Source organism: Corylus avellana, chromosome 3 (assembly GCF_965113065.1).
Source record: "Corylus avellana chromosome 3, dhCorAvel1.hap1.2, whole genome shotgun sequence".
NCBI classification, from domain to species: Eukaryota; Viridiplantae; Streptophyta; class Magnoliopsida; order Fagales; family Betulaceae; genus Corylus; species Corylus avellana.
The window spans coordinates 30,253,132-30,368,153 of record NC_142492.1 but is presented as its reverse complement, the minus strand read 5'-3'; the positions used below and the strand labels follow the sequence as shown (position 1 = coordinate 30,368,153).

Sequence of the window (115,022 nt, the reverse complement as noted above, 5' to 3'; positions counted from 1 at the left end):
TGTAATTTTTTTTTTCTAAAAAAAGAAAAACAGTTATTTATATAATAAAAAAATAATTTTTAACATTTTTACTAGACAAATGGAATCCACAATAGATGGGGGCATAGACTCGTAGAAAGGGTTGAATCGTGGGTGGATGCTGTACGCGATCGACGCTTTTTGCCGAGCACCTTCAAGGGTCACAGAATTTAGAGGAAAAAGAGAGGGGATGTTGACATCATAACTGGGTTGAATTCCATCTCCGTACACTATATTTAACCAATACAAAATAAATTTATTTTGGGTTATTTACATAATTTTTTTTTTTTTTTTTTTTTTTTTTTAACAAAAGTTTCAAATCTTCATTCATTCATGAAAAATCTAGAGCCAAAGTTCTAAGAAAATAGAGCATAGTACTGTGAGGTTACAATTTCACGTATATAACTGGAAATGTCTTCCATCTATACATAATCTATAAATTGTTTCATTGCATTTCATCTAAGACCTACTTTTGTGGACATGTTTTGATTTTTGTTTTGTTTTTTTTTTTTTTTAATTTTAATTTTGAAACTTACACAACTCGTACGTGACTTTGTGCCACGTATGTAAAAGTTTGGTCTTATATGAAACTCAGTTAAACGACTTTCATATCTCTTATTTTAATGTATGCTGTCTCTTGGGATTTATTAAGGTGGCCTAAGGTGATGTAAGATTGATAATATATGGTACGCTTTTTATTATTATTATTTTTAAGCAAAAAAGGTGTGACACGTTTTGGAAACCTTCTAAATGAAAATGTAAATTATTTTTCTTGACATAATAAAAATTTTCCAATCAATGAGAAGTTGGACAATCTATTAGGTTGTTAACAACATCAAAGGCTATAGTCTCGTTTGGTATGCAGAATGACAATTTATTAAGAAAATGAATAGTTATTACCGGAAATGAGATAATGTAGAATGAAATAGCTAATCATATTTCTTAATTAGTTTGGTGATAACAAATTTGTTTTTATTGGAATTGTGCCAAAATTACTAAAATACCCAAAATATATATAATACAGAAATAATTATAAAAATACAAAAAATAAAAAAAGTGAAAAATTGCTTTGAACATGGTTTTATATACTTATTTTTGGTGTTTTTTTTTTTTTTTTTTTGGGGGGGGGGGGTTAATTAGCTAAACCTTTGCGAATGAACGTGAGCGACGACAATGTCCATATATGTTTGAAAGCAATACGTTTCAGAGTAGATATGGTAATAGTCAAGTAAAAAGAACATCCTCTTCTCAAAATGGCATGCCCCTTTTTCCTTTTCTATGGGCTTTTTTTTTTTTTTTTTGGCACTTTCATTAAAAAATGAAGACAAACCATCTCGATCGAATACAATATTAATGTTAAAAACGGGGTAATCTTTCATCTAAACATGCTCGATGTGGCCTTTGCTAAACGATGAGCTGCAGTGTTTGCTTTCCGGGCGTGAAATATTTTGGTACAGCCACATACATTGTGCTGAAAAAATCAAGCCCATTTGGCGATGAAAGACATACAACCAGCTCCAAGAAGAAGTGAGATATTTGCCCCTAATTGAATTTTCAAATTGCTTTGAACTCTTGGGTTCATGAAATCTGCAGCTAATAGGTCAACAAGTGCCATGTAAATCAAGATCCCAGCAGAAGCAGCGTCAAAAACCCCTTCAACAATCAAAGAAGTTGGGCTATTCTCATTGTAAACACTCGATATTCCAATCCCAATTGCTATTCCTAGAGGGGTTGTGAGGGAGAAAAATGTTGCCATTATTGCCGCAGAAGTAGTCTTGAATTTCGCCTACCAAAAAAAACACAAAGCACCAAAATAAATTATGGTATATATATATATATAGCCTTGCTGTCATTTATATATATATATATATGTTTTAGTTTGTTGACAATTTGTGAGTGGCTGCCCACACTTTATCATCTTAAACTTTTCAGATTATTTCTTTACTGGCAATTAAAAAAAGGGATGATGTGCTCATTATGACAACATTTACTATAAGCAATAAAATTTATGTTATATATATATATATATATTAAAAAAATTATAAATACTCATTTATTATCTTACTGACTAATTTAGCAGTGCCATCTACCTTTGAATAAATATATATATATTTTAATAAAAATTTATTCAAAGGTGAATAAAGACTGTCACGTTAATTTAATTTAATAAGATAAGAGTTGAACATATAATATTACTCATTAAGAAAAATAAAAAAGTAACAAAGTTTATGATTTATATAAAATAAATAGAAATGATTGAATCAATATTTGGTTGCCACAAAGTGATAATTTGTGAGTGGGGTCCCACACGTTATATATATATATATTATTTAAAAAAAAATCAATTTAATCTTAAACTTTTCAGCGTGAAAATGGACCATTTGGGGGTAATTAATTAAAGGGCAATCTATTTTCTAAATAAAAAAATAAAGGGCATTCTTTAATTTTCAGGTTATTTCTTTTCTGGCAACGAAAAGTCACTAAAAACGGAGGATGTGCTCATTGTGACAACATCTACAACCCCCATTGTTGAATTTTTTTAAAAAAACTCCACCCAAAATTTCAAAGATGCTGAATATTATTGTGTGACAACGCAACTGGTTCAGAGTTTTCTTCATTCCCGGTTGAGATACCTGAGAGATGCAGCCGCCGAGACCCAACCCTTCAAAAAACTGATGAAAAGACAGGGCTGCCAGCAGAGGTTTTATTGTATCTGTGCTCTGAGAAGCACCCAAAGATATTCCGATTATCACCGAATGAGCCACAATTCCCATCTCCAACACCTACAACAAAACACTTGTATTACTATGATGTTGCATCATGCATGTCAACTGGGCGTATGTCCTTTTCACCGTCTATATTCATTCCGTCCGGTAACTGGTTTTTAGTTAGTCTCTTCCGCCCGCCCTTTTCAGTTAAAGAGAAAAAAAAAAAAAAAGAAAAAGAATTAATCTTACTTGTGATATAACACGAAAACGGATGAGCTCCGCCATATTCAACTCCTCGGGGTGGGCGGCGGAGCCATGAGCATGGCCATGAGTGGCATGTGTATGGACATGTAAGTGACCGGCATGCTTATTGCCCTCCTCTTCATCAGGACTCAACTGCTTACTATTCTTAAAGTGCAGCCTCGTATAAAACCCCGTCGCGAATGAATCCACCATTAACGTCCCTATAGCAGACACCATGGCAATGAAGCCGGTGAAAGGAAATTTCCCCCATGGATTTTCGTTGAGGCAGGGAGATGTCAATCTCTCAAAAGCGTCGGGAAGTATGTGGATAAACCCGGTTGCCAAAATCACCCCCGCCGCGAACGCCTTGATCATGAAGAAGATATCATGTTCAGGCCTTAGAGTCGGAATCCTCTTCCCCAGCAAAGGGATGCTCACCCCCACCGCACCAGTGAAAAGAATGGTCGCAATCGAAGCTATTTTGTATTTGAGTGCTTCCCCTTTGTTCTTCTCTGTGGTCTCTGCCTCGCACGTGCACTCTCCCGACACTACATAGAGAGTGGAGGAGAGAAGTATTAGAAGAAATAAGAGGTTGAAGATGTTAAAGGAAGAAGCTCCAAGATTGATCATGGCGTGTGGTAGGGGGAGATGGAGAAAGATATGGGAATTTTGGAGATTGGGTGTTTGTGAAATGGCCCGATCGAGTTTTCTTGTTATATAGATGGGAAAAAGAAGGGGTTCATGCTGCTTCTTTTCAAAGCATTAGATGAGAAAAACAGGGATACTCAACGGATGGACAATATCTGAGCATCTTATATTGTTAAAGAGAATTTATTAAATAATAAAAATACAGATTAATTAAGGGAAAAAAAATTCTACGTACAGATATATAATATAATTACAATTGACTAGACTATTAATATGTAGGTCGTGTGTTATGCACGTGGGTTGGATGCCCTGTAATTTAAGGACCCCCCCCAATTGATTGGCTTACATGGAAAGCAATTAAGGAATGGTGATGATGATGATCTACAGGTGTCTTATGTGGGCCCGTTGGCGGACTTTGGTCGTCGGCCATGAGCAGTGCATCTACTGTTTTGAAGAGATAATAGGCAATTTGTATCTCACATGTTCAACCGTCCTTCCTTCCTCTCGCTAAATGCCATGCACTAAAGGCAAGGGTTTGATAAATTTGACAAAATTTTAGAGTTTATATAGTTGATTGGTTTTTGTTTAAATGAATTAGGTTTGGGTTAATTTATGTAGCTTTATGCTTATATTGACTTGAAACATACCCGATATGAGAACTGGTAAGTTTTGACTGACTCGTAAATTTGATATAAATTTAATACAAAATTAATGAGTTATGACTGAAAGATTTGACCCGTTTAAATATATACGAACTAATAAGTTTTGATTTAACCTGCAAACTTGATACGAATCTAACAAAAATTAACGAGTTATGATTGAAGGATTTGACCTGTTTAAATAAATAGGTCAAATTGCGATTGGTTTATAGAATCTTATACCCATAACTCAATACAATCTGAACATGACATATGAACACAAATTGTTATTTCTAATTCAATACAACACTCTTTTTTACTAGAAGGATACAAGGCCACGAGCAGTGCATCAATAACATTGAAGAGACAAGTTGAACCCAGGCCATCAGCATGTCACATGTTTGTCCTTCTATTATTGCGCTAAATGCCATTGACTAAAGAACCGAGGTAGTCAATATTTTACGCGTAAATCTCATATATATAAATTCAATACGAAGTTAATATAAAAGCTTAATTAAATGAATCAAATTAAGGTAATTAATTTATATAATTTTATACTCATACTTTGACATATAATATTTAAGATTACGGGACCTGTTTATCTAAATGCAACTAAGCACAAATTGACACCCTAGGTAAAGGCCGACGCTCTTTTCTTAAAGAAGCATCCAAAAACCCTTTGGTTTGTTTCTTTGAAACTTTATGTTGTTGGAAAGTAGGGGGCAATCTTGAAATTTATGAGAATATTTTAGAAATTTGCAAAGTGACGAAGAGGTCATGGAAAGGCTTTATATATAGTGAGATAGCTAGAAATACAAAAAGGAAAACCCATAAAATGAGGTTTGTCGAGGCAGTTGAGATAATGACAGGTTTAAGGGGGATGAAGACACAATGTTGTCATGCAATCACTTTATTCAAAGGAAGTTACTTGGACTGCTTCGCCCATTCGCCGTACTGGTTGGTTCCACAGAAAGTCTATCAAAGAATGTCGATATTATGTCTTCATTCTTGGGCTGCTACAAAATTGTACACTTTCTTTAGCATTAAATACGGCTGGGTCTTGGAAGGCACGTATCCCTCTTTAGCATTTGTGTGCTTTTCCCCTTTTGACCCAAATTGTGTGAACCAAAATCATGTGTGAACTGTCATTAAACACATTTAGATTTTTTAAATACTCAAATGTTTGTTTATTTAGCATCTTAGATTTAAAAAGGGTCTATTTTATTAAAATACATGTTGTGTAGTGTGTAGAGGCTTCTTTCTATTTTTAAGACACAAGAAATATCATGCTTATGTAAATCTAAATAATTCATTTTCTTCAACTTTACATATTGGTTTAACTTATAATAAGCTACTCAAACATAATTAGTCATGGTTTTGTTTTAGGCTCCGCTTGTTTCGGTGTAAAATGATTTTTAGAAAATATTTTTTGTATTTCGAGCGTTTGGTGCAAAAGAAAATAATACTTAACCGAAAATATTTTCGTTTCGACTGAAAAAGCCTCTTTAATTTTTGTAAAATGATTTTCATTTTTGAAAACTATAAATCATTTTTTCGAATTTAAACATCTCATTCACAAATCGACAAACTCAGTCGTGACGTCGCCAAGACTCCATTAGAACACTGCCAGGATCTAGGGGTGGGCATGGGTCGGTTCGGGCGAGTTTTGGCATTTTTCGGCTACCCGACCCGACCCAGGCGGGTTTGAAAAACCATACCCGAAACTCGGATACAATGTGGGTTATCCGCCGGTTTTTTTGAGCTGGTCGAGGCAGGTTTAGCGGGGTCGAGTTGGTCGAGGCGGGTTGGATACCCACTTGACTTGATTTTTTTTTTTTTGGTAGTTTTTTCAAAAAAATTGGTTTGGGATTTATTTTTTTACCAAAGATGAGATTTCTTTACCTGATGTCGAGGGGTGAGACCGTGAGAGTCGTGAGACTAGAGAGAGAGAGAGAGCACATTAGTTCACTTCCTAGAGAGAGAGATGAGAGAGAAACCTGGGATCGGTGCGACGGCAAGAGAGAGAGAGAGAGAGGAGCGGTATGGTTCAAGAAATCCTCCGCCGGGGAGAGTGAGAAGAGTGGCAAGACTGAGAGAGGAGCGGCGTCGACAAGAGTAAGTCTGAGAGAGGAGACTAAGAGACTCAAGAGACTGAGAGAGAGAGAGAGAGAGAGAGAGAGTGAGAGAGGCGTTGGGTCTAGAGAGTCTGGACAGCTGCGTGAAATGAGAGGATATTAAGAATTTAGGGTTTTAAGCATTATGGGCTGGGCGGGTCGAGTACCCGTCTCTTTTAAAAAAACTATACCCGTGGCCCAACCCTACCCGCATGGGTTTGATTTTTTCAACTTGTATCCGCCAAAAAAACACTAAAACCCGACGGGGAGGGCGGATTGGGTTAGGTTGGGCAAGTTTTTGCCCACCCCAACCAGGATCCGACTGGGATTCCGCTAGGACTCGGTTGGGACACCACCACGACTCAGTCAAAAACTCAGCTGGGACCTGGTCAGGACACCTCATGGACCCGATCAGAACACGAGCACGACTTGTCGAGACCTAGTCGGGACACCTCTGGGACTCGACGGAGCCACAATTAGAACTTTGTCAAGACCCAGTCAGAACTCAGCTGAGACTCGATTGGGACACTGCTTGTACTTGATCGGGACTCGTCGAGACCTGGTCTTGACATTGCTAGGACCCGGCGGAGCCACCACCAAGACTTTGTCGGGACCTAACCGAACCACTGTTGGAACTTCTCTAGGACCCGGTCGGAACATTATCGTAATTTAAAGTTTAATATAATTGAATAAAAAAATATAAAACAATTTTATGATTTTCTGTACGTGCCAAACACCAAAAAATATTTTTCGCTAAAAATATTTTTTGACGTCGAAATAAACGAACCTTAAATTAATCATTTGATCAAAACTATTGGTATATGTTATTACTTCCATTCCAAATTAAGAGTTATTTCTTTTCTTTCTTTTATTTGGGATTTGTTGAAATACTTGTTTCTAATAATCAAGTGGGTAGAATTTTTTATTTCTTAATTACCCTTTTTAGAGGGAAATTTGAAGTATTTTATGAACCCATCAACAAGTAAATTTCTATTATTTGAGGGATTGTTTTGACCATTTACCACTTTACTGTATAAGAACAATGCTAAATGCACGTTTGAGCTCAAAGTTAGATTTCCCACACTGGACTCTCATCTTGGCCAACTTTGAAAATTTGTTGGTAATCCAATATAATTCTACAAGTTAGATAACTCTTATTATTTTTAGCAGGCTTTTCTTTTTTGACAGCTTGATTAATCAATAAGTTGACAGCCTTTATAGCCAAACGATATATTTTCTTATTTCTTATTTCAAATTTAATTTAGAACTTCATTATTCTTTATTGTCATGATTGTGGGTTAAAATATCTCATATTGTTTGGCAAAAGGGAAAACGAAATATCCTTTGGTGAATGGGAAAACGAAATATCATATTCATTGACTCAGATTCCTTTGACCTCTATGTTGCCCATATATATGACTTTGAGGAGCCTGACTTGTCGTAAGTGGATATAGTCAAATTCAGTTTGAGCCCAATGAGATACATGACATGTTCACCTAACTATTCACTAGTATAAGCCACCCACTTTGTTGAAGGAGCAGTGTTTAAGAGAAGACTGGCGTGCATGAACAGTCATGCACGCCGGTATTCTCTTAAACACTGCTTTCATAGATAATCATAAACGTTTTCCATCACATGAAGATATATAATTAAACAGAGGCCACCGAATGAGCAGCAACATGCAGCAAGATAAATGATAATTAATGAAGGCTAAAGTACTTAATATACCATACCATCTATCAGTACTTATGATATAGAGAAATATTACAATTGTTTTTGGTGTTGTCTTGATCCTACGTGAATATTGTTTTCTAAAAAAATATAGGAGTATGCTAAGTATTCTTTGACCCATATATGATTATTTTTCTTATCAGGTTTTTAGAAAATAATATCCACATAAGACTAGGAGAACACCTAAAATTTTTCAAAAAAATATGAGACCAGTGGGTGTAAGTTTTTTTCTTTTTTTTTTTTCTCTGCTTTTTTAGAAAATAATATCAAGGATCAGAAGAATACCAAGAAAAACGGTAGCATTTCACTATAATATATGTCAAAGTCAGATTTTTTTTTTTTGACATGTTCACACAAAAGGGGGAAAGATGATTCAAACTAGTGACCTTCGCTTTATTAGACATGGTCTCAACCGATTGAGCTACCTCTTGAAAACATATCAAAGTCAGAATAATAATTTACATCAAAGCTAGAAATGTAGTTTGTTTCAAAGTCTTTATTGTATTTGTCTATGTATTCTATGTCATACTTTGTTAATTTAGAGTAATGATATATATATATATATATATATATATATATATATACCATCTTTTTTATCTTCTTTTTATTTCACAAAATTAATGTTTTAATTAAAAAACCACGTGAGAAAGAATAATATATAGTTTCAATATACTTAAAACTTATTTATGGTATCAGAGCCCAAAAAGGCCAAAGTCTGATCCTGTGGCAACTTGCCAACCCATTCTTCCTCCTCTTCTATATCGTCCCACTACCATCAAGTCTACTGGAAGACCCACTTTAACAATTCTCAGCACTTTAACCAATCTTATCTCTATTAAGTTGACCAAGGGAAATGCTACAAATGCAATAAATTTTTTCACAATTGGCCATTTAATTCCTAGGTGGCAAATGGCACATGGCCATTTGCAATTTTATTATTATTATTATTATTTAATTTTAAAATTAAAATTAAAATATAAAAAGATTAATAAAAAAATCAAAAAATGAAAAGGGGTTGCTATGGGGTAGCTGGCCACCCCAGTTTAGCTCCCAATGGCCATGGGGTGGCTTCGGCCAACCCCAAGGGCCATCACCACCCACAACCGGCTATTGGGGGTGGCCACCCCCATGAGCTAAATCTAAAAAAAATTCAAATTTTTTTGACCCTTGAGGGTGGTTTTATTTTTTGATGTATTTTTTTTTATTCTGATTTTAATTTTAAAATTTTAAAAAATTAAATAATGAAAAAGTATAAATGGCCATGTGCCCTTTGCCCCCTTGGAATTAGATGGGCCAATTGTGAAAAATTTATTGCATCGTAGCATTTTCCATAATATTTGCCTTCGAAAGCCCAAGTTGCTCCATATCTACGTGGACCGCAGCTTTTTGTCTTTGTATATGGGAGCAATGATTATTATTATTATTTATTTATTTATTTATTTTTTTAAGATTATGGGAGCAATGTCAGTCCTCCTAAATTCACCAATACCTCTTCAACAGATGGTCTAATAGTCCGTTTTAAATTGAGGTTAAGAAAATCTTAATGAGGGTTTAGGGAGTAAATAAATTGGAAAAAATATATTTTACCCCTTGAACTATCTACTCATTTATACTTTTAACCCCAATGTTTAAAACATGACACTTTATCCCCCCCAAACTTCCAAATTGTTGCAATTCGACCATTTTAACTTTTTTTTCTTCCAAAAATGCCCCCATCCCAAGTTAAAAAAAGAAAAAAGGGAAAATCCATTTTACCCCCTGAAGTTTCAGGGGTTTTTCAATTTGAACCTCAAAGTTTAAAAATTGGCAATGTACCCCTTTAATGTTTCAAAAATTTTCAATTTAAACCTTCCGTTACTAATTTTCGTTAAATTGGACGAAATTTTTTTTAAAAAAGCCTGAGGGTAATTATGTAATTTCATAGATTTTCGTCCAATTTGACGGAAATTAATAACGGAATGTTTAAATTGAAAATTTTTGAAATATTAAGAGGGTACATTGCCAATTTTTAAATTTTGGGGTTCAAATTGAAAAACTCCTGAAACTTCATGAGGGTAAAATGGATTTTTCCCAAAAAAAAATTTAAAAATTAAGAGGTGGCCGACCACCCTAGTTGGGCTTGGCCACCCCAGACCGGCCACCTCTTAATTTTTAATTATTATTATTATTTTTTAACTTGGGATGGGGGCATTTTGGGAAAAAAAAAGAAGTCAGAATGGTTGAATTGCAACAATTTGAAAGTTTGGGGGGTGGGAGTCAAGTGTCACTTTTTAAATATTTGGGTTAAAAGTGAAAATGGATGGATAGTTAAGGGGGTAAAGTGTATTTTCCCCAAATAAATTAAAAGGGGGCAATGAATGAGTGGAAATTAAGAAAAATGGACCCAATCAACAAAACCCTATCGATCGGTTGATGGTCAAACCATTTGATCGGTTAGGTGAAAGTACCCTGTGAGTTGTAGAGAAAAGTAATGGATTGATCTGCGTAAAGTAACCAATCAAACGATGGAGCTTGAAGCCACATAGGATAAATTTATAAACCATTGCAACCAAATGGTACAAGCACCGATCTATCGGGGACAATCTGCATGTGCTTTATATACGTTTTGTAGAAGCTGGAGATGGCTTATTTAAGGCTCACTATGGAACCATAGCAACCATTTGGTCGTCTAGAGCCACCCCAAGGAGAGGAAGAGAGAGAGAGTGAAGGAAGAAGAGAGGGAGGGAGAAGGAACTCAAGGTCTTTTCTTAAAGTTCTTCGTCGTACTTCAAGATCACTTTATAATTTGTATTAAAGTCATCATTCAGTTTCAATATACTTAAAGCTTCTTTTTTCTTTGATTGACATAATAAGTATGTTATAGTCTTAAGAAGTTCAGTATTCACTACCTAATTGATATGATCCCATATTCCCATGATCTTTCCCTTAGGCCTCGTTTAGTTCGCGAAATGTCTAATCCATTGAAAAATGAATAGCTACTACTAGGAATAGAAGAGTGTGTAATAGAATACTTATTCCTATTCCTTAGTTTGGTAACACCACACATCCAAAAATTGGAATCAAAATTATGAAAACCACATATTATTTTTTTGGGAAAAATATAAAAAGGCTTCCCAAACTGACAGCCATTTGCGAGTTGGCCCCCTCAATGTTCAAAAGGTACTAAAGTAGCCCAACAAAGTACTAAAATGTGTCAAAATGGCCACTCCATTAGTCAACCCCGTCAATTTGGATGGAAATGCATCATGTACTATCCATGTGCTATTTTTTTACTTGAAGTTACGAAAATGCCCTTTTGTGAAAACAGAAATTTTATCCCCCACAAGCGATGTCGTTTGGCCTAACTCTTCTTCGGAAACTGCCGATGATAGCCATTCACTGCCCCAACTGTCACCAAGAGCCAACGGCGACCACAGTAACGACAACGAAGATGACGATGAATCAACCTTCATTGCCTTTACAACCTCGTTGCCATTACCACCACATCAACCTACACCGCTTTTCTTCCTATTCTTTTTAGCTCTCTCTCTTTTCACCTTCTGACAAATAGCTTGAATTTTGGCATCCATCGAGTTTTTCAAGGCATTCAATTTCTCACAATCTCGGAATCCTAACTCGCTTGGATCCGTAAGATTTGAAAAATTCAAGTGTGCGTATTCACCACGAAGCTTATAAGCAGCTCGGTCGTAGGCATAAGCATAGGCTTCAGCCTTGTTGTAGGTACCCAACCAGACTCTCACTCTGTTATGGGGTAGTCTAATCTCAACGACCCATTTGCCCCAATGCCTCTATCTCACTCCCGTGTATAGTTTTTTCTTGTACGGGCTTTGTAAGAGCTTGTGCATAAAGAGCTCTGAAGTGGGTTCATCGCCGAAGTGCGAACAAGCGCGCTGTTTGCTTGGCTTTCATGGCAAAACTGCTGGAGAAGATATCTTTGGCGAAGGTAAACATAGTGATGTGGACCGAAGTGTATGGGACTTCATGAAGAAGACGGGAATGGATAAGTGTGTGAAGACGCCCCAGAAGATGGTGACACGATCCCAGACTCGCGCAGCAAAAGAAGTAGTCCCTAGAAGTGCGATCGATCGCACCCTGATTGCGATCGATCGCAGTTCCCCTGTGTTGGAGAATGGAGTTCCTGGAACTGCGACCGATGGCCCCTGTTTCAGCGATCGATCGCATAATTGAGCGCACCTAGCCTCTGGAAGTGCGATCGATCGCAAGTTACCTGCGATCGAGCGCACTCGGGGCGCCTATGTTACTTTTCCGCATTTATTTCGCTGTAAAACGACTTTCTTTCCTTATTTTGTTGGGATTAGGGTTTTGAAAGTCCCTATTCCGTATTTTAGTAGTATTAGGAGTATTGGAGGCTATAAATACATGCTTATAGCCTCTAGCAAACTCAGTTTATGATTATTATTTGGTTTTCTCAATAAGAATACTCAGAGTTGAGTTTCTTCATCACTTTTTCCTTAAATTTATAGATAGCATCTATTGATTTGAGAAGGTTTCTTTGATTCTTGTGATAGTCTCACAATCTTAGAAATATTTATCCCTTCTACTTGCTGTTTTCTTGTTCATTACTATCCTTCGCTGCATCACATAGGAACCCAAAGGCTCAAAAAAACGGGTTGGCAATGGTGTTTGATGGAGGGCAATGCGAGAAAAGTCCAAGGTGTTTGTGCCCCCTGTTAGTAAGAATTGCGATAAGGAGTATTTGATATCGGCACCGTCGTTGAATGTGAAGGGAAGGTTCTGGTCCTAGATTGCATCCATAGTTATGGAAGATTTTCCAGCGTTGTTTTCCCAAAAAATTGGTAGAAAAACAATGTGTGGGGAGAAGAGTTAGGACAAACAACGTCACTTGAGGGGATAAAATTTATGTTTTCACAAAAGGGCATTTTCGTAACTTCAAGTAAAAAAATAGCACTTGGATGGCATGTGATGCATTTTCCATCCAAATTGACGGGGCTGACTAACGGAGTGGCCATTTTGATACATTTTGGTACTTTGTTTTGCTACTTTAGTACATTTTGAACATAGGGGGGCCAACTCGCAAATGACTGTCAGTTTGGATGGCCTTTTTTTTTTTTTTAAATTTTTTTTTCAAATGAAAAAAAAAAAACTGAAATAAAAGCGGCCAGGGGTGGTCGCGGCCACCCTTAATTGCCCTAAGGGTGGCCCCGATATGCAAACTTCAAGTAATTGAAGTTCCAACATGCTTGCAAACTTCAAGTATTCGTCCATACTCATCTCGCCTTCTTTGTATTCTTCGTGTTCCTCATAAACTTTAAGAACATCTTTATGTTCTTCATCATATTCACGAAGAATTTCTTGAACACTTGATTGTAGATCAAGAACGTCAAGATCTTCAATCAATTGTGGTGAATATTTTTCTATAAGATCTTTTATTTGATAACTGAATATGACTATGAGTGTGAGTTCACAGAGTGTTCTCAAGAACAAGAGAAAAACTAGTAGCAAAACTTTGGAGATAATTTCTCCCTACTTGGCTGTGTATACACTCTAAAAGGAGAGAGTGGAGTTGTGTTTTTGTCTTTCACAAAAATCACAAGCATTGAATCAAAGGTATAATTTTGCTCTCAATTGTTCATCTATTTATAATACGAAGAACCCAAGAGAAGATGGAATTCTAAACAATGTGGGACTAGGATTAGAAATCCCAGTCCATGTAGTACATGGCCAAGGGAGTCAAAATGACCTCCCTTGCCCCTTGAACCACAAGGCCATGGGGAGAAAATATTCTCCCCATGCGCCTATGCTAGGGCTTTTAGCCCTAGCCCACTTCCACTTGGTTTATCACTTGGGCTTGGGCTTTATCCTTAAGCCCAATCTTCATTTAATTAACTTTAGCCATTTGGAATTAATTCCATATAGCCCAAAGTTATTTAACAAGCCCAATAAATTAAAATTAAATTATGAGCCTAGTGCTCTATTTAATTACTATTCTCCAACTAACGAACAAGATTAAATAAATCTTTTTGCCCATGTTTTATTAAAAATAAAACATGCCAGTAAATAAATAAATACTTGAGGAAGGATATAATTGCCAAGTCAATTTATATCAGTTCAAAGAGGGACCTAAGGTAAAATATCATTAGCTTAACAAGCCTGTGAACATATCTTAATTTCAAGATCATATCACACGACACTATTTAATCACAATTAATTCCACTAAACAATTGTGACTGCACTCTAATGATTATTTTTTATTTAATCAATCAATTCTCGCGATGTACTTATTATATATATTACCTCTCCATGGAATCATTTCGTAGTCGAACCAAAGTCTTTTCCTACTGTCACTTTGTTCACTACCTCTTTTCCTTGAGTTTCTAATTCAAATTCATGATTATCCTTATGTACTTTGTGAGATTACATCTCACCTTGTATATATATATAAGTTTTTAATGTAACTATTGAAAACACTCGGGCCTGAGCTTTTAAGATAATTTTTCCAATTAAATCTAAAATACGGGGAATATTCCTTATCTCTTCGTTAACTGACAAATGATTTGAATTCCTTCTTGAAGTTGATGTTCCTACAATGTTAGATGTAATTACCCAATGTATTGAGTACTATCGACCGATGATAGGTATCACTCTTAAATAAATCAAAATAATCAACACTTTCACATCTGAGTTTACTAACTTCTTCGGATTTAGAGTAAATGTTAAGACATTGTGCAAATACATCAATTGTTGTAACAATATATATAATTGATGACTCACATGGTCTTGTTCGGTGTATGGCACAACCTTGTCAATACCCCCAACATATTAATCTGAAGCCTCCCTGCTTCTCATGACCAAGATCAGTCACTTGAGGTTTACCATGTTATAGTCTATATGGAATTCCAATTCCATTTACGACTACAAACAAGTACTATTTTAATAAGTTACAAGGATCTTTGAGTATGATCTTCTGTGATACACACACACCATCACTCAAATACAATGCATCTTAGGGATCTCACATGCATATAATCGAACAATATACAGTCACATGTATATATGCCATATAAAAATAAACGTATATGTCTTTTGTTCTATTCAAAAACTTTATCCAATCAATTGGAGTTTTGGATACAATTCCCAACAATATCGACACAATTGGTAGTTTGGGTGGGAAATTGACAATAAAATGCAGTAATTTGATGAGGGCATGTGTACTTTTCCCAAAAGAAAAATAAACTTCACTAAAGAGATGACAAATAAATAAAGTTACAGCAAAATTGGAGGTCAAGATCGAGTGTATAGGATGGGGTAGTCAACTGAAAACAAGCAAAAAAACCCTTGATGTACTTCATATTAATTAATTTCTTTATGGTGTAAATTCAAGGCAAGAATATAAAGAGTGGTTTAAAATTCAAGCCCATTTAGCCAAGACAGACATGCATTCAGCCCCAAGAAGAAGTGAGATATTTGCCCCTAATTGGATCCTCAGATTATTTTGCACTCTAGGGTTCATGAAATCTTGTGCTAGCAGGTCAACGAGGGCCATATAAATCAGAATCCCAGCTGCAAGAGCATTCAAAGTCCTTTCAACAATTAGAGCAATTGGGCTGCTATCGTTGTAAGTACTTGATATTCCAATGCCAATAGCAATCCCTACTGGGGTTGTGAGTGAGAAAAATGTTGCCATTATTGCTGTAGACCTTGACCTGAATTTTGCCTGCATGGAAAGAAGGCCAACCTTTTAGATAATCTGCTATGAATAATAAATTGTGGAGCAAATTTAAGCAAATAAATTTCAAACTATAGAATTTTTTCTCTTAAAAATTAGCCTTTGAATTAGTACTTGTAAAAAAAATGGAAAAGTTCAAAAAACCTCTCAAAACGTCCACTCTTTCTGACACTACCTTCAAGTTTAAAAACTCTCAATAAAGGGTATCGAACTCTCAATTTCATTCAATGACCCCATTCTATTAGGATTTTTTATTATATATATATATAATTTTTGAAGTGAAAAAAATGAAATCATACAACTATCAGCTATGACAATATCAAGAGGGAATACATGTTATTCTTCCATTCAAATTTTTGAGTCTGGGAATAAATATATAATGTATGCGATATCTTGCTTAATGAAACAAACATGTAACGCGTTATTTTCCTTGACAGGGTAATGGCGTGGCTCATAATATTGCAAAACTGGCTCTTCAGGTCAATCAAGAGATACTATGGACTGATAACTTCCCAATTAGCATTTGGGACTTTGTAAATACTGAGCAAGGCTCTTTTTAAGATTTGAATCTACTTCCCTTTTCAAAAATAAAATAAAATAAAATAAAATTCGTACCCTCTTTGCTCTCTTAGGACAGCCTTGGCAATATAGAATTGCTAGATCATGAATTTAATTAATTTGTGTAATTGGGGTTTTCTTTCTCATTAATTTTAGCTTCAATTAAGCACCCCTAGAACAAAGGTTCTTCTGTTTTATATTGTATAAAGTGCTTTTGATATTATGCTAGGTTCTCTAATTTCTTATCCTTCAAATCAAATCTTGATTCCACACTTCTCTACTTGACACGTTGGGAATGCATTCTTTCAACATATTTTAATGCTAGAAACATAAGATCTTTAGACAAAGAGTAATGCTAGAAGCTCATAAATCATATTTTTATCTCACAATTATTACACAATATTGATATGTCAGTCCCAACAAATCTCCCGATCAATCTTTATAAAAAAAAATTGGGGAAACTTCAGTTAAAACCTCTTGAATTGTCACTCTTTTTGCAATGTCCTTCATAAAGTTCAAAACCCCTCAATTTAGTGTATCGAACTTTTAATTTTTTTCAATGTCTCATATCCGTTAAGATTTTTAGTTACATCCCAACAAAATTTCCAAAAAACTGGGTTGAATTCCATCTCTATATTTAACCAATATATATATAAATGTCTCAGCTCTAAATGTTACATAAAAAACAAAACAAAATAAATTTATTTTGGGTTATTTACATAATTTTTTTAACAAAAGTTTCAAATCTTCATTCATTCATGAAAAATCTAAAGCCAAAGTTCTAAGAAAATAGAGCATAGTACTCTGAGGTTACAATTTCACGTATACAACTGGAAATGTCTTCAATCTATACATAATCCATAAATTGTTTCACTGCATTTCATCTAAGACACAACTTTTGTGGACATATGTTTTGATTTTTGTCTATTTTTTTAAATTTCAATTTTGAAGTTGACATAACTCTTATGTGACTTTGTGCCACGTAAGTAAAAGTTTGGTCTTAGATAAAACTCAGTTAAGCCCCGGCCCTATCATATCTCTTATTTTAATGTATGGTGTCTCTTGAGATTTATTAAGGTGGTATAAGGTGATGTAAGGTTGAGACTATATGATACGCTTCTTCTTCTTCTTATTATTATTATTATTACTAAGCAAAAAATGCATGACACGTTTTGGGAACCTTCTAAATGAAAATGCTAACTATTTTTCTTGACATAATAAAAATTTTCCAATCATTGAGAAGTTGGACAATCTATTAGATTGTTAACAACTTCGAAGGCCATAGTCTCGTTTGGTATGTAGAATGACAATTCATTAAGAAAATAAATAGCTATTACTGGAAATGAGAGAATGTGGAATGAAATAGCTAATCATATTTCTTAATTAGTTTGGTGATAACTGATAACACATTTGTTTTTATTGGAATTGTGCCAAAATTACTAAAATACTCAAAATATATATAATATAGTAATAATTATAATTAAAAAAAAAAAACTGAAAAATTGCTTTGACCATGGTTTTATATACTTAGTTTTGGTGTTATTTCTTTGGGTTAATTAGCTAAACCTTTGCGAATGAACGTGAGCGACGACAATGTTTGTATATGTTAGAAAGCAATACGTTTTAATGTAAATATGGTAATGGTAAAGTAAAAAGGACATCCTCTTCTCAAAATGGCACGCTCCTTTTTCTTTCTCTATGGTTTTTATTTTTTTTTAATTTTTTTTTGCAATTTCATTAAAAAATCAAGACAAAACATCTAGATCGAGTACAATATTAAGGTTAAAAATGGGGTAATCTTTCATCTAAACATGCTCAACTAACTACGAAATTGCGGCCTTTGCTAAATGATGAGCTGTAGTGTTTGCTTTCCATTTTGGCGTGAAATTTTTTGGTACAACCACATACATACATTGTGCTGAAAAAATCAAGCCCATTTGGCGATGAAAGACATACAACCAGCTCCAAGAAGAAGTGAGATATTTGCCCCTAAATGAATTTTCAAATTGCTTTGAACTCTTGGGTTCATGAAATCTGCAGCTAATAGGTCAACAAGTGCCATGTAAATCAAGATCCCAGCAGAAGCAGCGTCAAAAACCCCTTCAACAATCAAAGAAGTTGGGCTATTCTCATTGTAAACACTCGATATTCCAATCCCAATTGCTATTCCTAGAGGGGTTGTGAGGGAGAAAAATGTTGCCATTATTGCCGCAGAAGTAGTCTTGAATTTCGCCTACAAGAAAAAAAGCAACAAAATAAATTATGGTATATATATAAAAAAATGACAGCAATGAAAAATATATTATATATATTATATATGTTTTAGTTTGTTGACAATTTGTGAGTGGCTGCCCACACTTTTATCATCTTGAACTTTTCAGATTATTTCTTTACTGGCAATGAAAAGAAGGGATGACAACATTTACTATAAGCAATAAAATTTATGCTATATATATATTAAAAAAAAATTTAAATACTTATTTATCATCTTATCAACTGATTTAGCAGTGCCATATGCCTTTGGATATATATATATATATATATATATATATATATATATATTTAATAAAAGTTTATTCAAAGGCAAATAAAGGCTGTCATGTCAACTCAATCAGATAAGAGTTGAACATATAACATTACTCATTAAGAAAAATAAAAAAGTTACAAAGTTTATGGTATATATAAAATAAAGAGAAATAATTTGAGTAAATATTTCTTTCACACAAAAGTGATAATTTGTGAGTGGGGTCCCAAACTTTATCATTTTAAAAAAAAAAAAAAATCAATTTCATTTTAAACTTTTCAGCATGAAAATTGACCATTTGGGTGTAATTAATTAAAGGGTAATCTATTTTCTAAATTTTAAAAAATTAAGGGCATTCTTTAATTTTCAGGTTATTTCTTTTCTTTTCTGGCAACGAAAAGTCACTAAAAACGGAGGATGTGCTCATTGTGACAACATCTACAACTCCGATTGTTGAATTTTTTAAAAAAACTCCACCCAAAATTTCAAAGATGCTGAATATTATTTTGTGACAACGCAGCAACTGGTTCAGAGTTTTCTTCATTCCCGGTTGTGATACCTGAGAGATGCAACCGCCGAGACCCAACCCTTCAAAAAACTGATGAAAAGACAGGGCTGCCAGCAGAGGTTTTATTGTCTTTGTGCTCTGAGAAGCACCCAAAGATATTCCGATTATCACCGAATGAGCCACAATTCCCATCTCCAACACCTACAACAAAACACCCACCAAACATGTAATCACATGTATTACTATGATGTTGCATCATGCATATATTCATTCCGTCCGGTAACTGGTTTTTAGTTAGTCTCTTCGCCCGCCCTTTTCAGTTAAAGAGAGAAAAAAAAAAAATGAATTAATCTTACTTGTGATATAACACGAAAACGGATGAGCTCCGCCATATTCAACTCCTCGGGGTGGGCGGCGGAGCCATGAGCATGGCCATGAGTGGCATGTGTATGGACATGTAAGTGACCGGCATGCTTATTGCCCTCCTCTTCATCAGGACTCAACTGCTTACTATTCTTAAAGTGCAGCCTCGTATAAAACCCCGTCGCGAAGGAATCCACCATTAACGTCCCTATAGCAGACACCATGGCAATGAAGCCGGTGAAAGGAAATTTCCCCCATGGATTTTCGTTGAGGCAGGGAGATGTCAATCTCTCAAAAGCGTCGGGAAGTATGTGGATAAACCCGGTTGCCAAAATCACCCCCGCCGCGAACGCCTTGATCATGAAGAAGATATCATGTTCAGGCCTTAGAGTCGGAATCCTCTTCCCCAGCAAAGGGATGCTCACCCCCACCGCACCGGTGAAAAGAATGGTCGCAATCGAAGCTATTTTGTATTTGAGTGCTTCCCCTTTGTTCTTCTCTGTGGTCTCTGCCTCGCACGTGCACTCTCCCGACACTACATAGGGAGTGGAGGAGAGAAGTATTAGAAGAAATAAGAGGTTGAAGATGTTGAAGGAAGAAGCTCCAAGATTGATCATGGCGTGTGGTAGGGGGGAGATGGAGAAAGATATGGGAATTTTGGAGATTGGGTGTCTGTGAAATGGCCCGATCGAGTTTTCTTGTTATATAGATAGGAAAAAGAAGGGGTTTATGCTGCTTCTTTTCAAAGCATTGGATGAGAAAAACAGGGATGATCAACGGATGGACAATATCTGAGCATCTTATATTGTTAAAGAGAATTTATTAAATAATAAAAATACAGATTAATTAAGGGAAAAAAAATTCTACGTACACATATATAATATAATTACAATTGACTAGACTATTAATATGTAGGTCGTGTGTTATGCACGTGGGTTGGATGCCTTGTAATTTAAGGAACCCCGCCCCCCCAAGTGATTGGCTTACATGGAAAGCAATTAAGGAATGGTGATGATGATGATCTACAGCTGTTTTATGTGGGCCCGTTGACGGACTATGGTCGTCGGCCATGAGCAGTGCATCTACTATTTTGAGGAGATACGAAGGCAATTATTTGCTTGGTCCTTCCTTCCTTCCTTCCTCTCGCTAAATGCCATGGGTTGTCAATTCTTGAGGTGATTGGTAAAATTGACAAAATTTTGGAGTGTATATATTTGATTGGTTTTTTTTTTTTATTTTTTTTTTATTTTTAAATGAATTGGGTTATGGTTAATTTATGTAGTTTTATGCTTATATATTGACTTGATACATACCCGATATGAGAATCGATGAGTTTTGACTCAATCCATAAACTTGATACGAATTCAATCCGAAATTAATGAGTTATAGTTGAATGATTTGATCTGTTTAAATATAGGAGAACTGATAAGTTTTGATTCGACCCACAAACTTGATACGAATCCAACACGAAATTAACGAGTTATGATTGAAGGATTTGACCCGTTTAAATAAATAGGTCAAATCATGATTGGTTTATGAAATCTTATATCCATAATTCAACACAATCTGAACGTGATATACGAACACGAATTGTTACGACACTCTTTTTTACTAGAAGGATCCAAGGCCATGAGCAATGCATCTAAGGACGAAGCCAGGAAATTTTATGGGAGGGGGATAACCAAAATTTTTTTTCCATTCTTTAGAATTTTTTTATTAAAAAAAATTATTTTGGTTGTTTTTTATGAACTAAAGACTAACGTAAGGGCCAAAAAAGTGAGTATTTAAAAGTAAGAGCAAAAAAAATGGACATTTGAAAGTAATGACCAAAAATTAAAAAATAAAACTTAATGGGTATGGCCCAAAAAAATTAAAAATATGGCCAAAATTTTTTTTTTGAATATGGCCAAAAACTCTAAAAATAGGGCCAATTTTTTTTTTGAGAGGGACTAAATAACTAAACTTAAAACATTACTTTACTTTCTTTTTTTTTTTTTCCCTTATTTGGGGGGACCATGGGGTACCCCGGTCCCCCCCCCCCCCTCTGTCTGCATCAATAATATTGAAGAGACAAATTGTACCTAGGCCATCAGCATGTGACTAACATGTTTGTCCTTCCATTATTGCGCTAAATGCCATTGGCTAAAGAACAAGGTAGTCAATATTTTACGCGTAAGACTTACGTATGAATTCAATATAGAATTAATAGATTTTACGTTTTTAATTAATTGAATCAAATTAAAGTAATTAATTTATATAATTTTATATTCATACTTTGACCTACAATATTTAAGTTTAACAATTTTTAAGGTGACCGTTTATCTAAATGCAACAAGCACAAATTGACATCCTAGGTAAAGGCCGACACTCTTTTCTTAAAGAAGCATCCAAAAACCCTTTGGTTTGTTTCTTTGAAACTTTATGTTGTTGGAAAGTAGGGGGCAATCTTGAAATTTATGAGAATAATTTAGTAATTTGCAAAGTGATGATGAGGTAATGGAAAGGCTTTATATATAGTTAGATAGCTAGAAATACAAAAGAAAAGCCCATAAAATGAGGTTTGTCGAGGCAGTTGAGATAATGACAGGTTTAAGGAAGATGAAGACACAATGTTGTCATGCAATCACTTTATTTAAAGTAAGTAACTTGGACTGCTTCGCCCCATTCGCCATACTGCTTGCTTGGTTCCACAGAAAGTCTTTCAGGCTGTGTTCGGCAATGTAATGGAAAAGGTAGTGAAATGGTACAGATTTAATTGATATAAGAGAAAAAAAAAATATATTTTGTATAAAAAAATAAAAAAAATTTATTTTGTAGTAATTTTTTTATTTAAATAATAATAAAAAATAATTGATGTGATGTAAAAAATAAAAATGTTAGAGTTAATATATTTTTTTTAAAAAAAAATTATTTTTGGATTCAGTTTGGTCCAACCTTTTGCCAAATATAGCCTTTTGCCAAACACAACCTTAAAGAATGTGGATATTTAGGAGGTGTTTGTTAAACCCCTCACATTCCCCCACATCTACCACACTATTCTCTTCATTTTTTTCTCAAAAAAAATTCTTATTTTTATATCAAATTACTCCTTTTTATATCCAATAATTTACTTTTTATTACTATTCGAATAAAAAAACCATTACAAAACAAAATTTTTTATTTTCTAATACCACTTTTTTATTTTTTCATATTAATTATTATTATTTTTTTATCCATAAACAGTACCAGAATTCATAAACAGTGCGGTGTGGTGGGGTGTTGTTTAACGGACACACCCTATGTCGTCACTCTTGGGCTACTACAAAATTGTACACTTTCTTTAGCATTAAATACGGCTGGGTCTTGGAAAGCACGTATCCCTCTTTAGCATTTGTGTGCTTTTCCCCTTTTGACCCCAATTGTGTGAACCAAAATCCTGTGTGAACTGTCATTAAACACATTTAGATTTTTTAAATACTCAAATGTTTGTTTATTTAGCATCTTAGATTTAAAAAGGGTCTATTTTATTAAAATACAAGTTGTGTAGTGTGTAGAGGCTTCTTTCTATTTTTAAGACACAAGAAATATCATGCTTATGTAAATCTGAATAATTCATTTTCTTCAACTTTACATATTGGTTTAACTTATAATAAGCTACTCAAACATAATTAGTCATGGTTTTGTTTTTGGCTCTGCTTGTTTCGCTGTAAAATGATGTTTATAAATTTTTATTTTTATTTTTTTTTGTATTTTCGAGTGTTTGGTACAAAAGAAAATAATATTTAACAGAAAATATTTTTGGTTCAACCGAAAAAACCTCTTTAATTTTTGTAAAATGATTTTCATTTTTGAAAACCATAAATCATTTTTTTGAGTTTGAACATTTCATTCGCAAACCGACATACTCAGTCATGACGTCGCCAAGACTCCATTAGAACACTGCCAGGATCTAGGGGTGGACACGGGGTCTATTCGGGCGGGTTTTGGCATTTTTCGGCTACTCGACCCTACCGAGGCAGGTTTGAAAAAACCATACCCAAAACCTGTATACAATGTGGGTTATCCACCGATTTTTCGAGTTGGGCGGGGCGGGTTTAATTGTCGGGTTGGTTGAGGCGGGTCGGGTATCCATTGGATTTGATTTTTTTGGGTAGTATTTTCAAAAAAAATTGGGTTGGGATTGATTTTTTTACTGAAGATGAGATTTCTTTACTTGATGCCGAGGGATGAGACCGTGAGAGTCGTGAGACTAGAGAGAGAGAGCGTGTTAGTTCACTTCCTAGAGAGTGAGAGAGAGGAGCGGTACGGTTCAAGAAATCCTCCTCCGGCAAGAGTGAGAGAGGAGTAGTGCTGGCGAGAGTAAGTCTGAGAGAGGAGATTGAGAGACTCAAGAGACTGAGAGAGTGAGAGAGGTGTTGGGTCTGGAGAGTTTGGACGGCTGCGTGAAATGAGAGGATATTAGGAATTTAGGGTTTTAAGCATCATGGGCGGGGCGGATAGGAGCGGGTCGAGTACCTGCCTCTTTTAAAAAACCTATACCAGCGACCCGACCCAACCCACACGGGTTTCATTTTTTCAACCAGTATCCGCCAAAAAAACACTAAAACCCGGCTAGGCGGGTTGGGCTGGTTTTTGCCTACCCTTACCAGGATCCGATCGGGACCCCGCCGGGACCCGACTGAGATTCCGCTAGGACTCTGTTGGGACACCGTCGAGACTCAGTCAGGAACTCAGCTGGGACCTAGTCGGGACACCGCATGGACTTGATCGGGACTTGTTGGAACCCGATCAGAACAGGAGCACAACTTGTTGGGACCTGATCGGGACATCTCTAGGACTCGACGAAGCCACAATTAGGACTTTGTCAGGACCCGGTTAGAACTCATCTGAGACTCAATTGGGACACTGCTTGTATTTGATCGGGACTCGTCGAGACCTAGTCATGACATTGCTAGGATTTGGCGAAGCCACCATCAAGACTTCGTCGGGACCTAATTGAACCACTGTTGGAACTTTTCTAGGACTCGGTTAGGACATTATCGTAATTTAAAGTTTAATATAATTGAATAAAAAAAATATAAAACAATTTTATGATTTCCTGTACATGCCAAACATCAAAAATTATTTTTCGCAGAAAATATTTTTCAACAAAAAAAATATTTTACGTCGAAACAAATAGAACCTTAAATTGATCGTTTGATCAAAACTATTGGTATATGTTATTTCTTCCATTCCAAATTAAGAGTTATTTTATTTTTTTTATTTTTTGGGGATGTGTTGAATTACTTGTTTCTAATAATCAAGTGGGTAGAATTTTTTATTTCTTAATTACCCTTTTTAGAGGGAAATTTGAAGTATTTTATGAATTCATCAACAAGTAAATTTCTATCATTTGAGGGATTGTTTTGACCACTTACCATTTTACTGTATAAGAACAATGCTAAATGCAGGTTCGAGCTCAAAGTTAGATTTCCCACATTGGACTCTCATCTTGGCCAACTTTGAAAATTTGTTGGTAATCCAATATAATTCTACAAGGTAGATAACTCTTATTATTTTTAGCAGGCTTTTCTTTTTTGACAGCTTAATTAATCAATAGGGAAAAATCTAATTTACCATTATAAAGTTTCAGGGGTTTTTAAATTTGAATTTTAAAGTTTAAAAATTGGTAATGTACCCTCCTAATGTTTCAAAAATTTTCAATTTAAACCTTCCGTTACTAATTTCCGTCAAATTGGACGAAAATTTATGAAATTATGTAATTACTCTCAGGCTTTTTTTATTTTTTATTTTTTTATTTTAATTTTCGTCCAATTTAACAAAAATTAGTAACGAAAGGTTTAAATTGAAAATTTTTGAAACATTATAGGGGTACATTACCAATTTTTAAACTTTAGGGTTCAAATTAAAAAATTCTCAAAACTTAAGGGGGTAAAGTAGATTTTTCCTTAATCAATAAGTTGACAGCCTTTATAGCCAAACGATATATTTTCTTATTTCAAATTTCAAATTTAATTTAGAACTCATTATTCTTTATTGTCATGATTGTTGGTTAAAATATCTCATATTGTTTGGCAAACGGGAAAACGAAATATCCTTTGGTGAATGGGAAAACGAAATATGTTATTCATTGACTCCTTAGATTCCTTTGACCTCTATGTAGCCCATCTATATGACTTTGAGGAGCATGCCTTGTCGTAAGTGGATATAGTCAAATCCAGTTTGAGGCCAGTGAGATACATGTTCACCTAACTTTTCCCTGGTATAAGCCACCCATTTTGTTGAAGATAATTTCATAGATAATCATAAACGTTTTCCATCACATGAAGATATATAATTAAACAGGGGCCACCGAATGAGCAGCAACATGCAGCAACATAAATGATAATTAATGAAGGCTAAAGTACTTAATATACCATACCATCTATTAGTACTTATGATATAGAGAAATATTACAATTGTTTTTGGTGTTGTCTTAATAATCCTATGTGAATATTGTTTTCTTAAAAAAAAAAAAAAAAAAATGCTAAGTATTCTCTTGATGTTCTTTTGGCTTTAGATGGATATATTTTTTTTTAAAGTACAAAAGAAATTGACCCTTATATGATTATTTCTCTTACTAGATTTTAAAAAAATAATATCTACATAAGACCAAGAGAATACCTAATATTTTTCAAAAAAATATGAGACCACTGGGGGTAAGTTTTTTTTTTTTTTTCCCTGTTTTTTAGAAAATAATATCAATGATCAGAAGAACACTAAAAAAAACTATAGCATTTCTTCATAATATATATCAAAGTCAGAATTGTAATTTGCATCAAAGCTAGAAATGTAGTTTGTTTCAAAGTCTTTATTGTATTTGTATATTCTACGTCATACTTTGGTAACTCATTCTTCCTCCTCTTCTATATCGTCCCACTACCATCAGCATCAAGTCTAGTACTGGAAGTATCAGAAAAAAAAAGTCTAGTACTGGAAGACCCACTTTTACAATTCTCACCACTTTAACCAATCTTGTCTCTATTAAGTTGACCAATGGAAATGCTACAATGCAATAAATTTTTCACAATTGGCCTATCTAATTTTTAGGTGGCAAAGGCACATGGTCATTTATAATTATTTATTATTTTTTAATTTTAAAATTAAAATCAAAATATAAAAAAATTAATAAAAAAATCAAAATATAAAAAGGGGTGACTATGGGGTGGCCGTTTAGCTTTAGGGGTGGCCAGGGCAATTTTTTTTAAGATTTGGCCCTTGGGGGGGTTTTATTTTTTGATATTCTAATTTTAATTTTAAAATTAAAAAAATAATAATAAAAAAAAATTACAATTGGCCATGCGCCCTTTGCCCCCTAGGAATTAGATGGGCCAATTGTGGGAAATTTGTTGCATTGTAGCATTTCCCTTTCCCATAATATTTGCCTTTGAAAGCCCAAGTTGCTCCTTATCTACTGGACCGCAGATTTTTGTCATTGTATATGGGAGCAATGATTTTTTTTTTTTTTTTGGAGCAATGTCAGTCCTCCAAAATTCACCACTACCTCTTCAACGGATGGTCTAATAGTCCATTTTAAATTGAGGTTAAGAAAATCTTAATGAGGGTTTAGAGAGCCCAAGTTGCTCCATATCTACTGGACCGCAGCTTTTTGTCATTGTATATGGGAGCAATGATTTTTTTTTTTTTTTTTTTTTTTTTTTTTTGGAGCAATGTCAGTCCTCCAAAATTCACCACTACCTCTTCAACGGATGGTCTAATAGTCCATTTTAAATTGAGGTTAAGAAAATCTTAATGAGGGTTTAGAGAGCCCAAGTTGCTCCATATCTACTGGACCGCAGCTTTTTGTCTTTGTATATGGGAGCAATGATTTTTTTTTTTTTTTTTTGGAGCAATGTCAGTCCTCCAAAATTCACCACTACCTCTTCAACGGATGGTCTAATAGTCCATTTTAAATTGAGGTTAAGAAAATCTTAATGAGGGTTTAGAGAGTAAATAAAAAGTGGCAATGAATGAGTGGAAATTAAGAAAAATGGACCCAGTCAACAAAACCCTATCGATCGGTTGATGGTCAAACCATTTGATCGGTTAGGTGAAAGTATCCTATGAGTTGTAAAGAAAAGTAATGGATCGATCTGCGTAAAGTAACCAATCGAACGATAGAGCTTGAAGCCACGTAGGATAAATTTAAAAACCATAGCAACCAAATGGTACAAGCACTGATCTATTAGGGACAATCTACATGTGATTTATATACGTTTTGTAGATTAAAAAGGGGTGGCTATGGGGTGGCCAGGGGGCAAAAATCAAATTTTAATTTTTTTTTAGATTTGGCCCATGGGGGTCGCTTCACCACCCCAAGGGCCAAATCTAAAAAAAAAATTAATTTTTTTTTGCCCATGGAGGTGGTTTTATTTTATGATTAATTTTTTATATTCTGATTTTAATTTTAAAATAATAATAATAATAATAAATTGCAAATGGCCATGTGTCCTTTGCCCCCTAGGAATTAGATGGCCAATTGTGGTAAATTTGTTGCATTGTAGCATTTCCCTTTCCCATCATATTTGCCTTTGAAAGCCCAAGTTGCTCCACATCTACGTGGACCGCAGCTTTTTGTCTTTGTATATGGGAGCAATGATATTTTTTTTGTTTTAAGATTATGGGAGCAATGTCAGTCCTCCTAAATTCACCACTACGTCTTCAACAGATGGTCTAATAGTCCGTTTTAAATTGAGGTTAAGAAAATCTTAATGAGGGTTTAGAGAGTAAATAAAAAGGGGCAATGAATGAGTGGAAATTAAGAAAAATGGACTCAATCAACAAAACCCTATCGATCGGTTGATGGTCAAACCATTTGCTCGGTCAGGTGAAAGTACCCTGTGAGTTGTAGAGAAAAGTAATGGATTGATCTGCGTAAAGTAACCAATCGAACGATGGAGCTTGAAGCCACGTAGGATAAATTTAAAAACCATAGCAACCAAATGGTACAAGCGCTGATCTATTGGGGACAATCTGCATGTGATTTATATACATTTTGTAGAAGCTGGAGATGACTTATTTAAGGCTCACTATGGAACCATAGTGACCATTTGGTCGTCTAGAGCCACCCCAAGGAGAGGAAGAGAGAGAGAGAGAGAGTGAAGGAAGAAGAGAGGGAGAAGGAACTTAAGGTCTTTTCTTAAAGTTCTTTGGCGTACTTCGAGATCACTTTATAATTTGGTTTAAAGTCATCATTCAGTTTCAATATACTTAAAGCTTCTTTTTTATTTGATTGACATAATAAGTATGTTATAGTCCTAAGAAGTTCAGTATTCACTGCCTAATTGATATGATCCCATAGTATTTCCATGATTTTTTCCTTAGGCTTCGTTTGGTTCGCGAAATGTCTAATCCATTGAAAAATGAATAGCTACTACTAGGAATAGAAGAGTGTGAAATAAAATAGTTATTCCTATTCCTTAATTTGGTAACACCACACATGCAAAAATTGGAATCAAAATTACGAAAAACCCCACATTACTTTTTTGGGAAAAATATAAAAAGACCCCATAAACTGACAGCCATTTGCGAGTTAGCCCCCTAATGTTCAAAAGGTACTAATGTAGCCTAATAAAGTAACAAAATGTGTCAAAATCGCAACTTCGTTAGTCAACCTCGTCAATTTGGATGGAAATGCATCACGTGCCGTCCACGTGCTATTTTTTGACTTGAAGTTACGAAAATGCCCTTTTGTGAAAACAGAAATTTTATCCTCCTCAAGCGACGTCGTTTGGCCTAACTCTTCTTTGGAAACCGCCGGTAGAAACAGAGAGCAATGAATTCTCACACTTCATAAACTCCTCTTCAGAAACCGCCGATGATAGCCATTCACTGCCCCAACTGTCACCAAGAGCCAACGGCGACCACAATAACGACGACGAAGATGACGATGAATCGACCTTCATTGCCTTTTCAACCTCGTCGTCATTACCACCACCGCCACCTACACTGCTTTTCTTCCCATTCTTTTTAGCTTTCTCTCTTTTCACCTTCTGAAAAATAGCTTGAATTTTGGCATCCATCGAGCTTCTCATGGCATTCAATTTCTCACAATCTTGGAATCCTAAGTCGCTTGGATCTATAAGATTTGGAAAATTCAAGTGTGCGTATTCGCCACGAAGCTTATAAGCAGCTCGATCGTAGGCATAAGCAGTGGCTTCTGCCTTGTTGTAGGTACCCAACCAGGCTCTCACTCTGCTATGGGGTAGTCTAATCTCGACGACCCATTTGCCCCAATGCCTCTGCCTCACTCCCTTGTATAGCTTTTTCTTGTACGAGCTCGTGTAAGTGCTTGTGCATACAGAGCTTTGAAGTGGGTTCGTCGCCGAAGTGCGAGCAAGCGCGCCAAAACTGCTAGAGAAGATCTCTCTAGCGAAAGTAAACATAGGAGCCCAAAGGCTCAAAAACAAGGTTGGTGATGGTGTTTGATGGAGGGCAATGCGAGAAAATTGAGTCCAAGGTGTTTGTGCACCCTGTTAGTAAGAGTTGCGATAAGGAGTATGTGATATCGGCACCATCGTTGAATGTGAAGGGAAGGTTCTGGTCCTAGATTGTATCCATAGTTATGGAAGATTTTCCAGCGTTGTTTTCCCAGAAAATTGGTAGGAAAACAATGTGTGGGAAGTAGAGTTAGGCCAAACGATGTTGCTTGAGGGGATAAAATTTATATTTTTACAAAGGGCATTTTCGTAACTTCAAGTCAAAAAATAGCACGTGGATGGCACGTGATGCATTTTCCATCCAAATTGACGGGGTTGACTAACAGAGTGGCCATTTTGATAGATTTTGGTACTTTGTTGGGCTACTTTAGCATCTTTTGAACATTGGTGGGCCAACTCGCAAATGGCTGTCAGTTTATGGGGCCTTTTTTATATTTTTCCCTATTTTTTTTTAAACTCATACTAAAAAAAAAAAACCCTGAAATAAAATGGGTGGCCGACCACCCATTGGGGTGGTCAGCCACCCACAAAAGCGGCCGGGGGTGGTCGCGGCCACCCTCGATAGCCCTCAGGGTGGTAGCGGCCACCCCGATATGCTAACTTCAAGTAATTGAAGTTCCAACATACTTGCAAACTTCAAGTATTCGTCCATACTCATCTCTCGTCTTCTTTGTATTCTTCATGTTCCTCATGAACTTTAAGAACATCTTTATGTTCTTCATCATATTCACGAAGAATTTATTGAATACTTGATTGTAGACCAAGAACGTCAAGATCTTCAATCAATTGGGGTGAAGATTTCTCTATAAGATCTTTTATTTGATAATTGAATATAATTGTGAGTGTGAGCTTACAAAGTGTTATCAAGAACAAGAGAAAAACTAGAAGCAAAACTTTGTAAAGAATTTCTCCCTACTTGGTTGTGTATATACTCTAAAGGAAGAGTGGAGTTGTGTTTTTGTCTTTCACAAAAATTACAAGCACTAAATCAAAGGTATAATTTTGCCCTCAATTGTTCATCTATATATAATACTAGGAACCCAAGAGAAGATGAAATTCTAAACCTTGTGGGACTGTGATTAGAAATCCCAGTCCATGTAGTACACAACCAATGCCCCTTGAACCACATGGCCATGGGGAGAAAATATTCTCCCCATGCGCCTATGCTAGGGCTTTTAGCCCTGGCCCACTTCCACTTGGTTTATCACTTGGACTTGGGCTTTATCCTCAAGCCCAATCCTCATTTAATTAACTTTAGCCCTTTTGAATTAATTTCATATAGCCCAAAGTTATTTAACATGTCCAATGAATTAAAATTACAAGCCCAAGACTTATTTTAATTCCTTAGCCTACAGAAATTAAATTATGAGCCCAGTGCTCTATTTAATTACTGTTCTCCAACTGACCAACAAGATTAAATAAATCTTTTTGCCCATGTTTTATTAAAATAAAACATCACAGTAAATAAATAAATACTTGAGGAAGAATATAATTTCTAAGTCAATTTATCAAAGAGGGACCTAAGGTAAAATAGCATTAGCTTAATAAGCATGTGAACATATATTTCAAGATCATATCACACGACATTATTTAATCACAATTAATTCCACTAAACAATTGTGGCTGCACTCTAATGATTATTTTTTATTTAATCAATCAATCCTCGTGATGTACTTATTATATATATTACCCCTCCAAGGAATCATTCCGTAGTCAAACCAAAGTCTTTTCCTATTGTCACTTTGTTCACTACCTATTTTCCTTGAGTTATTAATTTAAATTCATGATTATCCTTATATACTTTGTGAGATTACATCTCACCTTGTACATATATATAAGTTTTCAGTGTAACTATTGAAAACACTCGGGTTTGAGCTTTTAAGATAATCTTTCTCATTAAATCTAAAACAAGTAGAATATTTCTTATCTCTTCGTTATTTGACAAAGGATTTGAATTCTTTCTTGAAGTTGATGTTCCCACAATGTTAGATGTGATTACCCAATGTATTGAGTATTATCGGCCGATGATAGGTCTCACTCTTAAATAAATCGAAATAATCAACACTTTCGCATCTGAGTTTACTAAGTTCTTCGAATTTAGAGTAAATGTTAAGATATTGTGCAAATACATCAATTGTTGTAACAATATATATATTTGATGACTCACATGGTCTTGTTCGGTGTATGGCACAACCTGGCCAATACCCCCAGCATATTAATCTGAAGCCTCCCTGCTTCTCATAACCAAGATAAGTCACTTGAGGTTTACCATGTTATAGTCTATATATAATTCCAGTTCCATTTACGACTACAAACAAGTACTATTTTAATAAGTTACAAAGATCTTTGAGTATAATCTTCTGTGATACACACACACCATCACTCAAATACAATGCATTTTAGGGATCTCACATGCATATAATCGAACAATACACAGTCACACGTATATATGCCATGTAAGAATAAATGTATATGTCTTTTATTCTATTCAAAAACTTTATCCAATCAATTGGAGTTTTGGACATAATTCCCAACAATATCGACACAATTGGTAGTTTGGGTGGGAAATTGACAATAAAGTGTGGTAATTTGATGAGGGCATGTGTACTTTTCCCAAAAGAAAAATAAACTTCACTAAAGAGATGACAAATAAATAAAGTTACAGAAAAATTGGAGGTCAAGATCGAGTGTATAGGATGGGGTAGTCAACTGATCGAAAACAAGCAAAAAAACCCTTGATGTACATCAAATATAATATCAGAGAAAACTTTCTGTGATATGTACTTCATATTAATTAATTTCTTTATGGTGTAAATTCAAGGCAAGAATACAAAGAGTGGTTTAAAATTCAAGCCCATTTAGCCAAGACAGACATGCATCCAGCCCCAAGAAGAAGTGAGATATTTGCCCCTAATTGGATCCTCAGATTATTTTGCACTCTAGGGTTCATGAAATCTTGTGCTAGCAGGTCAACGAGGGCCATATAAATCAGAATCCCAGCTGCAAGAGCATTCAAAGTCCCTTCAACAATTAGAGCAGTTGGGCTGCTATCGTTGTAAGTACTTGATATTCCAATGCCAATAGCAATCCCTAATGGGGTTGTGAGTGAGAAAAATGTTGCCATTATTGCTGTAGACCTTGACCTGAATTTTGCCTGCATGGAAAGAAGGCCAACCTTTTAGATAATCTGCTATGAATAATAAATTGTGGAGCAAATTTAAGCCAAATAAATTTCGAACTATAGAATTTTTCTTTCAAAATTAGCTTTTGGATTTGTACTTGTAAAAAAAATGGGAAAGTTCACAAAACCTCTCCCAAAACGTCCACTCCTTTTGACACTACCTTCAAGTTTAAAAACTCTCAATTTCATTCGATGATCCCATTCCGTTAGGATTTTTTATTACATTTTGTCAAAATTCCCAAAATACCCATATTTGTTTTTTTTTAATTGGTAAAGATCGATATTGTTTCAAAAATACCCATAAACGCCTGAATCTTTTGAATTTTTTATTTTATTTTTTTCTAATAAAAAAATGGGTATTTTGAAAATTTTGTCAAGATTTAACGAAAAATTCTAACAGAATGGAGTAATTGAAAGAAATTGAAAATTTGATATCCTTAATTGAAAGTTTTTGAACTTTGAGAAATATTTTCGAAATGCGTTAAAGTTTAGGGGCGTTTTATAAAGTTTCCCTTTAAAAAAAAAAAAAAGGAAAAAAAAAAGGCAATTTTTACTGTTATGGTATCCTAATTTTATGACAGTCGTATATAAGTAGTATTATATATTGGAATGAATATAGTACTGTTATGGAATATGGAGTTATACCTGAGACATGCAGCCACCAAGCCCTATACCCTCAAAAAATTGATGGAAACTCAAGGCTACGAGGAGCGGCCTTATTGTCGCAACGCTTTTAGAGGCACCCATATCTACTCCAATGATCACTGAATGAAACACAATCCCCAATTCCAACACCTAAAGAAAACACCCATCAAAGTAATTAACAACTCTTGTGAGGAATAATTATGAAGGGCTAGCAAACAATTAATGAACTTAATCTCAGCCATTACTTGTGCTATAATACGGTGACGGATTAGCTCCGGCGGATGCGTTCCTCCCGACGTGGTGACTGATCCATGAGCGTGACCATGTTCCGCATGTGTGTGAACATGTACGTGACCTGCGTGCTCATCGCCCATCTCTTCTGCTGCAACATTTCCCTGCATTTTTTTCAATGACAACCAAAATAACATGAAGAGAGAAAGAATATCAAACATATATGTAGCCATAAGGTTTGGCTCGAGTGGTAAGTCACTCGGTCCTCTTGTCTCATAAAGTATCACATCTAAGTTTCGACCACTTTTTTTTCTTTTTCTTTTTTTATTTCATTTTTTATTTATATATTTTTGGACCCACTCTTACAAAGTAAACCTCGAACCCATACGCTGCACCCTCGAAAATTTTCCTATACAAATAGGGTAAATTGTTGGCTTTTACACCTGTGAGTGAGTGTGTGGCCCCCAAAATGAGAGTTTGCATCTCGCAAGTCTTAAACTTGAGATCTAAGGAGTAATATTGATATTCTATAAGACCACAACTCTCGACCACTAGGCTAACCCCTTCAGGGTTAAGATTTGACCACTTTGAGTACAAACAATTTTTTAGAGCCATGCATCCTAACGGATGAAAGCCTGATCTTTACTTGACCGTGTGGAAGGATAGGCAACTCTTTGCACAGTGTTCCAGAAATCTAGTTGGGATGAAGCCCCGGATACCCCGATTATCCCCAAAATATATATATATATATATATATATATATATATATATATATATATGAAAGTGTAATTATAAGGGGTTATAAGTATATTACCTGCTTATTAAAGTGCAACCTGTTATAATAGGTAGAGGCATAGGCGTCGACCATTAATGTTCCAATAGCAGACACCATGGCAAAGAAGCCTGTGAAGGGAAAATTGCCCCACGGATTTTGACCAAGGCATGGAGAAGTCAAGTCACTAAATGCATCCGGCAGTATGTGAATGAATCCGGTGGCTAGAATCACACCAGCTGCAAAGGCCTTGATAATGAAAAAGATATCATTCTCTGGCCTTAGAGCTGGAACTTTCTTGCCTAGCAAGGGGATGCATACCCCTACAGCACTAGCAACAAGAATGCAGGCTATTGAACCCAGCTTATATTTTAGTGCTGCATTATTGTCATTTTCTTTTACCTCAGCATCACACGTACAATCACCAGATATGCTAGGGAGGAGAAGAATGAGAACAAAAAAAATATTCAAGATATTAAAAGAACATGCTTGAAAATTAATCATGGTGAGGGATTGGAGACAGGAAAGCAAAAAGAGAAGACAGAAAGTAGAAAGCTTTTGGGGTTTGTGGTGGATGTTATAATCTTGGCCGGGTTGCCAATTATTGAAGAAATTAAGTAAATTAAATAGATTCCCAGATTACTAATAATGACGGCATCTTATAAAGTCAACAATCCAGAAATATAATTCTAGGAGAAGTCTCTTCCAAATTGATGGACTAATTTACATATTCTTTATCCATTTTATTAACCTTTGTTGGATTAAATAATAACATGATCAGAATTATCTGTTAAGAGTTATTTGGGAAACATGGCAATCTGAAAATAATAAAGTACTACAAACGTGCTCTAAGAAGATCGAAATGTCGACATTATGTTGTGGTGCAAACAACACTTAAACAAGATAATTTAGCTTTGAATTCAAATGGCTCTGGTCGAGGCTCAACAAAGTCAACTTTGCAATATAATATCTTGGCAACCATGCCGAAGAATACGTGACATATGTATATGCACGCTTACAGAAAAAACAAATGTGTCATGAAATGTCACATTAAGAGTGAAGTATCACGCCCTGACTTCAAACGTCTCCTTCTAACCTACCACCATCTCTTAACTTCTCCAGAAAACTTGTAGGCAGTAAAAGTCGCCTTCTGCATCTTCGCTCCTCTATGTCATTAAGCCAATTCCCGGGATCAAGGTGTCCTCCGATTCCATTAAAAGGAGGAAGTTGTGATTGCAGGTTGTCCTGTTAAGGAAAGCCATGGCTGCAACCCTCAAAAGTCTCAAAATTTACACTTCAATTACTAATAACTCACCGAAAGCTTCGGTAGACAGTCCATATATACACATTACAGAGCCAAATGCTCATCTTTGTATTGCTCTTAGTCCATTTAAACATGACCTAACACAAAGGTAGGGTCTTTCTCAACAAGCTTAAACTTTCTCTTGATTCACATGCTTATAAACACAACAACCAAGACCAGGGACAGATTCAGGAAATTTTATGGGAGGGGGCCAACCAAAATTTTTTTTCGGTTCTTTAGAATTTTTTTATCAAAAAAAATTATTTTTGTTGTTTTTTATGAACTAAAGATTACCGTAACGGCCAAAAAAAGTGAACATTTGAAAGTAAGGGCTAAAAATAAAATAAAAAACTTTGTGGGTATGGGCCAACAAAATTAAAAATAAGGCCAATTTTTATTTTTTTTTTATTTTTTGAGGGGGCCAAATAACTAAAATTAAAACTTTAACTTTACTTTTTTTTACTTTTTTTAATTTTTTATTATTTTTTTTACTTATAATATTTTTTTTCCTTGTTTTGGGAGGGGACCATGGCCCACCCCGGTCCCCCCCTCCCTCCGTCTCTGACCAAGACACAACAAACCCAATGAAAAGATAGAAGGTTAACAAGAAAACACAAGCTAAGGGGTTTCACCTTATGGAGCTGTGATCTCCCAAAATTCTCAAGAAAACCTCTTTTTTTTTTTTTTTTTTGTTCTCCCTCCTTCCCTTCTACTTCACACACACTCTCTCCTAAGCGTTTTCTGGTGCCTTAGCTGAGCAAATCGTCATTAGGGTTACCATAAGGTGCCTTAAATAGTGAGTTTAGGACCTTATGTAAAATTAGGGTTTCATGACCTTTTAGCAAGATGCTTCTTGATCTTTAATCCAATTTGATCTTTAATCTGATTTAACCTTTTCCTTGGATTTGGTTGAACTTAACCACATCATCTAGGTCTTCTCAAAGTATGTTTTCTTTCAAACTTCACATTTTTTCCTTTAAAGCTGTAGTTTTTCTTCAACAACCTACAAAATACTAAAAACACAAAACTAACACAAAATATTAAATAACGACACAGCTAAAGGATTAACTAATGTAAATAAAGGGGTCAAAGTATGCAATATTTGGCACTTATCACTTCTTGATTAGGACCTTATGTGTTTATAATAGGTTCTCTAGTACTACGTATAAATACGTTTCGTTATAGTAGGTGATGAGTGCTAAATATTGCATATTTGAGCCCCTTAATTTGAATTTGTTAATTCTTTAGCTATGTCCTAATCTAATGTTTTGTTTTAGTCTTATGATTTTCGTGTTTTGCAGGTTGCTAAGGGAAAATTGTGGACTAAATGAAAGAAAGGCAAGTGCTAGAAAAGGCCATCAAGAAGTGCCTGTCCGGAAGGGGAAAATGCACGTCCGGGCGGATGTGCACTCGAGCACACTGATCACATGCTCGAGCGCACAAGGGGAAAAAGCCATCCTTCACAATGAAAGTCATGTTCGAACGGAGAAAAGGCTCGTCCGGACGGAGGTGCCAGCAATACAATTTTTGCTTGGTTTTGCCCTGCACTATTTTTAGGCCCTTATGGTTTTATCTTGTGGACGTAGGTCATAGACAAAACCACGGTTATTTTCTTAATCCGCTTTTTTCCTTTAATATCTTTTATGATTATCTTTACTTTGAAACAAGAGGTATATATATAAAAATCCATATTAAATCCTCTTGTATTATACATGCTCTTTTTCTTACAAGCTATATAAAAAATCATAATAATATTGGTATAAATATTACACAGGTGTTGGAAATTGAGGAGGCAACGAAATTTCATATTCGTCGAGTAATAAATTACAACCAAGATACCACAAATTAAACTAGAGGACATGGCTCGTGGCGACAAGAAGTGGAGATCTAACTTGTGGAAAGCCGCTGAAGCCCATTTGGTGATGGCTGTACTCATTGCAACCGTGGCCTTTGCAGCATGTATTACCATGACCAGGGGATTCACGACTGGTGAAGAAGCCTCACACCCAGGCTATCCACTTCTATTGAGAAAGGATGCTTTCAAAGCATTCATTATTACGAATACTATATCCATGGTGTTGTCGAGCTCTACTGTATTCCAATACTTGCTTGTTAGCAGTTGGGATTTGGGAAACATTGATTAAATAAAAAGATATGTAAGTGATGTAGGATAAGAAAATAATAGTTGGTCTTTAGATTTATTTAGCTTCTTAATTTTTAATTTTATATTTTAAGAGTTCATGTATTTTGTAATTCAATAATGGGTTTTGCCCAAAGTTAGTCAACATATGGTTAGAGTATTATTTTATAATTCAATAACACGCTTGCCCCGGAAGTCAGTCAATTTCGGTTTAGGTTTTTTGTTCTACTCTATTTAAGTGTTCTTTTGTACACCTATAGAGATGGATCATGATTAATGAAAAACGTATGTTTTCTTTGAGGTGTGACTCATCTTCTTGTTGGTGGTGAGATGCTACCAAGGCCAGTGAGACTCTGATTTAACCTATATATTCCTATTGTTATTTCGGTTAGATTCTAAATTATATGTCATTATGTCTATTCCTGAATACCCCCTCCTCAAGTCCAAAAACCATCACCACCCAATGCAAAAAAAAATCCCAAACAGAACCACCGCACCCGACCCCCACATGTTAGTGGAGGCATGGTGATCATTTTCTGTGGTTCATTGGTGGTAGTCATAGGGTGGGGCTACGGTGGTTTTTGGACTTGAGGTGGGCGTTTTCCATTACAGACGTAATGACATATATCATGCATGTGAGAGATTAGCTAATTTAATTCTCGCATTGAACTCATGTTACATTTAATAGAATTCGTCAGATTTTTTAACAGAATTTGACTCTAGGGATTAAATTGTTTTTTTTGGAATATCTTAGGAACCTTTGATTTTACTTTCATATGACATGAAACGATTTGTAATTTAGGTCAACTACAGTGACTAATTATTTATTCATTCCAATTTTTTTTTTTTTTTTTTTTTTGTATTTATTTGCCCATTGGTTTTTTTTGTTTTTTTTTTTAAAAAAATTTATTTGGTTTTTTTACAATTTTTATTTTATTTTATTATTTAAAAGAATAGGGGTATTATAAGAATATAAAAAAATAAGTGGCATTTTTGATACATTTTGGTAGTTTAATGGGCTACTTTAGTACATTTTGAAAATTGTGGGGCTCTGTTGCAAAACACTCTTAGTTTGGGGGGCTTTTTTATATTTTTCCATATATATATATATATATGGTCAAAGATTAGCTACAAGCTGGTATGTAGTTAATTCTTACAAACTGGTCTAATAAATTACCAAAAATCTCTTAGCATATGAGAACTACATGTTTTTTTAATAACATATGTTTTTCACATTTTTTTAAAGGACAGAAATTTCCTCCAAACTGGTTTGGAGGAAATTTCATTCAATTTACTCTAATAACTGTCAAGTGTCATCTCTCACATGTTTTCTTTAATATTTTAATAGCATTTAATTAATTTAGGAAACCAAACATTAATTTTTTAGAAACGTAAAAATATTGAATGACACTTGTCACTTATTAGAGTAGATTGAAGTAAATTTCTCTCAAACCAATTTGGAGAAAATTTGTGTCATTTTTTTAGTAGACACAAAATTTCTTTCAACTCACTCTAATAAATGGCAAATGTCATTTAACATGTTTGAGTTCCTAAAAAATCAATGTTTGAATTTTTAGGTTAGCAGAAGGGTAATAAATGACTATTAAGAATGTGAAAGAAAACATGTGTCTCTCATATGTTATATAACACTTGGCATTCATTAGAGTGAGTTTGAGGAAATTTTCTCAATATGGTTTGGAAGAAATTTATGTTCTTTAACAGCATTAATAAGAAAACATGAACACATATCACTTTATTAGACTAGCTTATAGAAATTAACTACAAACCAGTTTGTATCCAACTTTTGTTTTGTTTTGTTGTTGGTTTTTTTTTTTTTAATAATATTACATACACTACTTTTACTTTCACACTTTTTTACATGACTTTTAAAATCTTTAGATTTGAATTTAGATTTAATTAGAAAGCCATGTTAGATAGTTTGAAAATGAGAGCGTGTAACATAAATTTTTTTTTTTACGAAAAAAAGGTAATTTTAAACGTTCTAGTCGAAAAAGTGTTATGATATGACCTAAAAATGAAAGGAGTTGAGTTTTTTTTTTTTTTTTTTTAGTGTTATTTAAGGAAAGTTGTTTGTTAATGTTTTAACTGTTTTGACGGAAAAGAAATAAAAAAGACAAAAAAAAGATAGCAACAACTTGAAACCGTTTTCTGATCTCTAATTAGCATGATATGATTATTGAATTTGAATCTTGAAGTACTGATGACCGTTAGAATCTTTGTGACCCAGTTTTTCCACAAATTTTTGACCGTTGTAATAGTATACTCTTTGTGCCATAACGGTCCTCTCGTCCTTCACTGTGCTATATCATAATATAGTGAGAGTTCAGAGCATTCATGCGCACAGTCTTATCGGTTCAAATTCTGTCTTCTTCAAATTTGAAGAAGACCGAGACAAAAACACAAGCAAATTGGTGTCTTTTCGTCTGAGTTTGTCTGAGAAAAAGGCAAGCATGGCGGACACTGATGAGAATATAGTCTCTGAAATCCTGCTCCAACTTCGAGTTTTATTCCCTGAATCAGAGTCTCGCCGGTATTGTGTCGGAGTCAAATGGGGCAATCAGAAAAGGAGATCAAGCCGACTTCCGAAGCCTGTGGAAACCAAGGCGTCGGGATCCCAGAAGAACCCGAAAAGGAAGAGGGAGTCAGGGGATGAAAAGGATGATTCCGACAAGACAAAAGCTATCAACTTGTGTTTGGAACAGAGGAAACATTATAATCATGTAGCTCGATTCGGAATTCAGATGATGTTGGTTTTCTTGAATTCTGAATCTCCATTACTAACCGTTTCAATTTTAGTCATGCAGGCTCCTCCAATTTTCGACACTCGGATTTGTTCTACCCAATTACTATTTTGGCCCCTTTTCTCAAACGTTCAGCTCAGCAATTTAGCTATCAACTTTCGTTATTTCATTTAAATATTCATTTTCCATTATTTCATCAACAATCATTTGAGAAGAGACTCAGATTCTTTTTTTTTTATTATTATTATTATTAGTTTTTTATGCATTGTTGAGCTACAATTTGTTGAACATTGTAACGGCTAGTATTTTATTAGCCAAAGCCACAACCAAATTTGTCTTCATGTTTGACAGCATGAACAACCTTGAATTCTCATGTTTTGAATCATCTTTTTCATCGAGACTTTAAAAGTTACAATCAAACATGTTTTAATACTCAATGAGCCCAATTGGCAAAAAGGTAAGATTATAATTTCTATATACATTGGCTGCCATTGCTGAGATAATTTGAGCAATCAAAATTACTTTAACATAGGCTTTTTACCTTCTTGGTGCCATTGAAAACAAATACATAAGCTCAATTGTCTTAATTGATCAGGTTAGTTTCGAGACCTTTTAGAAATGAAAACAACATGAAACGGAAACTTTTATTTTCTTCTTTTTTATTTCTTTTCTCTTTTGTTTTCTCAGTGATAGGAAATCTGTAACTGCTAACAATGGAGCTAATCTAACTACTGCACAGGTATTACTACTTTAGTCCCTTTCACCATAATTGGTAATTTTTGTTCTAGTTTGTGGCAAAGCCTTGATAATTTGGATGGTTGGTGCCATAGCTTTATGGGTATTTAGTTTTAAATTTATCTTCATTGCTCCTATGAAGGGTGGTTTGAATAACATGGAGAAGAGCAAAGGCAAAGTTGTTAGTACTGGTAAGGCTCAAGTAGAATAATTAACTTTGTCAATCGCCTCTTGGAGCTATGTTTAACAGTTTTAGATTGGCCTTTTTCAGCAAGTAAAAGAAAAGCATTGGCTGATGTCAGCAATGTCCAGGGCAACTCTCCAAGCAATGCAGTGCATGATGGTGCCAAGCTAATGTGAGTATCTCTTCATTTTGACAACATTGATAAATATGTTGTCCCTAATAACCTAGAGTTTATTTATTTATTTTTTTTATGGGGCCTATAGTGAGAAGTTATTAGCGACAAGATTATCTTAGTCGTCGCTAATAATAACATATCAACGATAACACCTGTAGATTGATATTTAGATTATCACCTACGACAACCAAGTCATTGCTAATATGTAATATCCTAAATGGTTTTTTTTTGTTAAAAAAAAAAAAAAAAAAAAAAAAAAAAAAAAAAAAAATCACATACTTATTAGCGATGACTCACCGAAGTTGTCGCTCATATCCTAAATAAATATATAAAAAATAAAATAAAATCACATGAGATGGCTCCGTTGGCCTCGCTAATACATAGACCTAATTAAAATTTAAAAAAATATTAAAACCCACATTTTTATATAGAAAAGGTAATTCTTTTTCATATTTTTAATAAATTTTTTCTATTTTCTATTTTTATTTATTGTATATACACCATTTAATCTAAATTAATAGGTAATTGAAACTGATTTTTTGCTCTAGTCCAATCAATCGTAATACTATCGAAAGATTTGTCAAACTTTTTGGATTTTGTATCATCTTGTTGCACTTAATCCGATAGATTATGATGTGATTGAAAGATCTATTGAACTCTTTAGATTTTGTATCATCTTGATGTGTTAGTTGATTGTCGACGATGCATCCCATTCTGTTTCCAATTGCGTCTAATCTTTTATATATTATTGGGGTCTTTACTTGTTTGGTTTTTAAAATTTTTCTAATTAAGAAGGACATTCTTTGCTATGACAAAAGGTTTTTGTGTTTTTGTAGTAGTCAACAGGAACCTGATATTAGGAAACTCAAAAACTGCATAGAGGAAGGCATTATGACAGAAATACCAGGAGGGTCACACTCTGGCCACGTTAGAGGCATGGGGAGTTTATTGTCATCTCAGTTGCTTGACACCACTCAAGTCAATAACCATGAAGAGTGCAAGAGAAAACAGTTGGAGACGGATGAGAAAATCAAGAAGATGCAGGAACAGATGGATATGATAATAGCACTTCTAATGTTAGAGAATCTTTCAATATAATCTATTTTTTCACACATACACACATATTCACTAATTGTTACATTAATGGACATGATTATGATATGAAATTCTCTTTTTCTTAGGCCAGGACAGAGCGTGGAAGGTGATCCAAGCCCTTTAAAAGTTATTTAGATGCTACTGAAATTTGTAGATCCAAGCCAGGGCAACATCTCTTGACAAATGTTATATTCTGAATTTTGTTCATGTTGTTGCTAGACTAATATGTAATTCAAGCCAATTTGAGCATTGGGTTGTATTTTGGCTGTTTCGAATAAATTTTGTGTTATTTATTAAAACTCCCTTCACACGTTTATCAAGGTTAAACAACTCTGACTAAACAATGCAAGGGAGTAAAAATATTTGACAAGTAATTATGCTCATAAAATATGTGTGCTCAATCAATTGACATATCACATGTTTTCTATAGAATGTAGTCGTAAGTATTTATTTACCCCATATGCTAGCTTAATTGCTCAAACATTTCGGACCTGCTGTAACGAACTATCACAAACTAATAATTTTAAAAACCACGTCAATTTTAAATAACACAAAAAACACGTGTAACATTATTCAACAAGATATGGTAAAGAGTGGTCACAACCAAAGCCACAAAACAAGTGAGAAAAAGAGGTGGGGGGAGAGGGTTTCTATTTGGGAGTAGCCGTCCCACGACTTTTGGGGTGGCCGAATAAAAATTAGGAGAAACTTCACTTTGGCTCCCTGAACTTCTAGCCGATTTTACAAACCCCTCCTGAACTTTCAAATCTCTCACTTTGGACCCATCTGTTACTTTTCAACGTTAAACTCAAATAATTTGACTTTTTATGCCCATTATACCCTCACCCGGAAACTACACCGTTTTGAGCCTCAAAACTAAAACACCCACCCAATCCAAAACGACGTCATTTTGGGCATAATTTTTTTAAAAAAAAAAAAAAAAAATCGGGGTGGCTCCCCCATGGACGGTCTGGGGGTAGTTCCATGGCCAACAGGGTGGTCCGGCCACCTCCAAAAGGCCAAAAAAAAAAACTCATTCACGGTTTTGGACTTTTGGGGGTGGTTTCGGCCACCCCTTACGGCGGCCGGTATAAGGGTGGCCAAAACCACCCCCAAAAGCCCAAAAAAAAAAAAAAAAAACCCATTCACGGCCACCCCATGGGTTTGGGGTGGCTCGCAGCCACCCCAAACCACCCACCATAAGGGTGGCCGCGAGCCACGGGCCACCCCCAACCTGGGGGTGGGCAAACCACCCCTAGGGTGGCTTGTGGCCGCATCCCTGGCCATCTATTCAATTTTTTAAAAAAAAAAAAAAAAAAAAAAAAAAAAAAAACTAGATTTAAATTTTAAAATTAAATTAATAAAAAATTAATATTTTAATGAGGTAAAACGGTGCATTTTGATTGGAACTAACAGCTATTAAAAAAATTTGACTGTAGGAATTTTATTGTCATTTTGATTGACATATGGAGTAAATTTTCGAAAAAAAAAATAAAAAATAAAAAATAAACTTAAGGATTTTTAAATTTTGGCGGGTTGACTCAGAGATTTATTATATAATCACCAAAAATTAAAAATTATTATTATTATTTTTTGATTTATAGGGGCATTTTTGTCTTATTAAGAAATATATAGGGGCATTTTTATCTTTTTGCAAGCGTTAGGGGGACATTGACAATGTTTTGGTAGTTTGGGGAGGAATTGTAACAATTGAAAGTTTGGAGGGGTTTTGGGGGGGGGGGGGGGGGGGGGAGACATTGTCAATTGGGACCATTAGGTGGTAGTTTGAGATAGGTATATGGTCTTTACCCATGTTATTTTTATTAGGAGTGGCAATTAGTATTTAAGTATTAAGTTTGGGTCATGTCAAGGCATCACCATTTAATTAAATTGGTTTACGGATCAAGTAAAAAATAATTAGCCATTATATAGCATGTTTGGTTGTTGATATATGGCTATAAGACTATATTAATCAACCATAACCCAATCTATTAATTAAATGGGTTAGACTCATCAATCTTAATCTTTTTATTTCGTGTTAGGTTTACGAATCGTGTTAAATTGTCAACTCTAATTTTTATAAATTAAGTTGAAAAAAGTTTCTCTAATCCAATTTATAAAAAATCATTGTCCCCTTAAAAGTGTGGGATCAAATCTAACCCCATAGTTCTACGAAAAATGACTCAAAAGATAGTCACATCGAGAATGAGCGAGCAAGAACGAGCATACACCTTGTATCGGGCCTTCTTTACCGTTTCATTCACTCTACGTTTTGCTTCAGTGGACCTTCAAAAAAATTCATTACATATGTAGCAAAATGGACTGGGCTTTAAGACCCAAAATTCTACGGCTCTACTAAGATTTGTCAAACGAGGGGCTTTTAGAATTTGGGTCCTCCACAGAAGTAGGGGCTAAGCTGATCATTGCGCACAAGCTTAGATGATGTCATTTTGTTGACGTCGTTAATACGACGAAACCATGAACAAGGGTAAGTCTAAAGACTTAGTAAGTAAAAATGCACATAGTACTTATGCCATTAAATGATGAACTCTGTTTGATAAATTATGCAGCATTTTGACGTGACAACTATTTATGAATGCAGTATAGATATAATACGTGCTATAATCATGTGAATCAATGATAGTTCAACTGTATAGTCTATCCGAGATATTACCCATTCTAAGCAAGGTTGGTGTTGTCCTGAAGGACTTGTAATACAATGTCGGTGCCTCAACCATTGTACGCTATCGTCCATAACGCTAGTAGCCTAACTGAGTCCGATCTCGAGTGGCCCACGCTACTTGATGTATGTCTTGTAGTGACCAGCCAATTAAGGTTGCACCGGTCACAAATAACAATTGGATCTAAGGCCCTTATATCACATCCACGCACACGTTTGACCATAGAGTTAACATGTATAGTAAGCCCATGACCGTTATCTCGCATGTACCAATGTACCATGTCATACGATGCAATTAGTCTTATCCGTATTTTACATGCATGCTCTTACAATCTTATCATGTTCGTTATCTTGTTAAGTAGTATATTTTCACAAAAATATAGAGTTCATAACATAGCAAAATATACTTGATGAGAGTTGTAAAAATGCATGTTTGGTACACAAAATAATTGTGCAATGCAGGAAAAATAACTGCTAGTGTCATGTGAGTTTGTACTCACCCGGGTCGTATAGATCCTTCAACAATCCCATGGTTCCAAATTCCCCAAATCTGTAAAAAGCCTAGTATTAGTTCTAAGTCTGAGCTAAAGCGAACCTAAATCCTAGAACTTTGAAAACAAAGGCTACTTGTCTGATCGTTTAGGTAAAATGATGTTCATCCCTAGAGACAATTCTGGGCGAACGTTCAGGCTCGAGGCCAAACGTTTGGCCAGAGAGTTTCATGCAAAGATCCATTTGGCCCAAAGATTTCCTAAGCAGTTCTAAACTGGTTCCAAGGTTACAAAAGAGTTTCTAACACATCCTAGCCCAAAACAACATCACCCTGCAGCAAGAATACTTCTAATGGAAAGGAAACGCTCAAACCAAGATTAAAACCTAAACTTTTAGATTTCTAACAACTAAGCTTATGTAAAAATACAAGGCTATCATAACAACCTACGAAAATAACTGGAGAGAGATGGTTACCTCCACACAGCAAGAATCCTTAAGAAGTTCCTCCTCCTTATTCAAGAACATTAAAGGAATCCCTCAAAATCTCACAACAACACTCAACTAGGGTATCTTTAGGGCTTAGAGGACAGAATGAGTTGGTAAAGGGCGTGCAAGGGGGCATTTATAGGGTAGGAAAAGTTGTGAGCTCTACAGGAGCAGGCCTGCAGTGTAGCAAGTGTTCGGTACTATTGTGCCAAACGTTCGTGTACTATTTACCCAATGGTTTTAAGGTTACAATCGTACACTCGGGCATTTTCCAGTGGTTAACAAAAATTCAACGAATGTTCGGACTGTTCCCCACACAAGCGTTCAGTGAAAAACCCAAAAATTTCAAAATATCTCTCCAACTAACCCTAGTGACCCAAGAGTTCAATTAATCTTCTAACCAAGCTATTTTAGCTTAGTTAATTGTTTGGGTCAGTATAGTGAGTCTGTAGACCCACGGGAGTCTAGTCGTGACCCAACGTGGGTCACGACCTGACCCCGGCTGGGTTTGGCCAAACCAGGGTGGGTCTGTTGACCTACGCTGGGTCGCGGCCGTGACCCAGAGCATTTAGCTTTGTCAACCATAAAAGATGATTTGAGAATAGTTTACGATGCAAGTAGGCTTTAATTGTGAAAGGGAAAAGCCTAGGATAGAGTTAGGACTATTGGATGGTATGCCTTGATTGTTAAGGTGTAGGCTAAGTAATAGCCTATGTTTGGTTGACGTTGCAAAGGCGTGTCAGGACTTCACAATATATGTAGCAGTGAGCAGGGGCAGAACCACCCCAGCCCCCCAAGCCATAGGGTGGTTCCCAAATTTTTTTTTTAAATTCTCCCCCCCCCCCCCCCCCCCCAAACTAAACGTTCTAGTTCCGACACTGACAATGAGTAAAGTTGTGAGAGTAGTTCCAACATTTCTCTTTCCCTATAATAAAAGAAAATTAATATACACTAAAGAGTAATGCTATATATATATCACCTCCCCTAGCTATCTCGCTCTCATCCTCCAAAGCTTGTGTAGCGTAGTCTCCCATGGTATTTGGTATTTAATGTATGGAGATTGACTTTTTGGTTGGAAGACCACTCCACATAAGCTTTGGACGATAAGAAGAGAATGTGAGGTGATTAATAGAATTACTCTTCAACAAAAATGAAAGTTGGTTCAAATGCTTATATATATATATATATATATATATATGTTTGTTTCCAACACAGCTTTTATATGTTCGGTTTAATCCTCATGTTAAACTCATGTCTTGTACCTAATTTAAGAGATTTTTTTTTTTTTTTTTTGAGCAACTCGTGTCTTATATATAAAGCAGTGATTAGCTTGATGTTCGTTTTTTTGAATTTGAATCTTACCGACCGCTAGAATCTTTTGACCGTTAGTACTTTGTCCCTAGTCATTGTTTATGCTGCCTTTTGACGTCAATACCATAACGGTCATCTCGTCCTTCAGTGGGATATACACTAGTACTGAGAGTTAGAGAATTCATGAAACTTTTTGGTCTGAGTTTGTGTCAGAGAAAAACACAAGCATGGAGGACACTCGCAAGCCTCCTCTCTCTGTCGACGCTGATGAGATTGAATCAGCATCTCGCCGGTATTGTTTCAGAGGTAATTGGGGCAACCGGAAAAGGAGATCAACCCGACTTCCGAAGCCGGTGAAAACCAAGGCGTCGGGATCCCAGAAGAACCCGAAAAGGAAGAGGGAGTCAAATGATAATTCCAACAACACAAAAGAACGGAAACATGATAATCATGTGGCTCCAATTCAAATGATGTTGGTTTTCTTGAATTTTGAATCTTTATTACTAGCCGTTTCGATTTTAGTACTCCAATCTTCAACACTCGGGTTTATTCTCCCTAAATGCTATTTTGGCCCCCCTTTTCTACGGAATACTTGACTCTTCTCTAATTAATCCCATATTACGCATGAATCCCACATGTGAAAAGATTCAACAACTTAAGCTTTCTTCTGTGGCTGCATCAAGCTGTTTGAGCGTAAGCTCAGTCTTTTATTTTGTTTTTGGGCCCAATTTACCAAAAAAGGTAAGATCATCATTTCTATATACATTGGCTGCTGTTGCTGAGATAATTTGGGGTATCAAAATTACTTTAACATAGAATCTTAAGTTTTTTATTTTTCTTGGTGCCTTTGAAAACAAATAAATAAGCTGAATTGAGGAGAACATTATTTATTTTCTTCTTTACTCTTTTTGTTTTCTCAGTGAAAGGAAATCTGTAACTATTAAGAAGGGAGCTAATCTGACTACTGCAGAGGTATGACTACTTTAGTCCCTTTAACCATAATTGGTAATTTTTTTGTTTCTCGTTTGTGGCAAAGCCTAGATAATTTGGATGGTGCCAAAGCTTTATGGGTATTGAGTTTTAAATTTATCTTCATTACTCCTATGAATTGAAGGGTGGTTTGAATAATATGGAGAAGAGCAAATGCAAAGTTGTTAGTACTGGTAAGCTTAACTAGACTAACTTTGTCATCAGAACTTGGGTTATGCTCTGAGATCGGCCTTTTAACAGTTTTAGAGTGGCCTTTTTCAGTTGGTAAAATTGTGGGAAGAAAAGCATTGGATGATGTCAGCAATGTCCAGGGCAAATCTTCAAGGAAAGTAGTGCATGATGGTCCCAAGCTAATGTGAGTGTCTTTTCATTTTGACAACATTACCTTCTTTACTTTTCCTTGCAGTAGAAAGGACTCTGGAAAAACATTACTGTTTTTTTTTTTTTTTTTTTGTGTGTGTACATCAGTGCATGGTGGGTAATTATGATGCAAATTCCTTTCACTTAGCATAAATTTTGATGGATAAATGATAATAGAATTACCAAAAAGTTCACAACACAAGGCCTATAATAGGCTACCCTACATTGATGAAACCGAAAGCTAGTTGTACAAAATATAATAAATACCAAAAATAACAGCAAAAGTCATCTTACCAAAAAAGAAAATTCCTCTAAACCTTCCTTCCTTCTTTCTTTCTCTCCTTTTTTTTTTTTTTTTTTTTTTTTTTTTTTTGGCATGTACTCTATTGCCACTTGTTCTTCCTCAAGTTAATGTCTGGATAAAGAGTGTCTTCCTAAATCCTAATAATGATACTAGATAATGAAATAAAGAACTGCAAAAGATATACTCAGTTGACACCTCATAGGGATAGGTAGAATGGAGAAATCTCACTCTTCTTCGAGAATAAGGACACCTTCGTTTTTTCTTTCTTACACTCCCCAGCAAGCTAGAGTACATATATCATATAAGCTCAGTTTGGAACATAAATTCTAAGTTATTATGACATAAAGACTTGGTAAACAAGTCACTAAATATACTTAATTAGTCATTTCATAAAACATAAGATTAAAGGTAGAAGACCAATTTTTAAAGAAAATGATGTAATCATACTTGTTAGAATATACGAAAAATATAATATATTTTCCGTACATTATTCACTTGTAGTATGAGAGTCATTGTTCTATACTCTCATTTTGCACTAGATCGTGATATAGGGCATTTTCTGTAATGTTTTAACTGTGTTTACATTTTACTTAAGTAACCAAGACAACATAGCCTATATTAGCTCTTAGAGAGTATAAATAACAAGTTGCCAGCCTTTTTGTAATCAATTTTTAACAATTGTAGAAGGAGAGCTTTTTATTAGGAGGACTCGGTATAAAACTCCTTTTTATAGTCTTCAATAAAAAATTGACACATTAGATAAAAAAACCAATACAATGGAGATGAAAATTACGTATCTTTAGTTCAAGTCAATCACATAAACTTTGTCATTAATTTTAACCCAACGCCCACTACTCACCACCAAAGCATTACCCACCTCTGAGCCCTTAATATCGAAGTCTCTAAAACCAACCAAGACACTAGATTTGGTGGTTTTATCTATGTGTGCTTTCTATTTTTCAATACCAATAACAGAGCCTAGATTCGCATCTCTATTTTCCAGGTCAGTAGATCTCTATTTTCTTCTTGAATCCGAAAGCTTAAAGCATCATTTTGGTATCAGAGCTTCATGCTTGCATCATTCTGGTATCAGAGCATCAGGCTTTGGTTAACCTTCCGGGCGTGTTGAAAATCTGCCCTCGAATCTCTGTTTTCCTTTCTTGAAACAAAGCATTACCAGCCTTTTGTAATTAGTTTTTGACAATTGTAAAAAAATAAATAAAAAAATAAATAAAAATCAAATACCAATAACAGAACCTAGATTCGGCTCTCTTTTATCTTCCAGATAAGTAGTTCTTCTTTAAACCCTCTCTCTCTCTTTTTTCTTCTTGAATACGAAAGCTTAAAGCGTCATTTTGCTATCAGAGCATCAGGCTTCGTAATACCTCACTGGCGTGTTGAGAATCTTTCCCCAGATCTCTATTTTCCTTTCTTGAAACAGAGCATTACTTTCTTGAATCAGATATTTGATTTCTTGAAGCTTTTTGATGTTATGGCCCAAAGAGTAAGAGCACAAAGAGTAATAGTGTTATGGCCCAAAGAGTAATAGTGTTGTTTTTGATAAACAACACTATTTATCATCATTCATCAACATAGACTCAGAGCTTCCAAATGAATATTACTACAACATTAACAATTACCATCTATCCATGCAAACCTGACTAGTGAGCCCTTCACTCGACATCTTCATCCCAACGAAACACTCATCCTAACAGTTCATCAAACCTGCTAACTTACAAAACACTTAAGAGTTTCACTGTGAAAAGTAATTACGTAAGTCCACAACTTTGTAAGTAAATTGTTATGAAATTAGTTATGCAATGAGCCTTATAAATAACATCTCGTATTTCTCAACTCTGATAACTAGAAATGTCATGGATTTTTACAAAATAATTTGGGTTGCCTCCATCATTATACCAGTATAAAAATTGGTTTATTTTTAAAGTAGAGTAGGCATAATCTTATATATATATATATATATATATATATTTAATAATTATAGTTTTCCTTTGTATGGTCTATCCAAGCCCTTAACCCCTTCTTGGTAAGATTGTTACTGCCCCAAGGGACTTGTAATATAATATTGGTGCCTCAGATATTGTCACGTATTGTCATCGTTAATGGTCCGACTGGATAAAAACCCTAAGTGATCCACACCACTAATGATACTGTAATTATGATCCTATCTTTACATGTACGTCAGTCACCTATAAAACCATTGGATTTAAGGCCAAATGTAAAAGTACATCTCTATTGATCATATGGTCAAGCCCATATATTTGCTCATCATTCGTACATGACGATTCATACCATATGTTTAATTATTATAACCGTATAATAAGCAAATATGTGTTTAAGCATAAACATTTAATACAATTATTAGGCTCGTGACATATTTTGTATTGAAATGGCAATAATAGTATGCTCAATTCATTAACATATTGAATTTTAGAAAGAACATTTCTATAAGCATTTACGTACCTCGGACAATTCCCCTCATTCTCAAACATCTTAACCTCTACATCATTGCAATCATACTCTAGAATTAGACACATTCCATACTGGAACCTTAATATTGCACGTAAAATCCTAATCATGTAATTAAAACCCTAATCATGCATATTACTACCTTCATCGAACGTTCGACTAACAAGGATCGATCATTCAACCTTGAGGATGGAATGTTCGATGACTGCCAGGAACTACAATCTAACAAGGACCTCCTACTACTCCCTAATCACGAGCTTACTCCTAGTGGTCTTAGAAGCTCTAATAAACACCATACATCAAGCATAAACATTTAAGTCCAGCATGGCCTAGTGTTTTGACCCAAAAAGGAAACCCATGCAAGAATCGAACTTTTCCTTTATAAAAATGCCAACTTTTATTACATGTGAGATGGAAACAACCACTCATGTTTAAGTACGAAAATCATCATAAAAAATTGGGTTTTAAGAATTAGATATGCTTTTTTATCATAATATAGAAGCTTCTCCAAACAATAGAAGATCAAAACCTTCAAGTTAGCCCCTTTCTCTCTTCTCCCTCTCTCACTAAGTCTTGGTATGTGAGATGGGACAAAATGGGACCTAGGATAAATAGGAAACAAGGGCGTACAGTAAGTCTTAACTCTTTTAAAATTTTCCAAGTAAATCATAGCGACTTATTAAATTTACTCTTATCTTAGGAAAATCAAATGTTCAAGTGGAAACTTCGTTCATTCGAGAGAAAAAGTTGAACATTCGGGGTGGAAACCTTGATAGTGAGAGGAAACTTCGAATGTTCGAAAGCACATTTTACTTTAAAAGCATATATTTTGTTAAAATATTTTTAGCATTTAATTTAGAGGATTTATAAACACATTATTGAAAGGCTTTCCTATGTGTATAAAACTAAGGTTCTCATTTTGTAAAATTGTCATTACCGTTTAAATAAATATATTTATTCATGTATTTATTTTTGGGATATAACAAAGACAAAAAGCTGTCTTGATAGGGTTGGTACAGTGTCTACAACCTCCACATGATATAGTAGCATATCCGGTTCCTTTATCCATTAGACTCACTTCTTTTTCATTTGATTCCATACCTTTTCAAGAATTAAGGCTTTGTTTGTTTCGGCGTCAAATAATTTTCTGAAAAATGTTTTCTATATTTTTGGGTGTTTGGTGCGACGAAAAATATTAGTCAACTGAAAATATTTTCGGTTTAACCGAAAGTGCTTCTTTAATTTTCGGAAATAGCTTCAATTTTTTAAAACCGTAAACCATTTTTTGAATTTGAACATCTCATTTTCAAATTGATAGACCCAACTAGGACGTCTCTAGGACCTCGCCAGGACCCAAACCTGGACATTTTCGAGACCCAATTGGAATCTAACGGGGACCCTGTCGGGACATAGACGCATTGGGATCCGACTGGGACATAGCGAGGACACCGCCGAGATTTAGTCAGGACGTAATTATGATATTGCTGGGACTCGATTGAGACTCGCCAGACCTGGTCGAGACCCCGGCGGGATTCGACCAAATCTCACCAAGACCTTGTCGAAACTCAGATGGGACCTATCAAGACCCATGGCTAGATGAAGAAGACATTGAAAATTTACTTTTTTGATTCAACAAGGAGAAGAAACGAACGAGAAAACATAGTGAACCAAGTAGACAAGAAAAGACTGAGCGCTTAGCCAAAAATTGCCTTTAGAGATTCGGTTTATTTGAGGTGATTGTTCAGAGCATAGTAGATTTAGATATGGAGCATTAACAAGTGGCTCCTCAGAAAATGGCGAAAAATTTTCATGTTTTGGCAGAGTAGCAATTATTGGAAAATGACTCACAAACTTCTCTTCACAAATTTTCATGTTGTGACATCCATTGGCACAAAACTTTTGTTCAAAAGAGGGTGATAATACTTAAACCCTTTTTCGGTATTTAACTAGGAGTGTGTCACTAGTAACATCCCTAGACTCATTTTACAGGTAAATAAAGAGTACTTACTAGTACGTACACTTCAAAAATCAGGTAACTATGCAGCAGAAAGGTATAGCTTTTTTTCTTTTTTTACAACCATAAAAGAAGCAAAATCTGATTGCAAAACAGCTACTAAACCATAATGTTCAGCTAAGGATAACCTAAAGTACTATATATCAAGTCAAAGATAAAACATAACCATATATCCCAAAGGATAGACAAAGTCATAAACTCTTAATACAAACATAACTCATGGTGCATGCATGCTCTCGCAAATAGGTTGTACCCTCCACACTACCAAACAAGAATTAGGATAGATCATCAATATTCGCACGTCCGCCGAAATTTTACAAGTGGAAACATATAAATGTAAGTCCACGACCTAATGAGTAGTAAACCCATGAACCCCCATTTAATGCAAGTCATAAGTAAAACTTCACATGCAACAGTGCATAATCTTTGAAAATAAGGCAGAAAATCATGTTGATGTATTACTTAAGTATAAATGTATGTAAGAAGTCACAACTGTGTTTGGTATGGCCTATTCATGTCATTAAACCCTTTATGGTACGTAGGGTTTGCACATTAATATTGAAAATGACCTCGGTTACATTTTCAATGGCCAGAATGCACATTTTCAATGGCCGAAACACTAAAAGGTTATGGTATAGAAATCACCTTTCTTTGAAGCTAAAGGCTTTGGAATCTCCAAAAATCTCACCTTTCTCCTTCTTTCTACTTGTCTCTTCCTAAGGTTTTGGGATGCAAAAGGTCGCATATGGGGCGTCTAGGGTTTATCCTAAGCCCTTAAATAAGCCCTTTTCCATGCATTTGTGCTAAATTGGTTCCATCTCATTTGCATTGTCTTTGGATTGTCCGGAAGTTTTGCTGACGTGGACGGTTCGAACGATGACCGAATATCTTTCATATTTTTCCATTACCAACTGTTTAGACGGTTTTCGATCACATGGCATTACTCCTAAATGTTTAAAATCTCATTAAGCTGTCTTTAATCTAACTCTATTATAAACACTTAAGTACTAATTAGGGTGTCCTTAATCCTAATTTAGTGCGAGATATTACATCTCTCGATCTCCTTATAAAAATTGTCCTCAAAATTTGATGCTAAAGTTAAAAATAGCGATAATAAGAGGTTTAACGGATTTACCACTATCGGGCGTTGTCCTACACACGCCTCCATCTACGCTTATCCTTATTGAGGATTTGTTGATTGGTGTTCTGCATCTTCCTCTTCTTCAAACAATTGAGGGTACTTGTTGAGCACTTGTTCCAATTATCACGAGGCTTCCTCGACTCCATGGTTACATCATAAGACCTTCGATCACCATTGGAGTATCTTGGTGCTACCGAGATATCCCTTTATTCAGTTTGTCATTATCAAGTACAGATAGCCGATTGTTATTATGTCTCAGAACATTGTCCATCATGATATGAAAGTTGGGGGCTTCTCCATACTTCTTTTTTTCCTAAAGCTCCACCAACATCGGGTCATTTCTTGTGCTTCTTTGATTCTATCCTCCGTTAGTGGCTAGATCACTAGAGTTGCGATGAAATCTGACTCTTCATTAGGAATCACATCCATGTTGAGCCTTCCAAACTCCAAGATGAGCTGCGACTAGGTAGGCATGCATGGCTGTTGTCGCCTCTTCTTGCGACTTTCTACTTAGAGAATCTATGACTACGTTGGCTTTAATATATAGGATGGTACTAGATATTGTAGTCATAGTCTTTTATGAGTTCTTGAAAAAAAATTTCGTATGCCTTGGTCCAATCATACCAAGCATTCTTCTTAATTTGTTAGTGCGGTCAAGGGACCGAAGAGCTCGGAAAAGCCTTCCATGAGTCTCTGACAATAACTAGCTAACCCTAGCTAGGAAGCTCAGAATGTCCTGGACGTTGGTTGGCCGCTCCCAACTAACCACAACCTCGATCTTGCTCAGATTTTGTACGTCCTTCGACACCACGTGTTCGAGGAATGACACACTCTCGAGCCAAAATTCACATTTCTTGACTTGTTCTCTTGCAGTATCTCTAATATTGTCCTCATATGGAACACGTACGTGTTCTTGATGACTGCAGGTCGAGTAGATCATTATGTCATCAATGAATACCACTACGCACAAGTCCAACTACTCTCGAAACACCCTGTTCATCAAATCCATGAAGATTGATGGATCATTGGCCAATCTGAATGGCATGGTTAGAAATTCATACTGGCCGGCCATACCAGGTTCTGATTGTCTTCTAGCTCTTCCTAGAATGTCCTGGACGTTGGTTGGCCGCTCAGAATGTCCTGGACGTTGGTTGGCCGCTCCCAACGTCCTTCGACACCACGTGTTCGAGGAATGACACATTCACGAGCCAAAATTCACATTTCTTGACTTGTTCTCTTGCAGTATCTCTAATGTTGTCCTCATATGGAAAACGTACGTGTTCTTGATGACTGCAGGTCGAGTAGATCATTATGTCATCAATGAATACCACTACGCACAAGTCCAACTACTCTCGAAACACCCTGTTCATCAAATCCATGAAGATTGATGGATCATTGGCCAATCTGAATGGCATGGTTAGAAATTCATAATGGCCATACCAGGTTCTGATTGTCTTCTTTTGAATGTCTTCACTTCACACCATCAACTGTTACTACCCTGATCAGACGTCTATCTTTAAAAAGACACTAGCTCCTCCCTTCAATTGATTGAACAAGTCGTTGATCCTTGGTAGGGGTACTTGTTCTTCACCATCACTGTGTTCATCTGCACAATACCATCTTTCTTCTTTACAAATAGCACAATCATACTACCCGCATGTCTTCAATATTCAGCTCTACATTAGGCTTTGAGACAACATATGCCAACGGGTCCTCTTCGATAAACCTCGGCCAACAGGAAAAGTCTCATACCACTGACATGCTCCTTCGCTTATAAGGGGGATATATCTCCTTCCGGTCAACCAACAAAACTTAGAAAGAACCTAAGAATTTTATTCTTTAATCCTATGTTTTAAAAATTTTATAACCTATAGCTCTAGCATTATTCCCTAGACTCTATTCCTATAGCTAGCATAATCTAACTCTCATGGTCAATTGCTCTAATACCGCCCTGTAATTCCCCAGCTTAATTAAAATACAAGCCATAAGTGGAAAATACTAGATTTTCCACGTAACACTACTACATATTGAAACTCATGCACGCAACGGAAAATACCAATTATAAATTTTTTATTTTATTTTTTTCTTTTAGTAAGCACAAACTCACCTCAAACATAATGTACGTACTAGAGCATGCAAATTGAACTTTATACTTGATAAACACAACTTATAAACTACTATTACAACCTTAAAACTATTGTCATTATACACAACAAAACTGCCACATGTGGCAAACCAAAATACTAAACCTGAGTATAGCAAGTCAACCATTCCAAAGTAGAGACCTCCTGTCAGCCTTAAGAACATAAGTAAGAGTCCTCATTGGCCTCCTCCTCAGCAACACCTATAAAATTGCCACAATTTTACAATTGTGAATGTGTGACCATTTATGTAAATGTTTGAACCCCCCTTTTATCCTTTGAAAAGCCCTCTAACTAGTTCTTACTAATTAAACAACTATTACATATGCAGGGTTTTCACAAAATAGTTTATTATCAAAGTGTCATAGTTGTTATCTAAACCACATAGAATAAAGAAGTTTGTACATAAAAACATTAATATTTTCCTTTGCATTTTATTTATTATATAATTAACTCTACGTACATCCCATAATATGGAGCAGTGAAACAATTCATATCATGATAATGAAAAACATCAGTTCAAAACGTAAACAGTACATACCATATCATATGCTTTATTTCACATAATATATATACTAACATGTTCATTCATCATCTTTTCACACGTTCATGTTTTTCCCTTTCACATAAGATAAGCATACACTCACCACTCATCCGCTAGCTTTTTGTTAGGCGCATTCCCCCATTTAAACGCTCGGTTGCTAATGTTTTATACCTCTACTAGCTTTAAGGTGCTAAACGTATAAATCCCACTTAATCGCTGGGTTGTTAGGCTTCTTATTTCCCTCTCCCTAACATCAAGGTATGAAGTGCATATGTAGCCGTACTTAATCGACGGGTTCTCATATTACATGCATACATGTTCACATACTTGATCACATATATAATCATACTTTTCGCAAATCTCGTTTTCCTTCCGAACCTCAATATTTTCCATAAACATTAGCTCTATTGATACTAATGTTTTTGAAACTCTCATCTCATGTAATGAATCTTGTAAAAATTAAATTTGTAGACATCTCCTACATGATATCTTCTTTTATATATCAGGAGGACTACAAGGAAATATCTCTTATGAGATAGATATGTAAATCTTCAGTATATTATCTAGTCTATGTGATATGAATAAATATGAATGTGACGGTGATGTAATTTTTTATTATCCCTCCCTGCTTGAAGGAAGTCTTCGCCGGAGCTAAAAAGAGTGAACCAGGCAGCTACAAGTATCCCAAAGGTTGTCATAATCATATGCATCCTTCTAATTCTTTTTTTGTCATAGAGCTTCATTGCAGAGTTTTCTTTGCCTACTTTTTCTAATGAGTTGTTTCTTTCTCCAATTCTAGGTTCGAATGGTTGCAGGAACTTCTCTTTGTGTACCAATACCTCTATATGCTTTAACTTGGTATAACTTGGACCCTAATTTGAAGTTTTTGTGATAGTTTACCCCCTCTATCCAAATAGTCATTAAGTTGGATGGAAAGATATGTGAGATGACTAAATTACCCTTTACAAACAATGCTCATTTTATATTTATATAGTTATAAAAATACTCCATCTTTAGTTATAAAGGTAAAATAATCGAAACAGAGGGTATTTGAGAATATTTTTTTATTCGAGAATAGACTATCTTGTTCGCATAAATGGACAATATAATCTTCTGCTGTATTTTTTGGTCCAACTTAACGGTTTATTTGGACGGAGGGGCAAACTAATAACGAAACCTCAAAATCGGGCTTGGGTTGCACTGACTTAAAGGTTATGTGAATCATAAAAATGTAATTTACTTGTTTTTTTCTTTACTTTTTGGTATTTGATCTGTCTTGGTTGTAGGAAAATGCTGGAATTTCTGACAAGGGCAAAGAAAGGAGTGGATATTTAGCAAGCAATGGTGATCGTTCTAGTTCTTTACAATGTTCACAAAGAGATATACTATACTGATCAAGATGTGTTTTTGACTTTATTTACTTATTTTTACTTTAGTGCTACAGTTGTCAAGAACCTGTAGAAATATGCAGCATACTATGCATCATATATTTATACTCTATAAAATCAATCATAATGCAAGCCATATTCATTTACAAATTCTGCTCAACTATAGCCGCATTGACTATGTTTCTCTTTCTTTGATGATTTCATTGCTGGGTTCGGTTGGTAAAGCTGGTAAGGAAGTAGCACCCCAGGTAAACAATGGTAGGAACCATCTTTGGAAGAATCAAGTGAGTGATGGCTTCATCATAAAGTAAGTTATGAGATATATATATATATATATATATATATATAAGCATCATTTTTTTCTCAGCCTGTTTAATAAAACTCTTGCCAGTCCTGCTAGTTTTTCAATTCAACTCCTCTTCTGCATAAATGATAGGGCAGTATGCTTTCTTTCTTTTCACAGTTCCATTATGTAAGGCTTACACATGGCATGGGAGTGTCTTTTATATACTAAACACGTCAACTGAAGAATATAAATCTGACTGTGATTATATACTTGACAGTATTCAAGCAGAAAAATGTGATTCTAGCTTAAACTTGGATTAATGAGGTTTCTACCAATCATCCTCTTAGTTAGATCTATTCTGTATAGCTTTAATTTATGCATTGAACATTTTTTAATCTGTATTTTACTTCGCTTATGAACATATATATGTTTGTCATCAAATTTGTTATCTCTAGTATGTGCCACATAAGACTTTAAACAGTTTTGAGTCTTTCCAAACTCTCAGAGAACAGGAGATGTCAAACTGTTTCGTGGTTTTGATTCTATTTATTTTTCCTTTTTTACTCTCAAAAAGAGGGGCAGAGAATCTTGATAGCAACTTTAAGTAGTCTCATTTTACTACTGTCCTTGAAATTGCTTGCAAGTTTATTTGATATTACTTGGTTGAATTATAAATTTAACTTTTTCTTTCCATTGTTTCCAGGGATGGTTAACTGAATAAAGCTGGGATTTTTATTTATTAATTTTGAATTTGCTTGTATGATTCCAGGGATCAAACTAACATAGAGGCTCATGCATTGCCAAGAAAATCTATCAGGGTTTGTAACATGTTTATGTAGCTTATGTGCTTTCTTTTAATGTTAAGGATACTCCATGTTGCTTTGATGGTTCTGTTTTTTTTTTAGCTTGCATCAACTGTATCATTACTCGGGTTTCTTTCAAAATATTTCCTTTTTGTTACTTTTGTTAGAGTTAATATACGAATATTTGAAGATTAATATGCAATTTCCTAATAGGATTGAGAGTAATATGTAAGCCTTCTAGAAGAAGGAAGGTGTCCAAGTGAGCTATTTCCTAAACTTGTATAGAATATTCCTGTAATTTGGCAGTCTCATTACTGTCTGATAGCATATAGATTTGGTCCGTGTGTGTGATAGCTTTACATTCTTTTTCCCCATAAGGACTTCCACTTTGTTCATCCCCATTTTGAATAAGTTTAGTTGGTATCAGGTTACAGGTGAAGTCAAGTTTTGTTCCTTACAGCCAACAGTTAGTCCATTAACACTAGATGTGTCAATATATTTGAACCAGCTTTAGCAATTAGTACCCCTTTTAATGTCATTAATGATACAGCCAATTGTGAATACTACACTCCAGAATACCCAGGCTCAAAGGACTTCAAAATCCAAGAATATCTCAGATCTTAACAAACAGAAATCTGTTGCTGCAATCTCATCCAAGAACAAGGAGGATGCTGTGGCATCTTCTCTTCCTGAGAATATTGCAATTGTGGTTCCACATGAAGCTGCTCAAGGACAGCTGTCATTTGATGCTGATGGCAATCCAAGGACTGTATCAGATATCATTTCTGGGAGAAATTTGGATGGGAGGAGATCTTATACATCTTCCTTGATGGTAAAATCAAGGGTTGAGGCATGCTATATTCTAGTGATGTGTTTACCCTTTTCTTGTGAATTTTAATTACAATCTGTAATATCTTGCAGTCACTAGAGAAATGCGGTGAAGTAGTGAAGCTGGAAACGCTACCATGTATTGATGATAATCGTAATCAACTAGAAGTTACTGAATATGTTGATGAGATCTATCAGTACTATTGGGATAAGGAGGTGATGATGTTTAATATTATCCACTCTATGACCTTACTTTTTTACCATTTGGTTGTTTTTGTTTCTCTAGTCAGGATTGACACTCTTTTTTACTTTGTATTTATCTAGTGTGCATTTACCCAAGTATTGAGAAAGTAGAGAGGAAGGAAATTAAAGAATTTGGATCCCAATAAACACAAGGATCTGAAAAAGCTCCCTCCCACAATGAGGGTGGATGTTTGCAGCATATATCTTTTTCTTTTTTTTTCCATTTTTTCTATAAGTTTGTCTGCATAATATAGTCCCAGTTTTAGTATTTTATTTTCTGTTTCTGAATTTATTTATTTTTTTCCTTTTTTTAAAGAAAAGACACACAGCAGGATAAGATACTAGCTTACTCAACATTCTGAAATTTTTAAAACTAATGATGTAGATTACAAATAGTACCTAGTAGAAAGTGACAAGATGTGAAAATAAGAACAAATAACATTCTCAGAAATAATAATTAGCCATACTTTAGGATTTGAGCAATCTTAGGTTATTTGTTTTCTAATCAAGAGAAGATTTGCAGCTTTCATATAATTGGTTGCCTTTAGTTGGAGTAACATGTTTGAGTTTCTTGGCATTAGTCACTTTTAGTTAATGATCATCAAGGTGTATCTTCTGTCAAGATTGAGACATAGGCCCTTAAATACTTAGCTCTAGGTTATTATCTGAATTTTGCATTCTAGAATTACTCTTTAAATCAATTTGGCTTGATGTTATTGCCTATGCAAAATTCACTTTTGATTGCAGGCACAGAATCTGTCTTTGACAAATTACTTGTCGCTTCAGACAAACATTACAGCTCATATGAGAGGTAGATTGATCAACTTTTTGATGGAGGTACATATCTTTTCTTCCTATGCATCCCGATAACATCACTTTTTTTCTTGCTTTCTCTATTGGCTTTTCCCATATTGGTTATAATTTATAATGCAATCTGAGTAATCAGTTGTTCCCACAATGAGAGTGGATGTTTGCAGCATATATCTTTTTTTTCAGTTTTTTGATAGGTATTATGTCTGCATAATAGTCCCAGTTTTAGTATTTTATTATCTGTTTCTGATTTTTTTTTTTTCTTCTTTTTAAAAAAAGACACACCGCAGGATAAGAGACTAGCTAGCTTACTCAACATTCTGAAATTTTTAAAACTAACGATCTAGATGACAAATAGTACCTAGTAGAAAGTGATAAAATGTGAAAATAAGAACAAATAGGTGATAAGATGTGAAAATAAGAACAAATAACATTCTCAGAAATAATAATTAGCCATACTTTAGGATTTGAGCAATCTTTGGTTATTTGTTTTCTAATCAAGAGAAGATTTGCAGCTTTCATATAATTGGTTGCCTTTAGTTGGAGTAACATGTGTGAGTTTCTTGGCATTAGTCACTTTTAGTTAATGATCATCAAGGTGTATCTTCTGTCTAGATTGAGACATAGGCTCTTAGCTCTAGGTTATTATCTGAATTTGGCATTCTAAAAATTGTTCTCTAAACCAATTTGGCTTGATGTTATTTCCTGTGCAATCACTTTGATTGCAGGCACAGAATCTGTCTTTGGCAAATTACAAGTGGCTTCAGGCAAACGTTGCAGCTCATATGAGAGGTGGATTGATCAACTTTTTAATGAAGGTACATGTCTTTTCTTCCGATGCATCCAATAACATCATTTTTTTTTTCTTGCTTTCTCTATTGACTTTTCCCATTTTGGTTATAATTTATAATTCAATCTGATTAATCAGTTGTTTAGAAAAGCATTTTGATAAAACATTTCTGATATTGGTTATCAATGCATTCTGACTGCCGTGCTCATTTTATTTGCTGAATTGTTCGTCACTTTTCTACAGGCACACTCCAAATTTAGGTTAATGGAAGAAACTCTGTATCTCATGGTGACATTGTTAGACAGATATCTCTCACAAGCTATGATAAAAAATAATGAACTGTGGTTGGTTGGTCTTACAATACTCTGGTTGGCATCAAAATATGAGGAGCGCTTAGGGCATCATCTTAGGGTAAAAATACCAATATGTTCAACTAACATGCTTTCTTATCGAATTTGTTCAGAATGACGAGGTTTTGCCAAAATACATGCTTATGTGATTTTTGTGCTCCAATAACACAGGTTGAGCATTTAATTAGTCACTCATCTGGGTTTTACACAAGAGACCAAATACTTGCAATGGTATGCTTGTCTTCACTCTTAAGCATTGTTTTAGGGCTTCTTTTTCCTCTTTTTATTTAGATTGCTTGCACCTACCACAGGCAGGATGGGTGGGTTGGAAACTCACAAACACATGCGTGTGATACATGGTAACTGTGTGAAGATCAAAATGTGTAGTTTTAGGTTTGCTTGTTTCTGGTGGCAAAAAGGTTTAAGGGGAAAATTGCTGAAGTATCCAGTCTAAAGGCTTAAACTAAAAGGTGGAGAGCACAGCTGTACATAACACACCAAAAGTATCCATTGTGGGACTTGCCAAGACATCCTCTCCCTCCCCACCAAACCCCATATGCAAAAGGCTAGGCACTTGGCCGATAAACAAGTAAATAAAACTCATTAAGGGCCTGTTTGTGATTGCATTAGAGAGCTTAAAAAGTTCTTTTAGTACCTAAAAAGCCATGCCAAACAAAAAGCTAACCTGTTTGGTAAAAATTTCAAAAGTACTATTTTTACTTTTTTACTCTAAAAATAATCAAAACACACTTTTGGCAAAAGTTTAAAAATAAAGTTTTTGTCAAAAAACGTTTTTTTGACCTAAAAGCTCTATTTATCAAACGTAATCTCATACAGATTCTAAATGTCCACACCTAATGTGGCACTCTCCAACATGAATTTTGCTTTTGTATTTCTGAGATCTGTTAAGTTGTTTGCCTTCTTTTTGGAAACCTGCAAAAGAGACAAATTTGTGACAACTGTGTGGCTAACTAAACTAGGGCTTGTGTGGAATACGATGAAAATGAACCTGCTTTTTGCCTTCTTTTTTTAGATGATCGAATGAGCAACTTTATATATCAACAAACAGACTAATACATCTGCACTCTAGCAAACAACTAGAGTAACACAACTATACAAAGAAGCATAGGCACTCTGCAGAAAAAAGAAGCCAACAGGGCCAACTCAACTACAGAAACTACAAACCACTAAATTCCTACAGCTTAAACTGCAACAAAACAACAACAAACTTATACCAACACAGCATCAGCATCAACTCCCCAGCAATAGCAGAATTCCACATTTCCAGCCGTTTTGCAAAACTTCCATTTGCCAGCAACTCGGGCTCGCATCTCCCAATAAATATGCTGCAGAATTTTCTCCTCAGAAAGAGGATGGCCTCCATGCCTAATTTCATTGCAATTTCTCCACAAATTATAGATGGTAGCACCAACTACTAAGCATCATAAGCTTGCTAGCATGGTTTTCTTCTGCCCATGCTCAATACCAAAAGAACCAACATCTTGCTAACTCACGAGAGGGTTAGTCACATTACACTTCTTCATGACTTGTAACCAAACTCGCCTGAAAGAAGATATGGTCTTTGTCTTTTATACCATTTCTACAAAAGCTGCATTGAACATCAATATACTTTGTTACCCCATTCCAACAATTTTGCACCAGTAGAAAGAGCATTCTTCATAACTAACCAAGAGATAAAAGCATGCTTTGGGGATATTTAGAGGAAACCATATTAGCTTCCACCAATTGACTATATAACGCTTCTTACGGATCTCCTGCCAAGAAGAAGCACTAGAAAAACAACCAGATTTGTCTATGCTCCATTTCAGAATATCCTCTTTGCCTCCAATGTTAACCAAGCACAACTTGCTCTGAATATCAACCATTTGATCTGATCTAGCTGGAAACCAGCTCCAGTTATCATTGCTAATAACAAAACAAAGCTTTGCTTCAGGATTACTTCTAGCTTCATGAATAATCCGATATCCATATCCATAAAAAAAAACCACCATATGGATGCCAAGAATCATACCATAAATGGATTTGCTGCCCATTTCCTAATTCAAAATGCAGGAATCTGTTTGCTACATCTCTAAGTTTGAGACATCTTCTCAAACTCCAAGAGCAACCTGGGGGAATTGGCACCTGATAAAAGCTTCTTCCCCTCAAAAAAAATCTCATTCACTCAGGCAACCCATAAAGATCCAGACTTAACAAACAAATTCTAAATATGACGACACATAGCAGCACAATTCCAATCTTTTAATGCCTAAACCTCCCTATTTTGGAAAGCAAAACATTTTCCAAGCCACTTAAGCCTTAGCTACACTCCCATCCTTACCATTCGACAAGAATCTATTGAATTTTTGTTCAATAGCATGAATAATTCTCTTAGGAAGAATAAACAAAGAAGTCCAGTAGATCTGAATACTATTCAAAACTGGGGACACAAGGTGCAACCTACCAGCAAAGCTAAGATTTTTATTAAATCATGAGTCACTTCAAGCTGTGATCTTTTCCAACAAAGCTGAGCAATTAGCAGTAGACCTAGTAGTACTTAAAGGTACACCAAGGTAGCATACAGGGAGCTTTCCTTCTCTAATATTTAGGCAATCTACTGAGTAGTAGTAAACCTGTTTTTTGCCTTTTGATCCTGCTGGAATATCTCTGTTTAAAAACTTGCATAAAAGGATCTGAGCCTACTGGTTACTATCTTTAATTTCTTATTTTTGTATACAAATCTTAGGCATAGATGATTTTTTAAAAATTGACTACCATTTACGGTTGCCCTTGCTTGATGCTGATGACACATTGGCTTTGCTCTCCAGGAGTGGCATGTTCTTAAGCAATTGAATTTTCATCTTAATGTGGCTACTCCTTATGTGTTTATGTTACTGTTTCTCAAGGCTTCTCAGTCAGACACAAAGGTATCTAGTAGCTTTCAATAGCCCCCTCTACTAATTGTTAGTTGGTAATTTAATCCTTATAAGATATGATTGTAATCCAAATTTGCTGATCTTTTCTTTTTCCTTGTGGAAATCGCTCCCAGCTTGAACACCTGGCATTCTACCTCATTGAACTCTGCTTAGTTGAATATGAAGCTTTGAAGTTTAAGCCCTCATTGCTCTGTGCATCAGCTATCTATGTTGCAAGGTGTACCCTGCATCTTACTCCAGTTTGGACCCCTCTGCTTCGCAAACACACACACTGTGAAGAATCACAGTTGAGGTACTTTTCAAGATTCAATTCCTTTTTCACTTTTAACTTCCCTGAGAATATCACAGTTGAGGTACTTTTCAAGATTCAATTCCTTTTTCACTTTTAACTTCCCTGAGAATCTAGTTTATGTTTATTTGGTCAATGCAGAGATTGTGCAGAGATGATCTTAAGATTCCATAAAACTGCTGGAACAGGACACTTGAGATTGACATACCAAAAGTACATGATGCCTGTTCTTAGTGGCATTGCAGCAGTAACAGCTTTAGATAGGCTTCCTCTTTGATTTGACACGTGTGGATAACCTCTCTCTGTAATTAGATCATCAAAACTAATGATACTCTGCATGAGATTTTCACTTCTATTTGGATCTTTTGTACAATATTCTGAAAGTTGAGTTGACCACGCCAGTCATCAGCCGACTAGAGGTATGATAATAGAACAAATGTCTAACTAGGATGGATTGGTATCTAGTGCCACTGTTAAAGTATAATCGTGAGTAATATTTCCTAAGGTTATGTATATAAATAAATACAGACTTTTAATGATATATGATTGTGTGCACTTTTGATGCCTTGTCGTGTGTTAGGAAACATACCGATATGATTGGCCTGTTAAATAAGGATTGTACTACAAAATAGGGGATATGAAACTACTTTAATTAAGGAATGATTTTGAAACAAGAGAAATGTTTAAGTATGAACTTTCAACATGGTTAAAATGTTTACAAAATTATGTTTAGATGTGACGAAATTGTCTTAAAAAGAAGAGTTCTATGAAAATGATATATATATACACACACACAGTTTCTTATTGTCTTTTTCCACCCCCCTCCCTCCTTGGTATCACCCCCCTCCCTCCTTGGTATCAGAGCCGTAAGAGTTGCCATCTGTTTGCTGCCTTGATTATACATCTTCTCTCTTTCTCCCCCCCCGAGTGCATAGTCTTTCTCCCCTCCTTTTTGTTCATTACCTGTTATCCTTTCTCTGTGTCGAGATCCTAGTCACTTTGATTGTAGCACAACACCCCGTCAGTACAGTTTCAAGTTGACACCCCGTCACCTCAGTTTGCGAACCTGTAAGTCCCGTTTGAAGCCCAGGAGAGGCGAGTTAGGGCATTAAGTAGGTGCTGAGGGCTAGGCCAAGGGTCTGCGCAACCTGTATGTTAGGCCAAGGGTCTGCGTGTGCTAGTCATACACATAGTGAGGACACACTTAGGAAGTTTACCAGTGAGTGAGTACCTAGGATGAGATCCTTTAAGACTTCACCCAGTGAGTGATTATGAGTTTAGTTTGTATGTCATAATGTTCAGGTCTAATTCTTCTGTTAGCTCTAATTCCAGTTTGCCACAGGACGTGGTTAACTATGAAAACATTTTGGTTGATGATAATGCTGATTTTAGTAAGTGGAACATCCCCAAGCTGGACGCTAGGGATATCTACAATACTACTTGGTTTCAATCTTCTTTTAAGATTCAATATTCTGTCAAAACTGTTGAACAGACCTTTCCGGTCTCGGGTAATAATCAGACTATTACCTTGTTCAGCAAGCGTTTTGTTAACAATGCTCTTGCAAAGAAATTCAGATTTTTGCATGTTGGTTCTGTCCAAGTTGCAGTCAAAGCTTTGACTCGACTCGGTATTAATGCATCTGTTTTGCTTTGTTTGCGTGATGCTCGTTTTCTTGATTTCAAAACAAGCATTATTAGTTTGATTCAGTCATCTTTGTTTGGTGGCCCTGTCCACTTTGATGTTTTCCCAAACATGACTTTGAGTTTAACCGATGTTCATATTCTGAAAGCTTTGACGCTGAATATTCTTACATCAGGTTATAACATGGAAGTTGGTAGCCATCCTATAGCTATCATCTATCGTGTTTATTACAAGTTGATGAAAACAAATCTTGATCCACGTGCTGTGATTAAGAATACTGGCGAATCGACTCTGTTGATTCAGAGCTCTACTCAGAATGCTCATATTAAAACTCCAAAGATGATTCGGTGGTCGGAGATTGAACTCCCCAACGAGTGGCTTTTGGAGAATGTTGCAAAACCTTCTCGAGTAGTTAACGATGCCTCTAATCTTGATTACATCCAACAATACATGGATGGATCTGTTAAAATCAATTTTGCTGATTTGGGATTTTCAAACAGAATTGAACGTCCCCTGTTGATTAACGAACGAAGGAATTCTTTTGCTGGTTCAACGACCTCAGAAGGACTCCGTCGTAGAGATAAAGATGTCGACGAATCCCTTAACGATTCTCCTCATCTTCATCCCACTGTTAATCCTGGTTTGAAACTCAAAGGAATTTCCACTGATTCCCAAGTTTCATCTGCTTTTTATTCCACGAAAAATCATCCACTGACGGATGACGATCGCGGTTCTCTTTCTCCCTCTGCTTCTGATTTTGTTGCTCCAGTTACATCTGATTTTCCCCATCAGTGTAATGTTATCACTGCTCATATCAAAGACTTTTTCTCTGTTATTGATTGGAAAGCTTTGAACAAAGATTTTTCTTCAAAAGAAAATCGTGAGTTGAGACATGCTTACCGTGCTAAGTATTCCCAAAAGGAACGAGATAGTATCAAGGTCCAATGGGCCGAAGCTATGATCGAATCCCAGACTCACATTTTGTTTTTTGATTTTCTCCAAAAACGTTTTCCGGACGAAAATGTTTTGAACGTTGTCAAACAGAAGTTTGTTAAAGAGGATAAATCTGTCGTCAGATCTTCCCATCCTCCCACTACAAACACCCTTCTGGATGTCAACAACATGGTTGTCAAGTGTTCCCCTTTCAAAACTCATGATAAGGACCCTATCACGAACGATAGGAGAATCATCGAGCAAAACAATTTTGTATCCGAATCTCTCCCTGATTTGTCAAGACTTTCATATCAAAAGACTTCCCAAGCAGACCTTGAGAAGATTGACAAATTTCTTGATGAGTTTTCAGAAAATATTGCTAAGAAAGGCATTAGCACCGATTTTGAAAAGCCCCCTCGAGAACCAACTGATTCTAACATCAGAATTCTTGAACAAAACTTTTGTAAGATTGAAACGGAATTAAACCTCCAAAAGATCTGGAACGGATCTGTCAATCCTACGAAAGATTTTAACCTTGCTCTTCTTAATAGAATCAACTACAATTGTATTAGTACTTGTTCTGTTCTGACCAATCAAGAGGAACAAAGCAATACTAAAACATCTCCTGAAAAACCTTTGGAAGAATCTTCAAAACAAAAATCCAAAGAAGTTACAATCTCAGACTTAAAATACGAGATTCGTAATATCAGGAATGAAATGGTTGATTTAAAAAAGAACAAGCATCTCCCTATCTCTGTTTCTGAAAAAACCCATTTTGTCAATTTAATCAACAAAGTGGTCCCTCCCAAATGGCATTCTAACGTGCATATCATTGTTTCTCCTGATTTTACTCTTGATGTTGTTGCTTTGATTGATTCTGGTGCTGATTTAAATTGCATCCAAGAAGGTTTAATCCCAAGCAAATATTTTGAAAAATCCACAGAACGGTTGCATTCAGCCAGTGGAGAAAAGTTGAATATCAAGTATGAATTAAACAATGTTCATGTTTGTCAAAACAATGTTTGTTTTCATATCCCTGCTGTTTTGGTTAAAAATATGACTGACAAAGTCATTCTTGGTTTACCTTTCATTGCCATGCTTTACCCTATAACAATTGATGACACAGGTGTCTCAACTGTTAAGATGGGATTTGAAGTTAAATTCCCCTTTGCTACTAAATCTGAAATTGATAACAGTTGTTTAAATTTAGTCTCTGCTAAGCATAAACAACTCAATTTCCTCAAACAAGAATTAAGGTATAAGAAGATTGCTGAACAGCTTTCGGACGAGCTTCTGCAATCAAAAATTTCTGTTTTCAATACCTTGATTGTTGACTCTGTTTGTTCTGATTTTCCTAATGCTTTTTGGCATAGGAAAAAGCATATTGTTTCCTTACCTTATGTTAAAAATTTCTCTGAAAACAAAATTCCAACTAAAGCTAGGCCTATTCAAATGAATGCTGAAACTTTAGAATTTTGCCAAAAAGAAATTGCTGATTTGCTTACTAAGGGTATTATTCGAAAGAGTAAGTCTCCTTGGTCTTGTGCTGCTTTTTATGTTATGAAAAATGCTGAGTTAGAACGAGGTGCCCCACGGTTAGTCATTAACTACAAGCCCCTCAATGATGTTTTAGAATGGATTAGGTATCCTATCCCCAATAGGAAAGATCTGGTCAGCCGTCTGGACGACGCTGTTGTCTTCTCTAAGTTTGATTTGAAGTCAGGTTTTTGGCAAGTCCAGATTAAGGATAGTGATAGGTACAAGACGGCCTTTACTACCCCTTTTGGTCACTATGAGTGGAATGTCATGCCTTTTGGTTTGAAAAATGCCCCGAGTGAGTTCCAGAATATCATGAACGATATTTTCAACCCATTCAGCCATTTCACCATTGTTTATATTGATGACGTCCTTGTTTTCTCAAAGTCCATCGATGAACACTGGAAACATTTGAAATCGTTTCTAGAAACCATTCGATACAACGGGCTTGTTGTTTCCGCCAAAAAGATCAAACTCTTCCAAGATAAAATCAGATTTCTTGGGTTTGATATTTCAAAAGGTCAGATTCGTCCTATTGACAGGGCGATTCAATTTGCGGACAAATTTCCTGATGTCATCACTGAGAAATCACAGCTTCAAAGATTTCTTGGTTCTCTGAATTATATTGCTGATTTCTACAAGGATTTGCGAAAACATTGTAAACCTTTATTTGAAAGGTTGCAAGGCAATCCTCCCCCTTGGACTGATATCCATACCTCTCTTGTCAAAGAAATCAAACTCCATGTCAAGACTCTTCCATGTCTAGGCATCCCTTCTGATAATTCTTTCAAGATTGTTGACACTGACGCCTCCGATATTGGCTTTGGAGGTATCCTAAAACAAGTTGTTCCATCAGAATCTAACCCAGAACCTTCCGAACAAATTGTTCGATTCCATTCTGGTTCTTGGAATTCTGCGCAGATTAATTATAGTACTATCAAGAAAGAAATACTTTCTGTTGTTTTATGCATTACCAAATTTCAGTCTGATTTGCTCAATCAAAAATTTCTTTTGAGAATCGATTGTAAATCTGCTAAGTATATTTTGAAAAAGGATGTTGAAAATATTGCATCAAAACAGATTTTTGCCAGATGGCAAGCTATTTTGAGTGTTTTTGATTTTGATATTGAATACATCAAAGGCTCCAACAATTCAATACCTGATTTTCTTACCCGTGAATTCTTGCAGTGCCACAATGGCCAGCAACAAGGGAAAGGAAAAGGTTAACCCTGTTTTGAAGCCTTGCCCCTCCATCCCACTTGACATGATTCCCCTTGATTTTCTTGGAGAACCTGTAACCCATACTTCGACAGTTTTTGGGAAATCCCCACTTATTGTCCAATCAGATTCTTCTGCTTTTCATGGTTATATTCCCCTTGCTTCAGATTCCCGGACGGAATCCAGCTCCCAACCTGGTTCTCAGACGGAACCAAATTCTAACCCAATTGTCTTATCATTCCCTTGGGTTACCCTACCATTTTCTCAATATTTGTTCTCTTCACAAGATCTCACCAGGACTCCTGGACAATTAGCCTTCAATTATTTCCCTGCTCATTTCCATTGGATCCCTGAGCATCCTTTGAAGGATCTATCATTTTTCACTGATATTCTTATCAAAACCAAATCCATCAAATTCAGGAATATTCCCAAAAAAGATAACCCTGGAACGGCTATCGGGACTGTTGCCTACATTGTTAAATTCATCTCTGTAGAAGAATGGGGTTCTCACCCTTCTCAACTTCTTCAGTCTTCTAATTCCCCAGTTTGTTTCTCATATTATGACTATGTCAATGCCTGGTTTCGCTTTATGCTTTACCAGAATTCTGAGTCCAAACACTTTTGGTTTATAACCTTCGTTGAAGACTTCAATTGCCTGCTTCCCTCTTGGTTCAAACATTGGTGGGATTATTTTGGCCTAACAATTGATGTTCTTCCTGGTCCTCTTGTTTATGCTTTTCATCTTTTCTCCTCACATGTTGGCTGTAAAGGCTTTATTGCCCATTACAACCCTATTTTTTCTCCCATGCTTTATTTTGCCAGAGAATTCAGAATCCCTTGGTTTCTCAAATGGAAATATACCAGAAATCAAGAGAAAATTGAAAGGCGATGGTTTATGTGCAAAACTTGGACAATGTCTCCAAAAATTGGTCCCATTGTTAAAAAAGTTGAGCTCATGACAAGCAGATATGATGCAATTGTGCCATATTCTGCCCCTACTCCTCCTGTCCCCAAATATTGTTCTAAAAAGAAGCAATGGATTCAAAACTACCTCGATTCTATTGGCTCTCTTGACAATGAAGAATAATTCGGGGTTGAAGACATGTGAAGAATTGGACCCCTAACGGTCCTCAATGTTCAGCTTGGTTCTAGCCCTTCAAAAGGCTAGTTTTCTCAGATTTTCCCAAAACTGGTTTCATGACGGCCAGTAAAAGTTCAGTTCGACAGAACTAGCCCGGACGGCTGGTTTCGTATTATTTGGTTTTCCCTGATCCTGGACGGATCACTGTTCATTTATACTTGGAGTTACTGTGCAAAATCTCTGTTCACTTTTACTGTTCATGTCCGGACGACACGCGCAGGATTACTGTTCAGATGCACTGTTCACTCACTGTTCAAGATTTGTCAGCCGACACTACAGTGCCGACAATCTACTGTTCAAGATTGATGCTTTCACTGTTCAGACTGGCGCCAGACGTGCCATGACTGTTTACTTTTTACTGTATTGCTTTTTGACCGCTGGACGCGGCTCATGATTGTAATTTACTGTTTTTCTCTTTTCTGAAGCCTATATAACGGGCTCCCCTTCTCCATTGTAAGGCAGAGGTTTTTAGAGGTTTTTTGAGAGGTTCCTTGAGACACTCTATCCTCCAGCCATTCTTCTTCTACTTGTCCTTACTTCAGTAAGTCTGACGCTTACTCAAGCTTAGGTTTTTATCTGTATAATCCGAACGATTATCTGTTATCTATTTTCTTATCAACTGTTATTTATTTTCAGTTGTTTATTTTGATTATCAATTATCATACCGCCATCTTGGTCGGTTCTACTGCTTTGATTTTCAACTGTTTATGTTCAGCATCTATTATCACCTATCCCTCATCCCCTGCATCTATATGCATATCCCTAGCGTCCAGCTTGGGGATGTTCCACTTACTAAAATCAGCATTATCATCAACCAAAATGTTTTCATAGTTAACCACGTCCTGTGGCAAACTGGAATTAGAGCTACACACACAGTTTCTTATTGTCTTTTAGCAACTCAGACACTCCATTGAATAAGAGGGAGTGAAACTCTTATTCAAGAGATGAGGGATACTCATTCATGTATTATTACTAATATGTTTTTAAAAGTTTTATAGATGCGATGAAAAGTAGTATGAAAACCAAAGGTTTGATGCCATTAAAACTTTTAAAAATATGTGCTAATGATATGCATAGTAAAATGTGTATGATGTGTTGGGGATTGTGCCCTGAATCCCAATGATTTTATATCTGTGTTAATATTCAAATGTTTGTAATGAATATATGTTGTATTCACTGATTAAATGATTTGAGCATATGGCATATAAAATGTCTTTTGCATGCTTATTACCAAAGTTCATCATATTTGTTATACATGTGAAAGGTCCTAGAATTACATTGAATATGGCTATGGGTGTAAGTAACGTGGTTATCACACAATATCTTAGTCCACAATCCTTGTATTGTTAAATGTATAAAGTTCGCAGTTAATAAATGGAACTGAGCATTCTATTTTAAGTAAGAATGTTATACATCGAATCTTTGTGATCTACCTTGATTAAGCGAAGCGGTGACTTCGGATTAATTTGTAGGTGCTAAGACCCTAAGGCACTGAACGGACCAAGGAGTTGTCTTTCCACAAAGATATTGTCTATAAGGAAAGACAATAACTCCTCAAAGACTACTTAAGACTTTGATTCTAAATTATAAGGGAATTGTGGACTCAGATGTTTCATGTAGGTTGCTTAGATGTATCAAAGAGTGAGACCTATCATCGGTCGAAATAACCTCAATATATTAGATAATCACATGAAACATTGTGGGAAAGCCTTTTTCAAGAGGGAATCCAAATCCTTTGTTGGATAACAAAGAGATAAGAAATTAGAAATTTTCCTTTGTTTTAGATTTTATGGATATTATTCTCAGAATTTTTAACCGAAGCATTTTAGTTGGCATACCAAAATATATATGTGTGTGTGTGTGCGCGCGCTTTGCACAAGTATGAGAATAACCCAAAGTTAGTGACTCAAGGACTCAAGGATAAAGAGGTAGAGAATTAAGTGGCAGTATCCTTAACCTTAATTTTGCTACGGAATTTCATTAAGGAATCATAAGTCAAAGTTAAGTAAGTCAATGGGGTTAATTGTTTAATCAAAAATATTTATTGAAGTACAGCTACAATTATTTAGTGAAATTAATTATGATTAAAATATTGTTACGTAATAAATGTTAGGGAGACATGGTTACAAACATATTTAAGCTTGAAAGATTTCATAATATGACAAATATATAAATGCAGAATAATAAGAAATATAAAAGAGATAACAAGATTAAAGTGGTTCGACAATATGCCTACATCTACACACTAAAGCCCTATAGGCTACATCTTGTTTTTTATTGAATGATTGAATACATAAAATGCTTTCTTATTTATATAGAGGATATTAGGAATGATGCTTCTATCTTAGCAATGTGGGACTAGAGGATGAGGCTTTTATACAAGCCAATGGCCAAAGCCTCTCCTCACTTAAGCAATATGAGACAACTCACATATGCTTTCTAACATTCCCCCTCAAACTCAAGGTGGAAACTTGTGAAATCTTGAGTTTGTTCCTTGATAAATGACGGAGGCCGGGATGGTGGTCGAAAACTCGTTGGAGGCGGTGGTGGTCGAGGGAGGTGACTGGAGTCGATGGCGTTGGAATTTGAAACATTGGCAGTTCTTAAACATGAACTTCAACTACTATGGCTGGGATTTGAACATTGGTAACTTTTGGCCGGAATGGGCCAACTATGGGCCTAAAATGGGAGCCAATTGTGGGTTAAAATGGAGGTCGGGTCTAGGTTTTCAAACAAGACCACAACGGCCAAAATATCAAATAATGGGCCAAACAAAGGGCCAAGAAAATCAAAGGGCCACAACATGAGCAATTGTGGCCTCTTTTATGTGGGCAACTGTGGCCTCTTTTGTGCGGGCAAATTTTGGCTTCTTTTGATTTTTTTTTTTATCTCACCAAAAAAGTGGCCTGGAATTTCGCTGGAGATCGACGGCTAGAATGTAGAAGGCAGCGGCAGAAGGCGATGGTTGAAGGCGACAGTGGTTTGTGCTTGCAGCTTACTGGGCTGGTGGATTGGGCCATGAATTTGGGCTAGAGCATGGTTGAAATATGGATCTTGAATGTGGGATGGATACATGGGACTTATTGACCCAAAAATAAGTAACCTAGATGGATTGAGTTGAAAAGTGTTGGTCCGGGTGGGTTGACGCAACCTAATGACTTTTTTGTTTTTGTTTTTGTTTTTTTTTTTTAAAAAAAAAATAAATAAATAAAATAGAATAGGGTGCATGGTAGGGGTGAAATTTAAAACCGCCTAACCGCAACCGTTAACCGCTAACCGCTATAACCGTTAACCGCTAACCGCCTAACCGCCTAACCGCTTTGAAAGCGGTTAGTAAAAACCGCTAACCGCCTAGGCGGTTGCGGTTAGCGGTTAGTGGGTTTTGGAAATCCGCTAACCGCTAACCGCTACCCGCTAACCGCTTTTTTTTAAATATAATATATATTTATATTATATATATACATAATAACAATAAGTCATGAGTTTATGAACTTTTTTTGGTTGATTGAAATGGGCCTCAAGCTTCAAGTTTAACCATATATGTTGGTTTTTTTAGTTGCTTGTGAGTTTATGAATTTGTTTGTGTTTTATTTTATTTCTATGTGTGAGTTTATGAATTTGCTTGTGAGTTTATGTATAAGACTACAAGTGAAGTGATGATTTTGTTGTAATTTTATTTGTATATTATATGATGTGTAGATTTGTAGAAGGTGGCCAACAAGATTTTGGTACATAGCAATTTTTAATGCTAAAATGGCCATGAAAAGGGGAAAAAAAAAATGTTTAAAATGAGAAAAAAAAAGTTTAAAGTGAGCCCAAACCCGGTCCAAACCCGGCCCAAAGAAAAAAGCCCAAAAAAAGCCCAAAAAAGCGGTTAGAAAAAAAGCGGTTATTCTAAAGCGGTTAACCGCTAACCGGGCGGTTAACCGCCTAGGCGGTTAACCGCTACCCGGTTAGCGGAGGCGGTTAGTAAAATTTACTAACCGCCTAGGCGGTTGCGGTTAGCGGTTTTAGCCACTAACCGCTAACCGCAACCGCTATTTCACCCCTAGTGCATGGAGCGCGTGGGAGTAGGGTTGTCATGGCAATATGGCTAATGTGGTGCTGTCATGGCATTGTGGCTAATGTGGTGCTGTCATGGCACTAGGGCTGACGTGGCACTATGGTTGACGTGGCTGACGGAAGCATCTGGCGTGTGTGGTGAACACTTGGCAGAATGGCAGTGCTTAGGCTTGTGGAGAGGACGCGCAGATGCTGGAGAGGCGCATGAAGGCGCATAGTAGGGCCGATGGAGACATTCTCGACAGTTTTGGAGTCACTGGAGGGAGATCTATCTAACGGATGGCCAAACGAAGCAAACGGACCACCGTGGTGGGTTGTGACGAAGCGATAGTGTCGGAACAGCATAGACTTGTAGCGACATGTGAGGGCGCGTCACATATCTGATGGCGGTGTTGTCAGCGGTTCAGGAGTCACTAGAGGGAGATTTTTCGGACGGAGGGCCAAAAAGTGTCACGGGCATACCCATCCATTTCCCCTAATTTCCTTTTCCTTTTCCTTTTATTTTTTATTTTTCTCAATCAATGATACCATGTGATCAATTAAATTGTTGTAATTCAATTGAGTCAATTGCTTGGTTTTTATATGCAATTGGGATGGTTTTAAAGTTTGGTATATACGTCCCATGATTTTTAATAAATTAAAATAATTATATTTTTGGTATGACAAAGTGAACTTGATTTCTTGGAATATTTATTATGTGGTAATTTTATGGTTAATCTCAGGCAAAGAGCATGTATTTGAGTTGGATCAACTTTGCACCGTTACTTATATTTAAATAAACTCATTAGACAATTATAAAAGCATCCTTAATTTTGTTTAACGATACTCTCTGACCATAATCCATTTGAACTCAATTCATTTCTAAATTTCATCTTTAGTAAATTTCAAACAAAACCAATTAGTCATTACAATCACTTTGATTAACTCTGTAAATGAAGTGGCTAATCAAATATTTACATATGAACCGTTCATCATTTCCTTTGATTATTTTTCTCCCTATCTTCTTGATTTATATTTTTCAACGCAACCCAATCCCCACCAAGTATATCGCGAACGCAGAGCTACTATTTTGTACTTTAATGGTTATCAAGTATTATTCGAAAGTTGAAATTGTACAGGCCTATTAGCTCAGTTGGTTAGAGCGTCGTGCTAATAACGCGAAGGTCGCAGGTTCGAGACCTGCATGGGCCAATATATAATTCCTTTTTATCATTATTTTTTTTACGAGTTGAAAAGTTTCAACAAGGGTATTAATGTAAAAGCGCCCGCTTTTCAAAAACAAGACCAAAGAGCGCGATCGTAGCCATTCAGATTCAACGTTTGCAATGGTAACTCTCTCTCTCTCTCTCTCTGGAATTTGCTTTCTCATTCTAAATTTCTAAGACCTTATAGTCAGTTCGTAGTCTGAATTTTTGAAGTTGCAGAATTTCTCTCTCTCACAGTTGGTATTTTCCCACTAAATCTTTCTCTGTTTCGATTTTTTTAACCCCGATTTCTTTGAAAAATTCATGAATTGATAAAAACGTTCACATATAAATGTTTTGAATTGAAGAACGAAGAAAAAGGCCAAGAATTAGGAAGCCTAAGTTTTGAATTGAAGTAACCGAAAGATCTACGGTTACAGTTAGGGTTTAGAGAGAGGATGGTAAAAGAAGAATTAGAGAGGAAGAAGAATAGTTAATTTAGGGCATTCTTTTTGTTCTTTGACTGTGTCATTTGATTTAGGCATGCTACAAGAGATTGTTAGAAATCCTCACAGAAATAATAGTTCTTGTCTGTTTTTTGTTTCTTTCGTTTTCGTTAAATTCTCATACTCTCTCTATCTCTCTCTCTGCCTCTCTTTAGAATACTAGAAGGAATCAAGGACGGAACGAAATGGTGGCTGCCACAGGCATGAATGGAGGCGGTGAACATAGTCGCACTCACAGGAGTGGTACATGGTTTATTGTATTCTATTTTTGTGTGTGATATTCTATTAGAATTGTAGAACTATTGGGTAGCAATTTATTCGCTGCTTTCAATTTTTTTTTTTTTTTGGTACAGTGGGTGTCAGAAATTTGAAAATTTATGTGGAAAGTGAAGGGGTTAAAGACGATTCCAAAATCAGGTAAGTGTAATTATTATTTTTTTTTTAATAAATTATTCATTTTCGTTTCCTATTGAAGACTTACTTTCTTAGGAAAGCGAGGGGAGGATATAAAATGAAACAATGGGCTTTTATGCTCTCTGTTGCTTTAGTTTGCATAAATAATTAGGTTTTGTAGAATAAAATGAAAAAAACTGAAACTAGGGAAATGACTTGCTAGCATTTTCCAGTAGCAATGAAGAGTGATGCTTTGAAGGGTGTTTAGAGGGATGACTTGCGATCTTAAAGGTTGGAAAATTTTAGGCGTTTAATGTTTCGATGGGTGTGGGAGAAGGCATCTGATTTGGCTGACGTGCCTCGATACTCAAATACTCAATATTTATACAAGGACTCTTTCTTTCACTACTAGCATTAGTAGTCCTAAAGCGACTGGTATACTAAAAACCTATTAAATCACAAAAATAAAGAGAGAATTCTAGACTGAAAGAAAAATAAACCCAATACACCTCAGTAGTATATTTCTGTTTTTATGGGCCCAATTGGCAACAATGCAAGATTAGTTTTGTATTTATACATTGGCTACTGTTGCTGACATAAATTGGGGTCTCAAAATTACTTTAACATAGAATTGTACGCTTTTCATTTTGTTGGTGCCTATGAAAACAGATACATAAGCTCAATTTGATTCTACAGCTATTTGTCTTAGTTGAGGTTAGTTTGACACTTTTAGAAATGAAAACAACATTAAACGGAAAACTCATTTATCTTCTTTCTTATTTGGTTTTCCTGGGGACCAACCTGTGGGTAAGGAGAACCTTAATTTTCTTGTTTTCTTATTTCTTTACTCTTTTTGATTTCTCAGCGGAAGAAAATCTGTAACTGTTAACAAAGGAGCTAATCTGACTACTGCACAGGTATTACTACTTCAGTCCCTTTCCCCATAATTGGTAATTTTTGTTTTAGTTTGTGGCAAAGCCTAGATAATTTGGCTTATGCCAACGCCTTTTGGGTATTGAGTTTTAAATTTATCTTCATTGCTCCTATGAAGGGTGATTTGAATAATATGGAGAAGAGCAAAGGCAAAGTTGTTAGTACTGGTAAGGCTTAACTATAGTAACTTTGTCAATAGAACTTGAGTTTATGCCTTGAGAGCTATATTTAACAGTTTTAGATTTTGGCCTTTTTAGCAAGCAAAATTGTCAGAAGAAAAGCATTGGCTGATGTCAGCAATGCCCAGGTCAACTCTTCAAGGCATGTAGTGCGTGATGGCCCCAAGCTAATGTGAGTATCTTTTAATTTTGGCAACATTACCTTCTTTCCTTTCCTGGGAGTTGTTTCCCATATTTTTTTTCATATATGCTAAGAGTTTAAATCCTTGTAAATATATAAATCTGGAATACAATTTGTCATTTCCTTCCCCTTGACTGATACTTGTCAATTTTCTTGCAAAGAAAGGTGGCAAAAATGACATGATAGTTTATTTTTAGCCTTTTTGGCCCTGGAATTAGTAGCTCTAAAGCTACATGCTCTATTGCATTGCAGGAAAGGTAAAAGTGAGGGAACAACATGTTTGCGAAGGTATGCACTCTGAACCATGAGTATCAGGGCCATCATCATTCTTTTTCCTTTATATGCTTGTCAAAATTAAGTATTTCTAGTGGTAGAGTGTATATACCGTTGCAGTTTTGATATTTAAAAAGTCTTTAATGGCAAAATATTACTCTTTTCCTCTGTGTGTTCATGGTTTGAGCTCTTAGTTTATTCCTCCCGTTGAAGCTGTTGTTGGGTAACATTTTTAAAAGAAAAATATATGTTGGTATATTCTTAACATTCTTCGTGTCCATTTCAGAGCATAGACAAGCTTTTGTTGTTGTTGTTGAAGTCCAAATCCAATTTTACACTTTTAATTTGTCCCACTTACATATGTTTGCTAGCTGGATTGTGGATACTTTCCTTAATTGTTATTATTTACTCAATGAACTAAATTTGAATTGACAATTAAGAAAATAGAACCGATTTTTTTGTCTTTTACCTTCTTTTTTTTTTTTTTTTTTGTGTGCATATTTTGGTTTTGAAGAACTCAAAATGGTATTTAGATATTCACATTAAAACAATTTAATTTAGGGATAAATGTAAAATTGGTCCTTGTAGTTGGCCTAAATTACAAATCACTACATGTGGTATAAAAAATAATTTATAGGTCCTTAAGGTAGGCCAAAATAATAATTTAGTCTCTAAAATCAATTTCCTTGCTCTAAAGACAAATGCCAGTTTAATAAAAAGAGTAATCCCATTTTCTCCAACTTAATTTGAAGGAAAACTTTGTCACAATTTATTAACATGAATGTTTGTTTTTATTTATTTTTCAATTGTTAGAACATGTGATTGTCAAATTCTCGCAAAATGCTCCCAAATTGTGGCGAGAAAGATGAGAATGAAAGAGGGTTATGCATGCAGTAAAATTTTGGGGATAGAAGAGATTAGGTTAATTTACTGTAGCAGTATGACTTGGAGTGAGAGCTAATGTATAATCTTAGTTGGTGTTCTAAAATGATGTGAAAAATCCTAGTTGTCATTTTTTAAAGTCAGAAATTAATAATAACATGTGTCGCGTTTTTATTGGGTATGCCTTTACAAAGTAACGGATTCTATTCAGTTGCTTAATAGAAATTGATTTTAGGGAGTAAACTGTTATTTTGGCCTATCCTGAAGACCTATAAATTAATTTTTATACCACAAGAAGTGATTTGTAATTTAGGCCAACCATAGAGACTAATTTTGCATTTATCCTTTTAACTTATCAAGCTTTTTCTTTCATGACAAGAAGCTAGATGGATTTTTTATAGTTGGTCTAGGATACAAATCTTTCTCTATTTTTATCTTTTTTTGTTGTTTCTCCATGCTAGTAATTTTTTTACCAATAACATCTACAATATTTCTTTCTAGGGTTTCACTGGGTCCAAGCAGAAGCATTGTGAATGTCTCGTCGAGGAAATCATTTATGGTATAGAGACCAAAACCGATTTAAATAATTGCTAAATTCTTGTTTGCTTCCTTCTTAGTTCCATTGAATTGATCTTATGCTTCTGGTTTTTTTTTTTTTCTTTATAATTTACTTACCACAAAGTGATAAAACATTCTGAAGAATTACTCATTTATTTTAAAGGTACTTGCACTTAATTGATGTTTCTAACTTTTATTATAATTTTTTTGTTAATTTATGATTACATTAAAAGATGAATGGAATAGCAAATTCAAAATATTGCATAATTATTGCTTCATCTCTAAAATGGTTGTGAAATGGTTTTAAAACTACGTCAAGTGTCCATTCCAAAGATTGATATCATATTGAAATGACAAACTTAGTGAAGGTAAATGATACGTGAACTTTTCATTGTAGCATTTTGATATTTAGTTAATTATTCTTCGTTTTACCAAAAGTAGTTTTCTTAATAAAAAGTAATAAAGCTGAAATAAGGGGGTGGACTGGATCTTTTGTTAGAAAGAAATGCATACCATAATTGGGAAGGGCAAATTACAGCAAACAATGAATGAAGTATCATAATGAGTTTCTAAAATCTACTTTTTGTATTTGCAAAGATGATCAAGGTCTTAAAATCAATGTGATGGCTTGGGTAAAATTTGTTTTTCCCCCCCTGTTTCTAACACTTGGCTTATAGGAAATTTAAGAATAATGTATCTGTATCAGAGTTTGTAAGAAACTTTGTTTTTCTTTGGTTATTAATCATTCTAATAAAGGTCAGTGATGGGGTTTTCTTTGTCAAGGCTAGCAAACATTGACATCCATCAGTCTTTTGTTAGTTTTTGCCTGTAAGAAATACTGAAATTTCTATTGTTTAATATAGGAAAAAGTGCAAGAAAAAGTATGTCAAGGTGTTGGTGACATACATGCTTCCAAGAGAGGTAATTTATTAGCCTTTATAAGTTTTACTATCGTTATTTCTATGATTCAGCCTAACAATATGTGCTGGTTTTGCAAAAATATTAAGTTCTAAAGATTTCAATCCCTCTTCAGATGGTAACAGGAACAAGACCATGGGTCAAAGCCATGTTGTTACAAATGGCAGGTATGTGTGACTTCGGTTTTTTCTCTCATCATATTGTGAGAATAAGCACTTCAATTTGGAGACACAGTTTTGTTGATACCAATGAGAGTTTTTTAAACTCTCGTGTAGCTCATATCTTGTAGAACTTAGATTTTTAGACGTCTCCAACATGATATTTTCTTCTTTGATCAGGATTACTACAAGGAATTCTCTTTTATCAAACAGGTATGTAAATATTCAATGTATTATATGGTTTCATGATATGAATAAATGTATGTACTGGTGATGCAATTTTTTATTGTCCCTCCCTGCTTGAAGGAAGTCTTTGCCAGTTCTAAAAAGGGTGAACCAGACAAATACAAATACCTCTTCAGATGGTAACAAGAACAAGACCATGTGTCAAAGCCATGTGTTTACAAATGGCAGGTATGTGTGACTTTGGTTTTTTCTCCCCATCATATTGTGAGAATAAGCACTTCGATTTGGAGAGAGAGTTGTGTTGATACTGATTAGAGTATTTTATTTGGAGACAGTTTTGTTGATACCAATGAGAGTTTTTGAAACTCTCATGTAGCTCATCTCTTGTAGAACTTTTAAATTTTTAGACATCTCCTACATGATATTTTCTTCTTTTATCAGGATCACTACAAGGAATTCTCTTTTATCAAACAGGTATGTAAATATTCAATATACTATATGGTTTCGTGATATGAATAAATGTATGTACTGGTGATGCAATTTTTTATTATCTCTCCCTGCTTGAAGGAAGTCTTTGCCGGTGCTAAAAAGGGTGAACCAGACAAATACAAGTATCCCAAAGGTTGTCATAATCATATGCGTCTTTTTTTTCTTCTGTTCATTTAAGATAGAGCTTCATTGCAGAGTTTTCTTTGCCTACTTTTTCCAAAGAGTTGTTTCATTCCCCAGTTCTATGTTCTTCTGATTGCAGGATCTCTCTCTCTCTCTTTAAAAAAATATGTCTTGATATTTGATCCGTCTTGCTTGTAGGAAAATACTGGAAGTTCTGACAAGGGAAAAGAAAAGAGTGGATTTTTAGGTAGCTCTGGTGATTTTTTAGTTCTCCACACGTGCAATGGCAAAAATTATACTGTGAACAAGATGTGTTTTTTACTTTATTTACTTATTTTTACTTCAGTGCTACAGTTGGCAAGAACCTGTAGGAATGATGCAGTATAATATACATCATATGTGAATACTCTCTATAATTAGTCAGCATGCTAAATTTTACAAAATTAATCATAATTGGCCAGCTGTATTCATTTATGCATTCTGCTCAACTAAAGTTGCATTGACAATGTTTGTCTGTCTTTCCTAATTTTATTGCTGGGTTCAGTTGGTAAAGCTGGCAAGAAAGTAGCATCACGGGTAAACAGTGGTAGGAGCCATCTTTGGAAGAATCGAGCGAGTGATGGCTTCATAATAATGTGAGTCATGATGGTATATACAAGCATTATTTTCTCCCAGCCAGATTAATGAAACTCTTGCCAGTTTCGCTAGTTCATTCAATTTCTCTTCTGCATAAATGATAACGGCGGTATGCTTTCTTGACCATCAGAGTTCCATTCTGTAAGGTTTGCACATAGCATGGGAGTGTGTTTTATCTGCTAACATTGTCAGCTGAAGTATATAAATCTGCTTGTGATTATATATTTGACACTTTGCAAGCAGAAAAATGTGATTCTAGCTTAAACTTTGGATTGATGAGCTTTCTTCCAATCATCTTTTTGAGTTTAGTTTCATTCTGTATAGCTTTAGTTTACGCATTGAACGTTTTTAAATTTGTATCTTTCACTTTGTTTTTAATACTGTTACATGGGTGTCACAATATGGCCAGACTTTAGTAATAATCAGGTATAAAAATAAGCAGGACAGTCGGCCTTCCACTGGACCAGAGACAAGAGAAACTGAGTGTGACTTATAAAATAATATGAGAAGACTTAACTATTTTCTTCGCTTTTAAAGCTGCTAAATATTCTAATGGACTTGACCTGATGCAAAGGTTTCATGAGAATCAGGTATTCTAGTGCATAACTTTTCGCTCATAAAATATTGCAGAGACATTAAAGGTTTCATGAATTCTGATATTCTTCAGCTTTGTTTTGTGAACTTGTGATCTCATTTTGAACTTTCAACATTTGGAACTGAAATTACACCTTTTTCTACAATTTTTTTTCTAATGACTCAGGATTTGGGGATGAGAACCAGTGTGTTCTTGAGTGTTATTTTTTATTTTTGCCACGAACACATGTTGGAGTGTGGACCACCAATTTCTCCTTACCATGCTCTTTCTTTACCACAACTTATGAACATGTGCTTGGCATCAAATTTGTTATCTCTAGTAGGTGCCACATAAAACTTTAAACAGTTTGTCTTTACAAGCTCTCAGAGAAAATGAGATGTCAGACTGTTTCATAGTTTATTCTATTTCCTCTTTCTTTTTCACTCTCAAAAAAGGGTCAGAAAAACTTGACATCAACTTTAGTAGTCTCATTTTGCTACTTCCATTGAAATTGTATGCAAGTTTATTTAATGTTACTTGGCTGCATTGGCAATTTAAATTTTTAGTTTACATGTATGATTCCAGGGGCAAAACTAACGTAGAAGCTCGTGCATTGCCAAGAAAATCTATCAGGGTATGTAACATGTTTTATGTCACTTATGTGCTTTCTTTTGATGTTAAGGATGCTCCATGGTATGATGGTTCTGTTCTACTGTTTTCAAGCTTCATTAACTGTATCAATACTTCATTTTTGTCAAAATATCTCTTTGTTACTTCAGCAGTGAAGTTGTGGTTGATTAATTTCTTTCTTCACAATATTACTCTAGAATGAAATAGAAATAACAATATGATGAGGCTTCAAATCATTTAACTAAATGATTCATTTCCGTTATATTAGGTTATTCAATGAATATGGCCTATCTTGTGTTGTATGAAATGTATGTGCGGGAAAAGTTCATTTCAGAATTGAAGTGATTCAAAGTTAAAAGACCATGCTGAGGATAAGTTTTACTCGACAAAACCTTTGACCTGTGGAATATAAAATGGTTGGTGCATAACGTTTGATAGCTCTGTCTGCTTTGGATGTTGTCTTGGGTTATTTTGAGGTATATCCTGCTGCACATCAGGGCTTTACATCAGCTGCCATATAATTTTTAGCGGTCTCTTGACAGTTATTTAAGCTACGATTTGATTGGCCGTGCTCATATTTGGAGCTTAGGTTTAGGCTTTTTGGTTGTTGGACAAGGTAGTTTTATGACATTTGCTATCACAAGTTTCTCTACTTTGCAAGACATCTGGGTGGTTAAGGCCACTAGAATAATCTGCCAATTTAGTTGAACCTCTTTTGATGGTTTCCATTGTTGATGAAAGACACAGGCATATAGATTTAGTTCGTGTGTGATAGCTTAACAATTTTTTCCCCTCAAGGACTTTAATTTTACTCATCCCCATTTTGAATAGTTTAGTTGGTATCAGGTTACCGTCGAAGCCAAGTTTTGTTTAAAGGCAATAGTATCAAAATGTAATCAGTATATTAAGACTAGACTTGCCAATGTATTTTAACAAGCTTTAGTAATTTGAATCCCTTTTAATGTCATTAATGATACAGCCAATTCTGAAGACTACGCTTCAGGCTACCCAGGCTCAAAGGACTTCAAAATCCAAGAACACGTCAGATCTTAACAAACGGAGATCTGTTGCTGCAATCTCATCCAAGAACAAGGAGGTTGCTGTGTCATCTTCTCTTCCTGAGAATATTGCAATAGTGATTCCACATGAAGCCGCTCAAGGACAGCTTTCATCTGATTCTGATGGCAATCCAAGGACTATCTCAGATATCATTTCCAGGAGAAAATCAGATCGTAGGAAATCTTATACATCTTCCTTGATGGCAAGATCAAAGGTTGAGGCATACTATATTCTAATAATCTATTTACCCTTTTCTTGTGAATTTTAATTACAATCGGTATTGTCTTGCAGTTACTGGAGAAATGTGGTGAAGTTATGCAGCTGGAAAAACTACCAAGTATTGATGACTTTCGCAATCAACTGGAAGTTGCTGAATATGTTGATGAGATCTATCAGTACTATTGGGTGACAGAGGTAATGTTTAATATTATCCCCCTATTACCTACTTTCCTGCCTTTCAATCGTTTTTGTTTTTCTAGTCAGGATTGGCGCTCCTTTTACTTTAAATTTATCGAGTGTTGTAACCCATTTTCTGAAGTATTGAGAAAGTAGAGAGGAAGGAAACTAAAGAATTTGGATCCCAATAATCACATGGATCTGAAAAGGTTCCCACCAGCGAGTCCACTAGTAAAGTGGATGTTTGCAGCATATATATAGCTTACTCAACATTCTGAAATTTCCAAAGCTAATGATCTAGAAGCTAATAGTAGCTAGTAGAAAGTGGTAAGATGTGAAAATACGAACAAGTAACATTCTCAAAACAAATAATTAGCCATAATTTTGGATTTGAGCGATCTTAGGTTGTCTGTTTTCTAATAGATCCTATCAAGAGAAGCTGTGCAACTTTCATAAAATTGGTTGCCTTTAGTTGGAGTAGCACGTTTGAATTACTTGACATTATTCGCTTTGTTTATGCTCAGTTTAATGATCACCAAGGTGTATCTTCAGTCAAGATTGAGAGATATGCCCTTAAATACAGCTCTAGGCTATTATCTGAATTTGGCGTTCTAGCATTGCTCTCTAAACCAGTTTGGTTTGATGTTATTGCCTATGCCAAATTCACTTTTGAATGCAGGCACAGAATGTGTCTTTAGCAAATTACATGTCGATTCAGACAAACATTACAGCCCATATGCGAGGCATATTGATCAACTGGTTAATTGAGGTACATATCTTTTCTTCCAATGCATCCTGGTAACATCGTTTTTTTTTTTTTTTTTTTTTTCTTCCTTCTCTCTTGGCTTTTTGCATCCTGGTTATAATTTATAAATCAATCTGATTAACCAATTGATCAGAAAAGCATTCTGATAAAGCTTTTCTGATCTTGGGCATCAATGCATTCTGATTACTGTGCCTATTTTATTTTCTGAATTGTTGGTCACCCTTGTTACAGGTGCACTTCAAATTTGATTTAATGCAAGAAACTCTATATCTCATGGTGGCATTGTTAGACAGATATCTCTCACAAGCTACGATAAAGAAAAATGAACTGCAGTTGGTTGGTCTTACTGCACTCTTGCTGGCATCAAAATATGAGGACTTTTGGCATCCTAGGGTAAATATCAATATGTTCAACTGACACACTTTCTGATCAAATTAGTTTCAATATTACAAGTTTTTTTTTTTTTTTTCCTTCCCAAAATACATGATTTTGTGACTTATGCTCTATAATAAATACAGGTCAAGGATTTAATTAGTATCTCAGCTGAGTCGTACACAAGAGACCAAATGCTTGCAATGGTATGCTTGTCTTCACCTGTAATCATTGTTTTAGGGCTTCTTTTTTCTCTTTTCTTTAGATTGCTGACACCTGTTGTAGACAAGGTGAGTTGGAAACTCGTATACACACACACGGGAACTGTGTTAAGATCAAAATGTATAGTGTTGTGTTTGCTTGTTTCTGGTGGTGAAATGGATTGAGGGGACTTTCCAATAAACTAAAGTTCATAACACACTAAGTTCACACCTAACCCCAAGTGCAAGTTCTCACATCAGAATTTAAACCATGAAGTTTAAGTGACGAGGTTGAGAGGTTGAACTAGTACATAAAACCATAAAAAGGCCCACACCAAATGTGAACCTGCAAAAGAAACGAATTCATGGTAACTGTGTTAAGATTTGGGGAACACCACCATCAGTATGGGTAACTAGGGCTTGTGGAATATGACGAGAATGAGTTGGTTTTGCTTTTGGCAATTTTAAGAAGCCTTTAATTTTTTTGTTTTTGTTTACAAATCTATGGTGTAGATGATTTGTCAAAATTTGACTACCATTTATAGTTGCACTTGATGTGATGACACATTGGCTTTGCTCACCAGGAGAGACTTGTTCTTAAGCAATTGAAGTTTCGTCTTAATGTGGCTACTCCTTATGTGTTTATGTTACGGTTTCTCAAGGCTTCTCAGTCAGACACAAAGGTATCTAGTAGCTTTCAATATCCCTCGCTACTAATTGTTAGTTGGTAATTTAATCCTGATAAGATATGATTGACACCCAAATTTGCTGATTGTTTCTTTTTCCTTGTGGGAATCGCTCCCAGCTTGAACACCTGGCATTCTACCTCATTGAACTCTGCGTAGTTGAATATGAGGCTTTGAAGTATAAGCCCTCATTGCTGTGTGCATCAGCTATCTATGTTGCAAGGTGTACCCTCCACATGACTCCAGCTTGGACCCCCCTGCTTTGCAAACACTCCCGCTATGAAGAATCCCAGCTCAGGTACTTTTCAAGATTCAATTCCTCCTTCACTTTTGAACTCTCATTTATATTTGTGGATTCAAGATTCAAATCATTGTAGGGATTGTGGGGAGATGATCATAAGATTCCATAAAGCTGCTGGAACAGAACACTTGAGAGTCACGTACGAAAAGTACACAAGGCCTTATCTCAGTTGTGTTGCAGCCATAACAGCTTTAGATAGGCTTCCTCTTTGATTTGACATGTGTGGAACAGAAAGCCTCTCTCTCTCTCTCTCTCTCTGTAATTAGATCATCAAACCTAATGCTCTACTAGAAAGTGTGCAGGGGAGGATCTTTTGTACGATACTCTGTTTTCTTCATGTCCAAGTCTTGCAGGAAAAATATATAGTCAATTGTAAAATAATAGGGATTTATTTTACACCTCCGCTGGTTGTTAATCTTGGACATATGCTCCAAATTATTTCTTGGAAACGCCTTGATTTGCCAGCTGCTGCTCATGTATTGTGATTCTTATTTCTGTTTTGCGTTCTGATGTTGTAAATTTGGTGTTGGTGTCCATTTCACACTTCACATGTCAAGATGCTTGTAACTTTCTACGTTCACTATTTTTTTTTTTCTTTTTCTTCCTAATTAATGGTATGCGTTGTAGGGCAAAACTAGTGAAACATGAATGAAAAGACAAAAATATACATCCAATATAACTAACTAAATTTTATTCAATTTAAATCAACGTGTATGGTACTACAAAAGGACACACTAAATACAATCATTGTAAGAAGTCAAAAGTATACCTAGTACTTGGGACAAAATAAATTTTTGCAAGGTGAAAAGATAGCGTGCAGGAGAGACAGAAGGATTGGAGCGAAAGTATACCTAGTGTGAATATGTATTTTGTAAACACCTGTGCCATAGAGCGGGTTATATGCTAGGTAATCTTAGAAATTAGTTAACCCAATCCCCACCAAGTAAATCTAAAAGTGACACGACTTTGGATTTTAAGTGTTGTGATTTATAATACCAGAATTCTTAATGAAATGGCCTATTAGCTCAGTTGGTTAGAGCGTCGTGCTAATAACGCGAAGGTCGCAGGTTCGAGACCTGCATGGGCCAACAGTTTTTTTACGAGGTGAAAAAATTAAAGAACAAGGGTATTAATGTAAAAACGTCGCGCGATCTTTATTTAGAGCACATTCAGATTCAAACTCTCTTTCTCTTTCTCCTTTTCGATTTCTTTCAAAAATTCATGAATTGCATCTTTTTTGAATCGAAGAAATCGAAAGCTGTAGGGTTACGGTTGGGGTTTAGAGAGAGGACGGTAAGGAAGAAGAATTGTTAATTATGGCATTAACTATTCTTTGATTTTTTGCTTCTTTCGATTTCATTAAGTTCTCTGTCTCTCTTTAGAACACTAGAAGGAATCAAGGATGGAGCAAAATGGTGGCTGCCGAGGTACACTAAACCCCTCATCAATACCCAGTCACAGGATTGGTACATTTTTATTGTGTTATGTTGTTTTTGTGTGTTTGTGTTTGTGTATGTGATCATCAATTGCAATTGTAAAAGTATTGGGTAGCAATTTATTAGCTGCTTTCATTGTTTTTTTTTTTTTTCGGTACAGTGGGTGTCAGGAATTTTAAGGTTTAAGTGGAATGTGAAGGGTTAAAGACGATTCCAAAATCATGAAAGTGTACGTTTTTTCTTTTCTTTTTCTTTTTTTTTTTTTTTGTGAATAAATTAGTCATTTTCGTTTCCTTTTTCCTGGTATTGTGTTTGGCATTCCAAGGAAAGAAAATGAAGCAATGGGCTTTTTTTTTTTATGCTATGTGTTAGCTTTGGTTTGCGTAAATGATCGAGAGTTTTGCAGATGAAAGAAGCTGAAACTAGGGAAACGACTTGCTAGTTGCTACTAGCATTTTGCAGTAGCAATAGAAAGTGAGGTTTTGAAGGATGTTTAGAGGGATGACTTGCGATCTTAATGGTTGGAAAGTTTTTGGCGTTTAAAGGTTTCGGTGGGTGTTGAAGAAGGCAACTGATTTGGTGGCTCAATTTGCTTGTACAGCTATTGAGCCTTTCTAGCTCCCAAGCAGAAAAATGTGATTCTAGCTTAAACTTTGGATTTATGATGAGCTTTCTCCCAATCATCTTTTTGAGTTTACCTCCATTATGTATAGCTTTAGTTAATGCACTGAACGTTTTTAAGTCTCTTATCTTTTCACTGTGTTTACAATACTTACTAAAGACCTTTTCCTAATGCAATAGCCATTCCGTGCATCAAACGTAACCTAAAGGTTTCATGACTTCCGATATTCTGCAGCTTGTGGTCCTCTCTGTGAACTTTCAACATTTGGAACTGATGGGAAAACTGTTCTGATTTCTCTACATTTTTTTGAACTTTCAACATTGGAATAGCAAATGTTGAACTTTCAACATTCTGATTTTTCTACATTTTTTCTTCTTCTAACGACTCAAAACTGTTCGAGTCTTTCCAAGCTCTCAGAGAAAATGAGATGTCAGACTGTTTCATAGTTTATTCTCTGTCCTTTTTCTTTTTCACATTCAAAAAGAGGCAGAGAAACTTGACATCAACTTTAGTAGACTCATTCTGCTACTTCCGTTGAAATTGCATGCAAGAAAATCTATCAAGGTATTTAACTAAATGATTCATTTCCGTTATATTAGGTTATTCAATGAGTATGGCCATCCTGAGGATTAGTTTTACTCGACAAGAAAAAAGAAGAAAGTTTTACTCGACAAACCCTTTGACATGTGGAATATAAAATGGTTGGTACATAACGTTAGAAATCTGTGTCTGCTTTTTGGATGTTGTCTTTGTTTATTTTGAGGTACACCCTGCTGCAATGCATTCTGATTACCGTGCCTATTTTATTTTCTGAATTGTTGGTCACTCTTGTTAGAGGTACACTTCAAATTTGATTTAATGCAAGAAACTCTCTATATCTCATGGTGACATTGTTAGACAGATATCTCTCACAAGCTATGAAAGAGAAAATTTTTGTAGAACTCACAGATTTAATAGTGAATTTGCCTATCTCTTGTACAGAGTTGGATATCATACGAAAATCATACATTTTTTCTTTGAATTTTCACGTCCACTCAAGTTTTGCCGACTATGAATAGTATCTGCAATTAACTTTGAGCCAAGTTAGAATGGGAGAGAAATTATCTGGAGGAAAAAAAGAAGCAGCAGCCACATGCTTGCTTTTACATATGGACATTAATATACGAGAGTTGCTTCTCCTTTCATCAACAATATTTTTAAGATTAGACTTTTTTTAAAAAATTATCATGGAAAATTTCAAAGCAGAGCAAACCAGGGCGATTGATATAGAAATACTTGGATAATTTTCCAACAATTCAAAGTTGAGCATGGGATATGCATGAAACATCTTTTCACACATAAAAGCACTGGTATGTCACTTCCTTGGGAATATTTTTATGCGACAGAAAACATACAAGATTATGACTAGAAAAGTACTCAAAAGGGTATTTCCCAAGACTACTTAAAACACGCAATAAAATGTGTGATATAGGAGTGTGAAAAGTAAAATTACTTTCATTTTTTCTTTGTGCAAGGGCATATGTGCATAGTGCACCCTTTGCTCCTTCCAGATGCAAATAGCAGGAGAAGAGCTTTGAAAGCAGATAGCCAGAGAAAGATATTTCAAGAATCAGATCATGTGTTGGCTGACTGGCTCTTCAGGATTTAAGAAAATTAAGGTGGATAAAACACATCATCTTATGTATAGTCTATGTAATCCACGACCACGTGGTTTGGTTGAGGAAAACAAAATTACCTTGATAACTAATATGTGTTGAATAAGTCAGCTATTCGGGCTTGAAAGGATTAACCAAGTCGAGGAAAGAAAAAATGGAGGAAATGAAGGTTTATTGGGGAAGATCGCAAGAAGCTTCAATATGAGATGCGAAGTGGGAAAAGTTGAACCTAAGGAAGACTTTGTAAGGATAAACATGAGCTTCTTGCACACTGAACCTCACAAAATCAAAGGTGATGATGAGCACAATATGAAATCATGGGTCAAATCGACTTTTGGGGCAGACAAAGCATAGCGTTACGAATTAGGATCCTTTCCGGTTCATTTGAACTGGATAATATCCAACTAGTTATATTGAAGGAATATTTTTATCTCCTCAAAAAGTAAAAGACAAAAATTCCCCTCTAATATAATTAACTGAATATTATCCGGTTCCAATGAACTGGAGATGATCGTGTTCCGTAGCATTACGTAAAGCAAAAGAAATGCTATTTAATAGACTGTTAGACATCAGCCATAAATTTTTCATTTTTACAAGCTATTGCTGATCTAAAGACTGATTTTCACTACCACATCATCTCAGTTATATAGCATTCGTAGTAAAGCAAACTCACTCATTCACATATCAGCATGGTCCTAAATCGAACCTTCTCCCCCCTTATCAAACGGCAGGGGGGGCCAATCTTAATGCAAGCAATTGAAGAATATAATCAATGGTAAAGCAAAATCATAGGATTCAATCTGTGAGAGAATAAATGTAGAACAAGATTCACTAAAAACAGTAATCAAGATTTTGTATACATACATATGAGATCCGTCCTGTTTAAGCTCACCAATATATGCCAAAGCTTCTCCATCTCCACCAAAACAAGAAGAAATACATTGATATCTCCTCCAGCATACCTGCCTATGTACACATACACCCTTGTTCTTCAACAAAAACAACTATTTGCTATTTACCAATATATAATATTTCGTACAAAATGCAATGCACTAAATACTAATACATATACTACATATATATATTATATTGAATTCTAACGTATAAATTCACGTATGAGAGTAAGTAGCTCAGCAACTATGAACAAGTAACCAAACCATCTTGTGAAAGAAAGCAGCTTTCTTGATCCAATGTCTCCCTTACCGCCCGATAAAACTGCAACCACGAAGATGTATAAACATCCGCCGGCCCAAACAAAAATGTCGGATTGGGACTGGCCGGGCAAGCGCCGACCAAATCCAACACTGAAACAGCCGGTTTGAGCCGCTGGGGGAAATTAAACGCTAAATTGTCAACCTTGTGTTCGTAAATTTTGCCGTTTCGATCCAATTTATACCTGGACGTGCCCTGAAACTGCCCTTTGGCCTCCCATGGAACCCGGGGGACGCCCTTCAAGTTCCACCGTATCAAAATCACATTCTCTGAAGGTTGCCAAATCCTATATACCTCAAGTGAAATCTCGCGGAACAGAATTTTGCCATGAAATCTCAATGCCCAGAAGATCAATTTGTACTTTTCAATACCGCTAAACGTGTTCAACGGGTCTACAAATGTAATATCGTCCCTGAAAACAATCAAAATCCCAATTTTTTTTTTCAGAAACCGAACACTAACCCTGGAAAATACAACAAACCCAGATGAGAAAATCAGAGAATATGAAACACCCAGAAGAGAAAATCACCTGTAAATATCATAATTGAGGTCCTTGGTGAATAGCAAAGGGAGGTCTTCACGGAGAGTCCGTACAGCAAGGCCAAGGTTGAGATAAAAATCGTCCTTCTGGTGGTTATCCTGCGCACCAGGGGGAGTGTTAACCTTAGCCACGCCCTGGAGTGGGGGAGGGGTTTGGAGGCCGGCGGTGAAGGCAGAAGGAGAAGTGAGGGAGAGGGGAGAGGGAGAATCGGATTTTGATTGGGGGGAAAATGATTGGTGAATGAAGGTTTTTTCCTTGGGTTTGTGATGGAGAAGAAGAGAGGGAGAGATGTTGGGTAGAAGAAAAGCCATGGCCTTTATTCTTCCTTCAATTGGGTCGCTCAAGTTTTTTTAGCTTTTCATGTGGAAACCGAGAGAGAGAGAGAGAGAGAGAGATTTGTGTTGGTGTTTTGTGCTTGTGATGTGGAAACGTAATGCTGATGGTTGTGGTTTTTGTTTTTGATTTGAACGTGGCCATGAAATGAACCAAATGAGAACAACTTTGATTATTTTGCACATTACACCCCCCCATATTTGGTGTAATTCTCTTTGACACTTGGAGATATGAATTTTTCTTGGTCTTGTGCCCTTGTCGTCCAGAAGAAAAGTTGAATCTTTAACATGTAGACAGAATAATTCTCTCTTGATGATGGTGATTTTCTTGGTATTAATGTGGGTTTTCCCCCAGAAACAAACAAAATGTGATCATTTTTGCAGTGGGAATTTGGGAAAGGCCCCCAAAGAAATATTATTGCAGATGAGTATGGTTTGGTTGCACGGAGTGCTTCCACGCACCCGTTTCAAAAGACGCGTGATCTCCTCACTCCTGCATTTCAAACCTTTCCATCGTGGGGATCTTTACTAATCGCAGTTACGTACCCGGACAATATTCTTGTGACTAATGTTTCGTTTGTTTTGGCTAAATAGTTTTTCTTGAAATTTCTTCTACTTTCCGTTTCTGATATTTGGAGCAACAAAAAATAATTGTCAACTAGACAAATTTTTTTTATTTTTTTTATTTTTAATTTGAGTTGAATTGTTTTTTTTTTTTTTTCAATTGTAAATTATTTTTTAAGTTTGAAATTTTTTTTTAACCTAATGTAAAAAAGAATGAGATCCTCTCAATTTCAAAGGAAATGAAGAGGATCCTTTTGGGTCTAAATAAGTGACAAGTGTCATCTCTTATATATTTTATTTAATATTCTAACAGTCATTTATTGCTATTTCACTAATCTAGGAATCAAAACATTAATTTTTTAGAAACTAAAAAATTTTGAATGACACTTATCACTTATTAAATTAGGTTAAAGGAAATTTTTTTCAAACTAATTTGGAGGAATTTGTGTCTCCTAATTTAATAAGGCCCCATAATAAAAATTTATTCCTTAAAAAAATAAATAAGGCTTTAATTGTGGTCAATACTCTTAGTTCAGGCCTCCAATTATAATAAAAGAATAAATATTAAAATATTAAAAATTCTGAATAATAATTAAACAAATAAAATAAGAAGTAAACATAGTGCACTTATTCGAAACGCCTTGTGATCTTCAACAAGCATTATTAATATTGTACAAAAGGTTTAAAAAGATTGATAGTATTTTTTTTTAACAAATTTAATAGGGACTATTTGCTCCATAATTACAATATCATAGATACAAGTTGAAATTTATTCAACTTAAAATCTATCTATGACACATATAATAGTTTCAAGAGCCAAAACACGAGTAGCAGAGTTTGCGTCTCTCTTTACATGTTCAATCCTCCAAGACTGAAAAAGACGCATTCCTATTTTGATACCATCCAAGCCAAATTTGCTCTAATTTTTACTCTCGGCTTTGACTATATTGACAATATGTAAGGCATTTCCTTCTAGAATAATATTTTTTTTTTAAAAAAAAATCTCATCTCCCTAACAAATTCCACAACATAAAGAGCTGTCAAGGCTTCGGCCATTACACGTTCTACTAATATATTTTTTGTAAAACTTCGAGCGGCCACACATACACATTAATGAATGAGTATGGAATTTTTCCCCTTAAAAAAAAAAAAAATGTTATGCTTCATACACATTAATTTAAATATCCAGGCAAACATTATTGAGTAAGGAATTTCATTCAATTTCCATTTACGACTTCAAGTCATACACTCATCTGCCTATAGTCCAGTCTATAAAATTTACTACAAACTAGTCTAATAAAATGATATGTGTTTTTTAGTATGTGAAAAATACATTTTTTTTTTTACGTTAATTAAAATTGTCACATCTTCGAATGAAAAGAAAATTATGGCCAAGGTTGACATGTATTTCAGAGCTATTTAAGGTTATATATATATATATATATATATATATATATATATATATATATGCAGTCAAATAGTTTCAAATGAAAGAAAGAGAGCACGTGTGAATTAAAACTTTAGAGGCAATTTATGTGATAGCAAATCCATTAATTGTGAGTAGTCAAAATCAAACGTTAATATTGCAATCCTTTACTGCTGGAGCCTGTCTGTGCCTGGACACCTAATCCGAAAAACAACAAGGATAAGGTGTCAACCATTCAAAAAGAGTCGAAAGAAGATTAGAACAAAATGGGTGGGGGGCAATCGATCGAAAAGGATATTCTTTTGGGACTTTTTCAAGTATCTGTTCACAAACCGAGCACATTCCTTTACGGATACTCCCATTTTAGCATCTTCCAAACAAATCAACCACTTTATACCAACAAAAATATTTGTTGATTAAAAAAAAAAACGTAGGCTTATGCTGCTCGGTGGATAACAGCACTCCTGAAATAATACAAAATATCTTGGTTTTTATTATTAAGAGTTTTACTTACACACGTATTCACAAATGAAGCATAATCTTGAGTTTTGTAAAAAAATGATCTATTTTCTATTTGTCACATAAATGATAGTGGTTAAGTGTTTCAAGGAAATTTTTAAAGTGATTGAGCAAGGAAATTTATTTTTAAAGTTGTTGATGACAAGTTTTCGAGGATAGTGACTCAGCAATTCGAGAGATGAGTTATTTGCAAAATAAAACACATAAGATAAGAGCTTGTCGGGATGTGCCAACGAAAGATAGCTCTGATGCCTAAGTCAGTTGATAATTTGAGATGGAGAGAGTAAAATAGCTTGAGTGTGATTAACCAAATACCTGGTTAGAGTTTTCCTTTTATAAGCATTAAGTAGCAGTTAGTGTACCCCGATTCTCGTCCCCATGTTCCCGAGAATCCAAGAATAAGATTCTCTCCAATCCATTTTATATCAAGTTCATGGCTAGGATTTCTTCTTAGAAATTCTAAAATCACAAATATGACACATGTTCACTAACTAAAAATAATAATAAAATATTAAGGGGTAAATGGCTACCCCATTGGGGGTGGCCGGACCACCCCAATTTGGGGTTGGGTTGGCTTCAGCCACCCCAGACCGCCAGTCTGGGGTGGCCAAAGCCACCCCATTGGGGGTGGCCGGACCACCCCAGTTTGGGGTTGGGTTGGCTTCAGCCACCCCAGACCGCCAGTCTAGGGTAGCCGAAGCTACCCCATGGCCCTTGGGGGTGGTCCGGCCACCCCCAGTGGGCTGACTTAATGTTAGCCGGTAATTATCTGGTGGGCTTACATGATGAAGATAGTATTGGAGGCCTATTGGGTATTTGACGGCCGATTCATTACCCAACAAACACTACAAAAAACATACTAATTAGTAACGTGTCTACTATTCATTACTATTTGGCATGTTACTAATTATTTTAGTAATGTGTGAAATGCAACACGTTACTAATTGGTAACGTGTTAAACTGGCATATTACCAATTGGTAACGTGTTAAACTGATTGGTAACGTGTCTACTGTTTATTACTTTTTAGCATGTTACTAATTGGTAACGTATTAAACTAGCACGTTACCATTTGGTAACGTGTCGGTTAGACACGTTACCAATTTGTAACGTGTCATTTTAACACGTTACGAATTGGTAGCGTGTGAAACTGACACGTTACTAATTTTTTGTCCAATTAATTAATTTCACTAATATTATTTAGTTACAGTTAACATTATATTAGTAATTCCATAATATATACAAAAATGATTTATTTAGTTTTCATAATAATTTTGTTATATTTCATAATAATATATACTAAAATAGTTACGAAGAGATCCAATTGTTGCTCAAATACAAATTATTCATGTTACTGCACTATATATATAAAGCTTCCCAGCGTACTTCTATTTGGGGCTTATTCTTCCTTTTCTTTTTCTTCTTTCTCTTCTTCCCTCCAGCGCGCCAGTACTACCCCTCCCAAACAGCGATTTTTCTCTCTTCCTCCTCCGGCCGTTTGGTTCTCCTCCGGCATTCCTCACTCTCCGACGTTCTCTCTTTTTGCTTCTAGCTCCTCTCGCGCACACGTACGCACTCCTCTCTCCCTCGCTCGTTTTTCTTTCTTCTACTCTGGCCGGCATTGTCTCCCTCCCGGTCGCGTCGAACCTAAGTGACTCTCCGACACTTTCTCCCTCTCCAATATATATATATATATATATCCTAATAGTATTGTAACTTTAAAATAAATTTATCATTTTTAATTAATTTTGCAGCAAACTGAGTGATTATTTCATTTGATTTATCCATGACACAAAATAGTAACGTGTCAGTGTTGACACGTTACCATTTAGTAACGTGATAAAATGACACATTTTTAAGCCTTTCGTAACGTGCTAAAATTAACTATTAGTAACATGTCAATTACTAAACTGGATTTAGCAACACCCAAATTCCTAACACGTCAGGCACGTTACTAACATTTAGTAACGTGTTAACCCTATTAATAAGTTACTAAACTACTGTAACTAAAGAACCAATTTTTTGTAGTGAAAAATGATTGAGCATGTACTAAAGTAACTTTCAAAATGAGAATTCATAGTCAATAGAGTTTTGATATGACTAACATTTCTACCATTATCTTTAATTGCTTTATTGGGTTTCAAAATTATAAACAAATAAATCATTCTCTTTTTTTTTTTTTCAGCTAACTTGGCCAAAACTATGAGTTATCGAGATTAACAAGATATGCAAGTATGTTTCGTAATTTCTATAACGACTTAACACAAATCAAGCAATTTGTGCCCACCGTTAGCCCAACCATCTCCGGCCTCTCCATGGCTTCCCAACCATTAATTGCTATGTGCCCTCACTTCATCAATCAAATTAATGGATTTTCTTTATTTCTTGGCAAAGGTAATTGCGTATAAAATAATAGTGTGGTTTTGTTGGGTCTTGTTTCTCTTATCATTCTCTTTTGTGTCCGTTCATTTCCTCTCTCAAATCTCAAACCTCCAATCTCTCTTTTTTTATTTATTTCCTTTACTTTCATTTTTAACCAAATAAAACCTGCTCATTTCCGTTTTTTGTGGAATAAAAATGGTTCTTCACCCATATGCATATATAAATGGTTATAATCAAACGCATTAAACAAATTGTCACAAATCCTAATTTCTTTTGTAGTCATAATAATATCGGGTTAAAAGAGCTCACAAAGACTAATGTTTACCGATTACATACATAAAAAAGTTATCCCTACATCTGCGAGAACTTGAATCACATTCTCATTTTCATATTAATTAGCAAAAGTGCCAAACAATGAATCTTATTTAAGTGTAATACTTGAAAGTAATTCTCATTCTTTGATTCTTTATGGCCTGGGGGTGAGGATTAAAAGCACAAGCAACAAAATCCCTTAAATTTTCCAAAAGAATTAAGAAACTAAACTTACGTTTACATCCCAGATCAAAGAAAATTAAAGTGCTAATCCTCCCTACCTAAGAGTCCTTGAATAAGGGGAACCAGGAAATTTGATGCAGGTAGATTTTTAAGAACTTTCACTACAATTAAAAAATAAAAATAAAAAATCGGCCCTAGGTCCTCTAACCAACCCCACAAATCAGTAAAAAGAAAAAAAAAATGAAAGCCTCATCAAGTGTTGGGTAGCTATGGATAGAGTGAACCAAGTTTGTTAACAAATGCCCATAAACATTAAAACACAAACAAAAATACAATGATATAAATAGTTTGCGAATCAGATACATGTTTATAGATCCATTCCCGGACCTTGATATCTCAAGGTCTCATAATGAGCTGGGATTAAACATTGATCATCATTTCAGAAATACCCTCAATTAAATTACCATTAATTCTCTACACTGTATACAGACAATGACACTATTAGTGACAGTAATAACGAAAATAACAACATTGATAACCATACCGATATAATCAAAGTCGATAAAAATTATGATACAATGACTAGCTTGAGTCGTGAAACAATATATCTAATCTATTATAGGATACTGGGTCAATATTATGTGGTTGCAATGGACCTGCAACTTTATTTTGTAAGCAAATGCCAATGGAAACCTATTGTTTGAAAAGTTCAGCTGCAAACTGCAAGCTGAAAAATGAATTTACCAGTGCCAATACATAATGAAAACAAAATACTCAGTGCAATGCCCCAAGAAGTGATGCATCTCACAAACACGAAGGGCCACACAGAACCATGCATACTGACAGCACAACTCGCAGAAGGTTATATTAAATATATTAACAGATGAAAATTGACAATCACAGAGGCCTGCACATGCCATTTGCACAAACACATAGTAATCAACGTGTATCCATCACAATCATCATCAAAAAAACTTAAAAAGAAAAAAGAAAAAAAAAAAGTAAATAACATCAAACAACTGTAGGAACATCTGAATGCACTAGCCTAAGATGAGGCAAATGCAATAACATCAACTCCCAAATCAGTATTGGCAACGTACAGCACTGACAACACTATCAAAAAGCGCACCAGAGACTCTAATTTGTTGCCTTACTACATTCAACACCTATTAACAGCCACCATAATACATTTTCTAACAAAGCAAACAACTAAATGAAAAATACCTGCGAAAAGAAGTTCAATAAAAGCATCAATACAATATGCAGTTAAATTCGTTTTAAGGGATAAAAACAAGAGAGCAAGAACTGAGAAAACTTCAAAAAGAAGAAAGAAAACAAAATACAAGAGGAAGGCCTCAGAAAAGGCGAAAGTTTGTCACATCAATGAGTATCTCAGATGGTACGGACAAAATTGACGCATCATAGGCCATAAAGAAAAGAGAATTATATAAACAATGGTGTCTTCAAACCAAAAACAAATTGCACATAAATAATAATGAGCTATAACCAATGCTTCCTTCTCTTTAAGCTCTAACATGAATCAGAGTATCAACAAATCAACCAATTCCATTGCATTTGTTAGCCAATAAAAAAAATATTAAAAAAAAAAAGGGAAATTTTTAGATGAATTACTTTCCCTAGTTTAGTTAGTAAAAATAAGGGAAGAGAGACAACAGGGAACAAAATAATTCAACATTTTCCTCAGAATTTCGCTTGAAAAACATAAGTTTCAAAAACATCACTTCATTCTTGTTCTTTTTTCTGTATACATGTTATCATTGCACTGACCAAACAATCTTCTCAACACATAATACAGTAGAATCTAGAAAATCTTTTGTTTGCAGATGAATGCAACCACACGTAACACAGAGAAACCAGTTCGACACATTCCCATGGATATGCCATTGCAACCACAACCGCTAGAAACAACCCTACATATGTTGTGCATTGATTGGATCAGGCACCACAAATAAGATTGACCCAGTAACCTATAATAAATTAAATACAATGTTACACGCCTCAAGATGACATTTTTATGCAATAATAGTTGTTAGAAGCGGGTGGCAAACGAATACATGATTACTAACAATGCATCAAAGTAAATAGTAATGGGTTATACAATTGGTTGTAGGAACAACTGAATGCAGAAGCCTTACGAAAAATGCGAGGCAAATGCTAGAATCTCAGCTCCCAGATCGCTATTGGCAACGTACAGCGCTGAAAACGCTACCAAAAAAGGCGCATCAGAGACTCTAATTTGTTGCCTTTCACATTTTGTAATACCAAAAACAAAATAAACCCATTAAAAATCTAAAATAAAAAATTCAATTGATAACCCCTAAATCACTAAGTTCCTAAAAAAAAAAAAAACTCCGAATAAGAGGAAAAAGAGGCTCAGAGAGTAATGATTTATAGTGACATCAACAAGCTCCAGAGAGCTTTCATAGTTTGATGGTATATGATTTAGTCGTCACGGCCTCCCTAACAATTCATCAACATACGCAGAAAACAAACTAGGGCAAAAATCCACGGCCTCCCTAACAATTCATCAACATACGCAGAAAATAAACTAGGGCAAAAATCAGGTAGAAAACTTACAGAAAAAAAAGGAAAAAAAAAAAAATCAAAGATCGAAGAAAGGCTTAGATTTAGATGCATCAAAGAGAAAAGCCCCAGATGGTAAGACAAGAAATACAACGAATGGAGAGAAAGAAGTCACCAAAGTGAGACAATGAAGACACAGCGAGGCTGGAAACTTTGGATGGGTTGGAAGAGACTCCGGCTTTTGAGATGTGATGAGAGGGATTGGGGTTTTGAGGGGCTTAAATAGCAGAGTGACGGAGATGAAACCCTAATCGTACTCTATCGTGATGGAAAGTTACAAAACTATCCTTAGACTGTTAGGGTATATTTGGAACAATGATTAAAGTCATGTAAAAGCTATTTCGTAGGTTCCGCGACGTAAAATAAGATTTTTAGCCTTATTTTTTAGATTGAGAAATAGTAATTTCTCTTTTAAAAAAAATTAGAGAAATAGTTATTCTTTTAAGAATATACTATATTTTCTTCTTGCCATTCATCTTCTCCACCACGTTACTTCTTGGATTCGTAAAGCTTCGAAGATTGGTTTTTTTTAAATCAAACTTTTCTTTCTCTACCAGTTTCAGCCTACGATGTTAAATATTTTAATTGAATTTAACTCTAAAGATTAAATTATTTTTTTAGCATACATTAGGGACCTTTAAATTCATTTTAATACAATATGAACAATTTGTAATTTAGGCCAACTACATTGACTGATTTTGCATTTATTCTTATAAAATAATTATTTTTTATTTCAAGTAAAATAGAGAGGATCCTTGCTCAATTATTGTTGGCGCTTTTGATTGAGAATAATACAAACATTTTTTATTTTTATTTTCTAATAAAAAACGATGAGGGAGAATCACTTGTTGAAACTATTGATCTGGGACAATAAAGACCTATATAGACTTGCAATGCATGTCATAGAACCTAATCTCCCTTAGAACAGAGTAATAGAAAGTCGTATCACCAAAGATTATATATATATATATATATATAACCTGAAATTAATTAGTATGTTAACATATACTTCAACTTAGTATTAACATTCTACTAACATACTAAGATGACTAGCGCTTTTTTCTTTGAGTCATTACCGTTTTAGAATGTCTAATTTGTTGGGCAAGTTAATACATTCCAAATTAACAATGTAAATAGGAGATTCAACATGACGGAAGATTGTTAGTCTTCAAAAGTGATTTCAGATCATTTAGCAGAAAAAATTAGACTCTTAAACGGCTATAAGATGGTAGAGATGAACACTTTTCTGCAACCTCAGCATCATTGATGTAAATTGGTAGCCTCAACAAGTGTAAGTAAATACTTCTACAGCTCCCATACATCAGAAGGTAATTGAACGAAATATTTTGTTTGGCACTATAAACAAACAAAGCATAACATGTCAACAAAATCAGCAACATTTTTGAAGGCCTTGATGCCGTGTAAAGCTGAGCTCTGGTCATTTGCTAGCACCATATCATCGTTGTCCTCATACCTTGGCCTTGTGTTCAGGCCTGTGAGTAAACTCAAAATCTATATGCACAAAAGCTCGTTCAACTTCAGGGAGTTGCTCAAGCTTCTCTTGAAGTGTCTCACCAATATTATGCGCTTTTTGCAGATACATGTCTTCTGGCAAGACTATGTCAACCTCCACAAAGTAATGAGAACCGAAGGTGTATGCTCTAACTGTGTCAATGTTCTTGATCTCTTCGTGGTGGTTCCATATCAGATATGTTAGCTTTGCCAAGAACTCAGGTGGAGCTGTTCTTCCAATAAGGGATCCGACATTCTCAATGACTGTCTTTGCCCATGTATTAATTGTATACAAGGCTATCTGCATTATGTTTTCAAGCACTCATTAGTGGGTGGATAAACTAAAGTTATAGTGCCATGTCAAGGCAAAGAGAAGCATTTGGGGGCATAAAAACACAAGTTTCCAACTATTCTTATGCAGGACATGATCACTGATAAATGCGAAAATTGTACGAAAATAAAGACGACCTCTATATATGGAGGAAAGTGAAAATTTTGCAGTAAAGAAGAAGAAAAAACAAAGAAATTCAGTTCTTATTTTGAACTTACTATAATAGCTCCAGTAGGATCAATCCACCAGTAAAATTTGACAGCTAGGACAGCTGCTGCTAAACCAATTGAGTTGGTAATAACGTCAAAAAAATGATCTTGTGCATATGCTCTAATAATTTCGTTTTTAAACCTTCGACAGTAAACCATGAGCACAAACTTCACTATTGTGACAGCAACCATAATCCCAATTACCCATTTCTCCTCTTCATTGCCCATTTTCGAGTGGGACTGTGATTAAAAAAAAGTGCAAAAAATAAAAGAAATATTAGTAATGAAATAGACATCAACTTATACAAAATTATTAGCTGCATCTAGGCAAAACAGTTTCCTAAATCCCATATAAATGATAGAAGAGATGGCAATTCCCTGATACGGACCTACGGATGGAATTCAGAATAATAATAAAAAAAAAAGTGTTCACATTCTAAACCCTGTTGATTCCAGAGCAAATTGACAATATACTATCAGAAAAATGGAATTATTTTCTTATTACTCTTTCATGGTTGTGGACTTCCACATCAGACAGCATCACTAGATTCACTACAATATCAATGGGGTCAGTCATTCCACAGATGAGAGAGGGCCATATGTCTAAGTTGTTGAAATGTCTACAAAATTTCTATACCTTTGATTTGTACTAAATTAACATAGCAGGAAAAGTCATTAAAAAGTAAACATATAACATAAGAATAGACCAAGAAACTATCCTAGAAATTTCTACAAATTTTTATTCTTTTTTCTCCTAAGCAAATTTCTACCAATCTAGTGATGGGGTTTTTTTTTTTTTTTTTTTTTTTTGGTTAGACGTGCATGGTGCTTATATGCCTAATCTACCTACACGGAATAATAGCAAAATCCCCGCTTGGACTATTACTATAAAGTGATACATTTACTATTTAACTAAGGCCGTTGTATATTTCTCTTGAATTATCTGTGGTAGAGGACAAATAAAGACCCCCAACAAGCCCTTAGAAAGCATGCATATCAGCCCAAAGCCTTCTTCAAGCCAATTTGGGTAAAAATCTGAGTCTAAACCCAACGCTACTTGCTGTCTAGGCCATCATTAACTGCAGACAGTTAAAAATTGAAGTTGCATACCTTATCCATGAGTTGTCGAACAGACTCGAGCAATATTTGTAATCCGAGAGTTGCCATTACTGATGCAAAAACAATGATGCCCTGGATGGTCAAGCTTGGTTAGTACACACTTGTTGTAATTACAATGAAAGAAAGAAAAATCTGAATCAATGGACAAGTTTAAAAGGTATTGGCATATGGTATTGTTCAAACATAGCTTTTTTGTCGATAGCCTTAGACCAATCAATCGAATATCGATTGATGCGTACTTGATCGAACACTATGTGAAAATGAAAACCGCTCTTCTATTCAAAAATGAAATGTTCCAAATGTTCATGGAAATTCTTTCTCCCATTGGACCAATCATGTTTGCTCTTGAACTTATAGTTCCAAAATTAAGCTATCATTGATTTACCTATGAGTGCTGATTTGACTGGCTTCCAGTCATACCCTAAACCTGATTCTTTGTATCCAGGGGTTGAAAGACGGTAGATAAAAAACTCACTTGCCCCTCCCATGTTCCTCTAATGAACATTTGTAACCAATACTTTCTAAAATTTAGATTAACTTTAAAGTGTTTTCTAACACTTGCAAAAAAATATTGGATGGGAAAACCTAGGAAGTTTGATGTCTTACCACTGGTTGCATCCGCTTCTTTCCAATTGGATAGTTATACTGGTTGGGGTACCTCATAGCATTTGATGTGAACCATAATATAAACCCTGACAAGAGATCCAAGAGGGAATCCATGGTTGAGGCAATAACGGCTAATGATCTGCTCTCAATAGAAGCGAAAACCTTTGCTGCAAAAAGCACCAAGTTAGCTATGTTCGATGCATGAACTGCCATCCTCTCACTCCTGGCAAGCCGCTCCATTTCATCCTGAGAAAGTAGTGTGTTCAAGGACACAAAATCCTTTAGTTGAAAAAATAATGGTGAAAACCTCATGCTATGGGAAACCATAAGCTATTGAACTTTTTCGTTGACCATCTTCTTAATTAAATGTAAGTGGACACAGATTTAAAACACTCGAAGTGTAGTTTTCATTCAAATACCATTGCCTTCTGCTTTGCATTAGCATACCATTCAAGAAAAAAGAAGCCTCCAAATTTTGTTGTTCCAGAATTTAAATCTATATACAATAGAAAAACATAGGTGGAGCAGAAAATCAGAAAGTGTTAATGCAGATTCAAGTCACTACATGGCCTACTTCTTGTATAAAACTATGCCTCTTAAACTCGAGCTAGTTTTGCTCCATCTTGCCAAAATCTTAACAAAACCATGTTTCGTTTCCTAAAACTAATGCTAAAAAGTGTCCATAACCCATTCATCCAAACTTAATCAAAAGTTGGGGGAAAATGATACCAAAACAACTGACCTCTGTGAGACTTCCAGGAAAACCACCTGCTTCATCCATGGTCTCCATCTCATTAAACCCTTCAAGGAGCTTTTCCTGTTTCCTATAATATTCTGCAACCTTGGTTGGTTTCCCTGAGATCAAGAATCAATGAAAAATAAGTCAATCAAGGGATGATATTATTAAGAATGAACTTCGACAAGGCTCACAAACAAAAGAAAATGTCCCTAATTATCATATATGAAAGCATATTCACGAATAAATTGAGCATCAGGCAAGAAAAGCATAAGGAAAGATTAAGAAATTAAATCTGATATCAGTATTTCAAAACAGCAACTGAATTTAAAACATTCGTCTGAATGAGAAAACGTTCTCTAAAAAGGAATAAGAACAATTAATAAATGCATATAGTGATTCAAATGATTTTAAACTCGATATGAGAAACACAAAACAATTTGGAAATGGTCTACCTTCTGCCCATAAAATGATGAAAATTCAATCAGGTCTTCATCCAAGGCTATGCTACCTCAGAGTCAGAGACCAACCAATCATATAAAAATGTCCCAGTGAAACATCACAAGAGTTTCTCCAGCAGATGAATTAAACTAGCAATTTTGTATGTTTATGCATGTGGTAGATGAGACACCACTCGATTCTTACCATTTCTTGATCTAATTGACAATAATCAACATATATACTAGATGGAACCAAATCTGTAACTTGTTGATGAATATTCCAACTTTGTGACACAACTCAAATTGGTATTGTTAAGTACTTATAATTACCAAAGCATCCCCCCAGGGGATAAAGAGAACATATTTAACAATTTACATTTCTCATTTTCTGAGATAAACATGAAATCTGAACTAGCAGAAAGTCGGCCTGACAGGCAGTGTATCACTACTCTTCTCCTCAAAATTTCTGTCTTTACCGAAGATGAGTAGAATGTGCATCACTATCACAGTTTTATACCTTTTTAACTTTTGATCATATAATCAAATATCTTTGACTCACGTATGAGCTGTATTCTTAATGCTCTTTATATGTCTTCATTTGGTAATAAACTTTTGTGAGAGTTTCAACCCACACCCAAAATCCTTTACTGAAAATACAAAGGGAATTTTGCTAATGACCTCACCAATGAACATTTGAAACTCACCTTAGATAGGTAGGCAAAATTCGGTGGACAATTAGTATAACAGTCAGATTTTCCTCAAAAATAAAAGTTTTTTTTTTTTTCTTGTTTATTTAAGTACATAATTATGGAAACAACAAGAACAGATGTCTTGACCCATAGCAAGTTTAGCTACCACGGACTTGCTTGGTGCTTGAATTCATCAAATCCTTCCTTTTTTTTTTTCTTTTTTTTTTCTAGGGAACATACTTGTCCATGTCAACTAATGCTGACAATTTTTTACACAACTAACAAATCTGGCATGAACTCAACAAAAAATTAGGTTAAAAATTTGTATAATCGGGTTTGGGTTAATTTAGGTCAACCAAAATTAACTCATTTAATAAGCGAGTCAATCCTGGGTCAACTCGATTAACCTATGGGTCATGCATAACCCATATAAATTAAATTAGTTTTTTCTTTTTTCTTTTCTACAATTAAAACAAAACTCTAAAAGACTAAATTTTATATATATAAAATTCATAAATTCATAAAAAATTAATTAATTATTATTTTTGCATTTAATTCATATAAAAGTTGAAATTGGTCAAACCATTCGTGTTTGGTTGACCCAAACACGACATCGTTATTAAATGGGTTATACGCTAGTCGGGTCGGATCAACCCAACATGATCAACCTGCTTATTTAAGGAACCCAACATCGAAATGTTTATTTATCAAGTTATGTGGGTTGTATAGTGTCACCCCACTCATTTAAATGAATTACGTAAGGTTGAACGATTTGATTAAATAGAAGGTGTCAATTCTAAGTCGATCCAAACATGCCAACACAAATTGCTAGTCATATGAGAAAAAGTCAAAATCACATTGAATACTACGACTGGAAATAAAAGAAAAATCATGCTTATGCAAAGATCATCCACAAATTAAATAAAAGAGGTGTAAAGCTATTGTGTGCCTCGTTTAAATTTGCATGAAAGACAGACCTAGCTTACAGCGAAGACCTCAGAATACATGGCATCATTTAGGAAAGGTGTGTTTCTAATGTGTTTTGGGGTTCCTTAAGTTTAAAAAAGTACTTTTGACGTGGCATAAAAGGTCAAAAATAAATATATATATATATATATTTTTGTGAATTATTTTTAATGTTTTTATTTTGATAAAAAATAAAATTAAGAACCCTAGTATTGTAGCTAGCAGAGATTGTTGATGGAAAACTTTGCTTTTTGAACGGGGCGGCCGGTCGGCGGGGGAGTGGTATTTCTTACTGATCACTTCAGGTTCTGCTATTTACGAGTTTGACGGTGACGGTGACGGTTATAGTGACAGTCCAACATAATGTACAAACAATAATACGACGGTGACGCTTACTCATACTGCGAAGAAGGGCGCCGAAAGTGAAGGCACCGTGACGATCGTGATTATCGTCAGTGTTTTGCTGGGGCAGATGGAACTCCTTCACATTGAGCCTCCACGACGAAGACGACGACGCTTTGGCCGCCGTTGTATCGGCATCCGGCGGCGGCAGAAGAGGCTCCCATTTTCCGCAATATTCCGGCGTTGCGTCGCATATAATCCCGCTCTCCCTTTCCGTCATGTTTCTGTCGCTCTCTTTTGCTTTCTTTCTTTCGGTTTCACTGCTACGAAGCTCTAAATTTGTTAACCACCCTGCCCTCCAATATATATGGGGATGAATATTCAATATTCAATATTTAATATATAGATTCGTATAATATATATGTATTATTATTCCAATGGTTTGTCCGATTAACATAAGGTAACAACATAGTACAGCCAACGACCGATAAAAACAAGCCACGCGTCTTGTTTGACAGTTGTATTTTTACTAGCGTCGGATCCTCCACCATCAACGATTAGCGGTAACAAAACTTATAATATAATATAAGAATAATGATAGAGATTATCTTTTTATCTCTTAAAGTTGATGTACTTTTCAAAATTACCATTGAATTAAAATTCAAGTATGATTTATCTAAATTTTAATTATAATTTTAAAAGTTACATCAGATGATAAAAAAATAATATCTATCATTACTCATAATATAAACCTATCATCTTGTAATATCTTTTTCTTATAGCGCTCCGTACATGCTGATATTAAATTACCGGCATTCCCTAATGATCTCTCTTTGTTCTTTTTTTTTATTTTTTTTCATGTGATTTTTTATAGGTAGTCTTTTCTTGATCATCGACACTAACACCCTCTAAGATTGTTGGGATTTTAAGATTAATTTGATTTCCTTGTGGATTCTTGCATTCTTTGCGTGGTTTGCCTTCCAAATTAGAATTATAGGAGGAGGCAAGGCAACACTGAAAAAAGAAAAATAGATTTTATGGGCAGGTAAAATATTAATGGATTTAACTTAAATGCTATAAAAATAAAATACTTAATTTCACTTTTTTGCTATTTGTTATGAAAAATTTGGAATTAAATTTGGACCACATAAGCCAAATTTAAGCTCCGTTTGTTTTGATGTAAAATATTTTTAAGAATACGTTTTTCTTATTTTTTGGTGTTTGGTACGAGTGAAAATCGTAGTCAAACCGAAAACTTTTTTGGTTGACTAGGAATACCTTATTTAATTTTCATAAAATGATTTTCTTTTTTTATAACCGTAAACAATTTTTTCAAGTTTGGGTTTCTCTTTCTTGTATGCACTCTCTCATAGTTTATTCTCCGCTATCGTCGAAGTTCACCGGGCTGACTCCACTTCTGTTGAAATTCATCCGAATCAGCCCAAGTGGCTGCCAAAATCTTCCGTTGGCGGCCAACCACCACCAGAGTTTGCCATAATCTGCTACTGGTATTCACTAGAATTTGCCAGTTGTTTTTGGCCGCTGTCGAGAATTGTCTCCCTTTCGTTTTTTATTCCCCCTTTTCTTCTTCTTTCCTTTCACGGTGAATTTGTGATCATTCGGCCCTTTTCCCGTGGTTAATATACCTTTCTTCCAATAACTAAAAAGTAAAAAGAAACTATACAATTCCTTTTTTTCTTGATTATTATTCCTCAATTGCTCCACGATCATTATTTATTTATTATTTTTTTTTTTTGTCCTCTTTCAATGTGGACGTATCCGCCCACTCCTTGTTGATTTCATTTTGAGCATCTTTGGCTTCTCATGCTTTCTTGTAACTTTTGTAACTCACTTCTTCAATTTCTCTATGCATGCACCGAACAAAAACACTACATAAATTATCTTTCTTTCATAGTAGTCAAGTTTATAGGATTCATGCTTCCATTAAATAATGCCGGCCTATACTTATTTCTAAGAGATAGCTCAATCGAACTATGCCTAATGAAGCGGAGGTCATTAGTTCGAATTCCCTTCCCCCTCTTGCGTGGAAATGTCAAAAGATAATAATAATAATAATAATAATGCCTACAGTTTCTGTACCCTTGCGCCTTGATGACTTGATTTCTCTAGCAGACTTATGAACAGGAGACTCTAGAGAACATCCTACTTTCTAAGCTTTGGCACTTTCAATTTTTTACACAACCCATTAATTTAATACGAACTTAACATTAAATTAACGAGTTAAAATTGAAAAATCTAATCCGTTAAATTAAATAAATCAAATTAGAGAGGAACTCCGGCCTATTATCGGTTGCCACCTTGTGGGAATAACGTGCTTCCTTAATTTTTTGGAAGTGTTTGGACATATGTTTAGTCTTTGTTGTAACATTTCAGGAAGAATGGTCGGCAACAAGGAGTGTCTTGGGTGCAGTCTTACTGATCACAATGTGATTCGTAGATATTTATGGGGAGAAATAAAATATGAGAGTAATAATAAAGCCAAAGAAGAGAGATATAAGAAATTTTGGTTCGGTGTTAGATTGGGCTTATTTGGTCTCCAAGAGGTAGATCAATCGGTTGGGACCACGCCTCATAAAGCAGAGGTCACTAGTTTGAATCCTCCTCCCCTTTCTGTACGGACATGTCAAAAAAAAAAAAAAAAGACTGGGCTTACTTGATAAATTTAAGTGAGGTCTTTTTTTATTATATTTAAGGAAATTTTGAGTTTTTAATTTGTAATTTTTTTTAATTATTATAATAGGGCCTTAATTAGTGAATATTGACTATTTTTTATGATAATTGAGGCTTTAAACGTTTTTTTTTTAAGAAGATTTAATTGTACGGCTACTATGGGGGCCTTCTTCCGCTAGGGGTCTTAGGGTGCATTTGGAATTACGATTTCACAAAAATAATTTGCGTTTTTAAAAGATATTATAAAACGTAAGGTATTTGACATTGCGATTTAAAAAGCATTTAATTTAAAATAAGAAAAATTATGTGGTGTTTATTTGAAAATGCGCAAATTTAAACCAAAATCATGATTTCGCATAACAAATATTTGATAAAAAAAATATTTTTTAACATGTTTTATCAAATGCCTTTGCAATTTTAAAAAGCAGCAATTTCAAAAACACAATTTTTAAAATCGCATTTATTGAAACTACAATCTCAAATGGACCCTTAGACGGCTACCTAAAGAGGTAGGTGAGATAACACTATATATGCTTTCATGCATTAACTTGTTATTGATGTTTATAATAGAAATATATTTATTTATAGAAAAATGGTGGTAAGTGAGAGAACATAAATATATATATAGCAATCAAATTTTAAATAGAAAATATTTTAATATAAACCTAATATGGAAATATATATTCTAACATGATGAACCCATAGTAATTTTCAATACACAGTATGGTTGCTTTTCTGAAGTGTTACTTGCAAGACAAATGATGAATTGCTGACGTTACCGGCAACAACACTCCAATAGCTAAGTCAAAAGGGCCACTGAAGAAGATGTTGAGATATGGATGATCTCTCACCATTTCGGCGGTTATGACACATGTCACTCATAATATATATATATATATATATATAAACTAAAAAATAAAAATAGGGTAAAACTTTGGAGTGTGAAGTTATTTGTCATTTATACTTACCACCAAGAGTACTTTTAAGTCAGTTTTTAAACCTTATATATAGAGCTTATTGCAAATCGGTGTAACCCATAAGATTCCATAACGGGTCACGTTCATTAATGACTTGCCTGCTATGGTTGCAATGTAAGGACCCTTCAGCTAGGAATCGCAATGTTTTCCCTCCATTAGGGCTGGCAAAACGTGTTCGTGTGTCGGGTTCGTATTCAACCTGATTACAACCCAACACGTTTAACTAAACGTGTTGAACCCCCAAATCCAAACACGGCACGGTCTATAAATGGGTAACGCTTCTACGATCGCGCTTGTTGGCTGCAACGAAGAACAGAGAAAATCAAAATGGTCAAATTGAGAAAAATCCAACCAAAAACACTGATTTGTGGTATAAAAATTAGTGGGTA

At 35.3% G+C, this 115,022-nt stretch overlaps 8 protein-coding genes, 1 long non-coding RNA gene, 5 other non-coding genes and 2 pseudogenes across 20 annotated transcripts; 5 read left to right on the top strand and 11 right to left on the bottom strand.

Annotated features, from left to right (window-relative positions):
- Positions 1-1,477: 1,477 nt before the first annotated feature.
- Positions 1,478-3,731, bottom strand: LOC132173770 (zinc transporter 1). Its single transcript, XM_059585369.2, has 3 exons — positions 2,976-3,731; positions 2,652-2,801; positions 1,478-1,804 (listed from the first exon to the last, which is right to left on the bottom strand). Exons 1-3 carry the CDS (start codon positions 3,597-3,599, stop codon positions 1,499-1,501), a joined length of 1,080 nt encoding a protein of 359 aa, XP_059441352.2. The 5' UTR covers positions 3,600-3,731; the 3' UTR covers positions 1,478-1,498.
- A 7,638-nt stretch (positions 3,732-11,369) lies between these two features.
- On the bottom strand, positions 11,370-12,876 carry LOC132174014 (ethylene-responsive transcription factor ERF061 pseudogene; annotated as a pseudogene).
- A 2,614-nt stretch (positions 12,877-15,490) lies between these two features.
- On the bottom strand, positions 15,491-20,539 carry LOC132173769 (zinc transporter 1). Of its 2 annotated transcripts, none has more exons than XM_088514230.1 (3): positions 19,755-20,539; positions 19,450-19,599; positions 15,491-15,796 (listed from the first exon to the last, which is right to left on the bottom strand). In XM_088514230.1, the coding sequence occupies exons 1-3, from the start codon at positions 20,376-20,378 to the stop codon at positions 15,491-15,493; spliced, it is 1,080 nt and encodes a 359-aa protein (XP_088370356.1). In that variant the 5' UTR covers positions 20,379-20,539. The 2 variants fall into 2 exon arrangements, with proteins under 2 accessions (XP_088370356.1, XP_059441351.2); XM_059585368.2 differs by lacking the exon at positions 15,491-15,796 and adding an exon at positions 18,094-18,599 and having other exon boundaries at positions 19,755-20,526.
- An 8,956-nt stretch (positions 20,540-29,495) lies between these two features.
- On the bottom strand, positions 29,496-30,339 carry LOC132174015 (ethylene-responsive transcription factor ERF061 pseudogene; annotated as a pseudogene).
- Positions 30,340-33,066: 2,727 nt separating this feature from the next.
- LOC132173771 (zinc transporter 1-like) lies at positions 33,067-35,551 on the bottom strand. The gene is made up of 4 exons (XM_059585370.2): positions 35,090-35,551; positions 34,290-34,439; positions 34,045-34,194; positions 33,067-33,372 (listed from the first exon to the last, which is right to left on the bottom strand). The coding sequence occupies exons 1-4, from the start codon at positions 35,549-35,551 to the stop codon at positions 33,067-33,069; spliced, it is 1,068 nt and encodes a 355-aa protein (XP_059441353.1).
- A 5,291-nt stretch (positions 35,552-40,842) lies between these two features.
- On the top strand, positions 40,843-43,806 carry LOC148587075 (uncharacterized). 3 transcript variants are annotated; one of them, XM_088514221.1, is made up of 6 exons: positions 40,843-41,257; positions 41,940-41,991; positions 42,130-42,178; positions 42,259-42,343; positions 43,183-43,422; positions 43,528-43,806. In XM_088514221.1, exons 1-6 carry the CDS (start codon positions 40,962-40,964, stop codon positions 43,574-43,576), a joined length of 771 nt encoding a protein of 256 aa, XP_088370347.1. In that variant the 5' UTR covers positions 40,843-40,961; the 3' UTR covers positions 43,577-43,806. The 3 variants fall into 3 exon arrangements, with proteins under 3 accessions (XP_088370347.1, XP_088370348.1, XP_088370346.1); XM_088514222.1 differs by having other exon boundaries at positions 43,165-43,422; positions 43,533-43,806; XM_088514220.1 differs by having other exon boundaries at positions 43,165-43,422.
- Positions 43,807-48,583: 4,777 nt separating this feature from the next.
- Positions 48,584-67,632, top strand: LOC132173768 (putative cyclin-B3-1). Of its 2 annotated transcripts, none has more exons than XM_059585366.2 (17): positions 48,584-48,882; positions 49,331-49,382; positions 49,525-49,573; positions 49,662-49,755; positions 59,027-59,081; positions 59,678-59,735; positions 60,005-60,086; positions 60,835-60,883; positions 61,443-61,700; positions 61,790-61,912; positions 62,687-62,776; positions 63,478-63,567; positions 63,783-63,950; positions 64,061-64,120; positions 66,718-66,816; positions 66,939-67,117; positions 67,256-67,632. In XM_059585366.2, exons 1-17 carry the CDS (start codon positions 48,638-48,640, stop codon positions 67,389-67,391), a joined length of 1,887 nt encoding a protein of 628 aa, XP_059441349.2. In that variant the 5' UTR covers positions 48,584-48,637; the 3' UTR covers positions 67,392-67,632. The 2 variants fall into 2 exon arrangements, with proteins under 2 accessions (XP_059441349.2, XP_059441348.2); XM_059585365.2 differs by having other exon boundaries at positions 61,419-61,700.
- Positions 67,633-78,763: 11,131 nt separating this feature from the next.
- TRNAI-AAU (transfer RNA isoleucine (anticodon AAU)) lies at positions 78,764-78,837 on the top strand. The gene has a single exon. It is a non-coding gene; the product is annotated as a tRNA-Ile (tRNA).
- Positions 78,838-78,907: 70 nt separating this feature from the next.
- CYCB3;1 (cyclin b3;1) lies at positions 78,908-90,772 on the top strand. The gene is made up of 23 exons (XM_088514219.1): positions 78,908-78,974; positions 79,492-79,579; positions 79,690-79,753; positions 80,595-80,646; positions 80,781-80,829; positions 80,920-81,013; positions 81,275-81,310; positions 82,679-82,736; positions 83,599-83,656; positions 83,769-83,820; positions 83,992-84,024; positions 84,565-84,619; positions 84,808-84,856; positions 85,154-85,244; positions 86,405-86,453; positions 87,429-87,722; positions 87,800-87,922; positions 88,584-88,673; positions 88,902-89,063; positions 89,189-89,248; positions 89,827-89,925; positions 90,048-90,226; positions 90,306-90,772. The coding sequence occupies exons 1-23, from the start codon at positions 78,972-78,974 to the stop codon at positions 90,439-90,441; spliced, it is 1,974 nt and encodes a 657-aa protein (XP_088370345.1). The 5' UTR covers positions 78,908-78,971; the 3' UTR covers positions 90,442-90,772.
- Positions 90,773-91,243: 471 nt separating this feature from the next.
- On the top strand, positions 91,244-91,317 carry TRNAI-AAU (transfer RNA isoleucine (anticodon AAU)). Its single transcript has one exon. It is a non-coding gene; the product is annotated as a tRNA-Ile (tRNA).
- Positions 91,318-94,743: 3,426 nt separating this feature from the next.
- On the bottom strand, positions 94,744-96,169 carry LOC132175322 (uncharacterized). Its single transcript, XM_059587214.2, has 2 exons — positions 95,684-96,169; positions 94,744-95,566 (listed from the first exon to the last, which is right to left on the bottom strand). The coding sequence occupies exons 1-2, from the start codon at positions 96,004-96,006 to the stop codon at positions 95,080-95,082; spliced, it is 810 nt and encodes a 269-aa protein (XP_059443197.2). The 5' UTR covers positions 96,007-96,169; the 3' UTR covers positions 94,744-95,079.
- A 5,483-nt stretch (positions 96,170-101,652) lies between these two features.
- LOC132173353 (uncharacterized) lies at positions 101,653-104,193 on the bottom strand. Its single transcript, XR_009439311.2, has 2 exons — positions 104,131-104,193; positions 101,653-103,637 (listed from the first exon to the last, which is right to left on the bottom strand). It is a non-coding gene; the product is annotated as an uncharacterized LOC132173353 (long non-coding RNA).
- LOC132176803 (small nucleolar RNA snoR69Y) lies at positions 101,756-101,859 on the bottom strand. Its single transcript, XR_009439664.1, has one exon. It is a non-coding gene; the product is annotated as a small nucleolar RNA snoR69Y (small nucleolar RNA).
- On the bottom strand, positions 102,762-102,839 carry LOC132176814 (small nucleolar RNA snoR117). The gene has a single exon (XR_009439675.1). It is a non-coding gene; the product is annotated as a small nucleolar RNA snoR117 (small nucleolar RNA).
- On the bottom strand, positions 103,802-103,890 carry LOC132176813 (small nucleolar RNA snoR116). The gene has a single exon (XR_009439674.2). It is a non-coding gene; the product is annotated as a small nucleolar RNA snoR116 (small nucleolar RNA).
- Positions 104,194-105,236: 1,043 nt separating the features above from the next.
- LOC132175106 (metal tolerance protein 9) lies at positions 105,237-111,280 on the bottom strand. 3 transcript variants are annotated; one of them, XM_059586935.2, is made up of 6 exons: positions 111,020-111,280; positions 108,535-108,647; positions 107,793-108,038; positions 107,178-107,258; positions 106,077-106,307; positions 105,237-105,828 (listed from the first exon to the last, which is right to left on the bottom strand). In XM_059586935.2, the coding sequence occupies exons 1-6, from the start codon at positions 111,243-111,245 to the stop codon at positions 105,484-105,486; spliced, it is 1,242 nt and encodes a 413-aa protein (XP_059442918.2). In that variant the 5' UTR covers positions 111,246-111,280; the 3' UTR covers positions 105,237-105,483. The 3 variants fall into 3 exon arrangements, with proteins under 3 accessions (XP_059442918.2, XP_059442919.2, XP_088370236.1); XM_059586936.2 differs by having other exon boundaries at positions 111,026-111,280; XM_088514110.1 differs by lacking the exon at positions 111,020-111,280 and adding an exon at positions 110,635-110,672.
- Positions 111,281-115,022: the final 3,742 nt, after the last annotated feature.

Excerpts from the sequence above, each read along its gene's own strand:
- LOC132173770 (XM_059585369.2), bottom strand. The coding sequence starts at position 3,599 with ATGATCAATCTTGGAGCTTCTTCCTTTAACATCTTCAACCTCTTATTT. Across the intron at positions 2,802-2,975 it reads GTTTTCGTGTTATATCACAA|GTGTTGGAGATGGGAATTGT; the intron begins GTAAGATTAATT and ends GTTTTGTTGTAG. Across the intron at positions 1,805-2,651 it reads TCGGCGGCTGCATCTCTCAG|GCGAAATTCAAGACTACTTC; the intron begins GTATCTCAACCG and ends TTTTTTTGGTAG.
- LOC132173769 (XM_088514230.1), bottom strand. The coding sequence starts at position 20,378 with ATGATCAATCTTGGAGCTTCTTCCTTCAACATCTTCAACCTCTTATTT. Across the intron at positions 19,600-19,754 it reads GTTTTCGTGTTATATCACAA|GTGTTGGAGATGGGAATTGT; the intron begins GTAAGATTAATT and ends GTTTTGTTGTAG. Across the intron at positions 15,797-19,449 it reads TCGGCGGTTGCATCTCTCAG|GCAAAATTCAGGTCAAGGTC; the intron begins GTATCACAACCG and ends CTTTCCATGCAG.
- LOC132173771 (XM_059585370.2), bottom strand. The coding sequence starts at position 35,551 with ATGATTAATTTTCAAGCATGTTCTTTTAATATCTTGAATATTTTTTTT. Across the intron at positions 34,440-35,089 it reads GGTTGCACTTTAATAAGCAG|GGAAATGTTGCAGCAGAAGA; the intron begins GTAATATACTTA and ends AAAAAAATGCAG. Across the intron at positions 34,195-34,289 it reads GTCACCGTATTATAGCACAA|GTGTTGGAATTGGGGATTGT; the intron begins GTAATGGCTGAG and ends TGTTTTCTTTAG.
- LOC148587075 (XM_088514220.1), top strand. The coding sequence starts at position 40,962 with ATGGCGGACACTGATGAGAATATAGTCTCTGAAATCCTGCTCCAACTT. Across the intron at positions 42,179-42,258 it reads AGGCAAAGTTGTTAGTACTG|CAAGTAAAAGAAAAGCATTG; the intron begins GTAAGGCTCAAG and ends GGCCTTTTTCAG. Across the intron at positions 42,344-43,164 it reads CATGATGGTGCCAAGCTAAT|GTTTTTGTGTTTTTGTAGTA; the intron begins GTGAGTATCTCT and ends CTATGACAAAAG.
- LOC132173768 (XM_059585365.2), top strand. The coding sequence starts at position 48,638 with ATGGAGGACACTCGCAAGCCTCCTCTCTCTGTCGACGCTGATGAGATT. Across the intron at positions 49,756-59,026 it reads CATGATGGTCCCAAGCTAAT|GAAGTCTTCGCCGGAGCTAA; the intron begins GTGAGTGTCTTT and ends CCCTGCTTGAAG. Across the intron at positions 62,777-63,477 it reads TGATCAACTTTTTGATGGAG|GCACAGAATCTGTCTTTGGC; the intron begins GTACATATCTTT and ends CTTTGATTGCAG.
- LOC132175322 (XM_059587214.2), bottom strand. The coding sequence starts at position 96,006 with ATGGCTTTTCTTCTACCCAACATCTCTCCCTCTCTTCTTCTCCATCAC. Across the intron at positions 95,567-95,683 it reads CTCAATTATGATATTTACAG|GGACGATATTACATTTGTAG; the intron begins GTGATTTTCTCT and ends GATTGTTTTCAG.
- LOC132175106 (XM_059586935.2), bottom strand. The coding sequence starts at position 111,245 with ATGACGGAAAGGGAGAGCGGGATTATATGCGACGCAACGCCGGAATAT. Across the intron at positions 106,308-107,177 it reads TTCGACAACTCATGGATAAG|TCCCACTCGAAAATGGGCAA; the intron begins GTATGCAACTTC and ends TTTTAATCACAG. Across the intron at positions 105,829-106,076 it reads ATCCTACTGGAGCTATTATA|ATAGCCTTGTATACAATTAA; the intron begins GTAAGTTCAAAA and ends AACATAATGCAG.